Source organism: Hyla sarda, chromosome 4 (genome assembly GCF_029499605.1).
Source record: "Hyla sarda isolate aHylSar1 chromosome 4, aHylSar1.hap1, whole genome shotgun sequence".
NCBI lineage: Eukaryota > Metazoa > Chordata > Amphibia > Anura > Hylidae > Hyla > Hyla sarda.
This window is the reverse complement of record NC_079192.1, coordinates 396,427,477-396,562,458: the sequence shown is the minus strand read 5'-3', so window position 1 is coordinate 396,562,458 and position 134,982 is coordinate 396,427,477. Positions and strand designations below refer to the sequence as shown.

The 134,982-nt window shown below is 42.4% G+C and overlaps 2 protein-coding genes and 1 pseudogene across 8 annotated transcripts in view; 2 read left to right on the top strand and 1 right to left on the bottom strand.

Moving 5' to 3' along the window:
• PRMT8 (protein arginine methyltransferase 8) overlaps positions 1 to 3,620 on the top strand; it is a 144,355-nt gene extending 140,735 nt beyond the window's left edge. For all 5 annotated transcript variants that reach the window (XM_056517261.1, XM_056517259.1, XM_056517260.1 and 2 more), the window contains exon 10: positions 3,242 to 3,620. In XM_056517261.1, coding sequence (XP_056373236.1) covers positions 3,242 to 3,325 — 84 coding nt within the window. In that variant the 3' untranslated portion in view covers positions 3,326 to 3,620. The remainder of the gene's footprint in view (positions 1 to 3,241) is intronic.
• Positions 3,621 to 13,721: 10,101 nt separating this feature from the next.
• Positions 13,722 to 128,803, bottom strand: CRACR2A (calcium release activated channel regulator 2A). 3 transcript variants are annotated; one of them, XM_056569505.1, is made up of 18 exons: positions 128,789 to 128,803; positions 104,059 to 104,286; positions 94,536 to 94,647; positions 83,431 to 83,620; positions 76,844 to 76,990; positions 71,895 to 71,985; positions 58,196 to 58,291; positions 48,491 to 48,678; positions 44,326 to 44,397; positions 44,098 to 44,143; positions 43,271 to 43,362; positions 38,632 to 38,968; positions 38,405 to 38,537; positions 29,794 to 29,875; positions 27,539 to 27,653; positions 24,698 to 24,799; positions 20,100 to 20,176; positions 13,722 to 14,654 (listed from the first exon to the last, which is right to left on the bottom strand). In XM_056569505.1, exons 2-18 carry the CDS (start codon positions 104,236 to 104,238, stop codon positions 14,564 to 14,566), a joined length of 2,151 nt encoding a protein of 716 aa, XP_056425480.1. In that variant the 5' UTR covers positions 104,239 to 104,286; positions 128,789 to 128,803; the 3' UTR covers positions 13,722 to 14,563. The 3 variants fall into 3 exon arrangements, with proteins under 3 accessions (XP_056425480.1, XP_056425483.1, XP_056425481.1); XM_056569508.1 differs by lacking the exons at positions 104,059 to 104,286; positions 128,789 to 128,803 and adding an exon at positions 94,805 to 94,914; XM_056569506.1 differs by lacking the exons at positions 13,722 to 14,654; positions 20,100 to 20,176; positions 24,698 to 24,799; ... (1 more) ...; positions 29,794 to 29,875; positions 128,789 to 128,803 and adding exons at positions 31,689 to 32,593; positions 128,630 to 128,711.
• On the top strand, positions 115,538 to 115,697 carry LOC130267803 (U2 spliceosomal RNA; annotated as a pseudogene).
• Positions 128,804 to 134,982: the final 6,179 nt, after the last annotated feature.

The window sequence follows — 134,982 nt, the reverse complement described above, 5'->3', positions numbered from 1 at the left end:
TGGTAAGAAAGTCATAGGAAGGTCCTTATGTTTGGCCAGTCTGACCCCAAGTTCTTTTCTCATAGTGGGAAACTATGCAAATTTATAGGCAGTCAAACAAGGGAAAAGATATTTCCACTTTTCTCTCAGGACAGAGGTCCCTAACCTGGTCCTCAAGGATTTTAATTTTCTATGTTCTATTCCAATGTAGAACCTGAAAGAATCCAGGATTTTGGTTGGTCTTGAGGACTGGGTTGGGGACCATTGACCTAGGGCACGGGAAGATTGTAGGAGGGGATCTTCTCAAAGAACAAGATTATAGTGGCATCAGCCAAATAGGGTAGCAATTTGATTTCTTCCATGTATGCCCCACTTCCCAAGCTGCAGTTCTTCCTAATCTGAGCTGTCAGTACAGAAAAAGAGAGGATCAGATGGGAAAATGGGCACAATGGCAGCATGGTGTCACTGATCAGTATGCAGGATGCAGAGAGCGTGGCTGCCAGCTGCTGGCACTGCCTCATTTCTATGGCACGTCTTCCCCTGCAAATTCTAATACACCTCATTTTTCTCCCTGATCTCTAACAAGAAGGAAGGATGTTATTTCTGAAGCATTTCTATTTGCTCACTGTCAGCTGAAAGAGAGGCTCCCGTTTATAATCTAAGGACGTTAACCATAAATTCACAGCTTTGATTTACACTACAGGAAATCCATCCGCAATATAAAGCAATAATACTATATTAAAAACCACTTAGTTCAGCCTCAAAAACTGTAAAAGAAATCTTAGTTGTCAACAGTTTAAAGGTACCGGAGAAGATTTGGAAACAGTGCCATCTGATAGATGATGGAGGCGATATCATTATTATTTATTATACTTTACTAAGATTAAAAAAGGCTATGCTTTATATCTATGGGCAGTGTAAGGTATTGCAGCTTTTAACATTTTCTAAATTAAAATGGCCAATAAAAGACAGCTAAAGGCAACCTTTTTTTGTCAATTGTGTGTGCGTCCTAAGGATGAAGTTACAATTGAATTCAGGGGAACAGCCGTCACGCCCCCTCCCACAGACTTGCATTGAGGGGGCGGGGGGTGACGTCACACGGGGCGGAGTCGTGACGTCACGATCTCCCGTCACCTTGGTCGTGAGGCGTTAGGATGAGAGCCTCCAGCGCTGCCTGAAGCCGCAACAGGTGGGTGCTACAGCCGAGATCCCGGGGGTCCCCAGCGGCGGGACCCCCACGACCTGACATCTTATTCCCTATCCTTTCGATAGGGGATAAGATGTCTAGGTGTGGAATACCCCTTTAAACCAGCTGAATAGAATCCCATGGGTCCCAGGGAAAATTTTGGTCCTGGCTCTCCCACCCCTTGAATAATACTGCCATATAGTTACTTAATAAAACGCATTGTATACAGGCTAATATTCCCCCATATAGTGACCATATAACAGTAGATTCCTGCAGTGTCTCACAGGTGACGTCTTCTTGGAGTTGTTTTCTTTTTCTTCCATCCACGACTCTTTGCAGAATGTGCCAGAAAAAAAAACCCATCTCAGACACTTTCCTTTTCTATGTCTCCCTTATTATTCACATTTAGTCCCCCATTAGGCAGGTGTGTTTCACCAGTATTCAGGTAGTCCCCTCAATAGGCAGGTAATCCCACTATTATCCTGGTAGCCCCCCTAGTAGGCCGGTAGTCCCTCAATAAGCAGGTTGTCCCCACAGTAGGCTCCTGTTCCAACAGTGACTGGTACTGCTTCATGTCACATGACTCCCTAAAAGTCCATGTTTTAGAACTGGCAATGCCTACATATGCTGGCATTGTAATATTATTACTAGGGCGTACTGGTTCTTAATAGTGTTGAGCGCTAATATTTGAATAGCGAATTTTTATCGCGTATAGCAGCACTTTGAGATTTTGCAAATATTTAGAATATAGCTACATTTATTTGTTATGACGAATATTATTTTTTTTTCACAGTACACATCACAGCGATGTGTACTGTGTAAATAAAAAGTGATCATCCCTCCCTGCTTCCAGCTTGTGGTCCAAAAAAGGCGAATATCCAAATATGCACGAATATCATCAGTTCCATAGGACACTGATCTTTCCCTTCATTTAGCTTGTGGGCCAATGAGAAGGATGCAAATACAGTTGTCAGAGGTTAGCAACATCTCTAGCAACCAATAGGAAAGTAGTTAGTTGAAAGATATAACCGCGTATGCACATTTTGCGAATCTCATTATGAATTTAGCTTAAAAGAAGTGAACGATTATTGCGAAATTTGCGAATATAGGACGAATATTAATCCATATATTCGTGAAATATCGCGAATCCGAATATGCCGCCTATGCCGCTCCTCACTAGTTCTTAATAATTGTCACTGTTATTCAGATCAACTCTAGACATGTTGCTCAGGCATATAAAAGTTTAGACCACATTGGGTCTCGGTCCCACTGTGATCACTCCCTGGCTATCACTCAGACCTGACCCTTTTTTTGTTGTGTGGTAAAAAGATCAGATTTTTCTGTCTGGTAAGTCACGCACCCTGATGCAAATTTCACCTGCTTATACAGTAACTCACAATTTCAGTGGGTCTAAATGACACTTTAAAGGGGTACTCCGGCGCTAAGACATCTTATCCCCTATCCAAAGGATAGGGGATAAGATGCCTGATCGCGGGGGTTCCACCGCTGGGGACCCCCGTGATCTTGCACGCAGCACCCCGTTGTAATCAGTCCCCGGAGCATGTTCGCTCCGGGTCTGATTACTGCCGATCACAGGGGTCGGAGCATTGTGATGCCCCGCCCCAAGTGACGTCCATGAAGGTATAGAATGGGCCCAGAGCTACACGGTGGACTGCAGGCCCTGAAGCCTGAATACCCCTCCGCAACATAAGAAAACACCATGGGGGGAGATTAATCAAAACCTGTGCAGATGAAAAGTTGCTGAGTTGTCCATAGCAACCAATCAGATTGCTTCTTTCATTTTTGAGAGGCCTTTTGCAAAATTAAAGAAGCGATCTGATTGGTTGCTATGGGCAACTGGTCAACTTTTCCCCTGCACAGGTTTTGATAAATCTCCCCTCATTAAATAGCAAATGGTGACCATAGGAGGCGCTGTTACAGATTTTAATTTAGGACCCATTTGCTTCTCGTTACACCTCCAGTCCATGTCAACTAGAGCCTTATTTCCAGAAACAGTTGTGGCCCCTAAGTGGTTAAACCTAATATCTAAACTACTATCTGGTCTATCCATTACAGCGCGATCTGGATTTCACAGTAGAATTGGATTTCAAAGGCCAGCTGTGTGAAGCCTCGATATCTCACGATTATAAGATGCGTTAGCACCCGAGTCCAATCCCATTAACCCTCTTCCTGCCATACTTGAAGCCACCGGTACTTCTGAAGAAAGAAATCGGTCACTGGAAAGTCAGATCAGCTTCAGGACGAGAGGAGACGAATAAAAACATAAAGATAAAAATAATTTTAAAAAAATTAAAGAATTCTTCATGTTGTTGGAAAGTAACAAATAAATGAAATGAGCAAATATTATGTGTATATCGGTCAATTGTCGGTCCTCGATGGGAATGTCTGATATTGAGATTGATGCCTGTACTATGCCAATAAAGTTATGTATACTATCAAACGTGTGAGCTTTACCTTGAGGAGTGTTACAGCCTCATCGCTTGTGATCAGTGTGTAAAGAGCGCCCTCAGGCACAGATTTTAGGAACTGCATGATGATTTCAGGAGTCTAATGATACGATTTAGTGTCTTCATTGGTGAATACAATGTAATACTAATTATTCAAAGGACAAGAATATCCTTTATAGCCATAAACATTGATCCGACTACTTTAACTTTGGGCCTCTGCTACGGTCTTCTTGGGGATGAGGCCTTAAAGGGGTATTCCGGGCAAAAACATCTTATCCCCTATCCCAACGGCAGGCCCCCCGCGATCTTCCTGCAGCACCGGAATTCTATGTTGGGCTGCGTCTCCAGTTTCGGAAACCTCTGGGGTTTCCGGGACTCGAGATGTGATGTAACGCCATGCCCCCTCCATTCATGTCTATGGGAGAAGGTATAATGGCCGTTATGCCCCTCCCACACCCATTTAATGGGTGCTGCAGGGAGATCGTGGGGGGTCGGTTTTTGCTCTGATATGTATTGTCAACTGTGAGACTCTATAGGTCAGGGCTATGTCTTTTTAAATCCTGTCCAATCTACTGAGTTTACCAGAGGTGACTCCAATGAAGGTGTCGAAACATCTCAGAGATGATCAATTGAAATGGGAGGAGCAAGAGTAAACTTTTAGCTTGTAGCTGATGCAGAGCAGCCACAACAATGTATGATTCATTCTGAGGCTGTAGCCTCTTACAGAGTACCTGTCACCAAACTAAACTTTTAATATATTGTTCCTTATGTAATTATAAGACACTTTGCTATTTACTTGCTGTTAAAATTCTCAACCTTTATATGTTTTTAATGTGATTGAAAAAAACGGCCACTAGGTGGCTCTGTTCTGTTCCCTGCACAGGTCAAACAGTTAGTTTGGTCTCCTCCCGGCTTGGCAGGAGACCAACCTCAGGAAGTGGTTGCAGAGCATGGCGAGGCACAGCTCTTGGAGGCTTTAGTGATGTCATGCCTGCTGGGGAACGCCCACTTTCTCCTGCCAGGAGCTCACACAATGTGAGCAAGGGAAAAATACTTTTTTTTTGAAGGGCAGGAGGTTGTTAGGAGTAGTTTGGGTATATAATCTGAGTAAGTTTAGAAAATATAGTTTGATGACAGGGACTCTTTAATGAATCCTCTGAATCCTATGGCACGTGAAATGCTTTTCTTAGTAAATTTCCCCCATGTGTGAACGAGTGGCAATTCACTATAAAGACTTCTGATAAACTTGACACTTGAAAGTTAGAAATCTAAAGGTGAAATATAGCGGTACTTTGCTTTCGTTGACTTATAAAACATCAGGTAATTAAAAATATTCATCTAATAAAAACCATAAACATACAAAAGGAGAACATAATTTATTTGCACATTTACAATAAAACAATAAAATAAAAACTGATTTTTCACATTTAGAACACAACAATCGATAACAATAGGCCATAAATTATTTAAATATAATAATTTCCCCTCTTTTATTATCATTGTAATAAATCCGGTTGTATTAAAATATAGAATTTACATAGTTCTTAAAATTTTTAGAAAATTATTTTAGATTCCTATAGACCACAGTATAATTACACTATAATTATAGAGGGTCCAGTTATCATGTATCTATCTATCTATCTCCAGTGGGAAAGATGACACTAAAATATAGAATTTTCCATCCCGTCCTGCACACCTGTGACTCTCTCACGGCACAGCAGGGCCTGCAGCACTGTAAGTGAGTTCCAAGCTCACAGGCCGGGTGGAAGAGATGTCTGTGCGCACTGCAGGGATAGGATGCTGCAGCTCTGATTCCCATGAATCCTCCTTCTCCTTTGCTGTGAACGCTGGATTCTTCCTTGCCCCTTAACAGAATGATGTGGATGGAGGGAAGGAGCAGGGGCGCCACTGACAGAGGCCTACTCAGCTTCAGGTAGTGCACACCTGACTACATTTCTCTGTCAACCCTCATAACCTCTCTGTCACCCCTGGACACCCCTCTGTTTTCCCGTACATCCTTCTGTCACCCCTCTACACCCCACTGTTACCCTTCTACACCCCTCTGTCACCCCTGTACACACCTGTCTCCCATGTACACCCCTCTGTCACTGTGTGGGGTGAGGCTGGAGGCATTGTGTGGGTGAGGCTGGAGGCATTGTGTGTGGGTGAGGCTGGAGGCATTGTGTGTGTGTGTGAGGCTGGAGGCATTGTGTGTGTGGGTGAGACTGGAGGCATTGTGTGTGGGTGAGGCTGGAGGCATTGTGTGTGGGTGAGGCTGGAGGCATTGTGTGTGGGTGAGGCTGGAGGCATTGTGTGTGGGTGAGGCTGGAGGCATTGTGTGTGGGTGAGGCTGGAGGCATTGTGTGTGGGTGAGGCTGGAGGCATTGTGTGTGGGTGAGGCTGGAGGCATTGTGTGTGGGTGAGGCTGGAGGCATTGTGTGTGGGTGAGGCTGGAGGCATTGTGTGTGTGTGAGGCTGGAGGCATTGTGTGTGGGTGAGGCTGGAGGCATTGTGTGTCGGTGAGGCTGGAGGCATTGTGTGTGTGTGAGGCTGGAGGCATTGTGTGTGTGGGTGAGGCTGGAGGCATTGTGTATGTGTGAGGCTGGAGGCATTGTGTGTGGGTGAGGCTGGAGGCATTGTGTGTGGGTGAGGCTGGAGGCATTGTGTGTGGGTGAGGCTGGAGGCATTGTGTGTGGGTGAGGCTGGAGGCATTGTGTGTGGGTGAGGCTGGAGGCATTGTGTGTGTGTGTGAGGCTGGAGGCATTGTGTGTGGGTGAGGCTGGAGGCATTGTGTGTGGGAAAGGCTGGAAGAATATGGATAAGGCAGGAGGTATTCTGTGTGCTAGTGGGGGGGGGGGCTGGTGGCATTTGAGTGAGGCTGGAAATATTGTGTATTGTGGGAAGGCTGGTGGCATTGTGTTTGGAGGAGGCTGGAGGCATTTGTGGGGGAAAAGGGGAGGATAATGCTGAAAAAGTGCAGAGCCTAATATATTTGTGTTGCAGGTTCTTCCCTGAAGAGTTTTGTCTGGAAGAGATCATCATGATGTCCTGGGCCAGTTGGGAAAGAAAAATGTTTTACTCTGATCAGTGAATATGTCATTTGTGAGTCGCTGCATATAGCAGTACTGTAATCTACAAAAGAAACATCTAAAAAATAATAATTCGGTAGGTGTGGCCCACGAAAAACAAAATTCTGAGGGGTGCCCTGAGCCCAAATGGGGTGCAAAATGAGCTAGCTACAGCTCTGATTACATATGTGAGAATATGAATATTTTACAGCTACAGCTGTATTTACTAGGTACCTCAACATTATAAATGTACTGACTGCATCCCTGGTCCTGTGTCATTACAGTTAAATTCCTTTAATCTAGCATCAACAGGATCAACAGGTAGGGGGTTACCAAAAAGTCTGTATACACAGACATAGAAAAGATCTGTAACTAAATATAAAGGGGAACATATCCTTTAGAAAGCCTCAACTGCCCAATTTCCCAATGATGCCATCCCATCTCGGAAAATGCCCGTCACTGGAGGCTTATTGAGTACGGAGGCGGGATCAAGGGACCCAGAGGTCATCAGGACAGAATCAGTTTGAGATTATGCAAACGAGTCATCAGAAATTGTCCATCTATCAGATTTTGGATTTGAAGAAGGGGAACCTCACTTGTCACGTTTACACCCCAGTCTTAAAGAAGCACTCCAGGTTTTGTGTTTTGCTTTTTTCTCTACATATAATGCTCACTCACTATCACTAGCCTTATAGCGCCATATGTTTCATTCCAGCACAGCTGCATAAGTTTCATTATCGTGAATAGGTCATGTGATCCCCAGTCTGACTCTTCAAACCATCCAGTGCATAATGTGTCAGAGAAGGATGTCAGTTCTGGGTTCTGACTTCCTGTGAACTACAGGATGACATGATAAGCTACCAGATCCCTGCTACTAGCTCTCAAACCCCACCCCTTTTGTCTGCTATCTCCATGTGATCAGGATATATCGTAGTTATATACCTCCCCTCCAGCTCTATCTGTACATTGCTACTGTTATCTCAAGGAGCAGAATATATAGTTGTTATAATCCCTCCTCCAGCTCTATTTGTATACTGCTGATATCTCCATGTGATCAGGATATATAGTAGTTATACACTTCCCATCCAGCTTTATCTGTATACTGCTGCTGCTATCTAAAGGAGCAGAATATATAGTTGTTATAAGCCCCCCTCCAGCTCTATTTGTATACTGTTGCTATCTCCATGTTATCAGTATATATAATAGTTATACACCTCCCATCCAGCTCTATCTGTATACTGCTGCTGTTGTCTAAAGGAGCAGGATATATAGTTGTTATAAGCCCTCCTCCAGCTCTATTTGTAAACTGCTGCTATCTCCATGTGATCAGAATATATAGTAGTTATATACCTTTCTTCCAGCTCTATCTGTATACTGCTGCTGTTATCTCAAGGCGCAGAATATATAGTTGTTATAAGCCCCCCTCCAGCTCTACCTATATTCTGCTGCTGCTGCTCGTTAGACTTATGAATCTAATGGGTTTATCTTGGTAATCTCCAGCCCTAGCAGTCTGATAAATTGAACAGGTGTAATGATCAAACACCAAACCCTCAGCCAGAGGATTTATGGGAATTGTAGGCTGCAATATTAAGTTGTTTTTTTTTAAGTGATGGATTTGCAATGAGAAATGGCTGAAAACTCAGGCCTGCCACATCAGCTAAAATAGGTAAGCACAAGAACCTCTCATATATACTCTAATAATAGCCTTTGCTGTACTATATAAGCAAAAATATATATAAAATCTCAGAGTACTCCTTTAAGTAGAACTCCACAATTGTTCTCTTTGGCAAACTTATTAAAAGGTGTGACCCCCTTAATAAATATAGCTCTAGTGGTTGATACATTTTCCCCTTTACTTCAATTTGAATGTAATTATTATTATTTATTTATTTTGAAGCAGCAGAATAGGAATTGGCTAAAATACAATACGTAGACAATATACAAAAGTTTAAAAAAAATATTTTATTATATAAAGGTGCTTAAAAGGACAATTACAAGGCTGGTCCCATAGCATGTATGGGGAATCTGCACATGGCATATATATTGTGAGACCTAACAACAGGTCCTATTTAAAATGTATATATTATAAATACATTCAGGTCATTGTAATAGATACTAATTTTAAGGGGGTGTCCAACACTCACTGGTTAATTTAGGAATCAGTCCCATTGTTACAAGGGAAATAGGAAGTTCCATTACATTGTTAGAACTCAGTGTTTCCCAACCAGGATGCCTCCAGCTGTTTCAAAACTACAACTCCCAGCATGCCCGGGCAGCCTTTGGCTGTCCGGGCATACTGGGAGTTGAAGTTTTGCAACAGCTGGAGGCACCCTGGTTGGGAAACACTACTGTAACCGATCCTGATATATGACGAAAATAACGCGTATATTACGTAACGTGATTAGCAGCATATTATTCACATTATAGTCTTCATACTATAGCTACAGCTGTAGGATAACTCCTATAGAGTTCGACTGACAAGCAATGTATGGAAGAACCCCAATGGCACCTGCATAAATGTCCATTGAATGTGTCAAAAAGTATAATGAAGCAACTAATATAATGTTATTAGCCATAGCGCACAGATCCTCCATTTCAGCTGTCTCTCCCTTGTAAGCTGTGACGCCACATCAGAGGCTCTGTAAGCAGTCTGCATAGGATGAGACCAGTGATGTAAAGGGGGGGAACTGATATTACTGCGCTTGTTAGATTTATGATTTGTTAAAAAAATCAGCAGTGAGCCCGGTCTGACAGAAACTGCTGAGACTGAATACGGCTTCCTGCTGCCTTATCTAATCAGTCATACATCTAATGAACAGTAATACCAGCAACCCCCTTCACATTACTGGTGTCGTCCCGAGCAGACAATAGAGGAAGAGGGAGAAGGGGATGGAGCTTTGAATGCCAGTGACATGACATCACATGTGATATGGAAAATCTGTGCACTATGGCTAATAACATTAAATTAGTAAGTTTGTTTAGTATACTTTTTGCCACCATACACAGGTTGTTTCTTTAGCTGGACAACACCTTTAAATCTACTGGTGCCAGAAAGTTAAACAGATTTGTAAATGACTAGTGTTGCTCGCGAATATTCGCAATTCGAATATTATTCGCGAATATCGCATATTTGCGAATTCGCGAATTTCGCGAATATAGCGCTATATATTCGTAATTACGAATATTCGTTTTTTTTGTTTTTGTTTTGTTTTCTTCACAGTACACATCACAGTGATCACCCCTCTGCTTCCAGCTTGTGTGGTGTAAAGAAGGCTCTAATACTACTGTGTGAGACTGGCGTGCGAAAATTCGCACATGCGAAAATTTGCATATGTTAATTTTCGCGCATGCGAATTATCGCGTATACTAATATTCACATATGTTAATTTTCGCATACGTGAATATTCGCATATGCGAAAATAAAGCGAGAATATAACGAATATGCGAATATTCGCGAATATATGACGAATATTCGTCCATATATTCGCGAATTCGAATATGGCCTATGCCGCTCAACACTATAAATGACTTCTATAAAAAAATCTTTACCCTTCCAGTACTTTTTAGCAGCTGTATACTACAAAGAAAATTATTTTCGTTTTGTCCAAAGTGCTCTCTGCTGACACCTGATGCCCGTATCAGGAACTGTCCAGAGCAGGAGGAAATCCCCATTGCAAACCTATGCTACTCTGGAAAGTTCCTGACACGGACAGAGGTGTCAGCAGAGAGCACTGTGGACAAGACAAAAGTGAAATTCAAAAAGAAAAGAATTTCCTCTGTAGCATACAGCTGCTAAAAAGTACTGGAAGGGTAAATATTTTTTAATAGAAGTCATTTACAAATCTGCTTATCTTTCTGGCACCAGTTGATTTAAAAAAGAAATGTTTACCACCGGAGTACCCCTTTAAGGATATTAAAGAAAATTCTACTTAGTCACTGAATTAACATTTGCTCCTTATGTGCAGATTTCCGAAGTTCGGCCTCATTCACATCGGAGGCTGCAAAACATTGCATGAACACCAACGGAGTCTGATGGTCCCCATTCACTTTAATGGCTTTGTTGGGTATTTTGGTTGGTGTCTGTCATTTCACATGATTATAACCGGGGAAAAAAAAATTGCATTCATTTTTTTTTTCCAGTTACCTAAACGGATTTTGCGACAGAGGCCCCGGACGGACGTGATCCTTCCTTTAATATGTCTACTAAAATGTTTGTACAACGCTATTACTCTCCAACACTTTTTTCCTATTTTCAGGTAGTGTGCGGTATTACAACTCTGTTCCATTCACTTCAATGGAACTGAGCCGCAATACAAACTGAGGACAAGGGGGGTGCTGTTTTTGGAGGAAAGCAGCTATGTTTTTTTGTAATGCTGGAGGCCCCTTTAGGTTAGTGTTTTTGTCACAGGCTTATGTCTTCTATATACATAGTGTAATCAGTCCCCCTCTCTCAAAAAAAAAATATATATTATAATTGTAAACAAATCCCAAAATGTTATGACAGATCCTTTCTAGATATACAGTATTTACATTATTGTTGAAGAGTATAGTTGCCAGATTTTGTCAGATTTGTCAGCACGAGGAACGCTATAGAGCCTCCCTATAGGTCAATGAGGTTTATTGGGAACCACTGGGTATCTACATACATTTGGTTGCTAATGCAGTCGAACCTGTTCAATTACCATACAAAGTCATACAGGTATTGATGTCTTCAGGGAGGATCGCTACTGATCAGTAGGGTGTCCTGGAGCGTAGACCCCCCCAACTTCATTGTCCTCATTGATGGCCTATCAATCCTAGAGAACTTCTTTTAGGGGTATGTTCACAGCCATTGGCTGTCTGGGCATGCTGGGAGTTGTAGTTTTGCAACATCTGGAGGTCCACAGGTTGAAGACCACTGATGAAGGGATTGACAGGCAGTGATGATGAAGGGGGGGGGGATGATGAAGGGGGGGATGATGACGGGGGTCTGGATGATGACATGGGGGGGGGGGATGATGTATTTCCCACCCTAGGCTTATAGTCGAGTCAATATCTTTTCCTGAGTTTTTGGGGTGAAATTAGGGGCCTCGGCTTATATTCGGGTCGGCTTATACTCGAGTATATACGGTAGTTTACATTGAAATCTGTAGCAGAAAATCCTGCGCATCAAAGGATACTGTACGTATGCACAGGATACTGTACGTGTGAACATACCCTAAAGAGGTTATCCAGGAATTTAAAAAAAAAAAAAACAGAGCTAATTTCTTCTAAGAACAGCGCCACACCTGTCCTCAGGTTGTGCGCGGTATTAAAACTTAGCTACATTTGCTTAAATAAAACCGAGCTGCAATACCACACACAACCTGAGGAGAAGTGTGACACAATTTTTTTTCTTTATTTTTACCAAATCAACTTTATCTTTTTATAATTCTGTATTTTATAGATATTAAAGTCACAAGCGCTAAAATATGTCTAATGGTCTACACCCATTTTCCATTGCATAAAAACTGAATCATTAAAATTATTCAAAATTTCAAAGGAGAACTCTATAGAAAATGTAAACATTCATAATTACTACTCATAGGAAACAACTCTCGTCATTGTCCCAGTTGAAGCCTTAGACAGAACAAATAAGAGCACTTGAGTAGTTTTAAACTGCAATACCAGACATGGCCACTGGGTTAAAAAAAAAAACAATTAAAAGACCGGGCCATTCTCACGGTTTGGTAATAACAGATAAAAGAAGACATCACAATGTGATAAACTCTTATGATGGAGCCAATGTTCTCCTCCAACTTGGCATGAGTCTTTGTATACTAAAGTTATTTGACGACAGTCAATAGGGTTGGTGGTATATGGGCACAGACAAGCAACAAAGTTCCGGTACCAATAAGGCTGCCAATCGAAAGAGCAGTGTTACCCAAACAATAAGGCACCTCTTTCCTGTATGTTGTAGAGGAGACCTGACGGCCCGGAGTATTGCAGACCCCTGGCCGCAATGTCATGTGGAAATACACCAATAAAGGGGTACTCCGGTGGAGAATTTTTTTTTTTCAAATCAACTGGTTCCAGAAAGTTAAACAGATTTGTAAATTACTTCTATTAAAAAAATCTTAAAGGGGTATTCCGGGCAAAAATATTTTATCCCCTATCTAAAGGATAGGGGATAAGGTGTCTGATCGTGGGGGGCCCGTTGCTGAGACCCCCCACGATCTCCCTGCAGCACTCGCATTCTATGTGGGTGCTGAATCTCCAGTTTCGGCACCTCCAGGTTTCCGGGACTGGGGAGGTCACGTCACGTCACACCCCCTCCATTCATGTCTATGGGAGGGGGCGTGACGGCCGTCACGCCCCCTCCCATAGACATGAATGGAGGGGGCGTGGCATGACGTCACGTCCCCAGTCTCGGAGCTTTCCGAAACTAGAGATGTAGTCCCCGCATAGAATGCGAGTGCTGCGGGGAGATCGCGGGAGGTCTCAGCTACGGGCCCCCCACGATCAGACATCTAATCCTTTGGATAGGGGATAAAATGTTTTTGCCCGGAATACCCCTTTAATCCTTCCTATACTTATCAGCTGCTAGTTCTTTTCAGTCTGACCACAGTGCTCTCTGCTGACACCTCTGTCCATATCAGGAACTGTCCAGAGTGCAAGCAAATCCCCATAGAAAACCTATCCAGCTCTGGACAGTTCCTGACTAGTGTTGAGCGGCATAGGCCATATTCGAATTCGCGAATATTCGCGAATATATGGACGAATATTCGTCATATATTTGCGAATATTCGCAGTTCCGTAATATGCTCGTTTTATTTTCGCATATGCGAAAATACACATATGCGAATATTTCCATATACGAAACAGCGTAAACGGAAATTCGCATATGCGAAATTAGCATACGCAAATTTTCGCATATGCGACAATTCGCACACCGGTCTCATACAGTAGTATTAGAGCCTTCTTTACACCACACAAGCTGGAAGCAAAGAGGGATGATCACTGTGATGTGTACTGTGAAAAAATATAAAAATAAACAAATATTCGTAATTACGAATATATAGCGATATATTCGCGAATATTCGCGAATATGCGATATTCGCGAATAAAATTCGTATTGCGAATATTCGTGAGCAGCACTATTCCTGACATGGAGAGAGGTGTCAGCAGAGAGCACTGTGGTCAGACAGATAAGAACTACACAACTTCCTGTGGAGCATACAGCAGCTGATAAGTACTGGAAGGATTAAGATTTTTTAATAGAAACGATTTACAAAAAAATCGGTTTAACTTTCTGGCCCCAGTTGATTTGAAAAAAATAGTTCACCGCTGGAGTACCCCTTTAAACTATATAATTGCCACATAGGCCCTTAGCGCATGCGCCATCCATCTCTTATACACTGGGCGAGAGATGTCTCAGCAAGCACTCGCTCCCTCTGGCTCTATATAACCGCGCATGCGCTCTGAGCCGGGAGCCATCGGAAGCAAGCATTTTTTGGCGCTCCGTATTAGAGATGGACTGCGCATGCGCTTAGGGCCTGTGTGTCAATGACACTGCGGACCCAGCGCTCACGTACAGGGAAGAGGCATAACAGCCCCAGGGGCATTGCAGACCCTCTCACTTATTTTACAGACAACGCCTGCAGTTTTGTCATACAAGCACACGACGTAATACGGTAGGTTGACTGTAAACCGCAATAACAATATAAAACAATATAAATTGTAAATGACACCTCTCTGGCCCGGGTCTTATTACTCCCCGTATAATCACAGACTAAGAGAATACCACACTGTTAGGTAGTATTATGCTACATAAGTGTCGGGCCGGGCACCCAGACCCGGGAATGGTAGTAGTGTATAAATAGTAGGAGATGTAAACTACAAGTCTACGTTCTGGTACAGCAGTTTTTCTTCTTTGGCGGGTCACCTAGACGGACGGTTTTCTCCCTCTCTTTATCTTCTTGTTCTTTTAGGATTCTGGAGAAACAAGAATTAATCATAAATGAATACATACATTGGGGTATTATGGCGGTGTAAGGGTTACATTGAGTTCTTTGGTGCCAAGAACGATGAGCTATGTCAATGCAAGAATGCTAGAAAAACACAGCGATGCTGCTCGAACGAAGTTGGCTTTATTCCAATGCTTGCTTCATGACACACATGGTGGCAGGGGAGGGGAAGGGTAGAAGCCCCCTTTAAAACATGAAGTTGAAGATCTACCAGCATGACAGGTAGAAACTCCACAACAGTGGAAGTCCCTCTAGATAGCGCTGGAGAGGCAGTTTTCATCTCCCTAGAGCGGTGTTTCCCAACCAGGGAAACTACAACTCCCAGCATGCCCGGACAGCCTTCGGCTGTCCGGGCATGCTGGGAGTTGTAGTTTTGCAAGTGCTGGAGGCACCCTGGTTGGGAAACACTGGCCTAGAAGAAAGTTGTCAATTATATTGCACACTATCCCCAGTCATGTGACCAATGTTCCATGCATCCTTTCACATACATAACTCATCAGTTCATAGAGAAGTATACAGACTGGCACTACTGAACCTGTACGTGGCGTCTAGATCGTGGACGCGTGCAATCCGGACCCTGTACCCAGAGCACAGAGAGTCCATACAAAGGCAATGCAAGAATGTAAGAAAAACTCGGCGACTCACCAATGCTGCTCAAACGAAGTTGGCTTTATTCCATGACACATGGTGGCAGGGGAGGGGAAGGGTAGAGGCGGGGGGTACCTGGGGAACGGCGCAGTTTCGTGCCTTTCTGGCTCTTCTTCAAGCCACACAGATGCTTGATACACCAGGTACACCTATTAATGAGGTGAGCGGGGATACCGGGGCGCGGAGTGGGAGGGGGCGGGGCCACATACCGGTATACAACAACTTCAATAGCAAAAAGACGAATGTATACAAAACATACTAAAAGTTCATTAAAAAAACACTTGTCTGTCGTTGAGACCAGCCGGTCCCAAGGCATTCAGCTTAATAATCCATCTAGATTCCTTTTGCAGCAGCATGTGATGTGTATCTCCTCCCCGTCTCGGTATTTTAACAGTTTCGAGCCTGGCAAATTTGATACGTCGCCCAACACCGTTATGGACTTCTTGCATATGGGATATGAACATAGGAGCGCCATGCCCCGTGACCCCCCGACCTACGATGGCCACGACATACGATCATTTCCCCATAAGATGACTAGTGTTGAGCGGCATAGGCCATATTCGAATTCGCGAATATTCGCGAATATATGGACGAATACTCGTCATATATTCGCGAATATTCGCATATTCGTTATATTCTCGTATATGCGAATATTCGCGTATGCGAAAATTAACATCTGTGAATATTAGCATATACAAAATTCGCATATGCGACGTTTCGCGTGCCAGTCTCACACAGTAGTATTACAGCCTTCTTTACACCACACAAGCTGGAAGCAGAGAGGGATGATCACTGTGATGTGTACTGTGAAGAAAAAAAAAAAATAAATGAATATTCGTAATTACGAATATATAGCGCTATATTCGCGAAATTCGCGAATTCGCGAATATGCGCTATTCGCGAATAATTTTCGAATTGCAAATATTCGCAAGCAACACTAACGATGACCTCTCAGAGGTCATCGCATGTTGAAGGCAGCATCAACATACGATGCTTTTGTATGTCGGGGCCATCGCCTAAACGGCTATCCGGCAGCGCAGACTGCTTCAGCTGTAATTGACTTCTATTAAAAAATCTTAATCCTTCCAGGACTTTTTAGGGGCTGTATACTAAAGAGGAAATGCTTTTCTTTTTGGATTTCTCTTCTGTCACAACCACGGTGCTCTCTGCTGACCTCTGCTGTCCATTTTAGGAACTGTCTAGAGCAGTAGAAAATCCCCATAGCAAACATATGCTGCTCTGGACATATGCTGCTTCCTAAAATGGACAGCAGAGAGCACTGTGCTCGTGATAGAAGAGAAATCCAAAAAGAAAAGCATTTCCTCTGTAGTATACAGAGCCTAAAAAGTACTGGAAGGGTAAAAGATTTTTTAATAGAAGTCATTTACAAATCAGTTTATTTTTTTTTCTGCCACCAGTTTATTTAAAAAAAAAAAAAAAAAGTTTTCCACAGGAGTACCCCTTTAAAACCGCCATCTATAAAAGCTGGTTCATCTTGGAATCGGATGCTGATCTAAAAGATATAGCAAAGACAAAGCCAATCATCGCTTACAGAAAAAATATTACCGTAAGAAATAAATTAAAATCCACAGCCTCATGTTCAGACACAACACGGGATTATTGGTTAACTCAGACCGCCCCAAAAGGGAATTGAACCGTCCGGACATTGTTCTGTGTCCACTGAATCAATAACAGGGTTATATTCACTTGCAGAACCACTTACGCGGTCTATGGGGGAGATTTATCAAAACCTGTCCAGAGGAAAAGTTGCCCAGTTGCCCATAGCAACCAATCAGATCGCTTCTTTCATTTTTAACAAGGCCTCTGCAAAATGAAAGAAGCGATCTGATTGGTTGCTATGGGCAACTGGACAAGTTTTCCTCTGCACCGGTTTTGATAAATCTCCCCCTATGCCCTCATTTGCCCCTGTGGACTCTTCTATATAGGGAAGACTAAAAGGTGTCTATTCATAAGAATAAGAGAGCACATACACTCCATGGTCACAGGGCATGGCGCTCCTAGGTTCAGATTAACAGATTTGTAAATTACTTCCAGTACTTATCAGCTGCTGTTATGATCCACAGGAAGTTATTTCCTTTTTGAATTTCCTTTCTACCTGACCACAGTGCTCTCTGCTGACACCTCTGTCCATTTTAGGAACTGTCCAGAGCAGGAGAGGTTTTCTATGGGCATTTGCTCCAGCTCTGGACAGTTCCTAAAATGGACAGAGGTGTCAGCAGAGAGCACTGTGGTCAGACAGAAAGGAAATTCAAAAAGAAAATAAATTCCTGTGGATTAAAACAGTAGCTGATAAGTACTGGAAGGATTACGATTTTTTTAATAGAAGTCATTTACAAATCTGTTTAACTTTTTGGCACCAGTTGATTTAAAAATAAAAATAAATGTTTTCTAGTGGAGTATCCCTTTAAGCTGAATGCCTTGGGACCGGCTGGTCTCAACGACAGACAAGATCTAAGTGTCTTTTTATGAACTTTTAGTATGTTTTGTATACATTCGTTTTTTGCTATTGAAGTTGTTGTATACCGGTATGTGGCCCCGCCCCCCTCCCTCCCTCTCCGCGCCCCGGTATCCCCGCTCACCTCATTAATAGGTGTACCTGGTGTATCAAGCATCTGTGTGGCTTGAGAAGAGCCAGAAAGGCACAAAACTGCGCCGTTCCCCAGGTACCCCCTGCCTCTTCCCTTCCCCTCCCCTGCCACCATGTGTCATGGAATAAAGCCAACTTCGTTCGAGCAGCATTGGTGAGTCGCCGAGTTTTTCTTACATTCTTGCTTTGCCTTTGTATGGACTCTCTGTGCTCTGGGTACAGGGTCCGGATTGCACGCGTCCACGATCTAGACGCCACGTACAGGTTCAGTAGTGCCAGTCTGTATACTTCTCTATGAACTGATGAGTTATGTATGTGAAAGGATGCATGGAACATTGGTCACATGACTGGGGATAGTGTGCAATATAATTGACAACTTTCTTCTAGGCCAGTGTTTCCCAACCAGGGTGCCTCCAGCACTTGCAAAACTACAACTCCCAGCATGCCCGGACAGCCTTCGGCTGTCCGGGCATGCTGGGAGTTGTAGTTTCCCTGGTTGTGAAACACCGCCCTAGGGAGATGAAAACTGCCTCTCCAGCGCCACCTAGAGGGACTTCCACTGTTGTGGAGTTTCTACCTGTCATGCTAGGAAATGGGTAAAAAATGGCGGTTGGTGGAGGCGCTGCTTGTGTGGCGTCAAGAATTGAAATTGCAGACCGGCAACGGGATATCAATAGATTTTATTTTGGTAAAAATTGACAACGCGTTTCGGCATACTTCTGATGCCTTCCTCAGGTCCAATAAAATTGCTAAAATAACATGACCCCCCTGTTTTCTCTTTTTGTCTCTCCTTCCGACTACCTGTCATGCTGGTGGATCTTCAACTTCATGTTTTAAAGGGGTACTCCACTGGAAAACATTTTTTTTTTTTTTTTAAATCAACTGGTGCCAGAAATGTAAACAGATTTGTAAACTATATTTCTATTTAAAAATCTTAATCCTTCCAGTACTTATCAGCTGCCGTATGTTCCACAGGAAGTTCTTTTTCTTTTTGAATTTCCTTTCTGTCTGACCACAGTGCTCTCTGCTGACACCTCTGTCCTTTGTAGGAACTGTCCAGAGTAGAAGCAAATCCCCATCGAACAACCTCTCCTGCTCTGGACAGTTCCTAAAATGGACAAAGGTGTCAGCAGAGATAACTGAGGCTATACTGAAAGGAAATTCTAAAAGAAAAAAACTTCCTGTGGAGAATACAGCAGCTGATAAGTACTGGAAAAGTTAATATTTGTAATTTACAAATCTATTTAACTTTCTGGCACCAGTTGATTTAAAAATTTTTTTTCCAGAGGAGTAGCCCTTTAAAGGAGTACTCCAGGATATAAAAATGTATCCCCTAGCCTAAGGATAGGGGATAGGTGTCAGAGCGTGGGAAGTACAAACAGCTCCCCGGCTCTTCGCCTAAATGGAGCGTGTCAACCACCGTATAAATCAGTGAACGACACGCCCACTCAATGCATCTCATTGGGAGAGCGGGGGTCCCATTGGTCAGACACCCTGCGATCTGACACTTATGACCGGGGATACATTTTTATATGCCGTAGTACTCCTTGTTTCAGACATTGTCTTACAGAGCAGCCACCTATAGGTGGCGCCATGGAGACAGTTTTCATGTCCCTAGAAGAAAGTTGTGAATGGTTTTGGATCTCCGATGGTCAGTACAGTTGGTAAGTCTTTAAAGGGGTACTCCACTTGAATTTTTAATCAAGTGGTGCCAAAAAGTTAAACCTATTTGTAAATTACTTATATTAAAAAAACCTTAATCCTTCCAGTACTTTGTAGGGGCTGTATACTACAGAGGAAATGCTTTTCTTTTTGGATTTCTCTGATGTCATGACCACAGTGCTCTCTGCTGTCCATTTTTTGAACTGTCCAGAACAGGAGAAAATCCCCATAGCAAACATATGCTGCTCAGGACAGTTCCTAAAATGGACAGCAGAGGTCAGCAGAGAGCACTGTGGTCATGACATCAGAGAAATCTAAAAAGTAAAGCTTTTTCTCTGTAGTATATAGCCCCTAAAAAGTATTGGAAGGATTAAGATTTTTTAATAGAAGTAATTTACAAATCTGTTTAACTTTCTGGCACCAGTTGATAAAAAAAAAGTGGAGTACCCCTTTAAGGGGAACTTACTACCAGATGGAACTGTATATATCACTTACTTTGCCAAATGCAAAATAGATTCTTTCACATTATGTCCACTTGAGGCGCTGCATTCGTAGAAAATTAAGTTCAAATCCTGAAATATATATATAAAACATAAGATGTTAGCTGTAGTGTTGCTCCCGAATATTAGAAATTCGAATTTTAATCGTGAATAATATTAGTGTTGAGCGGCATGGGCCATATTCGAATTCGCGAATATTCGCAAATATATTAACGAATATCCGTAATATATTCGCGAATAGTCGCATATCCGTAAAATTCTCGTCGTATTTTCGTATATGCGAAATTAGCAAATGCAAACAGCAACATAAATGAAAATGCGCATACACGAACATTAGTGTAAGCAACAATGCGCATATACGAACATTAACGTAAACAAAAATGCGCATATGCAAACATTAACAAACGAAAAAATGCGCGCACGTTAACATAAGAAGTTCGCATATACGAACATGTGCAACCGTGAAAATGCGCATATGCGAGCATAATATAGTTGAAAACTCGCGTGAACGAACTCTACCGTTATCGGAAATTCGCGTATACGAACATTGGCTTACTCCAAAATTGCGCACATGCGAATATTACAATGCCTAAAATGCGCATATGTGTACATTTGCATGGGTACCAATGCGCATACGCGTAAATCTACCTAGCTAAATATTCGTATATGCGAATATAACCATACGTAAAGTGCGCATCTGCGAACATTAACATACCCAGAAATGCGCATATGCGAACATTGACATTACTGAAAATTAGCAAATGCGAAAAATTAACATACACAAAAATTTGCATATGGGAAAATTAGCATATGCGAACATTGACATTAACGAAAATTAGCATGCGGCTGTCCAGGCATGCTGGGAGTTGTAGTTTTGCAACATCTGGAGGTCCGCAGGTTGGAGACCACTGCACTAGCCCATTAGTTAGGAGTTGTAGTTGCTGGGAGTTGTAGTTTTGCAACATCTGGAGGTCAGCAGGTTGGAGACCTCTGCACTAGCCCATTAGTTATGAGTTGTAGTTGCTGGGAGTTGTAGTTATGCAACATCTGGAGGTCCGCAGCTTGGAGACCACTGCACTAGCCCATTAGTTAGGAGTTGTAGTTGCTGGGAGTTGTAGTTTTGCAACATCTGGAGGTCCGCAGGTTGGAGACCTCTGCACTAGCCCATTAGTTAGGAGTTGTAGTTGCTGGGAGTTGTAGTTATGCAACATCTGGAGGTCCGCAGCTTGGAGACCACTGCACTAGCCCATTAGTTAGGAGTTGTAGTTGCTGGGAGTTGTAGTTTTGCAACATCTGGAGGTCCGCAGGTTGGAGACCTCTGCACAAGCCCATTAGTTAGGAGTTGTAGTTGCTGGGAGTTGTAGTTTTGCAACATCAGGAGGTCCGCAGGTTGCAGACCACTGCACTAGTCCATTAGTTAGGAGTTGTAGTTGCTGGGAGTTGTAGTTTTGCAACATCTGGAGGTCCGCACGTTGGAAACCACTGCACTAGCCCATTAGTTCCCTATACCATTACAGAAGGGAGGGCTCAATATTCGCGAATATGCACATATATATTTTTGCATATGCGCCAAAAAAACTAATATAACGAATATGTGAATTTCGCGAATATATAACAAATATTCGTCCATATATTCGTGAAATATCGCGAATTCGAATATGGCCTATGCCGCTCAACACTATTTAGCTGAGGGTGTACAGACTTCATAGATAGGGCTCCCTGACTCCAGATACACAGCTGTTCCCACCCTGGAGGACTTGGCGTGATCATGTATATGCAGGGCTCAAGTCCTGCAGGAACTCATGGGAACGGAGTTCCTGCACTTTTTCCACAGCAGGAACGCAGTTCCCATGAGCAGGAGTCCTGCTGCACCAGTCCTTAAAGGGGTACTCTGCCCCTAGACATCTTATCCCCTATCCAAAGGATAGGGGATAAGATGTCTGATCCCGGGGGTCCCGCTGCTGGGGCCCCCCTGCGATCTCGGCTGCGGCACCCCAGACATCGGGTGCATGGAGCGAACTTCGCTCCATTCCGGATGACTGGTGATGCAGGGCAGAGGCTCGTGACATCACAGTAATGCCCCCTTAATGCAAGTCTATGGGAGGGGGGGCGTGACGGCCTTCACGCCCCCTCCCATAGACTTGCATTGAGGGGCCGTGACCGTGACATCACGAGCCTTCGGCGCTGCACCCAATGCTCTAAACGAACGCCGGGAGCAGCAGGGAGAATATGGGGAGTTCCCACACTTTTTTTCCCCCAGGACCTGTGTATATGGCTGCCCCTTCATTTTAATATAATGCAAATGAGCTCTTACTTAGCAAGAAAAAGCTGTATATCTACTGCCCCCTATTGGAGGTACCTGTAAGTAATATCCAACAAAAGGGAAATTGACAGCTGGTTCGCCTGCACTACACGGAGTTATAGTGAAGGTGAACTGGATTACAATGAGGTGTCACTTACCCGATTTTGGAGATACAGGGTGTATTAGCCGGCATACCCAGCTTTCCTGCCCGATAGAGTGAGAGGGGGGCAGGCAGGGGTCAAGTTCTGGGGAAAAAAAGTGCAGGAACTCACCCACGATTTCTACTCAAGGGCCGGTCCTGCAGAACTACTGCTAATGGGAATGGTGTTCCTGTTGTGAAAAAGTGCAGGAACTCAGTTCCCACTCGTTCCTGCAGGACTTGAGCCCTGGGGGCAGGCATATTTGTGCAGAGGCAGGGATGTCGGGTCCTGCCTCTATTGCGCAAATCCGACAATTTTCCGATTAGCAATATTGGATGATACACCCTGTATCTCCGGAATCGGGTGAGTTATACCTCATTGTAATTTGGTTTACCTGCGCTCTAACCCCCTGTGTATTGGGTTTAGTGTCGGCAAACCAGCGGTTAGTTTCCCTTTAAAGGGGTACTCCGGTGGAATTATTATTATTATTTTTTTTTAATCAACTGGTGCCAGAAAGTTAAACAGATTTGTAAATGACTTCTATTAAAAAATCTTAATCCTTCCAGTACCTTGTAACAGCTGTATGCTACAAAGGAAATTATTTTCTTTTTGAATTTCTTTTTTGTTTTGTCCACAGTGCTCTCTGCTGACACCTCTGTCCGTGTCAGGAATTGTCCAGAGCAGGAGAAAATCCCCATTGCAAACCTCTCCTGCTCTGGACAGTTCCTGACACGGACAGAGGTTTCAGAAGAGAGCAAAAAAAGAAATTCAAAAAGAAAGGAATTTCCTCTGTAGCATACAGCTGCTAAAAAGTACTGGAAGGGTAAAGATTTTTTAATAGAAGTCATTTACAAATCTGTCTAACTTTCTGGCATGAGTTCATTAAAAAAAAAAAAAAAAGTAAAATTTAAAGGGGTACTCCAGTGGAAAACAATTTTTTTTCAAATCAAAGTTATGCAGATTTGTAAATTACTTCTATTTAAGAATCTTAATCCTTCCGATACATGTAAACTGCTGTAAGCCCCATAGGAAGTTGTGTAGTTCTTTTCTGTCTCACCACAGTGCTTTCTGCTGCCACCTCTGTCCATGTCAGGAACTGTCCAGAGCAGGAGAGGTTTGCTATGGGGATTTGCTCCTGCTCTGGACAGTTCCTAAAATGCACAGAGGTGTTAGCAGAGAGCACTGTGGTCAGACTGAAAAGAACTCCAGAAAGAAATGCAACTTCCTGTGAAGCATACAGCAGCTGATAAGTACTGGAAGGATTAAGATTTTTATTTAGAAGTAATTTACAAATCTGTTTAACTTTTTGGCACCAGTTGATTAAAAAAAAAATCTATATATAGTTTTCACGCGGAGTACCCCTTTAATGGGTTGGACATTACTTACAGGTACCTCCAGTAGGTGGCGGTAGACACCCCTAGTACTGGGTTTAGTGCACCTGCTGTCAATTTCCCATTAAAGGGGTTATCCAGGAAAAAAAACTTTTTTTTTATATATATATATCAACTGGCTCCAGAAAGTTATACAGATTTGTAAATTACTTCTATTAAAAAATCTTAATCCTTTCAGTACTTATGAGCTTCTGAAGTTAAGGTCGTTCGTTTCCGTCTAAGTGCTCTCTGATGACACGTGTCTCGGGAAACGCCCAGTTTAGAAGCAAATCCCCATAGCAAACCTCTTCTAAACTGGGCGTTTCCCGAGACTCGTGTCATCAGAGAGCACTTAGACAGAAAAGAACAACCTTAACTTCAGAAGCTCATAAGTACTGAAAGGATTAATATTTTTTAATAGAAGTAATTTACAAATCTGTTTAACTTTCTGGAGCCAGTTGATATATATATAAAAAAAAAAAAAAAAAGTTTTTTTCCTGGAATACCCCTTTGAGGGGCCTGAAAACATTATAAGGGATTTTAGCCAAACCTATCTGAAGAGCTAATTTGCATATATGTCTTCCCAGTGGGCATTGCATGGCCTATAAGATTCCCTAAACCCGCTGACAGTCTCCATAGGATTATATGGGGAATTGTCAACCCCACAGCTGCGCTCATAAGTCTGCCGGCTAACACCTTTTGGCAGATATTCTAACATGTTCCCTGAATTTACGGCCTGAATGTGACTGAGGATTAATATGTATATTAATAAATTCTTTACCTTAGCGAGATGTTCCCCCAGTCCACAGGGCACCTCCCTCTCCTTCTCAGTGTCGGTTTTATTGCCGAGCATCAGAATGGGGATGTTCTCACCAGCTCCTTCCTGTAAAGAAATGACACAATAATCTTTTATTATTATGAAGCTCTGCAGCAGCTGAGGTGTGTATTATCATGTTCTGCAGCAGCTGAGGTGTGTATTATCATGTCCTGCAGCAGGTAAAGGGGTACTCCGCAGCTCAGCGTTTGGAACAAACTGTTCCGAACGCTGGAGCCGGCGATGGGAGCTCGTGACGTCATAACCCCACCCCCTCATGATGTCACACCCCGCCCCCTCAATGCAAGCCTATGGGAGGGGGCGTGACGGCAGTCACGCCCCCTCCCATTGACTTGCATTGAGGGGGCAGGGTGTGATGTCACGAGGGGGCGTGGCTATGACATCACAAGCTCTCGGCGCCGGCTCCAGCGTTCAGAACAGCTTGTTCCAAATGCTGAGCAGTGGAGTACCCCTTTAAGATGAGTATTATGATGTTCTGCAGCAGCTGAAATTTGTATTATGATGTGCTGCAGTAGCGGAGATGTGTATTATAATCATAATATTATCATCTGCAGCTGCTAAGGTGTGTATCATGTTCTTTAGCAGCTTAGTTGTGTATTATGATGTTCTGCATCAGCTGAGGTGTGTACAGGGCCAGTTTTGCCTCCAGGCCAAATAGGCAGCCGCCTAGAGCGCCCTCTTGATGGGGGTGCTTCTCTGCATGCTGCAAGAAAGTTAGTAGCCAGCTAGTATACGAAGCCCCCGCTCACCCAAAGCACCCGCCCAGCCAGCACCATCGTGTCACCCCAGTAGTAAGGAGATTACATGAGGAGGGGGTTTGTTACAGTGTGTCCCCCCAGTAGTAAGGAGATTACATGAGGATGGGGTTGTTACAGTGTGTCACCCCAGTAGTAAGGAGATTACATGAGGAGGAGGTTTGTTACAGTGTGTCACTCCAGTAGTAAGAAGATTAGATGAGGAGGAGGTTTGTTACAGTGTGTCACCCCCGTAATATATAGATTACATGAGAAGGAGGGTTGTTACAGTGTGTCACCACAGTAGTAAGGTAATTACATGAGGAAGTTTTTTTACAGTGTGTCACCCCAGTAGTAAGGAGATTGCATGAGGAGGAGGTTTGTTACAGTGTGTCACCCCAGTAGTAAGGAGATTACATGAGGAGGAGGTTTGTTACAGTGTGTCATCCCAGTAGTAAGGAGATTGATTACATGAGGAGGGGGTTTGTTACAGTGTGTCACCCCAGTGGTAAGGTGATTACATGAGGAGGAGGTTTGTTACAGTGTGTCACCCCAGTAGTAAGGAGATTACATGAGGAGGGGGTTTGTTACAGTGTGTCATTCCAGTAGTAAGGAGATTACATGAGGAGGGAGTTTGTTACAGTGTGTCACCCCAGTGGTAAGGTGATTACATGAGGAGGAGGTTTGTTACAGTGTGTCTCCCCGGTAGTAAGGAGATTACATGAGGAGGAGGTTTGTTACAGTGTGTCATCCCAGTAGTAAGGAGACTACATGACGAGGAGGTTTGTTACAGTGTGTCACCCCAGTAGTAAGGAGATTACATGAGGAGGAGGTTTGTTACAGTGTGTCACCCCAGTAGTAAGGAGATTACATGAGGAGGAGGTTTGTTACAGTGTGTCACCCCAGTAGTAAGGAGATTATATGAGGAGGAGGTTTGTTACAGTGTGTCACCCCAGTAGTAAGGAGATTACATGAGGAGGAGGTTTGTTACAGTGTGTCACCCCAGTAGTAAGAAGATTACATGAGGAGGAGGGTTGTTACAGTGTGTCACCCCAGTAGTAAGAAGATTACATGAGGAGGGTTGTTACAGTGTGTCACCACAGTAGTAAGGAGATTACATGAGGAGGAGGTTTGTTACAGTGTGTCACTCCAGTAGTAAGAAGATTAGATGAGGAGGAGGTTTGTTACAGTGTGTCACCCCCGTAATATATAGATTACATGAGAAGGAGGGTTGTTACAGTGTGTCACCACAGTAGTAAGGTAATTACATGAGGAAGTTTTTTACAGTGTGTCACCCCAGTAGTAGGGGCATGTCAAAGGGCAGAGCCAATGGGTAGGGTCAAGGGGCGACAAAATTAGCTTTCGTCTAGGGTGGCAAAAATCCTTGCATCAGCCCTGGGTGTGTATAAAGTTGTCCTGCAGCAGCTGAGATGTGTATCGTGATGTTCTGAAGCAGCTGAGGTCTCTATTATGATTTTCTGCAGAAGCTAAGGTGTGCATTGTGACATTCTGCAGAAGCTGGATCACGGAGCCAAATACAAACTACTACAGAACAATCATATATAAACAGAGAGGTGCCACTAATGAGAGTCAGTGTCCGACACAAAGGATGTTCTTGCAAAAGTGTCCTGTAACAATCTGCAGGAAGAGATAAGCGGCGCCCGTGTAAAGCAGTTTATCTCTTTTATCTTCAGTGTATTATTTACAGACACATCAATAGGAAATGACTACTGAGGTGTTTTATTATAGCTAAAACGAAATCTTATTGATGCCGACTAGGGCTGTATAGTGGATACTGTATATACAGGGAGAGTTTGATGAAGTGGAGCAGAGTTGGTCATTCCCATTAAGGACTAATGTATACAGCGCTGCGGAATGTGATGGAATATCTACCTGAGTGTTTCCCAACCAGTGTTCCCCCAGCCGAAGGCTGTCCGGGCATGCTGGGAGTTGTAGTTTTGAAACAACTGGAGGCACCCTGGTTGTGTAACATTGATATAGCTATAGTGATAAATAAAGTATAAGTCCCTCCTATGTCTTCCCTTCCTCTTACCTCCACACTGGAGAGCCATTGCCGCACAGCAGTAAAGGTGTCCTTGGAGGTGATATCATACATGACCACGACACCGTCAGCTTTCCTGAAGAATTGCTTGGTAATACTGCGGTACCTAACGTAAAAAAAAACAAAAATGGCATCAAGTACACACAGAAAAGTCTTTTTAGGTGTTAGTCACATGTGTGACATCATAAGACAACAGAATCAGGATTTCAAGAGTTAAAAAAGGTTACATGAAAAGTCTGATTCCGGAGGAACCATCCTACCAACTGGACCATAAATGGACCAAGGTTTTCCTACACCCTAGATGTTTTGTGGTTGTTCCTCAGGGGAGGAGCTTAAATGTGCTGACTGTGAGTATTTAAAGGAGATATCCATGATTGAAAAATGTATTACCTATCCTAAGGATAGGGGATATGTTTTAGATCGTGGGAAGTCCGACCGCTGGGACCACCCGCGATCTCCCGTACAGGTCCCCATCAGCCCATGAGAAGGGGGCGTGTCGTCCACCACACAAAGCAGCGGCTGATACACCTCCTCAATACAACTTTATGGCAGTGCGGGAGCGCTGCCTTCAGCAATCTCCGACTCTGCCATAGCGCTGTATTGAGGGGGCGTGTCGGCCACCGCTTCGTGCGGTGGTCGACACGCTCTCTCCGGCCAGGGAGCCGGGCCCAGTACAGGAGATCATGGGAAGTCCCAGCGGTTGGACGCCTTCTATCTAAAATTGATTCCCTATCTTTAGGATAGGGGATACGTTTTTTAATCATGGATATCTCCTTTAAATTTTGCCAAGTATGATCTCTAACCAATCAGCTGTTGCCTTCCATGACAAGGAGGAGCTTAATAATTTAAGCCAGTCCAAGAGGATTCAGTCCTACCAGTCAAGGCTTCTAGGAGAAGGATCGAAAGGATGAGACTGTCCTCTGAGTAGCTGCTGAATGTCAAGAAATCAATTTTCAGGCATAGGATCTGTCCATGAAACGTACTAAACGTATCTAACTTAATTCCTAATGTGAAATAGAGTCCTACATGCATAGAGGAGAGGGGCCTTTTTATGGAGCTAACTTTTGTTATCCAGAACAGAAAGGCCTGGTGTTTGTTACCCTTTACCACTCTTCCATAACCCAAAGTCCAAGTCCCATCCCCTAGCTCAGAGCATTCCAAACAATTTTTTGGGGTGACACCTTTTATAGACCCTTTTAAGTTTGGTGACACATCCCTCGCCATCTCTCCAATTGCACCTATCCCATTGTGCCTCCTACGATGCACGTGTTACCAGTATCCAGTATCAGCATTACAAATGTGGCTGCTACCCCCCTGTGCCATTCCCCCCCCCCCCCATTCATCACCCCCTGTGCCATTTCACTCCCCATCATTACCCCCTGTGCCATTTCATTCTCCCTTTGTTCTCCCCCTTGCCACTTCATTTCTCTCCCCTTAAACCCCTCCCCATGCCCTTTCAACACCCTTGACACCCCCTGTGCCATTTTATTTCTTATTCATCACCCCTGTGCCATTTCATTCCCTTCCCCTTTATCACCCCCTGTACCACATTACTCCCCTTGATCCTCTCTTGTGGCATATTATCCCACCCCCCCTTGACCACCCCCTGTGCCAAAATCACTTACCCCCTTGATCTTCCCTTGTGCCATTTTATCCCCTTCTTTTGACCACCCTCTGTGCCACAACATTTGGAAAGTCCTGCCCTAGCTTAATTAGTTACATAGTGCAGTTGAAATAGACACATGTCCATCAAGGTCAACCATGAAGGGGAGGAGATGGATGAAGGGAAGGGGTGTAGGTGGATAAAGGGGAGGGGATGTCATTCCATATTTCTACTTACACATTAACATTATTTTGTTCTAGTGATGTATCTAAGACTGTTTTGAAGCCCTCAACTGTTTTCTGTGACCAGTTCCTGAGGTACAAAGTTCCATAAATTCACAGTTCTTATGGTAAAGAAGGGATGTCACCCTGGAGACTAAACCTTTTTTTCTCCAAGCGAAGAAAGTACCATATTTTTTGTATGGCCCTTTATATACTTAAATACATGTACGTTGATCATATCCCCTTTTAAACGTCTCTTCTCAAGACTAAACAAATGTAATTCAATGGACTGGATCCTGCCCCCCAGGACTAGGTGCCCTCATGTTCTGCCTCTCTGGCTTCCCATCTACATAACTAATAAGCCTGAAGGAAAATAATATCTCAGCCTTGCCCCCCCAGTATGACATTAGTATAGAACAGACCTTTCTTGCCCAGCTGTGTCCCAGAGCTGCAGCGCCACCTGGCAGTTCTCCACCGTTACCGTCTTTACACTGTAATCGATACCTGCATACAAAGGAGACAAAATATACCACAGTAAGAAGTAACGTCATGTTTTTTGCTTATAGCAAGAAGGTTAGGTTTTTTTCTTTTCCAGAAACGGCACCACTCTTGTTTACAGGGTGTGTTTGGTATTGCGGCTTATCCCCATTTAAGAGAATGGGGCTGACCTGCAATACAACACACAGGCTGCAGACAAGAATGGCGCAGTTTTGAAGAATAGTTAACCCAATTTTGGTCTAGCAGAAACGATAAAGTTATTTTTTAGAAGATCTAATGTGGCATCTCCAACCTGTGGCTCCTTTGGATAGGGGATAAGATGTCTTAGGGCTGGAGTACCCCTTTAAGATTGTTGCTAAGGACCTTGTTGTTAAGGGGAGTATGCAGTGGTGAACAGGTGACTTATCTACCCAATGGGATCTCTTTAAATGGTCCCCTTATATAGTGAGGTCAGGGTTCAGCTCTGTTTCTTGAGCTCTGGCTCTTAGTGCTCTTGGAGCTGAGGTACAGCTAGTCTGAGGAGTTTGTCTGGTTTTCCTGAAGGAGGCCTGAGGCCTAGTCCAGCAACCACGCATCTACTGCAAGTTAACCCCTGCACCGTGGGTGAAAGTCAAACCCTGACAGTAGGGTCCAGTCCAGCCCAAGTAGTCAGTCAAGTCAGTCTGTTAACAAGCGTGGGCTGCATCAGTCATTATACTTACAACATCAAGTCCCAGCAAGCCGATAAGCTTCCCTAAGTTCACCCTGCATCTCCTTGGTGCCAATCTGAGCTGTATGGACTTTAACACCTTGTCTACCTGAGTAAAGCAAGCCGGTTAATCGTAACCTTGCATCGAAGTGATTATTTTCCCTGTACCTGGCGCAGGTGAAGCTGGTCTACCTCGGGTGGTGTATAGGTCAACCACGCCCTGGCATCACGAAAAGGTTAATACATACATTACCCCGTCCGACACCACAAACACACCCGACCTGGAGACAGACAGGGAGCGTTTTTTTTTTTTTTTATAAATTAGCTCTGTTTTTCTATTCCTTGATAACCCCTTTAACCAAGAAACCGGTTATCGAGCCGGATATATACAAATTTCATTGACCCTAGCCAGAAGGCCCCATCTCAATGTTCAGAAGAAAGGAGGAAGTCACTGAAATGTGGCAGGAGATTATGTTGGAGCTTCACCCTTGACCCGCCAGATTTGTCAGGCGAAAAGCTGGAATACGGAAAGTAAATTTATGATGGCATTTGACTGCAGAAGGAGATGGCGCTCTGTGAATAAGCTATGCATGGATGGACAATCTTTGTTCTTTGGCAGAAAAACCTGTAGTATCACACATCGCAGTCTGCGCTCTTCGCATTGATAGAACCCTAGGGAGATGTTTAACTTTATGTCTGAAGGAGAAAGAGAAACTGAATAGGTAATGGAGTATGAAAGGGGACGTGTTTGAGCCGGGGTGAAAGCTTCATAGGATGTGCAAAATATTGGATTAATTCCGCTACATTGTATTTAGGAAGGGAAAGGATGAGGTGGCTGGAGATCTAGGCATTTGGCACTATAAATAGATGGTCAATATAATAAGTCGTAAGCATTCAGCCCCTGGATTAGAAAACATATTGGGGAACATATAGTACCGACCAAAAGTTTGGACACACCTTCTCATTCAAAGAGTTTTCTTTATTTTCATGACTATGAAAATTGTAGATTCACACTGAAGGCATTAAAACTATGAATTAACACATGTAGAATTATAGACATAACAAAAAAGTGTGAAACAACTGAAAATATGTCATATTCTAGGTTCTTCAAAGTAGCCACCTTTTGCTTTGATTACTGCTTTGCACACTCTTGGCATTCTCTTGATGAGCTTCAAGAGGTAGTAACCTGAAATGGTCTTCCAATAGTCTTGAAGGAGTTACCGGAGATGCTTAGCACTTGTTGGCCCTTTTTGCCTTCACTCTGCGGTCCAGCTTACCCCAAACCATCTCGATTGGGTTCAGGTCCAGTGACTGTGGAGGTCAGGTCATCTGGCGCAGCACCCCATCACTCTCCTTCTTGGTCAAATAGCCCTTACACAGCCTGGAGGTGTGTTTGGGGTCATTGTCCTGTTGAAAAATAAATGATGGTCCAACTAAAAGCAAACCGGATGGAATAGCAGCCGCTGCAAGATGCTGTGGTAGCCATGTTGGTTCAGTATGCCTTCAATTTTTAATAAATCCCCAACAGTGTCACCAGCAAAGCACCCCCACACCATCACACCTCCTCCTCCATGCTTCATGGTGGGAACCAGACATGTAGAGCCCATCCGTCGCACAAAGACACGGTGGTTGGAACCACAGATCTCAGATTTGGACTCATCAGACCAAAGCACAGATTTCCACTGGTCTAATGTCCATTCCTTGTGTTCTTTAGCCCAAACAAGTCTCTTCTGCTTGTTGCCTGTCCTTAGCAGTGGTTTCCCAGCAGATCTTCTACCAAGAAGGCCTCACACAGTCTCCTCTTAACAGTTGTTCTAGAGATGTTTCTGATGCTAAAACTCTGTGCGGCATTGACCTGGTGTCTAATCTGAGCTGCTGTTAACCTGCGATTTCTGAGATTGCTGGTGACTCGGATGAATTTATCCTCCGCAGCAGAGGTGACTCTTGGTCTTCCTTTCCTGGGGCGGTCCGCATGTGAGCCAGTTTCCTTGTAGCTCTTGATGGTTTTTGTGACTGCACTTTGGGACACTTTCCACCTAAAATATGACATATTTTCAGTTGTTTCACACTTTTTTGACATGTATATAATTCCACATGTGTTCATTCATAGTTTTGATGCCTTCAGTGTGAATCTACAATATTCATAGTCATGAAAATAAAGAAAACTCTTTGAATGAGAAGGTGTGTCCAAACTTTTGGTCTGTACTGTCTATGATGTATAAAGAGCTGGGTGCTGTTCGCATAGTAATGTATTATATGTATCTGGATGCTTGAAAGATACAAGAACTGTGATGGTTATGACAGTCAAAAGTATTGTTTTTCAATTACGGCGTCGGCTATCTTCACGCATTGTAGTTGTGTCACCGTAATGCCACATTCTTTGCCGTTATTTCCTAAACCTTAAAATTTGGAAGCCAATGCAAAAATTATTAAAGGGTTATTCCAGTCCTAAGACATCTTATCCCCTATCCAAAGGATAGTGGATAAGAGGTCTGACCGCGGGGGTCCTGCCGCTGGGGACCCCCGCAATCTTGCATTCGGCACCCACCTCCTTGAGCTGCATGCCGCGCTGCCAGCTCCCAAACTGCCGGGTGTCGACCATGGGGCCGAAGTATCGTGACGTCACATCTCCGTCCCCGTGTGATGTCACGCCCCGTCCCCGCTATGCAAGTCTATGGGATGGGGCGTGACGTCACACGGGGGTGGAGATGGGATGTCACGATACTTCGGCCCCGTGGTCAGTACCCGGCAGTTTGACCCACTGTGTGTGTTTCCAGCTACACCATGGTTGTCAGACAAGGCAGTCTGTGTTGTGTTAAAATCCGTTCAGGGTCCGCTTAACTTTTTTTTTTGGTCACCAAATGAACCCTGAAAGGGTCGGAGCATAATTGACACTGCTGGATCCCATTGACTTTGAATGGGTATGGCAGAAGTTGAGCAAGAAAAAATTACTGCTTGCAGTATTTTTTCTTTGCTCAAGTCTCGTAGTTTCTACGGAATTGGACAGTGGAACTCCTCTGAAAGGAGCCCAGTGCTGGTGTGAACTAGGCCTAATGTGCGCGCCGTGAACGTAGCTGACATCTGGTGGTCATTTTGTGTCAAGTAACTATGTCCATGCATTAGTTAGACACCCACAATGGACTCAATTCCTGGTGCTGGGGGGTCAACACATCCCATTGCCGCTCAGCCAATCACCGCTGTGGCCAGTGATTGGCTGAGCCTCATTGGCTCAGCACCCGGAAGTGATATTTCGGTGGCGGGGTTGGCGTGACATTGCCGCTCAGTCAATCACTGGCCACAGCCGAATCCCGCCTCAGTCAGTGATTAGCTGTCCAGTAATGTGATGTGTTGACCCCCAGCACAAGGAAGTGAAGTTTAATGGTAGTTTAATAGACACTATGAGGGAGAAAGTCAGGTAAGTACAAGCTTTAAAAAAAATAGACAGCCCAGGCACTTTTTATTAAAATAAAAACTTTTTGCTGGACATTAAATCAGATATCCAACAACCAATGTCCCAATGATACAAGGCTTTGTTGTGGGACACTGCAGAGGGAAACATAAAAAAAAAGAACCATTACTCACCACACCAGTGGTGCCCTCAGTGCGCCCTATTGGTCCTGCAGTGATGACATCACACATATCATTCATATGTCTGCTGCAGCCAATCACTGACTTTAGAGTTGATTCTTATTTGTATGGCACACGACAATTGAGGCCAGTGGTTAGCTGCAGCAGTCATGTGAAAGACATAGGATATATGATATATATAAACGTGTGTGTGTATATATATATATATATATATATATATATATATATATATATATAATTATTTTATTATTATTATTATTTATTTATTTTCATAGTATAGGAAGACTTTTTTTTTTTTTTAAATGAACTGGTGCCAGAAAATTAAACAGATTTGTAAATGACTTCTATTAAATAATCTTAATCCTTTCAGTACTTTTTAGCAGCTGTTTGCTACAGAGGAAAATCTTTATTTTTTTCATTTCTTTATTGTGTTGTTCACAGTGCTCTCTGCTGACACCTGATGCCCGTATCAGGAACTGTCCAGAGCAGGAGAAAATCCCCATAGCAAACCTATGCTACTCTGGACAGTTCCTGACATGGAAAGAGGTGTCAGCAGAGAGCACTGTGGACAACACAAAAAAGAAATTCAAAAAGTAAAGAATTTCCTCTGTAGCATATAGCTGCTAAAAAGTACTAAAAGGATTAATAATTTACAAATCTGTTTAACTTTCTGGCACCAGTTCAATGCAATTTTCCTCAAATCCCATCCGATCCCTTTAAAATGAATGAAGTTGCTTCTGCTAGAAAAACACCATCCAAAGATCGCATAAACATCTTTTTAATACTTTTAATGTTGAAATAAGCAGGAAGCGAACGTGACCTTATAGTAAACCTCTCTGAAGGCGGGGGCAATATTTATACTGAAGGGGCTTGGAAGTTCCGCACGCGTTCCGCTCCCCCGCTGTCACCTCTTTCCGATCATATTAAAAACTGTGTTTATTGTGCACTGTGGATCCTTTTTATATCATTTCATGGAGTAATGTAACATACATTATGCTGATGTGATGCAAAACAGCCAAATGCTTAGTATTAATCAAGAGAAATATTCATGAGACAGGAGCATGAGTTGCTGTAAACCAAGGGAATTGGAGATTGTTGACTGTATTTTTTTTCTGAGGGGCCGGTGGGAGTTTATCTATCTGGGCCGGGGGGTATATTTAGCTGGTGAATGTACTGGCCTTGGATGAAGCTACTGAATACGACTGTAACACTGATGTCACCAAAACATACAAGGAATATAATAGCAGAAACTCAGAATTTCCCTTATATTATAATTCACATAAACTGGAATAGTGTTGCATTCAGTGCATTATTATAATGGTGATCACATGCTATTGTCACCTCACTCATCCTATAGATGATGAGAGTACAGACAGTAATGCCTCCCTGTCTTTTCCAGGAAATTTTGAAGGCACAGATAATACTGCCCCCCTGTATTTCCCTGAAAATGATAAAGGCACAGATAGTACTGTCCAGCTGTATTTTTCTTTAAATGATAAAGGCACAGATAGTACTGCCCCCCTGTATTTTTCTTTAAATGATAAAGGCACAGATAGTACTGCCCCCTGTATTTTTCTTTAAATGATAAAGGCGCAGATAGCACTGTGTCCCTGTATTTTTCTTTAAATGATAAAGGCACAGATAGTACTGTGTCCCTGTATTTTTCTCTAAATGATAAAGGCACAGTGAATACTGCCCCCCCCCCCCCCGTATTATCCTGTAAATGATGAAGGCACAGATAATACTGGTCCCTATTATTTTCCTGTAAATGATGAAGGCACAGATAAAATGTCTCCCTGTATTTTTCTGTAAATGATATAGGCACAGATAATACTGTGTCCCAGTATTTTTTTTTTACATGATAAAGGCACAGATAGTACTGTGTCCCTGGATTTTTCTGTAAATGATAAAGGCACAGATTGTACTGTGTCCCTGGATTTTTCTGTAAATGATAAAGGCACAGATAGTACTGTGTCCCTGTCTCTAACTGTAAATCATGAAGACACAGGTAGTACCGTGTCCTTGTCCTGCTATAAGTGACATAGGGCTCATATAATACGGTGTCCCTGTCTCTTTTTGTAAATGATGAAAGCACAGATATTACTGTTTCCTTCTGTAAATCATGAAGACACAGATAGTGGTGCACAGTAGTACAGGCAGACAGTAGTAGTCCCACCTCTTCCTGTAAATTATGAAAGCGTGGACAGTGCTGTCTGCCTGTCTCTTAATGTAAATTAGGAAAGCACAGTTAGTACTGTCTCACTGTGTCTTCATGTAAATTATAAAGAGAAGATTATGCATTTTTGAGGTGCACAGATAGAAGGGATATTTTAGCGCTGTCCACAACCAAGGTAGGTATTCTGTGATTCTTTTGAAATCTTTTATTAGACATGTAACGCGTTTTAAGGACGCTCCGTCCTCTTCCTCAGACATGCATAGAACTAAAAGTGTGGCAATATATACAGCTGATCACATGATCAGTAGTGACATCATATGCATAAAATTTACATAAAAGAAAATTTACATAGAAGAAAATTTACATTTTTTCAAAAAAACTTTTTTTGGGATGTGGTGAATAAATTAATTAATTACAATACATAACTATAAATGCATCACTAGTTACATCATCCTCATATAATAAATGAATAAATAAATAAACAAACAAACAGATAAACTTCCCTTAAAGGTATATTTTATCTATATACTTATTTTATTTAATATGTTTTTTCAATTATTTCATTAAGCCCTCTCGGCCATAAAGTGTTCATCGTGAAAATCCAAAAGGATTCTCTATTCACTAATTTTCGGAAACGGTCAGATTAATGCAAGTGGGATCGCTATTGTGCATAGTCATAATGTGCCTAGACTTTGCACAATAGCGATCCCACTTGCCTTAAGCTTTGTATTTTAAACAGCATCCCTCCTGATCAACCTGACCGTTTCTGAAAATTAGTGAACAGAGAATCCTTTTGGATTTTCACGATGAACACTTTATGGCCGAGAGGGCTTAATGAAATAATTGAAAAAACATATTAAATAAAATAAATATATAAATAAAATATACCTTTAAGGGGGATGTTTATTTGTTTGTTTGTTTGTTTGTTTATTTATTCATTTATTATATGAGGATGATGTAACTAGTGATGTATTTATAGTTATGTATTGTAATTGATTCATTTATTCACCACATCCCAAAAAAAGATTTTTTGAAAAAAGTTTTTTCTTCTATGTAAATTTTCTTCTATGTAAATTTTATGCAAATATGGGATGATGTCACTACTGATCATGTGATCAGCTGTATATATTGCCGCACTTTTAGTTCTATGCATGTCTGAGGAAGAGGACGGAGCGACCTTGAAACGCGTTACAAGTCTAATAAAAGATTTTAAAAGAATCACAGAATACCTACCTTGGTTGTGGATGTATCCCTTCTATCTGTGCACCTCAAAAGGGCATAATCTTCTCTACATGTTCCCTATGCTTTGCCGAGGGCAGGATAACCTGCAGTCCTGAGTGGATGTCCGGGCGGGATCTCCACTACAACCTTCCAAAAGGATTTTTCAATATATGCTCGAAAGAGTGCTGTGCCTCTCCCCTAGCACAACATTATCTGGTGAGTTGCTCTTTTGCTAGGGGCTCACCTTTCACATACTGTCCTTCACAGTGGAGCGCTTTGTTTCTATCTTTTTCTGTAAAGTATAAAGGCACAGATAGCACTGCCTCACTGTCTCTTCCTGTTATTTACAAAAGCACAGATAATACCCTTACCCCATCTTTTCCTATATATGATGAAAGCACTGCTTCAACTCTTTTTCTGTATCTTTTGTATCTGTCATGGCAAAGTGCACCTGCACATTTGTCTTCCTCATATTATTGGAGGTGCTAACTTATTCAGTTTTTTTTTTTTTTTTTTTTAGCATTGTCTGTATTGATAACGGCCCAGATAAAATAGTCTTCTTGTCTCTCTACGTAAATGATTTAGGCACAGATAGTACTGCTTCAGTCCCACATAATAATGGTGTAATAACAGCTTTTACTGCCTACTTGCCCCCACCATATAAATTATGTAGGCACAGATAGTACTACCTTCCTGTCTCTTTATGTAACTAATCTAAGTACAAAGAGTACCCACTTCCTGATTTGGGTACAAACAGTACTCCCTCTCTCTTTTGCCTAAATATTGGAGTTACAGATAGTATTTTTTTTCCCATCCCAGTCAATGGAAATTATAAGACAATATATATATGAATCCCACCTACCTACTGTAGCAGAGGTTCCAGGGTAAAAACTATCCTCGCAAAACCGTCTAAGGAAAGAGGTTTTTCCCACACTGGAGTTTCCAACCAGGACTATTTTAAATAATCGATCTGGGGGGTAGTAAATATGTTCTTCCTTAAAATAAACCAATATGGGATTAGTACATAACATGCACATGATGATTGAGAATATCCACCCTCCCCACCATGTAACCGCCAGATACACTTACATTCGGCAAAGTTTCTTTTCCAACCGGTTGGCCTCTTGGAGAAGACGGCACATCCTCCTGAGGAATATCATCCTTGTTTTGCAGGACGTCTTCATGGTGCATTCGTTTTTCTTCCTTTTCATCCACCTCCTGCCAGTCATTTAATGGCCTCTCATAGCCATTTTCTAGATATTGAGGAAGATGATCCTCTTCAATGGAGATTATCCTCTGTAAATGGCGACCCTTGCTCGGTCTGCTCTCCACTTGACTGTCAGTCTCAACTATTGAAATACCAACTCCATTCAAGCCAAGAGAGTTCCGTTTCGGTGGAAACACATCATCTTCTTCAGATGACTGACTAGAGGAAATTGTGACATTATTAAAATAAAATACTGAAAAAAATTTAAAGATTGTAATATGTTAGGTTCCTGAATATTTTTTTGCTTCAAATTTTTGGTTCAAATTTGGAAACAATTTCTCCACCTTAAATACTTCATAAAATATGATTTTTATGCATTGTTTCTAATTTACCATTTATGACGGCCATTTTGAATTATACTCGACCATAACATCATTAGTTGCATACTATTAAAACATTGTCAATAAAAATTCTCATTTAAATAAATAAGAGTCCGAGTAGCTAGAAGAGACACTTATGCAATAAGGGACAGGCAAAATAGGTGACTGTCTGGGGAGCCATTGATGAGGGGAGTCGCAGGGCCTTGTTTTTGGATTTAAAAAAATGGCCAATCAATATGGGTTTTCTGTGATTTTTTAAAAAACTGTATCAGGCTGGGACTGGCTTTAAAAAAAAATAAATAAAAGAAGATAGGATGTATTCCCATACTAGTATACAAAAATATCCCCCATCCACCACGAGGAGGTGGCCTCACCCTTAGATATACCAAGTCTTCATGTAGCCCCCACAGAAAGAAATCACAGTGTGTTAGATCTGGTGATCATGAAGCCCAACGCAACATTGGTGAACCATTTCCATTTGGATATTCGCCGGTACCTGAATGAAACAGTACGTTGGATGAGCTCTACCTCAACCAACGAGTCACCAATGTTGCGTTGGCCTCTATGATCACCAGATCTAATACCCTGTGACTACTTTCTGTGTGGGGGCTACATCAAGGACTACATGTATCTGCCCCCCCCCCCAGCCACAGGCCTGTAAAGAGACAACGCATCACTGAAATGAGGAAGTCCATATTGGAGGATTTGCTGGACAGAACTAGACTACCACCTAGACGTCTGCCATGTCACCAATGGCAATTACTCTAAACATTTGTAGTGTAGGATAAAACTTGGATGGATAGATAGTGCGTCTTTTCATGTTAATAGACTTATTTTATGTTCTCTCAGATACCGAGGCTATCATTTTGCATCCTCTTTTTTAAATCACCCTGTAGTCACTTTTTAAAATTGTCGAAAATACAATTTTGAGTCCTATTGTCACAGCGTACCATCCAGTACAATCCGGTCTATTTCCAACCATGCTGTGCCGGTTCCTATGTGTGCAGCATTGTGAGCAGTCTGGCTATAATTCATCAAATTCAATTAATTGTGAAGAAGAATAATAATTGAGAGCGTCTCTTAGGATGCGCTTCCAATTAAGGAATAATTATCCGATGTGAGAAGGCATTACAATATAAAATAGTCCACCCAGCACTCCAGAGTCATTCAGGCTCCTGTGAAGCCTCCTAAAATTAGATGTTCTGTTAACAGAAAAGAGGCTTTTATTAATCGTATGGTGTACAAACAGAGGGGACAGGACTTCGGTGCGACGTGAGCGGCCGGTGTAGATGCTAGAATTTTTTTTATCCATCTTGGTTACATAATCTACATTAAGGTTCACTGCTAAACAAACATCAAGACCTAGGGAGACATATACCTACATGAGCGTTGTGGCCTTTGTAGAACCCACGCAGAGCATTGCTATAAGCCTCTTCAAATAGTATATATTTACTGTAATGGATGACTCATGGATACTTGATAGGGTCGTCTTGGGAACATTAAAGGGACAGTAAACTATTCTGAAAGCTGTTTAAGATCTTCTCTTCTGTCCCAGGATACATCTTTCAGTCTTTTCCAGTCATTTGTGATTGGAAGCCTTGAGAACCCTTGTGGACGTGGTTGCTATTAACCCAGGTCTACCATCAAAGTAGTAGAGGAGCACCCTCATCTTTTAGCTCATACCTGCTATATACTAGGGATGAGTGAATTTCCTAAATTTTGTCGGCAGTCGACTGTCCCAAAAAATTTGGTCCAAATCAAATTGAAGTGTGGGGTCCCAGCACCAAAGGCTGTCCTGTGTGCTGCGGATCGCCTCAAAAATGACTGTTGCACTTGTTTTGGACTCACTACTTTATTGTTTACAGTGGTATTGTGATTCACTGTATTATGTTATTATATGTGTATTGTACCCTTAAGAGAGATGCAGAGTAACCAGGTGACTCTGATTGCCCAATGGGAACCCCCCCAAGTTGTCCTGTATATAGTGTAGGGGGAGAGGAGCTGTCCCAGTCCGTGTTTAGTTCAGAGTTGAGCTCCAGTTCACAGTTCAGCTTAGAGCCGTGTGCAGAGCTCCATGTGAGCTGCAGTGTGGGAAGGAGGTGGAAGAAATGTGAGGTGATTCTGAGGAAATCGTAAACAAAAACACTCATCAAATCAACCCCACCATTCTGCAAGTGTTCCCCGTATAGTTGGTTAGTTCATACCCTGGCAGTGTCAGTAAACTGGACCTGAGCAGAACCCTAGTCAGCGTGGAATATCTCCAAGTCTCAAGTCTGTCATATCTAGTAGCAAGTCAATTCAAGTGGGTGAAAAACACCACAAGTCTCAGCAAGGCCTCAGGGCTCCTCCGGGTTACACTGCATCCCTTCTATTCTGCTCTGTACTGCGAGTATTGTACCATCTGCTCCTGCCTCAGTAAAAGACAGTTATCCATAACCTGACGTCAGTATGTTTATTGCCCCATGCCTGGCCCAGGAGAAGCTGTCTCCACCTCAGACCGTGTAGGTTCATCGTGCCCTGGCCCCATGGTTTCATATGTATATCTTGCACCCCTGTGTCAACACAAAACCGGGGAGTCATGATCCGGATAATTGCTACCCCTGAAGCCGCCGACGCCACACAAGCTCTTGTAACCCTAACCCAAAATCAGGGTTAGGGTCTAGAGAGTTAGGTTCCCTTACCCTTTTTTTCCCAAAATGAAGCCCAAAGGTTTTAGATTCTGTGAAATTAAAATTTTAATGGAAATTTGTTCTGAGCCAATTTACTCAATTTTAGTTAAAGTTAGAATGGGATCTGTACAATTTCACTTATATCAAACCGACAGGCCCCTGAAGCGCACATGTTCTTATTCGATTTCTGTTGTCCGATTCCCCAGTGACCCATTAATGAAGTGACATGGGCTCCATAGATTTAAAAAAATCCACAGGACTTTCTACATAAGAAGGGGGTTATCTTTATAATAGAAAATTGATTATGTTGGCAAACCAGGGATCCGTCAAGATGTACATTGCACTCCAAGATGGAAGATGGGAGCTGAGCTGCTCAGTAAATTTCTCCCATCCACTTCAGAGTAGAGTTAAAGTTAAATGTATTGACCTTAAGGAAGCACAGTGACATGTTTCAAGATTATATTTTCCCTTTATCAGATTATACTCTGATGAAGGGAGAATACACTCCCAAAACGCGTCATTCTGCTAGCTTTATGTCAATAAATTTAACTTTATCAAAGGGGATGGGAGAAATTTCTTAAGCAGCGCCTTCTATAGTGCCCATTTTTTTCTCTATTCCTATTTGTTTGTATGAAGCCCAGCTCATATTGGTAGTATATCTGAATTAACCAATCACGTTTTCTCTCGTCTCTGAGATGCATTAGCTTTGGGATATATATATGAATGTGAACACAGAAGCCATTTCATCTATCTGGACCATATACTATGGTCAGGGCCCCTAAGTCCCATACGCTGCTGCACACTATATTGTACTTCACATAATTTGGGCTGTCCAGTCACATTGGGGGAGATTTATTAAAACGTGTCCAGAGGAAAAGTTGCCTAGTTGCCCATAGCAACCAATCAGATTGCCTCTTTAATTTTTAACATCCTTCCATCCTTCCAGCATTTATTAGCTGCTGAATACTACAGAGGAAATTCTTTTCTTTTTGGAACACAGTGCTCTCTTCTGACATCTCTGTCCATTTTAGGAACTGTCCAGAGCAGCATATGTTTGCTATGGGGATTTTCTCCTACTCTGGACAGTTCTTAAAATGGACAGAGATGTCAGCAGAGAGCACTGTGTTTGTGATGTCAGCAGAGAGCTCTGTGTCCCAAAAAGAAAAGAATTTCCTCTGTAGTATTCAACAGCTAATAAGTACTGGAAGGATTAAGATTTTTTTTAATAGAAGTAATTTACAAATCTGTTTAACTTTCTGGCACCTGTTGATTTAAAAAATAAAAAATAAAAAAATTAAAAGTTTTCCACTGGAGTACCCCTAAGGGTCAAAGACAATAAACAACTTATGCCTATGGGTTCCAGAGAGGTAAATTCGGTACTAGACGGAAGGTATATTTTTGGGTATAGAATTTTCCAGCAGGTAATGGTTGGACCTGTGCAGTTATATGGTGAAATAATAGTCAATAGTTACCTTTTCACTGAAGGCTTCTTTTCAAAATATTTTCCAACAACAGATCCTGATCTTTGGTTCTTCATGGATTTAGATGGGTTTACCTTTGATTTCTGGGTAACAGATATGGGTTAAATATATTATTTGGTATCAGACGTCAAAAAAAAATCTAGTTACTAAATAAAGCTGCTCATATCCATACCTTACTAAGGCTGGGTCCACACTACGTTTTGTCCCATACGGGAGCGCATACGGCAGGGGGGAGCTAAAACCTCGCGCTCCCGTATGTTACCGTATGCGCTCCCCTATGTCATTCATTTCAATGAGCCGACCGGAGTGAAACGTTCGGTCCGGTCAGCTCATTTTTGCGCCGTATGCGCTTTTACAACCTGACCTAAAACCGTGGTTGACCACAGTTTTAGGTCCGGTTGTAAAAGCGCATACGGCGCAAAAATGAGCCGACCGGACCGAACGTTTCACTCCGGTCGGCTCATTGAAATGAATGGCATACGGGAGCGCATACGGTAACATACGGGAGCGCGAGCTTTTAGCTCCCCCCTGCCGTATGCGCTCCCGTATGGGACAAAACGTAGTGTGGACCCAGCCTAACATTGTATCACCAAAATCTGGATATTTAGGCCCGTAAGGGCCTAAATATCCAGATTTTGGTGATACAATGTTAGTAAGGTATGGATATAAGCAGCTTTATTTAGTACCTAGGAACACTGCAGACAGCCCTTTTTTTTGAAAAGGGCCTACACAAACCCCACCCGTTGTAAGGTGCCCCTAGAGGTTCCTAGCAGCTGCTTTCTCCACCCTCCCAATTCCCAACCCAGTCTGCACCGTACCTGTATGAAGCTGTCTCGTTCATCCCTTAAATGTTTATTCATTTCCCTAGAAAAAAAAAGAGTAGAAATTACTATTATAATATTTATTAGAAAATTCCAAAATGGCAATTATTTTGATGTTTATATGGGTCACCATCGAACGAGAACTTTGTTGTCTGCCAGTGGCATTAGGGGTACATGCCCTTATAGGGTGGATACGATGAATTATTTTTTTGAGACATTACCTACCTTAACAAGTCGAGCTGTTTTAGAAGTGCTCCACGCTCCCGCTGAAGACTTTCCGTCACCCGGTACACTTCCCTGTAAGACAAGACATTTTCTAAGAATTTCTCCACACCAAGCTGCTTGCCTATTGCATTTTCAGTCTTCCCTGCCTGGTGCATGTCTACAATTTTGTTTCTGGTGTCCTTCGACAGCTCTTTGGTCTTGGCCATAGTGAACATAACTATCTATTCTATAGAAACAACCACCACTCTTGTCCAGAGTCCAGTCAATGGGGCTGGGATATATTACCAAATCCAACAGATACTGTAGATAAGAATACTTCTGAAAATAAAGCAGACCATTTCTTAGTAATCCTGGACAACTCCTAAATTGGCACTGACATTAAAACTAATGTTTGCTATTGCACTCCTTATGGTGAATAAAAAATCTTTCTAATGTACTATGTTTTTTTTTTTTTTTATTTAGTTTTCTATGTTTTATTTGTGTTTAAAAAAGCTGCCACTAGGTGTCTCCCTACTTGTCCAGAGCACATTTCCCCCCATCTCTTGAACAGACTTTGGACTCCTGCTGGCCTGGCAGAAGTCCAAAATCAGGAAATGCAGTCTGAAGAGCTTAGGCTGGTATGTGCAGCCTTAGCCAATCATAGCTCATCTCACACTGAACTGCTCAGGGCTGTGTGAAGCAGAGTGAGGGATGATGTCACGTCTGCTGGGGAATGCCCCTTCCCAGTCTGTGAATCTGACAGACTGAGCAGAAAATACAGATCAATATCAAGGTAGAAAACTAAAAAATTATAAAAATAAAGGCAGGGGGCAATTTATCATGATGAGTGCAGTGAATTGGGTGGATTATAAAATTTATCAAGATCATGACAGGTACTTTTTAAAGGAGTACTCCGGTGGGGGAAAAAAATCTCAAATCGACTGGTGCCAGAAAGTTATACAGATTTGTAAATTAATTCTATTAAAAAATCTTAATCCTTCCAGGTACTTATCTGCTGGAAGTTGTGTAGTTCTTTTCAGTCTGACCACAGTGCTATCGGCTGCCACATCTGTCGGAAACTGTCCAGAGCAGGATATGTTTGCTATGGGGATTTGCTCCTACTCTGGACAATATCTGACATAGACAGAGGTGTCAGCAGAGAGCACTGTGGTCAGACTGAAAAGAACCACCCAACTTTTTTCTGTAGTATACAGCAGCTGATAAGTACTGGAAGGATTAAGATTATTTAACAGAAATAATTTACAAATCTGTTTAACTTTCTGGAACCAGTTGATTTGAAAATAATTGTTTTTCCACCGGATTTACCCCTTTAAGTGGCTGAGCTATTGCTGTTGCAGCAGTCACAATTACACTTGGGCCCTCAGACCGCACATTAGTAAGTGATATTTCTAGCATTGGGCATCCAACATATCAACATAAAATTTAGGCTGTGTGGGGGCAAAAAGAGGACATTACTACTATTATGGGCCACAATTATTACTAGGTGGAGGCACAAAAGGGGCATTATTGCTGTTTGATACCATTACTGCAAAGTGGGACTAAGAGCATTATTACTTTGTGGAGCCTACAGAGGACACTATGATTATTGGGGCTATTGAGAAAAAAACATTATTGCAGTATGGGGTAAAAAAGTTGGCACTATTACCCTATTAGCCCTTGGATAGTGCAAAAAATGGTGAAACGCTCGCATCCATTCCTACACTGGAGGACACCTGCGCAAAATAAAATTTTTTGCAAGTGATAAATTCAGCGCATCTGCTAACCATGCCCCCTGGTGGCACCCAACAAGAAAAACGATGAAGAAAGCGCGAACAACATAAAAATAGCTCAAAATTAGCCGGTAAGATACATTAAATATAAACATACTGCACACAATTTTGCAGGCCAGTTGATAAATTCCCACAAGGTGTTCTTTTGCAGGAACCACCAGTAATCAGGAGGAAACTAAATCACAGCACTCCCACAGGAGAAATGAGGAATTACATGCTGCTTATTGAAATCAATGGTCTGTCCAATTTTTGTTGCTAAGTGTTCAATTGCCAGAACGAATAACAGGGGTAAAAGAGGACACCCCTATCTTGTCCCTTTAGAAATTTTAAAAGAGGCAGAGTAAAGGCCGTTTGTGCTGATGGATTACATATGATGCACTACCTGTATGTCTCGACGCAATGCTTGACACTTCGTGTCTCATTTCATTATTTGTCATGACACATGACATGCATTTATTTTATTCTTCTTTTTCTTTCTGTCATAATACTACATTATGATACTCCGTATTGTATAGGTTTTGTTTAAATCTAATCAATGGTCTGTCTGCAGAACAGTCAAATGTAACAGGTCTTCTAAAGTGAGACGCTCTCTTTGCATTGGCCATTCCCCCAAAGGGTTTAGTATCTGTGAACCAAAAATAGCGCAAAATTATATGATAAGATGTGTAAAATAAAAACACACTGCGCGCACAATTTTACAGGTGCATACCAGTTGATAAATCCCCCCTCCCGAAGTGTTCTTTTGCAGGAACCATAATCAGGGGAAAACTGAACCACAAACATTTGATTTTTCTACAGCACTCCCACAGGAGAATTGAGGAATTACATGCCGCATATTGAAGCCAATGGTCAGTCCATATAACAAATGTACCAGGTCCTTCAGAGTGAGGGCCATTCCCCCAATAAGGGTTCAGCATCTATAAACTCAATATACTAGTAAGAAATATATAAAATTCTGAAGCCAAAAACCCTATAAACAACTACAGCAGTGGTAAAAGAGCTGTTTAATGGAGTTCTCAGGTGGAAAACTTTTTTTTTTAATCAATTGGGTCCAGAAAGTTAAACAGATTTGTAAATTACTTCTATTAAAAAAATCTTAATCCTTCCATTACTTATTAGCTGCTGAATACTACATAGGAAATTATTTTCTTTTTGGAACACAGAGCTCTCTGTTGACATCATGACCACAGTGCTCTCTGCTGACATCTCTGTCCATTTTAGGAACTGTCCAGAGCAGCATATGTTTTCTATGGACAGAGATGTCAGCAGAGAGCACTGTGCCCGTGATGTCAGCAGAGAGCTCTGTGTTCCAAAAAGAAAATAATTTCCTCTGTAGTATCAGCAGCTAATAAGTACTAGAAGGATTAAGATTTTTTAATAGAAGTAATTTACAAATCTGTTACTTTCTGGGACCAGTTGATTAAAAAAAAAAAAAATAAAAATAAAGTTTTTGTTTAAGCAGATTTGTAAATTACTTCTATTAAAAAATCATAATCCTTCCAGTACTTATTAGCGGCTGTATACTACAGAGGAAATTATTTTCTTTTTGGATTTCTTTTCTGTCACGACCACATTGCTCTCTGCTGACACCTCTGTCTGTCTCAGGAACTGTCCAGAGTAGGAGAAAATCCCCATAGCAAACATATGCTGCTCTGGACAGTTCCTAAAATGGACAGAGGTGTCAGCAGAGAGCACTGTGCTTGTGACAGAAAATAAATCCAAAAAGAAAAGACTTAATTCTGTAGTATACAGCCGCTAATAAGTACTGGAAGGATTAATAATTTTTAATAGAAGCAATTTACAAATCTGTTTAACTTTCTGGCACCAGTTGATAAAAAAAAAAAAAAGGTTTTCCACCGGAGTACCCCTTTAATATAGCGATAGGTGCACAACAGCGATGCTTAAAGGGGTACTCCGGAGGAAAAAAATTATAAAATCAACTGGTGCTAGAAAGTTATACAGATTTATAAATTACTTCTATATAAAAATCTTTATCCTTCCAGTACTTATCAGCTGCTATATGCTCCAGAGGAAGATGTGTAGTTCTTTCTGGTCTGAACACAGTGCTCTCTGCTGCCACCTCTGTCCATGTCAGGGACTGTCCAGAGCAGGAGAGGTTTGTTATAGGGATTTGCTCCTACTCTGGACAATTTCTGACATAGACAGAGAGCACTGTGGTCAGTCTGGAAAGAACTACACAACTTCCTCTGGAGCTAACAGCAGCTGATAAGTACTGGAAGGATTAAGATTTTTATATGGAAGTAATTTACAAATCTGTATAACTTTCTCGCCCTTTGTGATTTAAAAGGAAATCCTCTGGAGCACCCCTTTAAGATAGTAATCCTCTTTTAAAAATCTCTTGCACAATTCCATTGATAAATGCTCAGGTGGCGTACATTTCTCTCTCCTCGTGTAGCTGGGAGGCCTCCTCCTGTAGGATCTTCAGTTGTCTCTGAGCGGTCAGTAACTCCTGGGTGGTCCTCTCCAGCTCCCGTCTCATCTCTTTATTGGTTAGCTTCAGCTTCTCGTTCTCCGCTTTGGTTTCGCACTTGTCATTATTCAGCTCTTTACACTGACTCTCCAACTACAGCATAAGAAGAAAGGAGAGATAATACTGAGGGTACGGCAACTTGACATTTACAGTAGGATTTGTCAATATTTATGCAACTTTTGGTAATTTTATGCCATAATGCAATGCAGATGGATGGATGGATAGATATGAGATATATAGATAGATATGAGATAGATAGATAGATAGATAGATAGATATGAGATAGAGAGATAGATAGATAGATAGATAGATAGATAGATTTGATATAGATAGATAGATATGAGATAGATAGGTAGATAGATAGATAGATAGATAGATATGAGATAGATGGATAGATATGAGATAGATAGATATGAGATGGATAGATAGATATGAGATAGATAGATAGAAAGATATTAGATAGATAGATATGAGATAGATAGATATGAGATGGATAGATATGAGATAGATAGATATGAGATAGATAGATATGAGATAGATAGATGTGAGATAGATAGATATGAGATAGATAGATAGATAGGAGATAGATATGAGATAGATAGATATAAATAAACTGGAGAATACAGCAGCACACTGCTAGCACTAGTGTTGCTCGCGAATATTCGCAATTCAAATTTTATTTGCGAATATCGCATATTCGCGAATATAGCGCTATATATTCGTAATTACGAATATTCGTTTTTTTTTTTTTCACAGTACACATCACAGTGATCACCTCTCTCTGCTTCCAGCTTATGTGGTGTAAGAAGGCTCTAATACTACTGTGTGAGACTGGTGTGCGAATTTTCGCATATATGAAAATTAGCATATGTGAATTTTCGCATATGCAAATTTTCGTTTATGCTATTTTTGTACATGCAAATTTTCGCATGTGTTAATTTTCGCACGTGCGAATATTCGCATAAGCGAAAATAAAGCGAGAATATTACGAATATGTGAACATTCGCGAATATGACGAATATTCGTCCATATATTCGCGAATATTCGTGAATTCGAATATGGCCTATGCCGCTCAACACTAGCTAGCACAAAGATACAGATAAAACATGAAATGCTATATTGCTACGATGCAAAAAATGAAAAAAATTTGGTGCTTTGCTCACCATTTGGCCAAATAGTTTGGACCATCCCACCGCGATAAGGTGACCTCATTGGGACAGACCCTACAATGTGAATGTGCCTCTGTGCAATCAGTTACCAGGCTTGTAAGGTCTGGAATATTTATGAGGTCATGGCTACCTCCATGTTGGCTCCTGCACCCCACCCATCTTATAAGGTGCTGGATGTTCCAGACCTAACAAGCCTGGTAACTGATTGCACAGAGGCACATTCACAGTGTAGGGTCCGTCCCAATGAGGTCACCTTATCGCAGTGGGATGGTCCAAACTATTTGGCCAAATGGTTTTTATATAGTAATATAGCATTTCATGTTTTATCTGTATCTTTGTGCTAGCAGTGTGCTGCTGTATTCTCCTGTTTATGTATATTTAGCCCAGCAGCGTGCACCTGTATGCCAAGTCAATGCAGTAGTTTGGTATCAGTATGTGCTGGCCAACTTATCCTTTTTAGATAGATAGATAGATAGATAGATAGGTAGATAGATAGATAGGTAGATAGATAGGTAGATAGATATGGTAGGTAGATACGTAGATAGATCATGGACACAAGTGAAAAATTGGACAGAGCACTTGACAGAATTGTGACAAATTTCAGAGGTAGAGGGTACCCCCAAACATTGGTTGAGAAGCAGAAAACGAGAGTGAGTACACTAGACAGAGGACTAACAGTAGACGAAAGGAGACCAAGAAATGAGTCACGCATCGCCTTTGTGACCACTTACAATGACCTTTCTCCGGACATATAGGAGAATAGTACGGAGGATGTGGCATATGGATGCGTTTAGCCCTATCCTAGTATTTTGGTCCCCCCTATAATGTCATACAGGCATCCCTCCAACTTAAAAGACAGGTTAGTCAAAGCTGACATTTCATTGAAAACTGGGAGTACTCCAAGATGATGGCTAAAACGGGTAGCTATCCTTGAAGGCTAAATCAGCACAGATATATTATAAAAAAAAAAAAAGAAAATGGATCTTCCTGTATCGAAGCATTTCATGGAAATGGGACATAGCGACAGGGACCTTAGATTCATGGTTGATCATTTCCTCCAAATGTAAAGGGGTGGAGTTAGAAAAGGTTGTATAAAAAGGTGCGAGTTGAAGTGGATATTTACCTTGAACACATTGAAACCGGTTGGTTTAAATGTAGAATTCAAAGGTAGGCTCTTTTGTCACAGCCAGACTTTGATACAGATACGCGCCGGCATATTCAGTACAATCGCTAACTGTATATAGACATTTGTATATTATTGTGCCTACATAATATTAATTATAACAAAAGGTAGAAACTTCGATGGCACTCACCTATAAAAACATCAACTTTATTACTTCATTTTAAAAGACGGTGGCTCGCAGCTGGACCGGAACAAAAACCGCAGCAGCCGAAGCTGCATGGGGGCGATGGCTATTAGCCATCGCCTCGTGCAGCTTCGGCTGCTGCGGTTTTTGTTCCTGTCCAGCTGCGAGCCAGCATCTTTTAAAATGAAGTAATAAAGTTGATGTTTTTATAGGTGAGCGCCATCGACGTTTCTACCTTTTGTTCTATTTATGGATAGCTTTTTTTCTGATTTTGATGTGCACCCCGATAGATAGATATGAGATAGATAGATAGATTGTTTGTGAGACAGGAAGTAGAGAGACCAATCTGTGGTAGTGGGGTATTTTAAAGCAAATATAGGGCTTCAAAAGACTTGCTGGTTGGAGTATTATGGAACTCCGAAAACAGGGTGTTAATGTGAAATGTATTGGTAGCAGGAACTGTGACATACATGTGTTTGAAGACTCTGGAAGGGGGTACCATTGGGGTTGTCTGTGAGAGAGGAGGGGGCAAAAAGACCAGTATCTGGGGACGGATAATTACCATGATTACACTTCCATTACAGTCTGCCACATTATTAAACAGCATAGTTTCCCCATATTAGGTGGACAGCATAGTTTCCCCATATTAGGTAGACAGCAGTGTTCCCCCACTCTAGGTAGACAGCATAGTTTCTCCACATTAGGTAGACAGCATAGTTTCTCCACATTAGGTAGACAGCATAGTTTCTCCACATTAGGTAGACAGCATAGTTTCTCCACATTAGGTAGACAGCATAGTTTCTCCACATTAGGTAGACAGCATAGTTTCCCCATATTAGGTAGACAGCATAGTTTCTCCACATTAGGTAGACAGCATAGTTTCCCCATATTAGGTAGACAGCATAGTTTCTCCACATTAGGTAGACAGCATAGTTTCCCCATATTAGGTAGACAGCATAGTTTCTCCACATTAGGTAGACAGCATAGTTTCTCCACATTAGGTAGACAGCATAGTTTCCCCATATTAGGTAGACAGCATCGTTTCCCCATATTAGGTAGACAGGATAGTTCCCCCGTATTAGGTAGACAGCACAGTTTCCCCATACAAGTGGTCCCTCAAGTTACAATATTAATTGGTTGCAGGACGACCATTGTAAGTTGAAACCATTTTATGTTGAGACCATAACTCTATGGAAACCTGGTAATTGGTTCTGAAGCCCCAAAATGTCATCCAAAAATAGGATAAAATGAGGATTAAAGAAAAATAAGTAGATAACTAATAGAGATAAAGCAAATCCTTACATATAAAAGTAATAAAGATCTGCTGGGAGCTGTAAATCACTGTTTAATAATTGTTATTGCCATTTGTGTTAATATCTGAACTATTTAAAGGTAACACTATTTATCTTGCATGGCAAACACTACTTTAGTACTTTTATAGATACCAATAGAGAAAACCCTGTGTATGAATTCCTGTGCCTATGTGGAGTCATCTTTTATTGTTAGATGTGTATTTCCTGGGTGACATCTGTTCTCTTCTCCTCTCTCATCACTAGATCCCGGACCCTCTATATCATTATTACAACATGGACACTTTCCAAAATACATCACAAAATTCCATTTAATAACCCCAGAAATAATCCAACAAAACCCTTCCTTTCCATTGCCGGCTGTGCAGACGCTCCCGGTCTACAGATGATTGGATATCTGGGCCATAAACATTAATTTGCCTTTAGTCAAAGAAGCGGGTCGTCTGCCCCCTGGGCCCCTCACTGTTATGACAGATCCAATATTACCTTGACTGGTTTGCTTAGAATAAAGAATTATCTGTCCACTTATGGGGGATTGAACGCACAGCAAAGCTATCTAAATCCCATAGAGACGGGCACCGCAGAATACCTGTCCATATTCTACTCTGCTTCATGGCCGCAGCTGCCATAAATGATGGATCAACCTAATAATCATATTATTCCCTTCTAGGGATGGTGGAAATATCAGGGAGGTAGGGGAAATAATATCCGTGCATAGAAAATAAAATAGGGGATAGATATGGGATAGATAGATAGATAGATAGATAGATAGATAGATAGATAGATAGATAAAATTGAAAGGAGAGCAGCACCCAAACAGAAGACCGGAATTGGTGCACGCAGAGTCCAGACCCGGGTCAGGGATCCATATATAAACAAAAATGTTAAATATTCGCAGCACACTGAGTAATAAAATCCCCAAAAAAGTAGTTTATTCCATCACAGTGAGGGTGTCCAGAACAACGTTTCAACCAGCTCCCTGGTATTTTTCAAGACCAGGGAGCTGGTTGAAACGTTGTTCTGGACACCCTCACTGTGATGGAATAAACTACTTTTTTTGGATTTTATTACTCAGTGTGCTGCGGATATTTCTAATTATTATTATTATTATTTTTTAGATAGATATGAGATAGATGATAGATATGGGATAGATAGATAGATAGATAGATAGCAACAGGAGAATACAGCAGCACACTGCTAGCACAAAGATATAGATAAATAGATAGATAGATATTAGAGATGAGCGAACTTACAGTAAATTCGATTCGTCATGAACTTCTCGGCTCGGCAGTTGATGACTTTTCCTGCATAAATTAGTTCAGCCTTCAGGTGCTCCGGTGGGCTGGAAAAGGTGGATACATTCCTAGGAAAGAGTCTCCTAGGACTGCATCCACCATTTCCAGCCCACCGGAGCACCTGAAAGCTGAACTAATTTATGCAGGAAAAGTCATCAACTGCCGAGCCGAGAAGTTCGTGACGAATCAAATTTACTGTAAGTTCGCTCATCTCTAATAGATATGGGATAGATATATATAGATAGATATGTGATTGATAGATAGATAGATAGATAGATAGATAGATAGATATGAGATAGATAGATATGAGATAGATAGATATGTGATAGATAGAAAGATAGATAGATAGATAGATAGATAGATAGATAGATAGATAGATAGATATGAGATAGATAGATATGTGATAGATAGGTAAGTGTGGTGGCCCGGTACAGGAGTTGCCCTCCTGTACCTTTTCCGTCCTGTGTGGTAGACTCTATTTCAGTGCCCGTGGGTCCATCTCCATTCCACAAACTCTAAATGGTTAACAGTTCCTTATGTTATTTATTAATTTGTCTTTCTGAGGTTAATGTGCCTTTAAATGTTGTTAAAAAGTGTCATGTAACCAGGGAAGGTGTCAGAGACCAGGTGACTTGTGCGTGACCTATGGGAGTCCTCCAAATTGCTCCCTTATAAACCAAGGAAGGAGCTAGCTTAGAGAGAAGAGTTCTATGCACGCTGAGGAGCAGTACAGTCAAGACCTGAGAGTGTCTGCTGTCCGAAGGGAGACCAAGGCATAGTCACGCAGCCACGCTTCCACCAACCGTGAGCCTTCAGGTGACAGTCAAAACCTGGTAAGTAACTACAGGGGAGAAGTCTAGACAATCATAGTCAAGCTTATCAAGTCTGCTAAAGTCAGCGTAGGATTGCATAATGAAAAGGGGCATTCCGATCAAAAAGATGTCTGATCACGGGGGGGGGGGGGGAGGCCCGCTGCTGAAACCCCCCGCAATCTCCCTGAATCTTCAGTTTCAGAAGCCTCCAGGTTTCCGGGACTGGGGAGGTGACGTCACGCACTGCCCCCTCCCATAGACATGAATGGAGGGGGCGTGACGTCACGTCCCCAGTCCCGGAAACCCAGAGGTTTCCGAAACAAGAGGCGCAGACCCCGCATAGAATGCAGGTGCTGCAGGGAGATCGCGGGGGGTCTCAGCAGCAGGCCCCCTGCGATCAGACATCTTATTCCCTATTCTGTGGATAGGGGATAAAATGTTTTTGCCCGGAATACCCCTTTAAGTCCAAGTCCACTGCAAGACCTAGTGAGCCTGCAAGTCTCCTAAAGTCACTGGTCATCTCCTTGGGCCTAACTGAGCTGTAAAGACTATACCATCTGTCTGCCTCAGTAAAGCTGCCGTCGTACCATAACTTGGCATTGGAGTCATTAATTCCCCCCCCCCCCCCTCTAGCCCAGGATCCAGTTGCCATACCTCGGGTGGTGCAGAGGTTAACCATGCCTTGGTGTCACGAATACAAGGGGTTAATGCCATCTACCCCTAGGGTAATAACATCTGCCCTTCATCACACCCTCACTACATGAGATAGATAGATAGATATGAGATAGATAGATAGATATAAGATAAATAGATAGATAGATAGATAGATAGATAGATAGATAGATAGATGGCGATACACATGAAATTTATTTTTCACCTAAGAGTTATCTCTCCTGATCTCTATAATACACATGCACACTTAGCTCAGCCAAGAATGCATGAATTATGAATGAGAGGACAGGAGAAAGCTGCTGCCAGACACCTCTTATCCCCCTAAGACCAAAAAGATTGGGCATGGAGAAAACCAACCGCCCTCTCCTTCTTTCCCCATAAATCTGCCACACACAGATGTTCAGCTGGTACAGCCAAAATAAGTGGGTTTGGCCAATGCATCTACAGTAATGTGTATGGGCGACTTAATTGAGTTGTTTGGGAGTTTTTTTTATTGATGGCCTATCTGAGGTGTCGGACCCCCACAGATCAGACATTGTTAGGTCATCTATATAAAAATCTACAAAAAATGATGTGAACAGCTCCTTTCAGTTCGCCCAAGCCTCTGATGTTCTGCATATATACAACACTATAATACAGCAGCGGATCATTTGTGTATAAATTATGTTGTTGGAGGATTTTTATGTTTCCAGACATGAAAGAGCGATTCATCTCAGCTAAAAGCTCTACTTAAAATGTACAAAACAAGAGGAGGCGAAACAGCGGGATTTAGATAAACATGAAAACAGAAAGAGAATGCAGGGGACTTATTATATTCCAGTTATATTCTCCGCTACATGAAAGAAAAGCAAATACTCCAGGCCCCGAAATGAAAAACATAAAGATCCCACTCAGAACATGAGGAATAAGGTAATATGTATAATACGGTTCACCCAATAACTGAGGACAGCGGTAGAAGCAACATTTGTGGGAGGAAAAAGACTATACATAAACATCTATCAGGAATTATTAAGGCCTTGTGCCTATGGGGCATCACTTAAGGGGTTTCCTATTTCATGTCAGCTTAAAGGGGTTGTGTACTTTGTAAAATCACGTCTTTTTAGAGGGGTCCCTTGACAATAAGATGACCAAAAAGTGCGCAAAGTGCAAGATCAGCTGTAATCTGGGAGGAAACCTAGCAGATGGTATTTATTATTTCCCTACAGCACCCTCGCAGGAGACTCTGAGTATTACATATACTGTCCTTCAAAAATTGTTGAAAAAAATATATCTTTACAGCCATTTTTTTTTTTTTTTAAACAACAAATTTTTTTTGTAATATTAGTGTTTTTAGATAAAGGCTTTTTGACAGAGGCTGTGTTCACACGATGCATTTATTATGTGGTACTGCTGCGGTTTTACAGCTAATTTCTGCTATAAAAAGCTGCATAGTCGTAAAATCACAATGCAAATTGCACAGTTTTTAGCTTGATTTAAAAAAAAAACAAAAAAACAAAATAGCAGTAAAATTTTAAAACGCCACGTGTGAACACCAGCCTAAAGGGATTCCTTGTTTCATGTCCGATTTAGGTCAACTTAAAGGAGAACTCCAGCCTAAATTAACTTATACCCTATCCACTGTACTCTGGTCTCTTTGGCGCTCCCATTGAAATGAATGAATCACGTGCCGTCTACCACACACGCTCTTCACTGGGAGATCACTGATCACTGTTCTGGAGATCACGTGGGTCCAACCGCTGGAACCCCCGCGATCAGAAAAGTTATTTTAGGCTGAAGTCCCCCTTTAAATGGGTTGTCCACTACGGACATTTCCTTCTTATAAGGAGCTCTTAAAGGGGTACTCTGGTGAAAACCTTTTTCCGTTTAAATCAACTGGTGGCAGAAAGTTAAACATATTTGTAAATTACTTCTATTAAAAAATCTTAATCCTTCCAGTACTTATTAGCTGCTGAATGCTACAGAGGGAATTCCTTTCTTTTTGGAATACTGATGACATCACGAGCACAGTGCTCTCTGCTGACATCTCTGTCCATTTTAGCAACCGTGCATAGCAGATGTATGCTAAGGGCAGTGTGGTGGCTCAGTGGTTAGCACTGCTGCCTTGCAGTGCTGGGGACTTGGGTTCAAATCCCACTAAGGATAACAAGAAATAAAGTGTTATTATTATTATAATAATGTCAGCAGAGAGAACTGTGCTTGTGATGTCATCAGAGAGCATTCCGAAAAGAAAAGAATTTCCTATGTAGTATTCAGCAGCTAATAAGTACAGGAAGGATTAAGATTTTTTAATAGAAGTAATTTACAAATATGTTTAACTTTCTGCCACCAGTTGATTTAAAAGAAAAAAGGTTTTCAACGGAGTACCCCTTTAACAATAGGTTGATCACAAAGTATCCTCCTGCTGGGATCTCCAGTGATCATCTGTAATCTGTGAGGGAAGCTGGCAGTAAGTGTTCAATTTCCCTACAGCACCTTCACAGGGGACGCTAAGTATTACATACACTGTATAGTGCACTATACTTTTTGGAATTTTTTGTTGTTGTAAAGAAACTTTACTTTATCTTTCCAGACTTATTTTTTTAATAAAAAAAATAAATATTAAGTAATATTAGTGTTTTTAGTTAATGGTATTGTTCAATTTAGCAAAAATGACCTTGTTCAACTGGGCAATGGGAAGACAAGAACCCAAAAGAGGGGCCATATGGTAAGTATACATTGTGGAGGAGTGCCTGCCATAGTAATTCTGCTAATACAGTCTGCCTCAGGCAGGCTGTACCAGCAGGGTGCAGATCTAGCTGATCAATGTGTTGCAAAAAGCATAGCATTGATCAATATAAGCAGTCTAATGATTGCTTATAAAAATCCCCTATAGCGACTTTAAAAATATGTTAAAAAATTAAATGTTTTTAAAAATATAAAAAAGCCAGTCCCCTGATAAAAATTCATATCACCCCAACCCCCTTTTCCCATTTTTTAAATAAAAAAAATGTAAAAAAAAAAAGATAAAGGAATCGTTTATATATTAGTAGTCATGCATATACGTACCCTCTTTTGCTTTTGGGCGAGATGTTCCAGCTCCTGCTCTTTGCTCTGCAGCTTCTCCTCCAGAATATGGCTGCGTGTATGGAACTTCTCCGTGTCCTAAAAAGAACATAAAACACAACTATGAAGAATGTAACATTCCCTGTAACAAGTCCTTTTTCTTAGTTGTAAAGTGACAGCAAGTGTTCCATTTCTCTGCAGCGCCCTTACAGGAGAACTTAGGAATTACACACAGTTCCAACAGAAATCAATAGGCAGTAGTGTTGAGCGGTAGTGTTGCTCGCGAATATTTGCAATGCAAATTTTATCCGCGAATATTCGCACTGCAAATTTTATTCGCGAATATCGCATATTCGCGAATATAGCGCTATATATTCGTAATTACGAATATTCGTTTGTTTGTTTTTTTTTCTTTTTTTCACAGTGATCATCCCTCTCTGCTTCCAGCTTGTGTGTTGTAAAGAAGGCTCTAATACTACTGTGTGAGACAGGTGTGCGAATTTTCGCATATGTGCATTTTCGCATATGTGAATGTTCGCATATGCGAAGGTTTCGCATATAAGAAAATAAAACGAAACTATTACGAATATGCGAATATTCGCGAATATATGACGAATATTTGTACGCATATTCGTAATATTGCCTATGCCGCTCAACACTATTGAGCGGCATAGGCCATATTCGTATTCGCGAATATCCGGACAAATTTTCATCATATATTCGCATATTCGTAATATTCTCGTCTTAGTTTCGCATATGCGAACATAAACGTACACGAACAATTTTCTTATGCGAACATAAGCAAAATGAATGCATACCAAAACATGCTCATATGCGAACATTTGCATATTCAAACTAAAAATTGTATACGCGAAAATTTTTATATGCGAACATTAACATACGTGCAAATTCGCGTATGCGTAAATGTGCATATGCGAACATTATCATAAGCAAAAATTCGTATATACGAATATTAGTGCATACAAATGTTCGCATATGCGAAAAATATAACGAGAACATTACGAATATGCGAATATTCGCGAATATGACGAATATTCGTCCATATATTCGCGAATATTCGCGAATTCGAATATGGCCTATGCCGCTCAACACTAAAATAAAATAGTTATAAATAAAAATTGGCCCTTTTTACGGGTTAATAAAAATAGTAATAATAATAATAAGTGTTTAAAGAGGTACTCCAGTAGAAAACATTTTTTTTAAATCAACTGGTGCCAAAAGGTTAAACAGATTTGTAAATTACTTCTATTAAAAAATCTTAATCCTTCCAGTACTTGTCAGCTGTTGAATACTACAGAGGAAGTTCTTTTCTTTTTGGATTTCTTTTCTGTCTGTCCACAGTGCTCTCTGCTGACACCTCTGTCCATTTTAAGAACTGTCCAGAGCAGTATATGTTTGCTATGGGGATTTTCTCCTACTCTGGACAGTTCCTGACATGGACAGAGGTGTCAGCAGAGAGCACTGTGGACAGACAGAAGAGAAATCCAAATAGAAAAGAATTTCCTTTGTAGTATACAGCCGCTTATAAGTACTGGAAAGATCAAGATTTTTTAATAGAAGTAATTTACAAATCTGTTTAATTTTCTGGCACCAGTTGTTTAAAAAAAAAAAAAAAAAAAAAAGGTTTTTCACCAGAGTACCCCTTTAAGGACCTTGGTACTAGTAATATAAAAAAAAAACAATATATAAAAAAATAATACTTAAAGAAACAACATGTTCTGGATTTATTGCTGCAATACACAATTGTATTTTAAATTTGCCCGGGGGTTTCGGTAAATATGAAAAATATCACAAGAACAATTCTCGGGTTATTGACTAAATCCAACGTGAAATGCATTATAGATTTTTTTTTGTTTTTTTCATTGTTCATGCGTTGCTTGGGCTTCCATTAAAAGCCATTAGCAAAGCAGAAAGAAAATCATTGCTGTTAGCAACGCTCAGCAGAGAGATGGTATAGACGCAGGACGCTTTCTTATCCATTTAAAATATATTACGGTACAAAGACTCAATTAAGTGGTGTTTTCTGAAAATAAAAAATAAAAAACTCCCAAGTGTTCCATTAACTCTCACCCCCGCATATTCTCCAGCTGCATTAGAAAGATAAAAAATGATTTCTTATTAGTAAGTAATGGTGGCTTATAGTTTCTGGTCTGTAATAATGTTTATGCCAAACAAAAAAGGATATATACGTAAATATAGGAATACTTCTAATAAAGGGGTTGTTTTTTCTGCCTCTGACTGCACCTGATATTATAGTTACAGGCATGCTGCATGTCAGTAATGATGGCCAAACACTTTTAAACTCTCGGTATATACATGAAGGTTCAGCATGGCTGAATGTTCATGTTTCCTCTATGGGGAGGGGAGGGGTAAGCTGCAGCCACACTGCTTTGGTAGCTGCTTATCTCTCCCAGAATAGGGGCGAGAGGAAAAAATCCAACATGCCCAACCCTTCTTTCCAGCTAGAATCTGGAGGCTGCCAAACACTTTCAACACTTTGCCAAACCCGACAAAGTGGGCAGGTTCGGCTCCCTTTATTCTAAGGTGTATTGGCACCTTAGGGGTTAAGGTTTTCAAGCAAATGAAACAACCTGTGCATGTGGTCAAAAATTATAATATAATGTTATTAGCCATAGTGTACAGATCTTCAATATCACTTAAGTTGCCTGACTTGTAAGCTGTGACTTCACATCACAGGCTGTGAATGTAGAGAACTCCTGCCCCTCCTCCCTTCCTGTCTGCTTGGGATAATGCCAGGGATGTGAAGGGGGGGGGGTTCTGATATTACTGCTCATTAGATTTATGATTCATTAGATAAAGCAGCAGTGAGCCTGTTATGACAAAAACTTCTGTGACTGAGAAAGGCTTCCTGCTGCCTTATCTAATGAACAGTAATACCAGCTTCCTCCTTTACATTATTGGTCTTATCCTGATCAGACAGAAGGGGAGGGGAAGTAGGGACAGCAGCTTTGTATTTACAGCCTGTGAGGTAACATCACAGCCTAAAAGGGAGAAAGCACAGCTGATAGGGAAGATCTCTGCACTGTGGCTAATAACATTATATTAGTAAGTTCCATTATTATATTTTTTGACACCACACACAGGTTGTTTCTTTCGCTGGACAACCCCTTTAAGATAGTCACTATATGGTGGTAATATTTGGTCATGGTATGTTGGTACTATTCAGTCATGCTATGGTGGTAAGAATTGGTCTCATTACGATGATATTCGGCCATGGCATGGTGGTATTATTTGGTCATTATATGCTGATAATATTCAGTAACAGTATGGTAGCTAGAGATGTTGCGAATTGTTCGCCGGCAAACAGTTCCCGGCGAACTTAGCATGTTTGCGTTCGCATCGCCGGGCGAACATATGTGAAGTTCAATTCGCCCCCTATACTTTAACATTGCGGTAAACTTTGACCCTGTGAGTCAGAGTCAGCAGACACATTACAGCCAATCAGCAGCAGTCCCTCCCTTCCAGACCCTCCTACCTCCTGCACTGACGCCATTTTACCTTCATTCGGCATGCTGCAGGCTTAGAAAGTGGAGGGACAGAGAAGCTGCTCCTGCTGTATAGGGAAAGCGATAGCAAGGTTGCTGCTAGGTGGTGTATTCAGGGTCCACTTTACTCCTAAAGCACTAGTGTAACATCTGCTTTAAGGACAGCACCCAAAAAAGCCCTTTTTAGGGCTCAAATATCAGTCCATGTGTCTTGCAACAGCTGGAGACACCCTGGTTGGGGGGAAACGCTGGTTAAAAGAGGTACTCCAGTGTAAAACTTAAGTTCCTTCAAGCAACTAACTACAGTATTAAAAGGGCTATAAGTTCAGTCCGTGTGTCTTGCAACTGCTGGAGGCACCCTGGTTGGGGACCTCTGCTTAAAAGGGGTACTCCGCTGGCAACCTTTTTTTTGCTCATTTTCACACTAGTGCAAATCACATTTGGTGTGACAGTTGTTCAAATAAAAAAAAAATACCTTTTTTTGCTTTGAAATAAAACCAGTGCTGCCTAAAGGGGGGCTCTAACTATGTGCTGCCTAATATGGTGGAATCTATGTGCTGCCTAAAGGGGGATCTAAATATGTGCTGCCTAAAGGGGGGCTCTAACTATGTGCTGCCTAATATGGGGGAATCTATGTGCTGCCTAAAGGGGGGCTCTATGTGCTGCCTAAAGGGGGGCTCTAACTATGTGCTGCCTAACATGGGTGAATCTATGTGCTGCCTAAAGGGGGGGATCTAACTATGTGATGCCTAAAGGGGGGGATCTAACTATGTGATGCCTAAAGGGGGCTCTATGTGCTGCCTAAAGGGGGCTCTATGTGCTGCCTAAAGGGGGCTAAAGCACGTTATTCCAAAGAATTTAGGAATAATAGGTGATTTATGCCCTTTATGGATTAAAACCAGACTCTGCATCAACTATGTAATTTTCCATCGGAGTTTTGCCATGGATCCCCCTCCAGCACGCCACAGTCCAGGTATTAGTCCCATTGAAACAACTTTTATATCACTTTTGTGGCCAGAAAGGGTCCCTGTGGGTTTTAAAATTTGCCTGCCCATTGAAGTCAATGGTGGTTCACCGGTTCGTGAACATTTGCGGAAGATCGCGTTTGCTGTTCGCGAACCGAAAATTTTATGTTCGCGACATCACTAATGGTGGCAATAGTTGGAAGATGGTCACAGCATAGAGCATTGTTCAGTCAGTTTTATTCAGCCTTTATATGTGGGGAGATTTATCAAAACCTGTGCAGAGGAAAAGTGGTGCAGTTGCCCATAGCAACCAATCAGATTGCTTCTTTTATTTTTCATTTTTGCTTTGCTTCTTGAAAGCAGCAATCTGATTGGTTGCTGTGGGCAACTGGTCAACTTTTCCTCTGCACAGATTTTGATAAATCCCCCCAACGGTGCTCATATGATTGCACTATTTAGTCACAGTACAGTGATATTAATCCACCATTGTATGATAATATTGGTATATGGTGTGGCACTATTATGTAAACACAGTAGGTAATATTCAGATATAATTTGGGGATACTATTTGCTCCCAGTGTATTAATCTGGTGGTATGGTCTGGTGGTATTATTTAGTCACTTTATATTAATAATAATTAGTCATGGCATTGTGATAATATTCAGTAATAGTGTTGCTCGCGAATATTCGCAATTCGAATATTATTCGCGAATATCGCATATTCGCGAATTCGCGAATTTCGCGAATATAGCGCTATATATTCGTAATTACGAATATTCGTTTTTTTTTTTTTTTTTTTTCTTCACAGTACACATCACAGTGATCACCCCTCTCTGCTTCCAGCTTGTGTGGTGTAAAGAAGGCTGTAATACTACTATGTGAGACTGGCGCGCGAAAATTCGCATATACGAAAATTAGCATATACTAATTTTCGCATATGCTAATTTTCGCATACGCGAAGATAAAACGAGAATATAACGAATATGCGAATATTCGCGAATATATGACGAATATTCGTCCATATATTCGCGAATATTCGCGAATTCGAATATGGCCTATGCCGCTCAACACTATTCAGTAACAGTATGGCAGTATTATTTAGTCCCAGTATGGCAATATTACTGAATGGTGATAATATGTTCTCATGGTTTGCCCTACTGTTCAGTCACTATATGGAGGAATTCATACATAGTGTTGCTCGCGAATATTCGCAATGCAAATTTTATTCGCGAATATAGCACTATATATTCGTAATTACGAATATTCGTTTTTTTGTTTGTTTTTTTTACTTTATTTTTTTTTTCACATTACACATCACAGTGATTCATCCCTTTCTGCTTCCAGCTTGTGTGGGGTAAAGAAGGCTCTAATAGTACTGTGTGAGACCGGTGTGCTATTTTTCGCATATGCGAATTTCGCTTATGTTATTTAATGTATATGCTAATTTTCGCATATGTTAATTTTCGCATATGTTAATTTACGCATACGTGATTTGCATATATAAAATTACCATAAAAGAAAATTCGCATACGCGAAAATTAGCATACACAAATATTCGCATACGCGGAAATTCGCACGCCAGTCTCACACAGTAGTATTAGAGCCTTCATTACACCACACAAGCTGGAAGCAGAGAGGGATGATCACTGTGATGTGTACTGTGAAAAAAAAACAAAAAACGAATATTCGTAATTACGAATATATAGCGCTATATTCGCGAATATTCACGAATTCGGGAATATGCGATATTCGCGAATAAAATTCGAATTGCGAATATTTGGGAGCAACACTACTGCTTACTACTGGGGTGACACAATGTAACAAACCTCCTCCTCATGTAATCACCTTACTTATGAGGTGACACACTGTAACAAATCCCCTCCTGATGTAATCTCCTTACTTCTGGGGTGACACACAGTAACAAACCTCCTCCTCATATAATCTCCTTACTACTGGGGTGACACACTGTAACAAACCTCCTCCTCATGTAATCACCTTACTTATGAGGTGAAACACTGTAACAAACCTCCTCTTCATGTAATCTCCTTACTTCTGGGGTGACACACTGTAACAAACCTCCTCCTCATAAAATCTCCTTACTGCTGGGGTGACATACTGTAACAGACCTGCTCCTCATGTAATCTCCTTACTACTGGGGTGACACACTGTAACAAACCTCCTCCTCATGTAATCTCCTTACTACTGGGGTGACACAATGTAACAAACCTCCTCCTAATGTAATCACCTTACTTATGAGGTGACACACTGTAACAAATCCCCTCCTCATGTAATCTCCTTACTTCTGGGGTGACACACCGTAACAAACCTCCTCCTCATATAATCTCCTTACTACTGGGATGACACACTGTAACAAACCTGCTCCTCATGTAATCTCCTTACTACTGGGGTGATACACTGTAACAAACCTCCTCCTCATATCATCTCCTTACTTATGAGGTGACACACTGTAACAAATCCCCTCCTCATGTAATCTCCTTACTATTGGGGTGACACACCGTAACAAACCTCCTCCTCATATAATCTCCTTACTACTGGGGTGACACACTGTAACAAACCTCCTCCTCATGTAATCACCTTACTTATGAGGTGACACACTGTAACAAATCCCCTCCTCATGTAATCTCCTTACTTCTGGGGTGACACACCTTAACAATCCTCCTCCTCATATAATCTCCTTACTACTGGGGTGACACACTGTAACAAACCTCCTCCTCATAAAATCTCCTTACTGCTGGGGTGACACACTGTAACAAACCTCCTCCTCATGTAATCTCCTTACTACTGGGGTGACACACTGTAACAAACCCCCTCCTCATGTAATCTCCTTACTAGTGTTGCTCGCGAATATTCGCAATTCGAATATTATTCGAGAATATCGCATATTCGCGAATTTCGCGAATATAGCGCTATATATTCGTAATGACGAATATCATTTTTTTTTTTTTTTTTCACAGTACACATAACAGTGATCATCCCTCTCTCCTTCCAGCTTGTGTGGTGTAAAGAAGGCTCTAATACTACTGTGTGAGACCGCCGTGCGCATTTTCGCATATGCGAACATTTTGCATATGCTATTTTTCGCATATGCGAAGTTTCGCTTATTTTAATTTTGTATATGCTAATTTTTCGTATATGTAAAATTACGCATTTGCGAAAGTAAATTACGATTTTGACGAATATTCGCGAATATATGACGAATATTCGTCCATATATTCGCGAATTCGAATATGGCCTATGCCGCTCAACACTACTCCTTACTACAGGGGTGACACACTGTAACAAACCTCCTCCCCATGTAATCAGCTACTACTGGGGTAACACACTGTAACAAACCTCCTCCTCTTGTACAATCTTGGGTGAACGTGTGAATATTCGCATATGTTAATATTCGCATGGGTGTATATTTCCCCCTACATAAATATACGCATGTCTGTACTTACACATATGTGAACATTCGCATGAATCTTCGCATAATTAACTATTCGCATATCCGCATATGTGTGTATACATGAATATTCGCATATGTGAATTTTTGCACTTGCGAAGTAAATATGTTCACATATGCGAATTTACACTCTTGCGAATATTCGCATGTGCACATATACTCACATGCGAACATCCAAAAGTGATACACTGTAACAAACCTCCTCACATAATCTCCGTACTGCTGGGGTGATACATTTTAACAGACCTTCTCCTCATGTAATATCCTTACTACTGGGGTGACACACTGTAACAAACCTCCTCCTCATGTAATCTCCTTAATACTGGGGTGACACACTGTAACAAACCTCCTCCTCATGTAATCACCTTACTTATGAGGTGACACACTGTAACAAACCTCCTCCTCATGTAATCTCCTTACTACTGGGGTGACACACTGTAACAAACCTCCTCCTCATGTAATCTCTTTACATGGGAAGGGGGTTTGTTACAGTGTGTCAAACCGGTAGTAAAGAGATTACATGGGAAGGGGGTTTGTTACAGGGTGTCATCCCAGAAGTATAGTGTTGAGCGGCATAGGCCATATTCGAATTCGCGAATATTCGCGAATATATGGACGAATATTCGTCATATATTCGCGAATATTCGCATATTCGCTATACCCTCGTTTTATTTTCGTATATGCGAATATTCACGTATGCGAAAATTAACATATGTGAAAAGTTGCATATACAAAATTACCGCGTACGAAAATTCGCATATGCGAATTTCCACACGTCTGTCTTACACAGTAGTATTACAGCCTTCTTTACACCACATAAGCTGGAAGCAGAGAGGGTACTGTGAAGAAAAAAAAAACAAAAAAAAACGAATATTCGTAATTACGAATATATAGCGCTATATTCGCGAAATTCGCGAATTCGCTAATATGCGATATTCGCGAATAATATTCGAATTGCGAATATTCGCGAGCAACACTACAGAAGTAATCAGCTACTACTGGGGTCACACATTGTAACAAACCCCCTCCACATGTAATCACCTTACTTATGAGGTGACACACTGTAACAAACCCCCACCTCACGTAATCTCTTTACTACAGGGGTGACTAGTGTTGCTCACGAATATTCGCAATTCGAATTTTATTCGCTAATATCGCATATTCGCGAATTCGCGAATATTCGCGAATATAGCGCTATATATTCGTAATTACGAATATTCGGGTTTTTTTTGTTTTTTTTCACAGTACACATCACAGTGATCATCCCTCTCTGCTTCCAGTTTATGTGGTGTAAGAAGGCTCTAATACTACTGTGTGAGACTGGCGTGCGAATTTTCGTACATGCGAAAATTTGTATATGCTAATTTACGCATATGCGAATTTCAGCTTATGTTAAGTTATTGTACATGCAAATTTTCGTATATGTAAATTTTCGCACCCGCGAATATTCGCATGTGCGAAAATAAAACGAGAATATTACGAATATGCGAATATTCGCGAATATGACGAATATTCGTCCATATATTCGCGATTATTCGCAAATTCGAATATGGCCTATGCCGCTCAACACTAGGGGTGACCCACTGTAACAAACCTCCTTCTCATGTAATCTCCTTACTACTGCGGTGACACACTGTAACAAACCTCCTCATGTAATCTCAGTACTACTGGGGTGAAACTCTATAACAAACCTCCGCCTCATGTAATAACCATACTTATGAGGTGACACACTGTAACAAACCTCCTCCTCATATAATCTCCTTACTGCTGGGGTGACACATTTTAACAGACCTGCTCCTCATGTAATCTCCTTACTACTGGGGTGACACACTGTAACAAACCCCCTCCTCATGTAATCTCCTTACTTCTGGGCTGACACACTGTAACAAACCTCCTCCTTGTGTAATTACCTTACTACTGGGGTGACACACTGTAACAAACCTCCTCATGTAATCTCCTTACTGCTGAGGTGACACATTTTAACAGACCTGCTCCTCATGTAATCTCCTTACTACTGGGGTGACACACTGTAACAAACCTCCTCCTCATGTAATCACCTTACTTATGAGGTGACACACTGTAACAAACCTCCTCCTCATGTAATCTCCTTACTTCTGGGGTGACACACCGTAACAAACCTCCTCCTCATGTAATCTCCTTACTACTGGGGTGACACACTGTAACAAACCTCCTCCTCATGTAATCACCTTACTTATGAGGTGACACACTGTAACAAACCTCCTCCTCATGTAATCTCCTTTCTACTGGGGTGACACACTGTAACAAACCTCCTCCTCATAAAATCTCCTTACTGCTGGGGTGACACACTGTAACAGACCTGCTCCTCATGTAATCTCCTTACTACTGGGGTGACACACTGTAACAAACCCCCTCCTCAATGCAACGGCTCCAGAAAGTTAAACAGATTTGTAAATTACTTCTATTAAAAAATCTTAATCCTTCCAATAGTTATTAGCTTCTGAAGTTTTCTGTCTAACTGTTGCTCTATGATGATGTCACGTCCCGGGAGCTGTGCATGATGGGAAAATTTCCCCATAGGAACTGCACAGCTCCCGGGATGCGAGTCATCAGAAAGCAGTTAGACAGAAAAAAACAACTCAACTTCAGAAGCTAATAACTATTGGAAGGATTAAGAATTTTTAATAGAAGTAATTTACAAATCTGTTTAACTTTCCGGAGCCAGTTGATATATAAAAAAAAGTTTTTGCCTGGAATACCCCTTTATTATATACTTGCTGGATACATTATCAAAATATGAGCCTATCTATGAATAATATACACCATTTTCTGGCACGCAAAGTATAAATGACTGAAAAAAGAAAAAAGCTGAAGTCAACTATTGGCCTATATATTTTACACCTACAAGGCTAGCAGAACCAGGCCAAAGTATAATTAAAATTTTAACTTTAATATTCATCAAATAAAATATAATGTGAAATTAAAATATAGACCATTTTGAGCTAAAACTGCATACCGCCATACTACAGCACATTACAGAAGATATATGAACTAATCATCTATAACATTAAAAGCACCTGCCTTATATTGAGTATTAGTCCCCTTCATGCTGCCTAAACAGCTCTGACCTGTCATGGCGGCCTGGACTCCACAAGACCTGTGAAGGTGTCCTGTTGTATCTGGTACCTGGACATCAGCAGCAGATCACGTATGTCCTTCATGGATTAGGCTCGTTTTATATACTGTTTCCATAGATGATCGATCGTGGGGTATGAAGGCCAAGTCACCACCACGTTCCTGCCAAGGCCACTGCCATTAGGGGATTCCACTGCCATGAAGGGGTGGACTTGGTAATAAGCACATGATGCCAGGATCAAGGTGCCCAGCAGAGCATTACCTCTGCTGGCTTGTCTTCTTCCCATAGGGCACCTGGTGCCATCTGTTTTTCAGGTAATGCTTACACCCCCAGCCGTCCACATGACTATAAAGACAACATAATTCCTCAGACCAGGCCGCCTTCTTCCATTACTCCATAGTTCAACTCATGTGTCTATTGTAGGAACTTCTGGTGGTAGACAGCAGTCAATTTGGGCACTTTGTGGGCACCAGTATGTGGCTACACAGCCCCATATACAGCAAGATATGTAGCTACCAGGGGCCCCATACATAGCAAGATACGTAGCTACCAGGAGACCCATACACAGCAAGATACATTGCTACCAGGATACCCATACATAGCAAGATACATAGCTACCAGTAGACCCATACACAGCAAGATACGTAGCTACCAGGGGCCCCATACAGAGTAAGATACGTAGTTACCAGGAGACCCATACACAGCAAGATACGTAGCTACCAGGGGCCCCATACAGAGCAAGATACGTAGTTACCAGGAGACCCATACACAGCAAGATACGTAGCTACCAGGAGCTTTTTCAACATTTTGTCTGTGAGATCAAACCAGATGGACTAGTCTTCACTCTTTATGCATCAAGGAGCCTTTGGAGTCCATGACCCAGTTCTAGGTTCACCAATTGTCCTTCCTTGGAGCACCATTGCTAGGTACTAACCACTACATACTGGGAACAACCCAGAAGACCTGCCATTTTGGAAATGCGCTGACCCAGTTGTCTGGCCTCTACTAGGTGACCCTTGTCAAAGTCCCTCAGACCCTTACACCTATCCGTTTCTCCTGCTTCCAACAGAACTGAATGTCCACTTGCTGCCTAAGATATCCCACCCTTTCTTAGGTACCATTATCATGAAATGATCAAAGTTTTTCACTTAAAGAGGTACTCCAGTGGAAAACATCAACTGGTGCCAGAAAGTTGAACAGATTAGTCAATTAATTATATCTAAAAATCTTAATCCTTCCAGTACTTATCAGCTGCTATAAGGTCCACAGGAAGTTCTTTCTTTTTTGAATTTCTTTTCTGTCTGACCACAGTGCTCTCTGCTGACACCTCTGTCCATATCAGGAACTGTCCCGAGCAGGATAGGTTTGCTATGGGTATTTGCTTCTACTCTGGACAGTTCCTGACATGGACAGAGGTGTCAGCAGAGAGCACTGTGGTCAGACTGAAAAGAACTACACAAGTTCCTCTGTAGTATACAGCAGCTGATAAGTACTGGAAGGGATTTTTAAATGGAAGTCATTTTCTAATCTATACAAAAAAGGAAGGTTGCAGCAGCACACTTGGTCAAAAAATGGAGGCACTTAGCACACCTTTTGATCAAAACGTGTCCCCCCATCCACCACGCGGAGGTGGCCTCATTTTGGATGGGACCCTAACACAAATTCTGAGCCTAACACTCCTAACACTCACCTGACTGGGTGACATGCTGGATCCATTATCAATTTAAAACCCCTCTTCTGAAAAAGTTGAGGGGTGCCCTCAGGGGGAATGGCACCCTCTGTAGCCAAGCACCCCTCCCCTTTTTCACAGGAGGTGTTTTAAATTGATAATGGATCCAGCATTTCACCCAGTCAGAGGCTATATGCCCAACAGAGGTGAGTGTTATGAGTGTTAGGCTCAGAATTTGTGTTAGTGTCCCATCCAAAATGAGGCGTGGTGGATGGGGGGACACGTTTTGATCAAAAGGTGCGCTAAGAGCCTCCATTTTTTGACCAAGTGTGCTGCTGCAACCTTCCTTTTTTATATACTCTGTATTTGCCACAGCAGCGTGCACCCGTGTATTAGGTAGATGTGTTGGCTACTTCTCTTTTCATTTACTAATCTGTTTAACTTTCTGTACTATTTGGTGTTTTCCAATGGAGTACCCCTTTAACCTCTCAGTGGCATTTATTGTGGTGACTGATCTGCATACTTCCTCCATTGTGCTGTATTATGTAATTTTTGATATTTTAATTATATATCATCTTTTATAGGATGAATAATAAATGAGAAATTAAAGTATACAATGTGGAATGATTCTATAAAAAACATTGTTGGGTGTAATAGAGTACATGGGTTTCTGAGGGTAGGCCGGACTGGACGGTCTAATAGGTCAGTGGAGAATATAGGGTAAAGAAATGTCCTACATTTGTACAATAAGAAATATACGATATAATAAGCCATGACTTCTACTAGGTATAGTTATTATCTCCCCCGGACAGAAATGTCCTTATTCAAAGGCAGAAGATAAAAACAGATATTGTCACAGCTACTGGCCCACACAGTAAGAAAAAGAGATATTTCGAGGTCAATGGACACGATGGCAGAAAAGTGACTCATATCCAATAGAACAAAAACATCAAAACTTACTTGTATTAGAAATTGTTCCTTCTCGGTTTTTATCTGTTGTTCCATCTCTTCATATAAATTCTGAATTTCACTGTCGTAGGTGGCGATCTTCCTGACAAATGGAAGTGGAAAACATTTTTGTGAATGGTCCCGCATAGCGTAAGCCTGCGAAGGCCCTTTAGATCTCTCTACTCTAATTTTCTTTGCTACATTGCCACTACATATAAAGTATATAAGATACTTAATATATTTTTATGTCCTATACTGTACATATTGATTCCATTTTTCATACACACCTCGATGCCTCCGCATCCCAATATTTCACACGTCATCCCTTACATCACCTCTTTACTATGTGTGGTTGCCTGGGGTTGTAGGGTATATGGGGTGTAGCTGTGCGGTAACTAAAGGGTGCTTGTTTAACCTTTATCACTCGTGATGCCAGGGTGTGGACTCCTCTGTATATGCTTGTCCTATCGCCACCCGTCCCAAGAACGATAGGGAGGTATAATAAATGATTGTCAACAACCGGAGGTTTTCATAAAACTGTCGGAATCTTTACTGCAACTTTTATGCAACATTAAACAGGAACAGTCTTTTTACAAGAGTCTATTTGGAGTTTGACAGTTGGTTGGGACCTCGTGAGTTTCTAGAGCTTAGAAAAGGAATAAGTGCTGTTCCGCTGGATTTAGGGGATCGAGTTTAGGTCCAGCAGTCACACTAGCTTTAGCGGGGATTGATATCGTAACTCACGATTAGATTCAGGCTGAGGCTGGCAGGCTTCAGGCCTAAGCTTGTCTTTGTAAGTAACACGGAACTCCTCTCTCTCTGATTGTCTGGCACCCAAGAGATATGCTGCTTGCTTTGCAGCTCAGGAGCAAGAGAGCGAGGATTGGCTGGCAGCTCCCTTATATAGGCAGGGGCTGGCCTTGAGCTCATTGGTCCATACCATCTGTCATTCACTTTACAAGGAATTATGGTCTAACCATGTGACCACACATGAGACCTCCAAAGGTCCGTCAACACATCTTACTAGAATTAACATGAGTCATGTAACCTAAGGTCCTGCAGACCGACTTCTATGGCATCTCGGACAGATCCGGCTTCAGGCTGGTAGCAGGGCACTCAGAGTGGAGGCGACTGCCAGCAAAGTGTCGCGCAGGTCGCGCTTCTTCCGGCCTCGTATACGAGGCCGAAAGAAGCGCGACCTGCGCAAAACTTTGCTGGCAGTCGCCTCCACTCTGCGTGCCCTGCTACCAGCCTGAAGCCGGATCTGTCCGAGATGCCATAGAAGTCGGTCTGCTAATTCCTTGCGGTGAGTGCGGGTACATTTTTGTGTTTTCATGTATGCTATTGAGTGACTTCGGGTTTCTTGGTTCCCAGCACCTCTGGACCCATAGGCACTAGGACTCCGCGCTGCCCACAGTGACAGAACGCTAGCCTCCACAGTACATGCTGACATACAGCGGTGCTATAGGGATCGGTCCTTCTCCACAGCAGTGCCCTCTAGCTTGTGTTAGTTAGATATATCATATTATGTTTATCTATATATATATATATATATATATATATATACATATATATATATATATATATATATATATATATATATATATATAACAGTGTTGTTAAAAAAAACAACACAACATAATTACTTTCATAGAAGAATTCACACCGACACCTTGTCACGAACCCTCTGATGTACATATCCCTACACTGTTCCACCACTCCATTTCTGTTTTTCCCACACTATCTCTGTCTCTCTAGCCTACTCCTCTGAATGCATTTCACCTATTTGCACTTGTTTGTCTGGACCAATTAGTATGGTTTATAAGGACCACTACCCCCAACAATCCTTAGCTACTGAAGAAAGGAGGAGCCTTCTGAAACGCGTCTAGACATTCCCCATTCTCCCCTATCACCCTGTGAGTGTGACCTGGCTGCTCTGAAGACTACTCTACAAAAGCACGGATTGCTCCCTGTACTGGTCAGTATTCAAACTCAGCGCCTTTTTTCCTGCACTGAGCGCGACTGATACCAACGCGGACGCCATCCACAATCACCGTGAACGACACACTACTCCTGCCCCTGTATGCTCGCTGAGTGAGATAATAGCAACAACAGGACTTCTGGAGGTGATGAGATTCAGCGGCGCTGGTCAGAAGTGGACACGTCAGGTAGGTAGAAGAATGATTTTTATTCAAACAATGCAACGCGTTTCACGGCAGGTGCGGCTTCATCAGGCATGCCTGATGAAGCCGCACCTGCGGTGAAACGCGTTGCATTGTTTGAATAAAAATAATATGCATAGTCGGTCACAGGCCAGAAACGGAAAACTACTAGACATCCAGATATACCAGACAGAATACAAATACTCACAATATAACTCACAAACAGAACAGAATATAGTGAATTAACAAACAGTTCACAAAACCAGATATAAGATAAACGGCAGACATGATAAAAATGAAGAAGACTAGGCATGATATGAGTATACAGCAGAATCCAGGAGATGAAGGGGATAGGGGAAGAACCAACCAAACAGGATATAAATATAGGAGACTGTTCACACTGGGACACAGAACATATAAACTGGACTATAACCGGATGAGTCTGAATAGACTCCAGAATACCGAACAAGAATATAACAGACAGAGCACAGGGTACAAGCTAGACTCAGACACAGTGCGAACACCGACAAAGCTGAACAGACATAATACTAGAACCAACTAAAGTGACACAGACTAAAATACAAGGAGCATGCTATATAACCATGGATAAAAACCCAGATAAAAAGACAAGATAAATGCTCAAGCAGACATAGTCAGAATATTGCACAAACAGACAATAGTAGTATTGCACTCAATAACCAGCAGCAGAAGGCAGGATTACTCTGGCTAAATAACTCCACCCGAGTTCTCATTTGCTCAGAGCATTAACTATTCCCTATCCAGGTGGAATAGCAAACTGCTCTGGACAAACTAGTGTGTGAATACACACCTAAACAGAAAAATACAAAAACAAATAAACGGACATTACAGCACGCTAGTCAAACCCACCACCCAAATAAACATGGGAAAATAGCTCTACCAAAGACATTCTTTGATAAATCTGGGCCATAGTGTTTTTATTTTATTTTTTTTATACACCATTTTATTACTTTGTGTAGTATATACTGTTCAGGTGGAGCCGCAAGGGCCCTGCGACATCCACTCTACTGTATGTGTGTATTTTAACCAGCAAAATTGTTTAGTCCTTTAATGTGAACAGCGCATATTGCATTATTGATTTCATCATCATTTATATTGTTCCTGACATACCACCTGCTTTTTCATTTTTTATTTAGTTTAAAAAATAAATCGCTTTTTTTTTCTCTTCATTTTATTCTTTTTTCCTTTCTTTTTTTTGTTTTCATCTCTTTTTCGCCATTCCACCTCTAATACACTACATTTGCATCCTTTTTGCATATTGGGATAACCCATAGAGTTCAATAGAGGATTGCACCTTTCACATTCTACATACTATAGCTACCAGCACCTTGGGTATTGTGTGCTATACAGTTAACCTCACTTCTCTATCATAGTCTTACTTGTTAAGCTGCACATTTGCTGTATTAAAGGGGTATTCCGGCTTTATACATCTTATCCACTATCCAAAGGAGAGGGCATAAGATGTATGATCGCAGGGGTCCCACCGCTGGGGACCCCTGCGATCTCGGTGCAGCCCCCGGCATTCTGTGCTGGGCGCTGACTCCGAGACGGAGACGTGACATCACGCCACGCCCCTCCATTCATTTCATGTGGCGTGATGTCACTAGGGGGCGTGGCTGTGACGTCACCTCCCTGTCTCGGAGCCAGCACCCAGCACAGAATGCCGGGGGCTGCACCGAGATTGCTGAGGTCCCCAGTGGCAGGACTCCAGCGATCATACATCTTATCCCCTATCCTTTGGATAGGGTATAAGATGTATAAACACAGTATACCCCTTTAAAGAAATATATAGTGTGAGGACTGTCTTTGATCATACTGTTTAATGTTCTCATGCCTCCTCGTAGACCAAGACCAAGGGGCACGCAATGCCAAGGTCACAGCAGTTGGACAGTGTCCACTTACCATATGCTAGTCTGGCATGCGTAGGCATACTGTTTCTTTTCATAAGTAGGGAAGCATAAGTAGGGAAGCACACAGTAAAACATTTATCATATTTATACATATGCCGAAACTTTTTTAACATCCCTCATATATGTCAGGAAAAGTGCAATGTAAACAGGGCCTAACACTTATCCACTCTGACAATTTGTTCACTTAAGTTTAAAGGGGTTATCCGACATAAGGTGATTTTAGTACATACCTGCCAGACAATAATGGACATGCTTAGGAAGGATCTGCGCTTGTCTTGTGGCTAAATGGCTATGTTGTGAGATTACCATAATGCTGTGACTATCTTTTTGTGAACTGGCTATTTTCTGTTGGCGTTTGTTCTCTCAAACTACTTATCCCATGATTCCCTGTTTGTAAGTATAAGGTCACTTTTCTTCCTTCCACACATCAGCCACCCCACCCATTGAAACACACCTGTGCTCCCTTCAATGGAATAGACCAGTGTTTTCTGACCAGGGTGCCTCCTACTGTTGGAAATTCTCACAGAATGATCTCCCTCCCACCCATTGAAGCAGGACAGGCTCCCTCTGAACACGTGACTAGTGATGTAATGTCTCAGGCACCACTAACACCTGGGAAAACCTGAGACAACAGTCATTTTTTATGCTGTTAAAAACAAATGTTGGGGCAAAAATCACAGAAGAATTGCGATGCCAACATCACAGGTACAGACACTATATTATGAACTACACTAACTTTACAGCCCTTGTAGCATAAAAAATAAAAAATATCCTGAAATTCCCCTTTAACACTTTAAATTGCTTCTTTCTCATCCATCCATTCCTTTAACAGTTCATTGAGTTTACTCACTTTTTGAGTGCACACTCCATTTCGTTCTTTTCCTCATTGGCTTCTTGGATTTGTGAGAAGACTCTGGTGAGGAATTCTTCAAAACTTGGGAGCAGGTGAGGCTCGTCCTTCCGTAAATCCATCCACAAGCGTTTTATTGTGTTCTCACTGCAATGGAGAAGATATCCTTGTCATTTGGCTTTTGATGAAGGTGATCAAATGAGTAATATGTAGTCAGTTTGTTTCGCCTATTAGGGCTGTCATACACTACAATTCCCAGCAAGTATTGAAAATCTGCAGTTTTTTTAAATTAGGGATTGGTACGTCACGGCACATATGTGCACATTTTTATTATTGGTGACCTATCAGCCCCATGGGGATCTGACGTCTCTCTCTCTCTCGGACCAGCATTAACAACCCATTGAGATAAATGGGCGCTGCACAATACCTAATTTTCCCTGTGGTGGCGCTGCAGTAAACTGAACACTTAAAGGGGTACTCCAGTGCACAGACATCTTATCCCCTATCCAAAGGATAGGGGATAAGATGCCTGATCGTGGAAGTTCCGCCGCTGGGGACCCCCGGGAACTTGCACGCGGCACCCAGTTTGTAATCAGTCCCCGAAGCATCACGCCCCCTCCTGTAGGCTTGCATTGAGGGGCGGAGCGTGACATCACACGGGGGCGGAGGCGTGACATCACACGCCGTCGGCCGTGTGGTCGCCAGTAATCAGACCCGGAGCAAACAGGCTTCGGGGACTGATTACAAATGGATTGCCGCATGCAAGATCCCGGGGGTCCCCAGCGGCGGGACTCCTGTGATCAGGCATCTTATCCCCTATCCTTTGGATAGGGGATAAGATGTCTAAGCACCGGGGTACCCCTTTAAGGCCAGGTTCCCCACAGATCATAAAATGTCGCTGGAGGCCCTAGCAGTAGGACACTTTGTGACCAACTTATAGACAGGAGACCCTTTTAACAAACAGACACTGGACAATCTATTTAAAGGGGTACTCCGCCCCTAAACATCTTATCCCCTATCTAAAAAGGCGATAAGATGTCTGATCACGGGGATCCGGCCGCTGGGACCCCTACGATCTCTGGGTGGGCACCGCTGCGTTCTGAACATGGAAGTTTGAAGCTTCCATGTTCAGGGTGTCACACCACGCCCCCTCCATTCATGTATATGGGAGGGGGTGTGAAGGCTAGTAAATAGCAGTCATGCCTCCTTCCATGGACATGAATGGAGTGGGTGTGACAGCTGTGGTCACCCATCATCCGGCACAGAGCAGAGTTCGCTCCGTGCACCGAATGACTGGGACGCTGCGCCGGAGATCACGGCGGTCCAAGTGGCGATCAGACATCTTATCCCCTATACTTTGGATGAGATGTTAAGGAGCGGAAAAGCCCCTTTAAGCTGACATAAAATTGACATGGAAAAAAGTGTACATGTTGTTTTAAAATATTTTAAAAAAACCTGTGCATGTTTGTTAGAATAGCCATCAGATTGGTGACAAGGTGACTATAGTGCTCTCACTGCTGTTATTAAGCCCCTGTGGATACCCTCAGCTTTTTCTCATTCTCTAAATTTCCAGTGGGACAGGGCCAGAACTGGGCTTTTTGCCACTAGTACACACATAGGTACTTACTCCCTTAGTTGCCTAGCCAGCAACAGAACAGCACACCACTCTGTCCTTACTGCTATGCCATGACAAAGGCTAGTGAAATTGCATAAGTTGACTATGTGGCACTGTCCCAGGAGGGTCATTTAAACAGTATAGTACTATAGATGGCACATGGAAGGGGAAGGGATTACTCATGTGCTGGGTTTTTAAGGTGTTATGTCAGCAAAAAATGCAGGAAAAAGTAGCTGCAATATATTGGGTTATACTAGCAGCTGCTGGGAAGCTGAAGGGAGGGGAAGATTACACTGAAGCACTGTGGACATACAGTAGTGGGTACATTGATTTTACACAAGGGATGGCTACCCTGAGCTTTATGGGTGATCAGAGATTAAAAGGAAGCCTTGATTTACATTTGTGACTGGCTTAGATTGAAGGTACACAGTCCAGGCTTTCTTAGGCTCTCTCTCCTGCACATAGCAGATGCTAAGCTCAACCCCGCCCCAAATCCTGTATTTTGTCCTGGGTCTCCCTGTTGCTAGAGACAGCTTTCCCCCGACAACAGGCAGTAGACAGCAGATTGCAAAGCAGGGAGACACCTAGTGGCCAAGACTTTAAGGCTGTTTGTTTGTTTTTTTACTGGGGTAAGGAGTAATTTTTGGTAAATGAAGTAAATTACAAAAATGTTAAGAATCACATAGGCAAAGGAGGAAAGTTGTTTAAACAATAATGGCCATTTATTATTATGAAGCCACCATAACCCTAATATTACTTAACACATTTTTTTAACAAAACTAATTTTTTTTCCAAACAGTATATCTCCAGCTGTTGCAAAAGTACAACTCCCAGCATCCCCGGACAGCCAAAGGCTGTCCGGGGATGCTGGGAGTTGTAGTTTTATGCAACAGCTGGAGACATGCTGCTTTGAAAACACTGCAGTATACCATAACATTGCATCAGAGCAGGCAATTTCACAATATAGGTTAAATTTCCATTTTACGTCCGCCCGTATCATCTCCTAAATGACTTTGTTCCTATAATTTTACATCTCATACCGTTTACACAACAGGCCCAGTAGAACACGTCCCGTAAAATGACTTGCATTATTAAGAGATGAGAACGTTTTTACCGATCGCAATGCTTAGTAAAAAAGCAAATTACGTCTTTTACTATGGAAATCATTTGGTGAAACGATTGCGAAGCCAATAATGCGCTCGGCCCCAAATGGGGGGAAAATGTCTGGTTTATTTCCTGCTCGCCGTCGTGTCATTACGAGGGTTGGCGTAATTGCTGCCTGGCAGAATAGACCGCCATGTAACAAACAGAAAATTTTGTTAATTGTCTCCTATATTCTCTGCATCAGATTTGGACTATAATTGTTACCCAAAGTTAAATTATGTCAAGATAGAATAAAGGACATTGAGGCGGTCGTCCGTTGATTTAGGCCTGCGTCATTGTAATTGTTGGTTATGATCACATAGCTTAAAGAGGTACTCCGGTGGGGGGGGGGGGAAATGTTTTCAAATAATCGAGGGCCAGAAAGTTAAACAGATTTGTAAATTATTTCTATTTAAAAATCTTATTCCTTCCAGTACTTATCTGCTGCTGTATGCTCCACAGGAAGTTGTGTAGTTCTATCCAGTCTGACCACAGTGCTCTCTGCAGCCACCTCTGTCCCTGTCAGGAACTGTCCAGAGCAGGAGAGGTTTGCTATGGGGATACGCACCTGCTCTGGACAGTTCCTAACACGGACAGAGGTGGCAGCAGAGAGCACTGTGGTCAGACTGGAAAGAACCACACAACTTCCTCTGGATCATACAGCAGCTGATAAGTACTGGAAGGATTAAGATTTTTTTAATAGGAGTTTAATTTACAAATCTGTATAACTTTCTGTTCACCAGTTGATTTGCAAAAATTAGTTTTCCACCTGAGGACCCCTTTAAATTCACGTGCATATTTTATGTTTCATACACATTTTCGTCATTAATCGCCAACCAGTGTGCCTCCAGCTGTTGCCAAACTACAACTCCCAGCATGCATGGTCTGTCAGTGCATGCGGGGAGTTGTAGTTTTGACCCCCCTCCCGTGTGAATCTACAGGCTACATTCACACTGGCGGCAGATTACAGTGAGTTCCCTGCTACAAATTTGAGCTGCGGGAAAAACGCCCCCCAAAATTTGTAACGCAATTTCTCCCGAGTACGGAGATACCCCATATGTTGGCGCAAAGTGCTCTGGGGGTGCACAATAGACATGTGCAGAACCAAAAATTGAGTTTTTTTTTGTTTTGTTCGTTTTCGTTTTTTAAAAATTGTGAGTTTGAAAATTTTGTGAAAAATTGGAAAATTGCTGCTGAATTTGAATAGTGTTGTTCGCTAATATTCGCAATGCTAATTTTATTCGCGAATATCGCATATTCGCGAATATTCGGAAATATAGCACTATATACTCGTAATTACGAATATTATTAATTTTTTTTTCTTATTATTTTTCACAGTACACATCACAGTGATCATCCCTCTCTGCTTCCAGCTTGTGTGGTGTAAAGAAGGCTCTAATACTACTGGTGTGCAAATTTTCGCATATGCGGAAATCTACATATGCGAAAATTAACTTATGTGAACATTAACGCAAGAGACAATTCGCATATGCGAAACTTTGCATATGCAAATTTTGCTTATGTTAATGTTCGCATATGCAAATTTTCTCTTGTATTACTGTTCGCATGCTAATTTTCGCATATGTAGATGTTTCATAAATGCGAATTTTAGCTTACATCAATGTTCGCATATGCTTATTTTCGCATATACGAATTATGCGGACGTTTTTACTCATGTTAATGCTTGCATAAGTGAATGTTCGCATATGCGAATTTCCTCTTGCATTAATGTTCACATATGCGAAATTCCTCATATGGAGATTGTTCGCATATGCGCATTTCCACTTGCAATAAATGTTCGCTTATGCTGATTTCCGCATAAGTAGATTTTTTTTTTTCTCTTTCGTATATACGAATTTTTGTTTAGACTAATGTTCGCTTATGCGAAAATAAGACAAACTATTACGAATATGCGAATATATGACGAATATGCGTCCATATATTCGCGAATATTCGCGAATTCGAATATGGCCTATGCAGCTCAACACTAAATTTGAAGCCCTCTGGTGTTTAGTGTTGCTCGCGAATATTCGCAATGCGACTTTTATTTGCGCATATTGCATATTCGCGAATATAGCACTATATATTCGAATATATACGAATAATCGTTTTTGTTTTTTTATTTTTTTATTTTTTTCTTCACAGTACACATCACAGTGATCATCCCTCTCTGCTTCTAGCATGTGTGGTGTAAAGAAGGCTCTAATACTACTGTGTGAAAATTTTTGTATGCTGATTTTCGCATATGCAAATTTTGAATATGCGAAAATAAAACGCGAATATATGACAAATATTCATCCATATATTCGCGAATATTTGCGAATTCGAATATGGCCTATGCCGCTCAACACTACTGGTGTCATCCAAAAGTAAAAACTCGTCAATTTTATGATGCAATCATAAAGTAGACATATTGTATATGTGAATCCCCAAAAAAAAATTTTGGGAATATCCATTTTCCTTACAAGCAGAGAGCTTCAAAGTTAGAAAAATGCAAAATTTTTAATTTTTTCATAAAATTTGGGGATTTTTCACCAAGAAAGGATGCAAGTTACCACAAAAATTTACCACTATGTTAAAGTAGAATATGTCAAGAAAAAACAATCTCAGAATCAGAATAAGTAAAAGCATCTCAGAGTTATTAATGTTTAAAGTGACAGTGGTCAGATTTCCAAAAAAGGGCTTCGTCCTAGAGGTGAAAATGGGCTCCGTCCTTAAGGGGTTAAAGGGTAGTGTTGCTCACGAATATTCGCAATTCGCGAATATAGCGCTATATATTCGTAATTACAAATATTCGGTTTTTTTTGTTTGTTTTTTTTTTTTTTCACAGTACACATCACAGTGATCATCCCTCTCTGCTTCCAGCTTGTGTGGTGTAAAGAAGGCTCTAATACTACTGTGTGAGACTGGCGCGCGAAACTTCGCATATGCGAAAATTAGCATATGCTAATTTCCGCATATGCGCATTTTCACGTATACTAATTTTGTACATGTTGGTATTCACATATGTTAATTTTCGCATACGCGAATTTCAGCATATGTGAAAATGAAACGAGAATATAACGAATATGCGAATATTCGCGAATATATGACGAATATTCGCCCATATATTCGCGAATATTCGCGAATTCGAATATGGCCTATGCCGCTCAACACTATTAAAGGGGTTGTGCGCTGTCCTAATTTTCGGAGCTCCGCTCACAGCGTCCGGAGGTTCGTTACTCTGAACGCTGTGTGCGGGCTTCCGTGTTCGCGGCCCCCCTCCTAACGTCTCGCCCGCCCCCTCTACCAAAGTCTATGGGAAGGGGGCGTGACACCGGTCGTGCCCCCTTCTCATAGACTTTCATTGAGGAGGCGGGCGAGACGTCATGAGGGGGTGGGCGAGACGTCGCGAGAGGCCAGGCGTGACATCACGCCCGGCGGCCGCGAACACGGAAGCCCGCACACAGCGTTCGGAGTAATGAACTTCCGGACGCTGTGAGCAGAGCTCCGAAAGTCAGGGCAGCGCACAATCCATTTAAGGTCCAACATGCCCAATCCTTATTTCTTCAAATATGACTTGTTGAGGGAGGGTCAGCGCACTTCTATATACCAGATAGTCACCAATAGTCATCAAATATGCGAAGTAATGGTTAGTACACTCAGAAATGATCAAGTGATAGATGACGGATACTTCGCTTGGCACGCCAACATTCTAAGAAGCCTTGATATTTGCTGCTATTTGTCCCATAACAAGTCCACTGGTTCATAAGAAAAGGTTACAAAATGTACCCGTTTAGGGATTATCCAAACCATTTTAAAACTTGAAGCCATGATGTACTCTACTTACTCTTCCAAAAATTTGTTTGCCCCCAAAGCATCTATCAAGTTATAGAACTGGGTGTTCACGTCCTCTTCTTGGGCCTCTTGACTGCTTTCTTCCCAGTTTATCTGATCCATGTTGTCAAATTCAAGCTGCGCAGAAAGTTCCTCATGAGCCACGTCCTTCACTTGTGTCTGTTCCCCATCTAAAAAGTGGCCTGAAAAAGATTAAGGTTTTATCAGATCTAATAGCGGTAAAACCAGATAATACTTATGGAGTCTGTCATGTAATGTACCTGATGAATACAGTATTGTTACTACCATGGGTGATGAGCCTTTGTGGCCTAACACTAAACTGGTCCCCCTGCTTACCCTACTAGAAGAAGCTCTCTGCATACAGATTTATACAGTATTTCACATACTTGCAGGGACTTAAAGGGGTATTCCAGGATTTTTTTTTTTATTTGACTATGCTACAGGGGCTGTAAAGTTAGTGTAGTTCATAATATAATGTCTGTACCTGTGTGTCACGGTTTTCTCACAATCCTTCTGTGATTTTCACTCCAATATTTTTTTTTACCAGCATACAAAATGACTGTTGTCTCAGATTTTTCCCAGGTTGCAATGTGGCCGAGACCTGACATCACTAGTCAGCTGATGACAGAGAGCCTGTCTGCTTCAATGGGTGGAGTGATCAATCTGCAACTAATGCAACAGCTGTAGGCACCCTGATTGAAAACCACAGGTCTTTTGAATGGATGCAGCTCTTTTATGTTTCAATGGGTGGGGTGACTGATTTGTGGGAGGGAGGCAGATGGAATTGTGGGATTTGTAGTCAAAAAAAGAAAAGTGAAACAGGAAATACCAGTTCACAAACAGCTAGCCACAGTGTTTTGGTAATCTCACAACATAGCCATTTATCCCCAAGACAAGCGCAGATCCTTCCTAAGCATGTCCATTACTGCCTGCCAGGTACGTACTAAAATCACCTCATGGTGGAGAACCCCTTTAAAGTACTGCTCCAAAAAACTTTTTTTTTCTTTAAATCAACATATGCCGGAAAGTTAAACAGATTTGTAAATTACTTCTATTTAAAAATCTTAATCCTTCCAGTACTTATCAGCTACTGTATACTACTGTATAGAGAGCTACTGTATACTACTGTATACTCTACTGTATAGAGAGGAAGTTCTTTTCTTTTATAATTTCCTTTCTGTCTGACCACAGTGCTCTCTGCTGACACCTCTGTCCATGTCAGGAACTGTCCAGAGCAGGATATGTTTGCTATGGGGATTTGCTCCTACTCTGGGCAGTTCCTGACATGGACAGAGGTGTCAGCAGAGAGCACTGTGGTAAGACAGAGAGGAAATTCAAAAAGAAAAGAACTTCCTGTGGAGCATACAGCAGCTGATAAGTATTGGATGGATTAAGATTTTTATATTGATGTAATTTAAAAATCTGTATAACTTTCTGGCATCAGTTGATTCAAAGGGACCTATTACTGTTAGGGCTCAAAAGGGGCACTATTGATAAATGGGGGACACTTTTACCATATGGGGCACAAAGAGAGAGACTGATGCGTAGGGAGCACAAAGGCGGCAGAATTTAGGACCTAAAACAAATAAGTGGACAATACAGTGATGGTGACAGAGCTTCTCCGTGACTGGTGAAGAAAGTACATTATAAAAAATGTTTTTAGATTGTGACTAGAGATGAGCGAACTTACAGTAAATTCTATTCGTCACAAACTTCTCGGCTCGGTAGTTGATGACTTATCCTGCATAAATTAGTTCAGCTTTCCGGTGCTCCCGTGGGCTGGAAAAGGTGGATACAGTCCTAGAAGACTCTTTCCTAGGACTGTATCCACCTTTTCCAGCCCACGGGAGCACCTGAAGGCTGAACTAATTTATGCAGGAAAAGGCATCAACTGCTGAGCCGAGAAGTTCGTGACGAATCGAATTTACTGTAAGTTCGCTCATCTCTAATTGTGAGTGTATAGAAATGCATTTTTTAGGAATCACCTTTAAACTTTCGATGTGTTACACAGTGATAATTGAAGGTGCTATTCATGCGGCCACACACCATGACCATAAAGTGATGACTATATTTATATATATACCAAATATATATTTCCCTATATGAGTGCAGGCAGTAATGTGCAGTTGTCTTTTATGTGTTAATTTTTTTATATCCAAATCACCACAAGAGGAACTGGTCAGTCAGGTGAGATGCCAGTGGGATTCCTCCTTATCTTCTATTCCTAACCTTAAAGGGGTACTCCAGTGGAAAACAATTTATTTTTATTTTTTTAATCAACTGGAGCCAGAAAGTTAAACAGATTAGTAAATTACTTCTATTAAAAAATCTTAAAGGGGTATTCCAGGCAAAAACTTTTTTTTATATATCAACTGGCTCCGGAAAGTTAAACAGATTTGTAAATTACTTCTATTAAAAAATCTTAATCCTTCCGGGGCGGAGCTAGCCACGAGCCGAAGAAGACGCACGGATGCAGAGCTCCTGAGGCAAAGACACATTACCGATCATTTAGCAACGGGAAGACTCTCCTAACCTGCTCACAAACGCTCCGGTTGGGTTCCTGATCGCCCCCGGAACCTGAGGACACCTTGACCTCCTGCCTAGACCCGTGCTTTCCCGAGATACGGCCTGCGCTACTGTGTGGCTGAAGAACGCCGGCGCCATCTTGCCACGGGTGCGACGCGCACCGAAAGGAGACACTGCCACGGGGCCTGGGACGGACCGGATGAGAGTACTGCGCGCAGTGAGTACCAACTGACTTGCCCGTGCTGGCGACAGGACTGCCTGGGGTTGACCGCGGGACCTCACTACGGGAGCGTGTGGTAACTGCTGTGTGGTGGCCGAGTGAAGGGGATCTGTCGCCGCCATCTTGCGGCCCTGCTTTCCTCCCCCCTTGTAAAGGCCCTGTACAGAGCGGGAATCTTGCTGGCCATCCGGGGACAAAAGACCAGTACTTACCTTATCGGACAGTCAGCGCTGTAACCAGCTGTCGCCTCCCGACCCCGCTCTACACCTAACTCCATCTCACTCCTCGTTTGGTTGGCGTGACGCGGCGCGCACACCTGGAGGGGAGATAAGACCCGGCCTGCTCTCCACATCCTTCAGTTTAGAAGAAGGCGCCCCACACGACTAAGGAGACCTAAAGCACAGTGCAGGGTCTGAATAGTGCACCGGCCCCACTTCACTCAATCCCCTGGATTGCCCTATGGTCATCGCCAAATACCCTGTCCGATACCGCAAGGCTGTTGAGGTGCTACATAGGGAATATGTGACATATAGCGTTCATACTGTGGATCTGATGTCTGCTGGCGCCCCCCTAAGTACGACAATTGAGTTTTCCTGTGGTGCCTCCACACAACTGAGTGGCTGAGAGAGAAGTGCCAAAAATTGCTTCTGAGAAACTTAGACTCTCCTACCCTTCACAATAACTGCAAATATACGGACTCTATGCGAAAATCCACATACTGTGTATCATGGACCCTCTGAGATCTGGACTCCTGGGGCAGCAGCCCTCTGCTGCCACCTGGTGATCACTCAGACGTGTCACACCTCTAATGCTAAGTGGTTTATGAAAGATCATTTTAACTCAGTTCCTGTCCAACTGCTAGCCTCCCCACCCCTGGCGTACCAGCAGCCAATAGCTGGTGTACTACAAGGTCTCTCCCCCCCCTACGCTCCACGAGTGAAGATTGATACTATGAGATAAATTGCTTCGGCACCCGGACTGCCAGGTGTCTCCTCTATAATGCCAGCATCCCCCTCCCCCCCCCTTTTTTGCTAATGTTCAATTGCGGCCTCTGATGTCTCCACTACTACATGATGGTGAAAATTGGTCCAGCCAAACCTAGACCTAGCTCTCCATACAGCAAAAAAGGCAGTATTGACACTTTTGTGAAAAGGTCCAACTCTTCTGATTCAAGGAAAATTAGCGACATGGCTTCTATACAGGAGAAATCCTTAACACCTAAGGCGCGCAGAGAACCCAATGTAGATCGAGAAAGCGACTCTGAAGAACTTGTCTTGAATAACTCTTTACCTGTATCACGCACATTTATGGACAGACTTCTTAGGAACGCCTTAGAACCTGTCACCAAAGAGATCCAAGATCTGAAATCAGACATTAGACAAATCGGTAACAGGGTGGAACAGCTAGAAAATGCACACACACAAGTAGTAGCCTACACTGCAGCATCTACCTCAGCAATGGGCTCCTGCCAAAACCATTTAAATAAAGTCATTGACTGGCTTGAGGACCAAGACAACCGGAGTAGAAGGAACAACCTGCGAATTAAAGGTCTCCCAGAGACGGTACTGCCGGAGTCGCTGAATGCCACACTGAAACTCGTTTTCATTCGCATCTTGGGGGAAACATACCCCTTAGAAATCCAAATAGAGAGAGCTCACAGATCTCTGCAGGCGAAACCTAGAGCTCAAGACCCACCGCGCGATGTGATCTGTCGCTTATTAAACTCCACGGTACGCGATGATATTCTACGAAAAGCGAGAACGTGCCAAGATTTGAAATTTGAAGACACTCCTCTGGCCGTCTTCCAAGATCTGGCCAGGATAACTATTTCAAAGAGAGGAATGCTGCGCCCTCTGACAACATACTTACGCCAAAAGAACATCCTTTACAGATGGCTTTTTCCCTTTGGAATTTCTTTTGCTGTAGAGAGCAAGAAGTTCATAATCAGGAATAGACAGGACTTGACACCGGCCCTGGAGGCCCTAGGCCAGACCGACTTGGACATTCCAGACTGGTCCGCTGTGACTGATCTTACTCAACTACCTACTATTACACCTCCTACTCCGTGGGAAGGTGTTGGAACCCAAAAGTCCCAGAAGAAGAAGAAGACCCACAAGATGACACCTAAGCGTATCGACATGGATTCTGTCTGACCATCGTTGTTCATTCCATGTCACGCTCTTGCGCATCGGGAGTGGAACACTTCTTCGCCCATGTCAATGACCCTTGTGTGAACACTGGACCAAGTGACAAGACTGTCCAACATTACCTTGTGCACCAGGAATGATGCACCTCCCTGCACATGCGACCCACCCGTTTGTGCATACCAGACGTTGTTAGGTTCTAATTGCCCGCAGAGAGCTGAGACTTAGATTAATACTTTCATGCTAGCTTAAAACGTGGAAGCCATTACATTCTATGATCTAACTGCAGAGCCCCAGCGCTAGTTTGAAGCTCTCTATCTGAATGGGCGGTTATTTGTTGATGTGTTTGTAGATCTGGTTGCTAGAACAGGTGGCCTAGTGTCCACCCCCTGCGATCTATATACTGAATGTTTCCAAATCATATGATGATCTTATCGTATTCTTTCTTTTAGACATACTGTTTCCTATTAGCGTATACGTTCCCTTGCTCCTTGCTTGCTCATTTGCTTCTAACCCTTTGACACCCTATATATATTGGTCATTCACAGATATCAGTAGGCCCTTATACATTATTACCTCTGGGGATACTCAGGTACAGTCATGGCTTACATGCCACAATCCAACTATAGGTAGTAATCATCAATGTAGATCTCTATTTGAACAGATAGTCATATGTTGATGTACTTGAAGAGCTCTTTACCGTGTCGGACTAGTCGACATACACACACTCCCCCCCCCCCCCCCTCACCCTCCCCTAGAGTTTGTATGTCAACTGCTAATTAGTTGCGCTCATGTCTTGACGCAACTACAACTTCAATTACTAGTACTTAATGACATATGCCCCCCCCCCCCCATCTTTGGACCTATACACATAGGCTGGGTATTCACACTATATGTACCATAGCCTCTGCAATATTCCTGTACAGAGACATGTGCTCTTCAACCTTGTACTTTTCTTTCTACAGATGGCTTTTTGCTACTGGTTAGTTAACTGCCATTCCTCACCTCTCGCTCCCCTTATTCATAATCTATCCTCTCCCCTCTCCTTAACCTACCTCACACCCCCCCCCACCCCCCCTCCTGCTGTTCTTCCCCTTCTGTCACTTTCTCCGAAGACTGACTTCCTACTTGGCCCAAAGGACTTGATGCGTCCGTTACTAACCCTTTTACACCCCTTCTCCTACCCCCCCTGCTGGCTAACTATTGCATACTATTATTATAAATCCGTTGGATATACTTGGCGGTCCTGACCTGCCAATCCCCTCGCTTGTAATGCATATTACTTTACCTAATGTTATTGTTATTGGTTATGGTTTAAACAAGTTGTCGTCTGTTACCATGTGTAAGACTCACAGATATTCCACCACGGAGCCTTACCGCTCCATGACTGCCCGGCCAGGCCTTTACCTATCACTGCCCCCCCCCCCCCCCCCCTCGCCTACCCTATCCCCCCCCCTCACTGGGTACACGGATGGTTAACACTCACTCATGTCACCACACCTTAATATGGCCACATTAAAATTGTGTACATACAACGTTAAAGGTTTTAACTCCCCCAATAAGCGCAGCCACGTTCTCTCGCTGCTAAAAAAAGACCAGATATCTAGCTCTACACAGGAGACAGTTTCGCCACTTGCACCAGCTTCACTTATACCGCAAACACTAAACACATTAGGGGATAGTTCTAACCCACTGTGGTCTGTATTATCTTCGATCGACTTAGCCACCTTTCTTACGAATAATAAGATACCTGATATTAACTCACTTACGTCCCTGATCCCATCTCACCCCTCCGCTACACTACACGCTTATACTGCCAGACAACAATGTATAGCCTTCCAGAAACAATTTTCTGTTGCCAAGACCCTTTCATGGCTAGACCGGCTCTACATCCATGGCACTAAGAACCAACTCAAATTGTCACTTCTTTACACCCAACTGGTTCAAGACGCACACACTCCGTACCCATTGTATCTAAACTCATGGGAAAAAGAACTCAAACTAAATTTAACCGATGAGCTAAGAGATTATGTGCTACGGAACTCGGATGGTTTTTCCCGATGCGTAAAATTGCAGGAAAATCATTACAAGTTGCTTACCAGATGGTACAAAACACCAGAGGCCCTATTTAGATTTGGACTAACCCATGATAATATGTGCTGGCGCTGTAGCGAGGAGGTGGGCACGTTTGAGCATATTTGGTGGTCCTGCCCAGTAATACAGACTTTCTGGAAGGATGTAGAGGCCACAATAAATTCAGTCTGTGGAAGCTCAATTTCCCTTTCTATGGCAGTAGTAGCTCTGGCGCTTCCCACTCCCTTGCTCAGACCATCTAAGGGCTCCCTCCCTACCCACATGTTGGCTGCGGCTAAGCTGCTGGTCCCTCTGCTGTGGAAACAAAAAAATCCTCCCTCTAAAGCCCAATGGCTGGAGAAAATTAATCAGATATGCCGCATGGAGGAGATGTCTAGCTGGCACCTGGCTTCACACGACAGATACGTGCAATTGTGGTCTCCATGGCTGGAATATAAAAAGCGCCATGCTGCTACCATCGATGTAGTCACTTGAGCTCACCCAGTCACCCCCCCCCCCTATCCCCCCCCCCCCTCCCCTCAATCATATTTTTAACTACACGAACCCCCCCCCACCCCCACCCCCTTATGTACCTTTCATCCAATCACTAGCGACACCTTTATGATATGTCCTGGCCGGGACACGTTTCTTCTTTTGCTTCCTTGCTAATGTTAGTTGTGGTACTTAAATTTACCTGTTCCTCTGAGATATGTTCATACGTTTGTTGATGCAGATTTCCTGTCATGATATTGGCTTACCAACTACAGCGATTACTAGCAAGGATTTTGTACCACCTAAGACCATTACTGGACTCTTAAAAAGCATTGTCTTGTTCATTCAGAAGTGACACCTCCAGATAACTAAATGTTCACTATTTTACTATAGCTCTTAGGTGGGGTCACTGCGATGATCCAGGAAAGTCTGTATATTGTTTTATGTTGTTCTTTAAACTAATAAAAAGAGATTTGTCAAAAAAAAAAATCTTAATCCTTCCAATAGTTATTAGCTTCTGAAGTTTTCTGTCTAACTGCTCAATGATGATGTCACGTCCCGGGAGCTGTGCATGATGGGAGAATATCCCTTGCAGGATGGGAGAATATCCCCATAGGAGCTGCACAGCTCCCGGGACATGAGTCATCAGAAAGCAGTTAGACAGAAAACAACAACTCAACTTCAGAAGCTAATAACTAATGGAAGGATTAAGATTTTTTAATAGAAGTAATTTACAAATCTGTTTAACTTTCCGGAGCCAGTTGATATATAAATAAAAGTTTTTTCCTGGAATACCCTTTTAATCCTTCCAGCACAGTGGTCCCTCAAGTTACAATATTCATTGGTTCTGGGACTACCATTGTATGTTGGGACCATTGTATGTTGAGCCCATAACTCTATGGAAACCTGGTAATTGGTTCTAAAGGCACCAAAATGACATCCAAAAATAGGAAAAAGTGAGAATTAAAGAAAAATAAGTAGATAACTATTATAGATAAAGCAAATCCTTACATATAAAAGTAATAAAGATCTGCTGGGAGCTGTAAATCACTGTCAATGTCAGTGTTTCCCAAGCAGGGAGCCTCCAGGTTTTGCAAAACTACAACTCCCAGCATGCCCGGACAGCAAAAGGCTGTCCGGGAATGCTGGGAGTTGTAGTTTTGCAACAGCTGGGGGCACCCTGCTTGGGAAGCACTGGTCTATGTAGAGGAAAGGAGCTTCTTCAGGGTCCTATACAGAACACAGTGTCCTAAAAAAGTAACATGGAGTCTCCCTCACCTGGTGTCCAAAGGAGCAGCTAACTGTGCACAGGTAAAGAGTACAGAACATGTAATACCTCCCTGTACTGTAGGGGGCGCAACAAGACACCAGTCAGTGCATACGCTTCAGTAATACAGGTAAAGAGTACAGAACATGTAATACCTCCCTGTATTGTAGGGGGCGCTACCAGACACCAGTCAGTGCATACGCTTCAGTAATACAAATGTTTTACCAGTGAATGCCCATTCTAATTGGTCGGTTCTTCCGGCCATTGACACGTGTCACAGATCTGGGCTGTCTGTACATTGTATGTTGAGTCTGGTTTCAACTTACAATGGTGCAGAAAAGACCATTGTATGTTGAAACTATTGTATGTTGAGGGATCACTGTACTTATCAGCTGCTGTATACTACAGAGGAAGTTGAATTGTTCTTTCCAGTCTGACCACAGTGCTCTCTGCTGACATCTCTGTCCATGTCAGGAACTGTCCAGAGTAGGAGCAAATCTCCATAGCAAACCTATCCTGCTCTGTACAGTTCCTGACAAGGACAGAGGTGTAAGCAGAGAGCACTGTGGTCAGACAGAAAAGAAATTTAAAAAGAATAGAACTTCCTTTGGATCGTGCAATACAATTTTTTTTTTATCTACTGGTGTCAGAAAGTTAAACAGGTTTTTAAATTACTTCTATTTAAAAATCTTAATCCTTCCAGTACTTATCAGCTGCCTGATAAGTACTGGAAGGATTAAGATTTTTAAATAGAAGTAATTTAAAAACCTGTTTAACTTTCTGGCACCAGTAGATAAAAAAAAATAAAAAATTCCACTGGAGTACCCCTTTAAACTGAATGGAAGACAATGAGGAGGAAATATGCTGCTGTTGCATGTGGGGCAACAGGGGAGAGGCTCAAGAAGTAGAACTGAATCCAAACTTAAAAGGGAAATTTGGGACTACAAAATTGATGGCCTATCTTTAAGATAGCCTATTGCGGGGGGCAAACTCAATAATTAGCTCCGAAATGCATTGTCGTCTATTAAGACTGCGCATTTCCAAGTGGTCCTGAGCAGACATTCCATAGTGTGAATGAGCCTTAAATGTTTAAAAATCTCCTAGTATAGGCTATGCACACACAACGAAAAATTTTCAGAATGTCCACCCAGAAAACACAGGTGGACAGTCCACAAATTTGCATGTTCTGATGGCACTAGGACCGCTTGGAAATGTGCCGTCTTCATAGACTGCAGTATATTTCCAAGTGGATTACCGTATATACTCGAGTATAAGCCGATCCGAATATAAGCCGAGGCCCCTAATTTCACCACAAAAACCCAGGAAAAGTTATTGACTCGAGTATAAGCCTGGGGTGGGAAATACATCATCCCCCCGTCATCATCACCCTGTCATCATCCCCTTCGTCATCATCCCCCCCCCCCCTTCATCATCTCCGCCTGTCAATCCCTTCATCAGTGGTCTTCAACCTGTGGACCTCCAGATGTTGCAAAACTACAACTCCCAGCATGCCCGGACAGCCATCGGCTGTCCGGGCATGCTGGGAGTTGTAGTTTTGAAACATCTGGAGGTCCGCAGGTTGAAGACCACTACGGCCTTCATCATCATCCAGCCCCCTCTTTAGTTTTCTACTCACCTCCCCTCAGTGGGAAGGAAGGGTGAGCTGGTCCGGGCCATCTGTGCTGCAGGGACCGTCCGGTGGGGAGGGTTAGTCGTTCTGGGCTGTCCATCTTCCCCGGGAGGCCCCACCACTGAGAAGGGATTGACAGGCGGAGACTTCACTCGAGTATAAGCCGAGGGGGGTGTTTTCAGCACGAAAAATCGTGCTGAAAAACTCGGCTTATACTCGAGTACATACGGTAATTCACATGTCAATTCTTTCTGTTGTGGCCGGAATCAGGATTTCCATGGCAGACGTTTCCGGCCACCAGAAATTCCGCCGTGTGCATGGTGCAGCAGAATCTCATTGAAAACAAAGGGGCTCTGCTGCAACAGAATTTTCTGAGCTGAATTTTTACAGAGGATTCCACTCGGAAATTCGTTCGTGTGAACACGGCCTTATACTGAATAGAAGACAAGGAGAAGAAATATCCTGCTGCCGCATATGGGACCACAGGGGAGGGGCTCCAGAAGTAGGACTGAATCCGATTGGCTCAGAATGCTGAGGACAAACTTAATATGGATATCTGGGACTACAAAATTGATGGCCTATCCTAGCCCAAAAATAGGCCATCAATATTTGTGTGGGGGCAACTTCGATGAGGTATTTGACTTATGTACCACCCTATCTGGACCTGTACTAAATATAACACGATTTTAACTGGATAGTGCCTTTCTCCTATGTACCTATCCAAAGTTTTTAATCGAACACTCACTAAATCCCGTAGTGAATTCCTCCAGTGTCAGATATCCGTTCCCGTCTGAATCCAGCGTATCAAATACATTTTCCAGTTCATCCAGGCTAAGAGGTAGCTCTCCGTGAAGCCTCTAGAAAAGATGAGAACCAGCGTAAAGAACTTGAATATTACAGTAATAAATCCTTCAGCTCTTATGTGTGGATCCAGACTAAATAAAGATAAACTGTGTGGTATAAACATGTAAGAAGCGGCACAACATGTTCCCGCTTTTCTTTCTTGGTACTCACCCTTACCTTTTCTCACACAAGAGAGATACAGGCTCAGATTTATCAAACTATGTGAGAGAAAAAAAATAGAGAGATTTTCCCACAGCAGCCAATCACAGCTCAGCTTTCACTTTACCTCAGCTTGTTAGTTGAGCTGTGATTGGCTGCTGTGGGAAAATCTCTCTATTTTTTTCTCTCACATAGTTTGATAAATCTGGGCCACAGACTCTTAGTATCAAAGTCTAAAACACTGATGGCTGGTTAGAGTGCTCCTTGTTCCACAGCCAGCTGTACTCTGGCGCATGTCTCGTCAACTCTTATGGTGTTGGCCCCCGCCCGCTCAGGTATTCATCCCCGCCCAGCACTGCACCCATCATAATGCCTGCAGCTGTGGCTCAATCACTCTCTCAGAAGTGCCCACTTTTAACCACGATGACATTTCAGCACTCATCCCTTTCGAACTTTCAAGTAGCCTTCACAGCAACCATTTCTTTTTAAAGGGGTACTCCGCCCCTAGACATCTTATCCCCTATCCAAAGGATAGGGGATAAGATGTTAGATCGCCGTGGTCCCGCTGTTGGGGACCCCGGGGATGGCTGCTGCAGCACCCCGCTATCATTACTGCGCAGAGCGAGATCGCTCTGCACGTAATGACGGGCAATACAGGGGCCGGAGCATCGCTACGTCACGGCTCCACCCCTCGTGACGTCACGGCCCGCCCCCGTCAATACAAGTCTATGGGAAGGGGGCGTGGTGGTCGTCACACCCCCTGCCATAGACTTGCATTAAGGGGACGGGCCGTGATGTCATGGGGGGCGGAGCCATGACGTCACGCTGCTCCGGCCCCTGTATCGCCCGTCATTACGCACAGTGCGAACTCGCTCTGTGCAGTAATGATGGCGGGGTGCCGCAGCGGCGATCCCTGGGGTCCCCAGCAGCGGGAACCGCGGCGATCTAACATCTTATCCCCTATCCTTTGGGGATAAGATGCCAGGGGCGGAGTACCCCTTTAAGGCCTCTGTCCTGGTCATCCTATTACCCAATCACACAACAAACTTACCCTCTTTATAAGCTCTGACTCTTTCCCAAGTGTAACAATCATGCAAAACTACAGGGTGCATACAAACAATTTTTGCATGTGAGACAGCAAAAAAAGGCAATTGAGGCGAAAATTCCCCAGCGCCATGTTGATTGACCACATCCAAACATCAGCTGCTCAGAGATACGTACTTTTTCAATATACAACCCCTATATACACTTCAACATCTGATGTCATGCTAGACCAGAGATTGGATGAAGAGACCCAGCACAGCAGACTCAGGGAGGAAGTGAATGCATGGAAAGGGGGGGCTCAGTGCTTGTCTTGGACACACCCCTTCCTGAGTAGTGGATGTTAAAATGAGTGAGTAGCAACAAGGCGATCAAGGCAGAAATTCCCCAGCGCCATGCACTTCAAAATCTCACATAATTATAGAACAAAAGGTGCCATTTACTGTATATGATGGGCAGCAGCTAAAGTGTCCCTGTCACTTAAATGGGTACTCTCGTTAAAAAAAAACTTATTAAATAGATCATGCAAAAACAAAAATGTTTCTATTATATTTTATTTAAAAAAAAAAATTTTATAGGTGTTTTTTTTACATTTGAAAACCTGGCCTCTAGGTGTCACCCTATGTGGCTCAGGATTACTTCAAGTCGTATACTTCCCTCTTTTTCACTTATCGGAAAGAGATAGATAGGAGATAGATAGATAAATAAAAAAGTTTTGTTTTGTTTGTTTTGTTTTTAAACTTTGTGTTAAGTGATTATGAATAGTGTTGCTCGCGAATATTCGCAATACGAATTTTATTCGCAAATATCGCATATACGCGAATTTGCGAATATTCGCGAACATAGCACTATATATTCGTAATTACGAATTTTTTTTTGTATATTCTTGACAGTACACATCGCTAGTGTTGCTCGCGAATATTCGCAATACGAATTTTATTCGCGAATATCGCATATTCGTGGATTTGCGAATATTCGCGAATATAGCACTATATATTCGTAATTACGAATATTCGTTTTTTTTATTTTTATTTTTTCACAGTACACATCACAGTGATCATCCCTTTCTGCTTCCAGCTTGTGTGGTGTAAAGAAGGCTCTAATACTAATGTGTGAGGCCGGCGTGCGAATTTTCGCATATGTGAAATTTTGCATATGGTAATTTTCGCATATGCGCATTTGTAACTTTTTTTTGTGTGTGTATGCTAATTTTCGCGTACGTGAATGTTCGCATGCGCGCATTTTCACGTAAGCGAAAATAAAAAGAGCCTATTGCGAATATTCGCGAATATATGCCGAATATTCGTCCATATATTCGCGAATATTCGCAAATTCGAATATGGCCTATGCCGCTCAATAGTGTTGAGCGGAGCGAATATTCGCGAATATATGGACGAATATTCGTCATATATTCGTAAACTTTGCATATTCGTAATATTTGCGTTTTATTTTCGCAGATGCGGACAATCGCATCTGCGAAAATACGCATATGCGTAAATTAGCATATGCGAAAATTAGCATATGCAAATTTACGCATGTGCGAAAATTCGCGCCCCAGTCTCACACAGTAGTATTAGAGCCTTCTTTACACCACACAAGCTGGAAGCAGAGAGGGATGATCACTGTGATAAAAAAAAAAAAAAAAAAAAAAATATTCGTAATTACGAATATATAGTGCTATATTCGCGAATATTCGCGAATATGCGATATTCGCGATAAAAATTTGCATTGAAAATATTCGTGAGCAACACTACCGCTCAACACTACACATCACAGTGATCTTCCCTCTCTGCTTCCAGCTTGTGTGGTGTAAAGAAGGCTCTAATACTACTGTGTGGCGTGCGAAGTTTCGCATATGCGAAAATGTAGATATGCTAATTTTCGCATCTGCGAATTTTCGCTTATGTTAATTTTCGCATATCATAATCTTCCCAACCGCGAATTTTCACGTATGTTAATTTTCGTATCCGTGAATTTTCCACAGATGCGAAAATAAAACGTGAATATTACGAATATGCGAATTTAGCAAATATATGACGAATATTCATCCATATATTCGTGAAATATCGCAAATTCGAATATGGCCTATGCCGCTCAACACTAATTATGAACGATGTAATCATGTACCTATTTTAATTTTGTGGGGACATGGTATAACTCACTAACGATCACTGTATATGGTGGGATATATATGATTCACTGTATTTTATATGATGTGTGATGTGTACACTGTGACATTTTTTATTGATATTATGATCTTTTTTTCACTTAATTGTTGGTTAATTAACACATTTTGGTACTGATTGAGTACCCCTATTTAAGGTGTGTATTTGCACTATGTACTGAGCTTGATAATGGCTAGGAGAGCTAGCTGAAACGTTGCTACTGACACTTGCATTTTGTTTGGAATAAACCACTGGATTTTTTTCACCATTTGTGTGCTGCGGACTTTCAATTTTTTCTAGATAGATAAATAGATATGAGATAGATAGATAGATATGAGATAGAAAGATAGATAGATAGATATGAGATAGATAGATAGATAGATATGAGATAGATAGATAGATATGAGATAGATAGATAGATATGACATAGATAGATAGATAGATAGATAGATAGATAGATATGAGATAGATAGAAAGATAGATAGATAGATAGATATGAGAGATAGATAGATAGATAGATAGATAGATATGTGGTGTCCCGGTACAGGACCTGGTCCTGTCCCTGACCAAAGTCCCCTCAGCCAGAGTCCCTTCATTCCCATAGAGCTCTCCTGCAGGGCTTACCCCTGGTTGCCTCATATAAATTGTACATTGGTTAATATATAAAGATAATATAAATGTATAGCATATATAAATGTATAGGACCTGGGTAGGGTCACGTGATCTATTATAATGGTTGTATAGATATTTAGGACCTTCCGGGGTTACGTGATGTACAGTTGTAATGTATAATTGTTCAAGGACCTTCCAGGGTCATGTGATGTACCCAGAGTTCACTGGGTTCAGGACTTACAGGTTTGCTGACCAATGAGCTTTGTCCAGCCCCTTATTATATAAAGGGCTGTAGCCACTAAATTCGCTCTCTTAGTTCCAGACTATCAAGCGAGCACAACTATCTCAGCAGAAATTACAATTCATCTAGGCCAAAGCCTAAGAACCTGCAGCCACTAAACCGTAAGTTACAAAGCTCAATCAATCAAATCCTGTGTGACTACTATCAGCTAGAATATTATAATTAGTAGCACAGTGGCCTGCATCAAAGCTCATTGTGAGGAACCTGCATTCCGGTTCACTTTTAAGAGATTGTTATGTATGAAGACTGTTGCATAAAATCTTCAAGTAAAGTTCTTCAGTTTATTCCTAAAGTCTGCTGTGGACATTCCCTACCGTTATTTTCCCTACCGTTTCTGGGCTGGTTGGCGGTAGGACCATTAACTCTAAGAAAACCTCACCCTGGCGTCACAACATCTAAGGGTTAATACCACCAGACCCTGCACTTAAATCACCGCAACACCACAGACACCACAACTTTCCTGGTTCACCCCAGATAGATATGAGATAGATAGATAGATAGATAGATATGAGATAGATAGATAGATAGATAGATAGATATGAGATAGATAGATAGATAGATAGATAGATATGAGATAGATAGATAGATAGATAGATAGATATGAGATAGATAGATAGATATGAGATAGATAGATATGATATGAGATAGATAGATATGATATAGATAGATATGAGATAGATAGATAGATATGAGATAGATATGAGATAAATAGATAGATAGATATGAGATAGATAGATAGATAGATAGATATGAGAGATAGATAGATAGATAGATATGAGATAGATGGATAGATAGAGATAGATAGATATGAGATAGATAGATATGAGATAGATAGATATGAGATAGATAGATATGAGATAGATAGATAGATAGATAGATATGAGATAGATAGATAGATATGAGATAGATAGATAGATATGAGATAGATAGATAGATAGATAGATATGAGATAGATAGAGAAAATAAACAAAGTTGATTTTGCCACATCCAGAAATGCTCGATATAGTAAAATATAACATTATAAATCCCGCATCATAAATGCCTTAAAAGAAAACCCAATGACAGAATTGTTGTTTTTTCGCCACCTTATTCCACAAAAATTGACTAAAAGGTCACATGTAGACCTGAAAGAGTACCTATAAATACTACAATTCATTCTTCAAAAAACAAGCTCTTTCACAGCATGTGGATGGCGTCATGCATCCGAATATGATGGTGCTCGGCAACATTTTAGAAAATAATAAAATATTTTTTTAATAACTGTAAATTTGTTATCGCTGTAATCGCACTGACTCACGGAATATAGTGAACACCTTTTACAACAAAATCTGAAAAAATATGGCAGACTTGCATTGTTCAATTTTCCATAATTTTTCTCTGTACACAATAAAATAAATTCTGCTTTCGAAACAAACAAAAAACAAAAAATGAGTCTTGATACAGCTATGTCAATGGAAAAAAAAAGTTGGAAGGATGGCAAGAATGAATAGAAAACAAAAACACAAAATTGTCTGCATTATTAAAGGGGTACTCCACTGGAAAGCATTTTTTTTTTAAATCAACTGGTGCCAGAAAGTTAAACAGATTTGTAAATTACTTTTATTTAAAAATCTTAATCCTTCCAGTACTTATCAGCTGCTATATGCTCCACAGGAAGTTATTTTTTATGAATTTCCTTTCTGTCTGACCACAGCGCTCTCTGCTGACACCTCTGTCCATGTCAGGAACTGTCCAGAGTAGGAGCAAATCCCCATAGCAAACCTATCCTGCTCTGGACAGTTCCTGACATGGACAGAGGTGTCAGCAGAGAGCACTGTGGTCTGACAGATAGGAAATTCAAAAAGAAAAGAACTTCCTGTGGAGCATATAGCAGCTGATAAGTACTGGAAGGATTAAGATTTTTTAAGTAGAAATAATTTACAAATCTGTTTAACTTTCTGGCATCAGTTGATTTAAAAAAATAATGTTTTCCAGTGGAGTACCCCAGGGAATCCGACAGCCAGATCACCCGCACTCAACCCAATACATAGGGTTATAGCGGGGGTGAACCGGCTGTCAGTTTTGCTTTAAAGGGGTACTCCACTGGAAAACATTATTTTTTAAATCAACTGATGCCAGAAAGTTAAACATCTTATGCCCTATCCAAAGGATGGGGGATAAGATGTCTGATTACGGGGGTCCCACTGCTGGGGATCCTTGCGATCTCCCTGCTGCACCAAACGTTCGTTTAGAGCGTTGGGTATAGCGCCGGAGGCTCGTGACTTAGAGATGAGCGAACTTACAGTAAATTCGATTCGTCACGAACTTTTCGGCTCGGCAGTTGATGACTTATCCTGCATAAATTAGTTCAGCTTTCAGGAGTTCCGGTGGGCTGGAAAAGATGGATACAGTCCTAGGAAAGAGTCTCCTAGGACTGTATCCACCTTTTCCAGCCCACGGTAGCACCTGAAAGCTAAACTAATTTATGCAGGATAAGTTATCAACTGCCGAGCCGAGAAGTTTGTGACGAATCGAATTTACTGTAAGTTCGCTCATCTCTACTCATGACGTCACAGCTACGCCCCCTCTATGCAAGTCTATGGGAGGGGGCTTGACACCGTCAGGCCCCCTGCCTTAGACTTGCATTGAGGGGGCATGGCCGTGACGTCACAAGTGGGGCGTGGCTGTGATGTCACGAGCCTCCACCCCGGATCGGCAGTCATCCGGCACGGAGTTAAGTTTGCTCCATGCAACGGATGTCTGGGGTGCCGCAGCCGAGATCGTGGGGGTCCCCAGCAGCAGGACCCCCGCGATCAGACATCTTATCCCCTATCCTTTGGATAGCAGATAACATGTCTAGGGGTGGAGAACCCTTTTAAGGGTTAGTGAAGTCTGGAAACTTTACAAAAACAACAATATTATATCAACTGAAAGTGGTTGTTTTTTTTTTTTTTTTGTATGATACAGTACATTCCGAAGATAAACTGCAACTCAATAGTGCAAGGGGTGACGGGGGTGCCAAGACTTTTGCAGACAACATTTTCTCTAATAAGACAAACCTCTGACCCTAATGGCGGTGTAGACAGATCTAATGAGCCTGTAACAATTGTAACACATCCATACGGCTACAAAAAGAGATATACGAGACCCCATGGATGAAGATAGAAGTGTCCCATTGATCCCGATATACTTAGCAGAACCTGTTGCTATTCAGTCTGAGGTTACAATATACACTATACAATATCTAATCACGTCCTTCTCCATTTATGAGATATTGTTATGTGGAATCTACATGATAACTGTGCACATCACAAGAGGAATTCTTATGAGAATCTGTATAAAATGGTTCACGAGTCACCGAGGAGCCACTGAGCAGAATATATTGTTTACTCCGCACTTACACAGATAGATACCTTACATTATTGTGTTACATCCACTCTGGGTAATACACGTCTGCTGTTATCTTTATATCTATTGTGTGAGATATTATTGCTTTATTCACCAAAGGTAACAGCAAAGGAGGGTCAAGTCAAGGTTTCATTTAATGGATTTTTATCTACTACTTCAGCCAACAAAACTTGTGTCTAGAAAGACAGATATATACAGATAAATAGTAGGATGAAGGGAGGATAGAGAAAAGAGGAAGGGAGGAGTGGGATGGATGGATAGATGGATACATAGATAGATATGAGATAGATAGATAGATAGATATGAGATAGATAGATAGATAGATATGATAGATATGAGATAGATACATAGATATGAGATAGATAGATAGATAGATAGATAGATAGATAGATATGAGATAGATATGAGATAGATAGATAGATAGATAGATATGAGATAGATATGAGATAGATATGAGATAGATAGATAGTAGATAGATATGAGATAGATAGATAGATGAGATAGATAGACAAACAGACGGATGAGTATAGATAGACAGATAGAAAGAGAGATAGGTAGGTACATAGCTAGATAGACAGACAGGTAGGTAGATAGATAGATTTAAAAAAAAATGCAGCAGCACTCTGATCCAGATGAAATGGTGTTAGGCTTTATTAATCAAGTGAAAAAAAACATGATGTTTCGACCGTCTCACGCGGTCTTTGTCAAGCGTGTGAGACGGTCGAAACGTCGTGTTTTTTTCACTGGATTAATAAAGCCTAACACCATTTCATCTGGATCAGAGTGCTGCTGCATTTTTTTTTTTTTTTTTTGGGAGCCCTACCTGGGTCAGACCAGCCTGCACCTGCACATGCTGTAAGAGAGTGTGGTTCTCCTTCAAGAATCTAGATAGATAGACAGATATGACATAGATAGAGAGATAAATAAATAATTTGATGAAAAAAAGGAAGGAAGGAAAGATGGAGAAAGAAAGGAAGGAAGGATGGAGAAAGAAAGGAAGGAAGGAAGGACGGATGGAGAAAGAAAGAAAGAAAGAAAGAGAAACAGAAAGAAAGGAAGAAAGGAGAAAGAAAGAAAGAAAGAAAGAGAGAGATATAAGGAAGGATGGAGAAAGAAAGAAAGAAAGAGAGAGATATAAGGAAGGATGGAGAAAGAAAGAAAGATACAAGGAAGGACAGAAAAGAAAGAAAGAAAAAGAGAGAGATACGAGGAAGGATGGAGAAAAAAAGAAAGAGATACAAGGAAGGATGGAGAAAGAAAGAAAGAAAGAGAGATATAAGGAAGGATGAAGAAAGAAAGAAAGAAAGAAAGAAAGAGAGATATAAGGGAGGATGAAGAAAGAAAGAAAGAAAGAAAGAAAGAGAGAGATAAAAGGAAGGATGGAGAAAGAAAGAAAGAAAGAGAGAGATATAAGGAAGGATGGAGGAAGAAAGAAAGAGAGAGAGAGATATAAGGAAGGATGGAGAAAGAAATAAAAAAGAAAGAAAGAATATAAAAAAAAAATGGGTGAAAAATAGATATGAGAGATGGAGAGATAGATGGATATGAGAGATGGATAGATAGATTGAAGAAAGGATGGATAGAGAAGGAAATAAAATAAAATGGTAGATAAATAGACAGATAGATTACATAGATAATAGAGAATTATAGTCTGATGTGTTGAAAAACTTTTTTTCTACTAACTTCCGTAAGTAAGATAGAACTTTATTTTGCAGACTCCATTTAACAGGACCTTCCTCTCGGTCTCCTCAGGTTCTTACCTGCATATCACGACGAGTTATGAAGCCTTTATCCTCTATATCACAGATCCGGAAGAACTCATGTGCTTTCCCCACCATTGTCTCTTGCCCTCCTATCCATTTCAGATCATCCTTTGAGGCCTCCGGTTCGGGTGACCTTTGTTTGACTTGTAGTGTTGAAGAATTTTCCGAAGCGGCCATGGCACTGTCTACTTCTTCTCGTAGGAGCGTTAAACTCTGGTCAAGACCCTAGATGGTAAAGGTAGAAAGAAAAAAATAAATAAACCTGAAAGTGCATTGGAGTCTGGCGGCGGTGATGCTTCTCATCATCTCTTAGCAACCGGCTCTTTAATTAGCCACGAAAGGCAGGGAAAAAAAAGAAAACCGAGAAAGGGATTTTTCATTCTGTTCCTTTAATAAACCGGACTGGAACACAGGCGGATACAATACTACAAGAATAGAAGGATAATTACTTCCCTCCAGAGTGGGGACCTAGCTGGACAAATGGTATTAACCAGAGCACTCTTCAAGCCGGTTATCGTCCAACACATTGTCCACCAACATAGACAACAACTTGTTACATAATATATATTCATTATATTAATATATCCACATGAAACTCCTCGACCAATGCAAAATTACTAATATGGCCCCACCTACCACAAATGGCACTTTTAATATTGGTGTTTACTCATAGGTCAGATATTCTCCTCCTGGGAGTGACTGCTATTTCCTTCTATTATAGCTCCACCCCCACTTAACCTATTGTTCATCATGGTATATGACACAGATAGCAGATACTATTAAACAAATCACTTATAATACTGGTGTCTTCTCATATGTCAGGTGTTCCCCTCCTGGGAGTGACTGCTACCACCTTCCCCTATAGCCATGCCTCCAAACTATTACATAATATACACAGTCCAATTTCAAAGGTACCCGGCACTGCTATTCCACAAACTGCAATACATCCGCTAGGCTTGTGGGGCTACAAGACCCTCCCGGTGCTATCATGAAACAGTTCAAGGTGGGTTCCAAACAGGATAAAAAGAAATGATGCACTCACCAGGTCTTTAGGGAAGTCGCTTGCTCTTTATTGCATATAGGTGTACAGCGTTGGCATTAATGCAGGGAGAGTGTACAGATGGAACGAAGTGGGGGAAGTGAATGGGCGACGGTCTTTTATCGCACTTGCGCCCTTCGTCAGGCCCCCAGGGAGAGCGGACAGATGGAACGAAGTGGGGGAAGTGAATGGGCGAAGGTCCGTTATCGCGTTTGCGCGCTTCGTCAGGCCCCCAGGAAGAGCGGACAGATGGAACGAAGTGGGGGAAGTGAATGGGCGACGGTCCGTTATCGCGCTTGCGTGCTTCGTCAGGCCCCCAGGGAGAACAGACAGATGGAACAAAGTGGGGGAAGTGAATGGGCGACGATCCGTTATTGCGCTTGCACACTTCGTCAGGCCCCCAGGGGCCTGACGAAGCACGCAAGCACGATAACGGACCATCGCCCATTCACTTCCCCCACTTCGTTCCATCTGTCCTCTCTCCCTGCATTAATGCCAACGCTGTACATCTATATGCAATAAAGAGCAAATGACTTCCCTAAAGACCTGATGAGTGCATCATTTCTTTTTATCCTGTTTGGAACCCACCTATTACATAATATATATTTGTTACATTGATATATCCTCATGGAGCTCTTCGATCTATGCAAAATCCCTAACATGGCTCCTCACCTAGCACTAATGCCCCTTATAATACTGGTTTTGTCAGATGTTCCCCTCCTGGGAGTGACTGCTACCTTCTTCCCATATAGCCCCGCCCCTGCTCAACCCATTGTTCATTATAGAATATCAAACAGATGGCAGATACCACCTGTAATGTTCCTTATAATGCTCCTTCTAGGACCAAAAAATTGTGTGTGAATCTAGCCTTAATCCAAGGACTACCATACTGATGAGCAGCGCTGATCACCATGGTTTTGACAGCCGGTTTTGCCATGAGACCATTCAACTGTTCTCCTTCAGGGAAAATGTAGTTTTACATGGTGGCCATACAGTTATCTAATACAGTGAAATCTCCTTGAGTTGCATTCAAAGTGATCTTCTACGGAGGTGGTCTTCCAAAGAAACCACTGGTGGTCTCAACCCAGTAGGAACTCAGTAGTGATATAGGTTGTACATGATGCACAACCTTATGAACTACAGTATGTAACTATGATGCATGGTGGACCGAAAATCTATCACCAGCAATCTGGTCTGGATAAGGGGTTGGTCTTGCCAAAGATGTGGTCTTTTGGAATGGTTTCACTGTACATGTATATTTGGAGTGTGTTAGTGTTCCCAGATCTGATTTATCGATATATAATACCAACAAGAAAAGAAAAAGTGGCACCGATACCTTGTATATGCAGCTCCTCGAGATGGATAGTGTACTGCACGGCAAGTAACCAGATCTATCCAGGTGCGGCGGTGCTAGGACAACATATGTAGCAGTCAATAGTATCAATATAGAAGAAAAAAGAAGAAGCAAATACCTATGCATGAAAATGCCAGCAGTCGCCTCTGAGCGCCCCACACTACCTTGTGAACCGTTCCGGAGGAGCAGCCCGAGATGGGAGCCGAATAACCAGAATTTATGCGGTGAGTGCAGGACACCTATATTTTCTTCTACATTCATATAATTTATCGATGATGTCCACATGCATTAGTATGGTGTATGGACAGAGGATGTCCTGATGGGACACTGCACACCATGAACTAAGAATGAATAAACCATAACTGTACCTATAGTCAAGGGCCTTCAAGGGTTTGTCCATATTTCTCTTTTCTTGACCACTATAGTCTCACTATCCCAAGGACATTCATTCATTTGAAAATAATGCTAAATTTAGCTACATTTATTTATGTTAAGAATTATCGCCCAATATTAAAGAGGTACTCCGGTGGAATTTTTTTTTTTTTTTAAATCAACTGGTGACAGAAAGTTACACAGATTTGTAAATTACTTTTATTTATAAATCTTAATCCTTCCAGTACTTATCAGCTGCTGTATACTACAGAGGAAGTTCTATTTTTTTTTCTTTTCTGTCTGACCACAGTGCTATTTGCTGACACCTCTGTCCCTGTCAGGAATTGTCCAGAGCAGGATAGGTTTGCTATGAGGATTTACTCCTGCTCTGGACTATTCTTGACAGGGCAGAGAGCATTGTGGTCAGACTGGAAAGAACTACACAACTTCCTCTGGAGCATAGAGCAGCTGATAAGTACTAGAAGGATTCATATTTTTAAATAGAAGTAATTTACAAATCTGTATAACTTTCTGACACCAGTTGATCAAAAAAAAAATATATATACAGTTTTCCACCAGAGTATCCCTTTAACAGTATTGTATCATCCACTTATAGTGAGATGCGCAGTTACCATCTTCTTTCTGTAACAGAAGGTCATATAATCCGGGCCTCCAATCTTATCAGTCTTTTATTGTAGACGGTAAAAGGGAAAAAATGATCAAAATGAATGGAGGAGGGATGTGATTGATCGAAAGTGAATCTCAGCAATATCCTTGGAACGCAACGGAGATTCTTCAAGTAAAAATCAGGTCAAACTGAACATCTTGCTTAAGCGATATATGGAGTGACATTGAGCGGAGACGGTCACTTAGGAAAGCTCTTTGTGTCCATCAAGGAACGGTTCGGGGACTATATACTTTAAAAAAATGAATTCTTCTTCCAGCGTTGACGTCAGCTTGGTATATTGGTGTAAGAAACCACATTAGTGTTACAGATCACCCCTGGGGACGTCATCTTTCGGAACAATGGTGGTTTCAGTTTAAAAGGGTATTCCACTGTCCCAGGTGCAGGCCGCGGGGGTCCTGATGTCACGGCCACACACCCTCAATGCAAGTCTATGGGAGGGGGCTTGGCTGTCACGCCCCCTCCCATAGACTTGTATAGTGGAGGCGGGGGTGAAGTCACACGGGGCGGAGTCGTGACATCACGATACTCCGGCCCCGCGGTCGGCACCCGGCAGTTTGTGAGCTGAAAGCGCGGCGTGCAGCTCAAAGAGGTGGGTGCCGAATGCAAGAAAGCGGGGGTCTCCAGAGGCGGGACCCCCACGGTCAGACAGCTTATCCCCTATCCTTTGGATAGGGGATAAGATGTCTTAGGGCCAGAGTACCCCTTCAAAGATGTGCTGCTTTTTCTACCTATACATCTGGGGGAGGGGAGGCGTTGTTTGTTCTTTCACATTTGACACTGTGTGAACCCAGACCAAGCTCATTTCCCATTTGCATGCACCACATTACCATGTTACCAATTATGATCCCCTTCAATGACTCTCGAAAAATGTCAAGATGCTTTGAATAGATCTGCAATGTTTAACAACACAACGTCCTTATTGAGAATCTTGTTCCATTAAAAAATGCATTAGCCTTTTCTGATCTCTGTACAAAATACTGTGTTACCTGTTTGGATATCACATTATTGATTTTATAAAGGTTGGGTATTTTACGTGTATGGGAAAAACTGATCGCTAATGTGCACTAATGGCGCAGAGGGGAAAGCAGCAGGTAAGTATCACCCTTTAAGTATATGTCAACCTGTAAGCACCATATTGCAGTTTATATATCAATATCATTTATTTAAAAAACATTCTTGTGTGACAGCCGCCGGGACCCGCCGTGCATGAAAGATGTGCAGCTCCTTCATAGCCGCGCCATAAATGTATGGCACTGTGCGCGAATTTTCTCGCTGCAGCGCCATACATTTAGGACTCGTGTCCTTAAGGGGTTAAAAGGATACTCAGCTGGAAAACTCTTTTTTGTAAATCATCTGGTGCCAGAAAGTTAAACAGATTTGTAAATGACTTCTATTTAAATAGCTTAATCCATCCAGTACTTATCAGCTGCTGTATGCTCCACAGGAAGTTCTTTTCTTTTTGTAGTTCTTTTCTGTCTGACCACAGTGCTCTCTGCTGACACCTCTGTCCATGTCAGGAACTGTCCAGAGCAGGATAGGTTTGCTATGGGAGATAAACAGATTTGTAACTTACTTCTATTTAAAAAAAAAATCGTAATCCTTCCAGTACTTATCAGCTGCTGTACACTACAGAGGAAGTTGTGTAGTTCTTTCCAGTCTGACAACAGTGCTCTCTGATGCCAACTGTCCAGAGCAGGATAGGTTTGCTATGGGAATTTGCTCCTGCTCTGGACAGTTCGTGACATGGACAGAGGTGTCAGCAGAGGGCACTGTGGTCAGACTGGAAAGAACTACACAACTTCCTCTGGAGCATACAGCAGCTGATAAGTACTGGAAGGATTGGAATTTTTAAATAGAATGAATATACAAATCTGTTTAACTTTCTGGCACCAGTTGATTAAAAAAAAAATTTTTGCCAGTGGAGAACCCCTTTAAGTATATTAAAATATATATGAAATTAGCTCTGTCTTTCTATCCCTGGATAACCCCTTTAACAAAATCAATCCTAATAGAGTGCGGCCTGCTACATCTGTACTCTGCCGGATCACCTGTGATTCTGAGAACCCTTCAGAAGCCACTTACGCGGCAGGAACATAATCCGGCACAAAATATCTATTTTCTGGAATCTAACAGAAAAACCAGAAAGTGCTTATTCTTATTTTTCTGACTCGGTTATGGAGATTTGCCGGGAACATTTTTGCTGCATTGCAATTTGGCAATAAATAGAAATGGAAAATCCCCGATCTAAAGGCTGACAGGGAGATGGATGATGGGTCCATGGGATGAGCAAAGGGGAAAAAATAGAACATTTAACAGAACACAAATTGGTCAAAGTTTTTGGATATTCATCTGATTTACTGAATGGTCTGACTAATGGATAGTCAGGGAGGGGGAGGTGCTACTGCAAAGAGGATTTACGGTTGTATTTAGATTCATATACATCAAACATCGAACAATCGCTGTAATATGGCACCCATAAAACTCCATGGGACCATAAACCCATTCAGGACGCTCTCGTTCAGTTTTTGTTGTATGAAGCGCACATAGGAGCTGAGCGCACTTCATACCCGGTGGGCCCCGTTTGCTATCAGGCTGATGTTTGGCATTAACCCTTTAAAGGGGTACTCCGCCCCTAGATATCTTTTTCCCTATCCAAAGGATAGTGGATAAGATGTCTGATTGCGGGGGTCCCACTGCTGTGGACCCCCGCGATCTCGGCTGCGGCACCCCAGACATCCGGTGCACGGAGTGAACTTTGCTCCGTGCCGAATGACTGGCGATGCGGGGCGGAGGCTCGTGATGTCATGGTCATGCCCCGCTTGTGACGTCACGGCCACGCCCCCTCAATGCAAGTCTATGGGAGGGGACGTGGGACCCCCGAGATCCGACATCTTATCCCCTATCCATTGCAGTACCCTTTTAAAGTTCTTTATTGGTAAAAATTCATAGTTGCCATGGGATACAACAAAGGGTTCAAGTAGTGTGACGCGTTTAAGCCAGCAAGGCCTTAGTCATACACATGTGTATGACTAAGGCCTTGCTGGCTGAAACGCGTCACACTACTTGAGCCCTTTGTTGTCTCCCATGGCAACTATGAATTTTTACCAATAAAGAAGTTCCTCTGATCAAGAGTCTGGCTGGACACTTCTTTCCTTACCTGCAACAAAAAATTGTGCCATAAATGTACCGTTCTTATAAGTCATGATGGGTTTTACATTGCTAGAAAAACTCCACTCCACTGGAAAAGTACTCCACTGAAAAAAAAAAAAAATATATATATATATATATATATATATATATATATTTTTTTTTTATTATTTATTTTTTTTTTAAATCAACTGGTGCCAGAAAGTTAAACAGATTTGTAAATTACTTCTATTTAAAAATCTTAATCATTCCAGTACTTATCAGCTGCTGTATGCTTCACAGGATGTTCTTTTCCTTTTGAATTTAATTTCTGTCCAACCCCAGTGCTCTCTGCTGACACCTCTGTCCATTTTAGGAACTGTCCAGAGCAGGAGATGTTTGCTATGGAGATTTGCTCCTGCTCTGGACAGTTCCTAAAATGGACAGAGGTGTCAGCAGAGAGCACTGGGGTCAGAGTGGAAAGAACTACACAACTTCCTCCGGAGCATACAGCAACTGATAAATACTGGAAGGATTAAGATTTTTTTAATAGAAAAGTAATTTTAAAATTTTCTGGCAACAGTTGATTAAAATTTTTTTTTTCCAGTGGAGTACCCCTTTAAAGCCCAGCCAATCTGTATCAGGGTCCTACATGTGTGGGGTATAGGGGTGAGTTATTTCTCTTTGGTGGCTTATATACAGAAGCTGGTCGCAGCCCTTTATAAATACACTGTGCACACACACAAACACCATCTAGCAGATGTCATTTGCATTCGAGACCCATAACATTTCCCCGTGATACCAAATTGACACAATAAAAAAAACTCTGCGGTTTCAAGTTGTTTGTACTCTATAAAATAAGCAAATTCCCAGAGTTACAGTGAAGTCTACGCAATGTATCAACAATAATTGGTGTGGCCTCTAGTATAATAACCCAAAAACCCAGGGGGCAAATTATCTGCTATAGAACCCGGTGCATTGCCGTAGAATGAGATTTGCCATAGAATGAGATGGTCCGCCTCCATCACATCCTATTGGCTCTCTCTTGTCATGTGACATATTTAAACGTCACGCATCGATGCGCACAGTAGTGTCAGTTTGGCTATCACAGGGAGAGGATCTCCTCTCCCTGTGATAGCTGAAGCTGCACGGAGCTCTCATGGCCTCTGTGGCCCGACAGAAGTTCACACATGTACGCAGCTCATACGGCTGCCTCATATACATTTACTGTTGATCCACAGCGCTATCGGGATCCCGATGGCGCTGTCATCAGTGTGCGTCCCCGCGAGCGCCCCACGCCCGCAGCTCTACTCCCCGTCCACCGCAGCTCTACTCCCCGTCCTCCGCCCCCCGCAGCTCTACTCCCCGTCCCGTTAACGCTCAGGGAGCGGGGAACAGAAAGTAGAGCATCGGTCGCAGGTAAAGTTATTCGCGTAGTCCTGCGCATGCGCAGTACTACTTTACCTGCGCCCGATGCTCTACTTTCTGTTCCCCGCTCCCTGAGCGTAAACGGGACGGGGAGTAGAGCTGCGGGGGACGGGGAGTACAGCTGCGGGCGTGGGGCGCTCGCGGGGACGCACACTGATGACAGCGCCATCGGGAGTAGGAATCCCCATAGCGCTGTGGATCGCTCCCTGAGCGTTCACAGGGGACGGGGAGTAGAGCTGCGTAGGACAGGGAGAAGAGCTGCGGGGGACGGGGAGTACAGCTGCGGGGGACGGGGAGTAGAGATGCGGGGGACGGGGAGTAGAGATGCGGGGGACGGGGAGTACAGGGGCGGGGGACGGGGAGTAGAGCTGCGGGCGTGGGGCGCTCGCGGGGACGCACACTGATGACAGTGCCATCTGGATCCCGATAGCGCTGTGGATCAACAGTACATGTAATATTAGAGTAAATGTATATGAGGCAGCCGTATGAGCTGCGTACATGTGTGAACTTCTGTCAGGCCACAGAGGCCATGAGAGCTCCGTGCAGCTTCAGCTATCACAGGGAGAGGAGATCCTCTCCCTGTGATAGCCAAACTGACACTACTGTGCGCATCGATGGGTGACGTTTAAATATGTCACGTGACAAGAGTGAGCCAATAGGATGTGATGGAGGCGGAACATCTCATTCTATGGCAAATCTCATTCTATGGCAATGCACCGGCACCATCGGAGGGGAGTCACCAATACACTTGAAGGAGCAAATTGCCAAACCAAAAATACCGGATTCAAATACATGGATTTGGCCTTTCATCCAAATACATTGATATTGACCATATATACATTTGGATCCAGAGCGGAATTCACAATACTGATCGACAAATGGAAACATCCAACAAACAGGTCATCAGAAACACTCCAAGCTATTTACCTCACATCGTATAATGCAGGGGAGCAGCTTGCAGCACCCCCCTAATCCCCCTGTGTCATTTTATTTGTTGCAGCATCCACCACCCCCCCCCCAATCCCCCTGTGCCCCTTTATTTGTAGTAGCAGCACAAGGGGGATTGGGGGGGGGGGCAGCTTTTCAGTCTTGGACCCAGGCAGCACAATGTCTTGGGAGGGCCCTGAGGGAAGCAGTGTCACCTTTCCCTACATCCCATTGCAGTACAGTGTCTGCTGTAAAATAACACCAGAAATGCCGAAAGAGTTTAATTCTCAAGTTCAGCAGAATTGTTAATGCAGCTCTGGAGGACACAGTGGGTGAGAATAGTGAGTGTAGCTTCAACGTATAATACAGGATGTAATGTTTGTACACATCGACTCCACCAGCAGAATAGTGAGTACAGCTCTGGAGTATAATACAGGATATAACTCAGGATCAGTGCAGGATAAGTAATGTAATGTATGTACACAGTGACCGCACCAGCAGAATAGGGAGTACAGCTCTGGGGTATAATACAGGATATAACTCAGGATCAGTACAGGATAAGTAATGTATGTACACAGTGACCTCACCAGCAGAATAGTGAGTACAGCTCTGGTGTATAATACAGGATATAACTCAGGATCAGTGCAGGATAAGTAATGTAATGTATGTACACAGTGACCGCACCAGCAGAATAGTGAGTACAGCTCTGGGGTATAATACAGGATATAACTCAGGATCAGTACAGGATAAGTAATGTATGTACACAGTGACCTCACCAGCAGAATAGTGAGTACAGCTCTGGTGTATAATACAGGATATAACTCAGGATCAGTACAGGATAAGTAATGTAATGTATGTACACAGTGACCTCACCAGCAGAATAGTGAGTACAGCTCTGGAGTGTAATATAGGATATAACTCAGGATCAGTACAGGATAAGTAATGTAATATATGTACACAGTGACCCCACCAGCAGAATAGTCTGACTAATAGAGGGGGTTTCTAAGAGAGCGACTTCCTCTCTATGGTATCTATATGCTCCAATATGGCCTGTACGAGTGTAATGCATCCTACTCCAGTGTACACACAGACCTGTGACATTAGCTTGCTGTAAAAGAGAAAAACCTCTTTAAATAATTTTTTAGAATGTTACATATTTCATAGTTGTTGTTTTTTCACATTGAATCCTAAGAAAAACAAAAACCAACAACTCAAAGCCTTTGTGATCCAAGTAATAATTAACGATAAGGAACGGGTGTAGAGTTCAATAGCCTCCAGCTGCCCAGGACTCTTAAAGACCCCTATTCCGGGGACCTCATGTGTGGTATTCATTATGACTCTATGAACCGTGTTCATTTTCCCTGATTCCTGACTGTATACACACATTAAAAGCAGCGTGAGCTCCGGGTCAATGACGTCGTCTAAAAACACGTCTTATCTGCTGCTCCATTCTAGAAAAGCCGGTTGTAGCGGGATCTTAAGAACACCGAGAGATCTCAATCAGGAGGCTTATTCTTTGGCTATTATATCATTCTTGCCTTTAAAGGGGTACTCCACTGGTCAGCATTCGGAAGTAAATGTTCCGAACGCTGATTTTGCGCAGTGTGGGTAGGCCACGCCCCTTCTGATGTAATCACAAGGGGCGTGGCCGACCCCCACAGCGCAAAAACAGCGTTCGAGACATTTACTTCCGAACGCTGGCCAATGGTGTACCCCTTTAACATTTAGACATGAAGAATTCAGGGTTATACATTTGCCATATCCATGCTATAGGCCTAAACTTTCCTGCCCTTCATAATACCCACATGTCCTAGTTACTTAATCTAATCTTAAATGGGCACCATCAGAATGAAAAACTTTTTATATGTTTTACATCTTGGTAAAACATTAATCTTTTTAATATACTTCATAAAAAACGTATCTCCCTTTTTATAGAAATCATGGCTTATAAAAAAAAAAGACCACTAGGGGTCCCCATAACATCCAGAACATAATCCTGTCTGGCTACAGCATCATCTTTGTCCCAGCTGAAGCACAAGATGAGACAAAGTCCAGGAAGTGAGGGCAGGACTAGCACTTCTCTGTGCTCACTCCTGTCCTATCAGACTGTGGCATGAAAACAGAAAGGAGATGGTTACAGAGCAGCCTGCAGTGATTGGATGAAGAGACCCAGCACAGCAGACTCCGGGAGAAAGTGAATACATGTTGAGTGAGGGCAGGCTCGGCCTGCCTTGGACACGCCCCTTTCTGAGCAGTGAATGTCAGAATGAATGAGCAGCAAAACAGAGGGATTTGTGAGCCAAATACAGAAGCTAGACACATAAAAAATTTATGTAAATCATCTGCATTACCTAAAGAGTAATATATAGAAGCAGTATTTTTTTCTGTGAAAGGAAGTTGCCCTTCTTTATATTTAAAATTACCAATGGGTTAAGTAAACTTTATAGAGACATGTTAAAAATCCAGGTGCTGAGACCCCCATTATTTAAAGAAAGGGGCAAAAGTGATCGGCTAAGCATTATTTCTCTTTGGCTATTTCTCTATCGCTTCTCGGCCTTTTGGCTAAGATCAAGTGTAGTATCTGTTCTTATCAGTTTCATGCTGGTGGGGATGGGTGCTGCATGGTCGGGAGCAGGTGTACTGCGGCGTTCCGGGGCTGGTTCTGAGGAATCAGCTTGATGGCTGCCCCGATGTGACCTGCTTCCTCTGGGTCTCGCCATGAGGCTGAGAGGGTCTAGAGCCTAGGAGAGTAGTGACCCTGAGGTGCTGACTCACTGAGTTGAAGCACGGGCACATGATCTCTTCACCTTTGTGGCACTCACCTCTTGATTCCCGGCCTTCTGACTAGGATCAGAGACATTTTTATAGATCCGGCCGGATGTCCGGGCAGTATATCTGCACACATTCACTTATTTCTTTCTTTTTGTCACTGTGTCACTTTTTGCATGCTGTGTGTCCACAGGATTTGTCAGGATGCGGTAGCCCTTCTGGGTGTCCCTCCTGGCGGTCTAGGGGAGGTGTGTGTGGCCATCAGATTCCTCACCTCCCTGCAAAAACCCCAGTTGCCCCTGCATGGGCAGGGTACCGACCGTTTATGGCTCTGCGGGCAGATACCTTGGCTAACGTCAAGGGGGATGCCGGGAGCATTCGTGGTCCCTTAGTAGCTTAGGCGAAAAGGGACATCGAACCTGGAACCTCGCAGTTACCTTTTGGCCCGGAGGTGAAGGGTAGGTTTGTTGGGGGGCCTCTCTCCTATCGGAGAAGGGCTTGCGATAGACCGCATCCTTTGTGCACTTTTTTTTAGTGTAACACGTTTGCACTTTTTCTTGCACTTTCGGTGATTCGAGAGCACGTTCCTCGGCTCTTAGATAAAAAAATAAAAAATTAAATAATATTTCTGTTTGGCACCCATTCCTATAGTTTATGTTGCCTTGAAGAGCCATTGCCAAGCTAAACAGTGGTGACCAACCTGGAGATAATATGGAAGGGAGGCAAACAGCAAGGGCATAAACCAGACAAAAAGCAGGATTCTTGAATATTGGCGGAGTACCTCCTATAACACGATCACTATACCGACATTACAATAAAGGAGCTAAAGTCAACATTGTCTCTGTACTTACACTAAAAGGTGATAATGTTCAAGGAACAGAGATAAATGATCAGGGAGTGTTTCCTATCCGGATCGTGTACACTGGGTTATCGGATAAACAAGGAGAACAAATACGTGTTCGCAGGAATTGCTACAGTGTTTAAGTGTCGAAATGAGGATTTGGAAAAGTTTACAAAGACACTGACCCTCACTTTCTAACAGTGTAGGTTGTATTTGTTGTTGTTGTTTGAACAATCCAGGTGTTGTTTTTCCTTATTTATTTATTATTTTGTGCGGGGTTTATGGGCACAATTTCGGCACACGTTGAATTTTTGGGTGGGACCCAGGAAAAATGATCATTATAAATGATAGTTCACACATTATAACTAAGGAAACCTAGTACTAAGCAAAATCAATTTAAAAAAACAAACCCAAAACATTCCATAGGGCCAGGTTTCTTATGCAAATGTGTTTCCACCACTCCTTTTGAAGGGTTTTATTTAATCTTGGTTGGCTCTTGGTTGGATTATTTAATCTTGGCTGTTTTTTTTTTTTTTTTTTTTTTGGCGCATTATGCTGCTTGTGACATGTCTGAGCAAAAAAAAAAAAATAGCTTAGTGAATAAAGATCAATAAATTGCTTTACTCACTTACATAAAAAAAAAATAATAATAATAATTTATAATATAATTCTAGGAAAACAAAGAATTTCACTACTTTCACTGCTAGGGATGACCAAACGGTCTTAAAAGGGTACTCCACCCCTACAAATCTTATCCCCTGATCACCCCAGTCATCAGGTGCATGGAGCGAACTTCACTCCATGCCGGATGACTAGCGATGGGGCGCCTGAAGCTCATGACATCACGGCCACACACCCTCATGACGCCAAACCCCATCCCATAGACAGGCCTGTCGCTAAAGGACAGGCAAACCAAGCAATTGGCCCGGGGCCCCAAGCAGAGCCAGTGCTTGTTGTGCTTCCTATAAGGCTGCAGCCGCCTGGGCTCTATAGAGAGCCTCAGGCAGCTGCAGCACTCCTGGTAACTTCCCGAGTTCCTCCCCTTCCTGTAGCATGGCCGAGCTCCTCTTCCTCCTGGTTGTCAGTCCGGCCGGGTACCGCGTGGTACAGGAAGAGGAGCAGGGCCGGACTGGCCACCGGGCCCTCCTCCTGCCCCTATCCCGGTTCGGCAGCTCGCCCTGTCGGGCCAGCAGTGCGAGAGCCTGGAGCGGGAGGCAGAGAGTAAAGCCACTCGGCTCCTACTTTTTGTGCCCGGCTCACCTGTAGTTGCCTCACTCAGGACGTCCCCGCCCCCTGTTAAGTACCGTACAGCTACGCGCGTCGACTTCATATTGACGTTCACTCATGTCATGCTCCCAGAATTCAATGGCAGGCGTTACTACGTCCTGACACTAGGTATTCTGAGCGCATGAGCGAACATCATTACCACACGTAGCTGTGCAAGCCCTTATCTGGGGAAGGTTCTGTCCTGAATTTCCGGCAACTGCAGAGGTACCAGCCGGGGGGTGTAATCTAGGGGTGCTACCTATCTACTGGGGGGAGGTGGTTAATCTACGGATACTACCTGCCTACTGGGGGGAGTGGGTTAATCTGGGGGTACTACCTGCCTACTGGAGGGGAGGGGGTTAATCTGGGGGTACGACCTGTCTATGGGGGGGTCTAATCTGGGGATACTACCTGTCTACTGGGGGGGGTCTAATCTGGGGGTACTACCTGCCTACTGGGGGGGTTAATCTGGGGGTACTACCTGCCTACTGGGGGGAGGGGGTTAATCTGGGGGTACTACCTGCCTTCTGGGGGGGGGGTTAATCTGGGGGTACTACCTGCCTACTAAGGGAGAGGGGGTTAAACTGGGGGTACCACCTGCCTACTGGGGGTGAGGGGGTTAATCTGGGGGGGGGGGATTTAGTTATTGTGCACGTTTTTAATGTATATTGGATTGTATGGTACAGTGATGTTTTTTGCAAATGTTCAATTGTTGAAAATGTTCAAATTTCATGCACATTAAATGCAACAGCAGAATTTGCACTGTAAACCTCCTTTTTTATTCATATGAAGTGTGGGTAAACTTAAACTTTATGGCTATGCTGTGGTTCATGTAGGCTTCGCATGCGTAAGGTGGGGACGGGCTCCATGTCTATTTTGCTTGGGGCCCACAAATTCCTTCAAACGGCCCTGCCCATAGACTTGCATCGAGCGGCATGGCTGTGATGTCACCTGCACTGCAGGTGCACTGCACTGCACTGCAGTTCAAAACAAACGCCGGGTGCTGCCGTGAGATCGCAGGGGTCCCAGCGGCGGGACCCCCGCAATCAGGCATCTTATCCCCTATCCTTTGGATAGGGGATAAGATGTCTAGGGGTGGAGTACCCCTTTAACAAAGACTATGTCCAACTCTAGCTAAAGTTTTGAGTAAAGAATTTACCTTCTAAAACTTTACTTCTCCTTCCCCATTTACGTCCCCACCTATTTCCATCATGATGGTTGGGGGTTGTTGATTAGAGATTAAAGGGGTACTCCGGTGCTTAGACATCTTATCCCCTATGCAAAGTATAGGGGATAAGATGCCTGACCGCGGGAGTCCTGCCGCTGGGGACCCCCGTGATCTTGCACGCGGCACCCCGTTTGTAATCAGTCCCCGGAGCGTGTTCGCTCCGGGTCTGATTACGGGCGACCACAGGGCGGGCGGCGTGTGATGTCACGCCTCCGCCCTGTGTGATATCACGCTCCGCCCCTCAATGCAAGCCTATGGGAGGGGGCGTGATAGCTGTCACGCCCCCACCCGTAGGCATGCATTGAGGGACGTCACACCGTGGGTCCCCAGCAGCGGGACTCCCGCGGTCAGGCATCTTATCATTCAGATGGGTTAAAACTTGTGGCCAGCCCCATTGACATAGCCTAGAGTGATAATGATGTTGTTCCCGAACAAGGTCTTCTTATAGCAAGTCATTTCCGTTATGTCCATATAACATCTAATTCCAATGGCCTGTACAGATCTTTTGTCGAGTTTTTAGGCCGATTCCACCAGGACAACAATGACTGACATAAGTGTTACTGTTTCTAGATCAGAGAATTCTGGGAATTACAATGGGTATAGGGTTGGGCCAAGCAGGAGCCATTTATAACAGATTATCCACCAAGCCAGACCAACCAGTATCCAGTCAGCGCATGTAATGGTCACAGTGGGGATAGACATTTATAAAAACATTTATAGGCCAAGACCAAGCTGTAGCCAAGCAGCCACTTAGAGCATTAGATCATTCCTAGACTATGTCGGGTCAGAATATTAGATGCTGTAGAACAGGACACTACTGTTGTATCAGCACATTAAATAGTGATCCTATAAGTCACCCAGTCTGACAGACCTGTCATGGTGAAAAGCACAGGGATTATAATATTGTCAGTGATGTCATCGATGATGTCACATTGGGTGTGGTGATCGGAAAGCCTATAGCATTTCCTACTGTATAACATAACAAAACACTGTATAATGTAACGTACATACAAGTGTCCGAATGGTTTTCCTTGGGCCTACCAGAGGAGATGATTTTTAAAGGGGTACTTCGCTGCTCAGCGTTTGGAACAAAATGTTCCGAATGCTTAGAGCCGGCGCCGGGGGATCTTGACATCATAGCCCTGCCCCTCATGATGACACGCCCCCCCCCCCCCCTCAATGCAAGTATATGGGCGGGGGCATGACGGTTGTCATGCCCCCTCCCATAGACGTGCATTGAGGGGGCGGGGGCATGATGTCATGAAGGGGCGGAGCTATGATGTCACAAGCTCCCGGTACCGGCTCTAAGCATTCGGAACATTTTGTTCCCAAAGCTGAGCAGCGGAGTACCCCTTTAAGGCCACATTTACAGTTCAGTTACAGGACCTTGTAGTATGAATTTTTATGTAATACATGTCTGTTGTAGAGTACATGGATCAGGGCCTGACGATTGTGAGGGCGTTTGTGGGGGCTTAGAGGAGTACTCTGGTGGAAAACATCATTTTTTTTTTTTTTTTAAATCAACTGGTGCCAGAAAGTTAAACAGATTTGCAAATGACTTCTATTAAAAAAAATATATTTATCCTTCCAGTACTTTTTAGCAGTTGTATGCTACAGAAAAAGTTATTTTCTTTTTTAATTTCTTTTTGTTTTGTCCACAGTGCTCTCTGCTGACACCTGATGCCTGTATCAGGAACTGTCCAGAGCAGGAGAAAATCCCCATAGCAAATCTATGCTGCTCTGGACAGTTCCTGACACCGACAGAGGTGTCAGCAGAGAGCACTGTGGAAAAGACAAAAAATAAATTCAAAAAGAAAATAATTTCCTCTGTAGCATACAGCTGCTAATAAGTACTGGAAGGATAAATACTTTATTTAATAGAAGTAATTTACAAATCTGTTTAACTTTCTGGCACCGGTTCATACCAAAAAAAAATAAAAAAAGTTTTCCACCGGAGTACCCCTTTAACAGGGTAACCCTGCACTCCTTAGGCTGGCACAGTCACATAGGGCCTACATAGTAGTGACGAAGGGTGACAATTTCCCTAGGGCATACCCTTTTAAAGGGGTATTCCAGGAAAAAAAACTTTTTTTAATATGTCAACTGGCTCCAGAAAGTTAAACAGATTTGTAAATGACTTCTATTAAAAAAATCTTAATCCTTTCAATAATTATCAGCTGCTGAAGTTGAGTTGTCCTTTTCTGTCTGGCAACAGTGCTCTCTGCTGACATCTCTGCTTGTCTCGGGAACTGCACAGAGTAGAAGAGGTTTGCTATGGGGATGGCGGTTCCCGAGAAACGTGTCATCAGAGAGAACTTAGTCAGAAAAGAACAACTCGACTTCAGAAGCTCATAAGTACTGAAAGGATTAAGATTTTTTTTATAGAAGTAATGTACAAATCTGTTTAACTTTCTGGAGCCAGTTGATATATAAAAAAAAGATTTTTCCTGGATAACCCCTTTAAGTGTCCGGTTGGATGGTGTGTGGGGAACTAGTGGTGGTGGAGAAGGGCCAGACATGGATGTAGTGAAAGTTTAGCATAGGCACTGGCCATAGCAGCAGTAATAGTCACCTTGTATACTACAACTAGGGTCAGCTACAACATACATAGGGGCCCTCTCCTTGTGTAAAGGTTCTGTTCGTCCAAGTCAGAAGAAACTTCAGATCATGTCCTAGGAGAAACTCTCCCAGTACTGTGAAAGGCAGAGCAAGGGACAATGGTTTTAACCAATAAGGTAAGGCTTTAACACCATTGTAATACATATAATGGGTAGTGACGAGCGGCAGGGGCCATATTCCAACTTGCGATATTTCGCGAATATATGGATGAATATTCGTCCTGTGTTCGTGAAATTTGCATATTCGCTATGTTCGTTCTCTTTTTTTTTCCATGCGAAAATTCATAATGAAATTCACACAGTGCGCATGCGCAATTATATATTTTACCTAAAAGAAGGGAGGGATCACTGTCCACTGGATGTGCCGATATTCACATAAATATTCACATAAATTCGCATATATATATATAAAATATTCGCCATTACGAATATACATCAATAGTAGTTTTGTAACAGCTGGAGACACACTGGTCTAGATTCTCAGCACTGCAATGACATTACTCGTCTATAAGGCACGTTATGCAAAAATGTATAATATATAAGATATGTATCATGGCGACTACCACGTACACTAAGCAATATTTGCATCCGGTTAGAGTTTACGCCTGAAGGTCATTGAAATGTAATGCAAAATGTAAATCAGGGCATAACATGCATAATGACATGAGCCGAAACGTATGTTATTACCTGTCTCGTATTACTACAGGTTTTACTTATTTTTGCAATGTAGCTGTAGTTTCTCGCACTAAGAAAGCAATGGAGCGAGGCTTTGGACTGGCCCACTAATCTCTACGGGACATATCCCTTTTACAGAAACCTCATTCATAGGTCCAGAATTTGGGGCTGTTCTACATAAATTGGGATTATTGGGAACGTCTATTGACCTATGGGGTATATCTTGTATTGCCCCCTAAGTAATAATATGTCTAAAAATGTACACACTTGTGTTGAGCACAAATATTCGTAATGCAAATGTTATCATGAATATCGTCACTTCGCGATTTTGCGAATATTTAGAATATAGTGCTACCTATTTTTTGAAAATTTTATGCAAATTTTTCAGGGAAATTTTCGCATGGAAAAAAAAGGGAACGAACATAGCGAATATGCAAATTTAGTGAACATAGGAGGAATAATTGTCAATATATTCGCGAAATATCGCCAATTCGAATATGGCCCCTGCCACTCAATACTAGTACACATGGCTTGACCATTCCAAACAATGAAAAAAGCCAGAGGATGGGGTCAACCTAAATTTGCTCATAGACCTTTAATAGATATCCCTTTAGACCACCCCCTACATGTGCACACAGGCTCAAGGAAGAATTGGGAGGCCCCCATACACCAAACATTTTTGTCACAGCAAGTTCTGCAGGTATGCCTCAGTTCTCTATAATGTATAAGAGCGGCTTAAAAGGGTACTTCACTGGCTAGCGTTCGGAAGTAAATGTTCCAAACGCTGTTTTCGCGCAGCGTGGGTCGCCCACGCCCCTTCAATGCAAGTCTATGGGAGGGGACGTGACGGCCATCATGTCCTCTCCCATAGACTTGCATTGAGGGGGCGTGGCCGTGATGTCACGAGGGGCGTGACCGACCCCCGCTGCGCGAAAACAGCGTTCAGAACATTTACTTCCGAACGCTGGCCAGTGGAGTATCCCTGTAGGCAAGGTCAGGTCGGCCAACCAAGTACTTGTGGATCACTCGATGGGCCCAGGTTTATTTACAGCAATGTGCACAGGTCTAACTTAACTCCTATTAGGGCAGATTTAGGACCAATCACTTATTCCTGGGGACACTTCAACTCATAATTTAGGAAACAGTTAAAATTGGATATGGAAATATTTTCTACCAGTGATGGTGGGCCTTCAGAACGTCTCTGGTAGACCCCATAAGGCCTAGTCCAACATGGAGCAAGGTGTCTATCTGTTTGAGATAGGTAGAGCGGCGGGTCGCGCATGTGCAAGACCATTCCATTTATTGTCCAAGGGGGGGAGTGCCCGAGATAGTTGTTGTGAGCTTTCAGCAGATTGGGTGCCTGCAGGGGCGGGGGGGTTATTCTGGCATTAAATCCCCACATTAGAAACTTAACCCCTATCCTGTGAAGGTCCCAGCTCTGGTAGTCCCAACATGTTCAGCTCTGTTCACACTTTTTAACAAAAACTACAACATATTGTTGGATCCATATCACCGGCAAATGATGAACTCCATTGACGTACATGGGGGTCCATTGAGTATTATCCTAATTTTTGTCATTCCGACAGGAAGAAGAGCATTTCAAGCAGTGCTATACTCTCTCGTAGGGCCTCTGCCAACAGTGTGAACACACCCTTAAGACCTTTGGGAAGATTTGTGACTCCCCACCCTAGTAATTGTATTCATCACCTCTGGCTGTGTATTATACTATGTGTTTCCAGATGGTTTACATGAGTTTTTTTCCAGTTTTGTGAGGCGGCAGCGGGTGACAGACGACACCACATAACTGATCTTTTGTTAAAACTCTCTAAGCAGCCTTGAATTTTTCAATCTTGTCAGCCCCCTGGGCCCTGTAGGAACAAGATATTCAAGGTTTTTTCTTTCCCTTGTCACTTCTGATGTTGTTCAAAACATCTTAGAACGTGAGAGGAAAAAGTATTTTAAGTCGTGTTTATTTATTTGCATAAAACATTTGTAATCTATACGGTACGTAGACCGTGCACAAGTATGGCCTCATATGGCACTTTTCTCACAGCTCGAATTCCATACTCCCTCATAACAGAAGACTGTGACCTTTATGTTAGAGAAATGTTATATTTTTACTAGCAGATTAATTCAGCTATAACGTAAGACAGAAAAAAATATTGGTCCCCATTGGGCCTTATTTGCCCCTTACAGAAGGGCCTTTTACATGGGCCCAATGTAGAAGACACAGTGCTTAGCTGATAAACAAGCAATTGCTCATTCATTGGCTGATCGATGAAATCATGAGGGTCAAATCTGATCATTTGTTTTCTGCAAACTGGGCCACCATTAGGGGTACAGGCAGTACCACAGGAAGTGGCCTGAGCCCCAGGGGGTCCTAGCCCTGTGGCCAATGTTGCTCGATTTGTGGCAGGATTTGGGACCAGTGTGTGACCAGAACATCCTTGTGTCCCAAAAGATCTTTAGAGTGGGTCAGTTTGTGGAAATATTAACAAAATTTTGGGCCGATTTTTAGGGCGGTCTCAAAGCCCCACTGACAAATCTCCCCATATAAACAGGAGCTGTCCTACCAACAATAATGGATGTGAATGGTCGTGGAAATTATTCAGGTAGTCATCCACTGTCAATAATTGGGCTATAATGGGTCTTTTGCACATAATCAATTGGCACTATATTGGGCAGTCAAACAGGACATGATCCTCATCCAGGAAAGGGACTAGTCCCTTCAGGAGGACAAGGAGGGGGGGGGGGAAATGAGTTTGGGGCCTGTTCTTGCTGCATGTGCTCCTGCAAGACCAGAGCCCATACACTGCCAAAAGGAAGCTCCAGAGATAACATGCTGTGGTGTACCTTGTGTAGTAAGTCCCCAAAGTCAGAGTTCCTATGTACCGGTAGCATCCTCCTGGTGGGATAACCTCTAGTGACCTCTTCCTTCTTTAATTTTATTGTGTTTGATGTATATAAATTGTATATATTTTATTATATGTATAGTACTTCCAGGACTCACGTGACTAATAAGTCTAATGTTAAGTTAAACTTAAGGACCTTCCAGGCCACATGATGGGGTCAAATGATGATACCATAATGCTTTGTGAGTGGACTGACAGCTGGTGGGAACCAATAAGCTCTAAGCCTGCCCCTCTCCGTGCAAACCTACAAGACAAAATTAGGCCTGAAGCCTACCAATTCAACAGCTTACTAAACGTGGGTCTACCAAATCTAAATCCCGAGAATCCTGCGTGACTGCTGGACCTAAATAATTCCCTAAATCCAGCGTAACAGCGTAATTCCAGACTCAGAGCTTATATACTACAAGGTCCCAACCAACTGTGAGGAACTTACAGACTACTCTGCTGTATAGACTGTTTGCCATTATCAACCTGCATAAAAGCTGCAGTAAAGTTATCTACAGTTTACTAAACCTCCGGTTGTGGACAATCCTTTATTCCTCCCTATCGTTCCTGGGACGGGTGGTGGTAGGATATATATCTATAGAGGAAGAACCCGCACCCTGGCGTCACGACAGTTAAGGGTTAATCCAACACCCTTTCATCACTGCACAGCTACACCCCCTACACCCCCAAACTATCAAAATGCCATCAGTAAAAGCCCAGGTTCCAGTACAACGGTGCTGGTCAAGATAGCAGCAACAAGAGCAGCGCGAGTGTGGGCAATAGCAGTCAGAGGAGTGCCATTGTGAGCCGTCAGAGCAGTGCCAGTGAAAGCTGCCATGGCCAGAGCAGTGCCAGCAATGAAGACCAGTACTCAGGACATGAATGCAGTCAGAGAAGAGCTAGGCCAACAAGGACATCTACATTAAGACGCAAATGAACTTTGAATGAGTCCTTTGGCTACGATGTGTAACGCCAATAAAGTAAAGTACTCTCCTTACTACCCTGTGGAGGTAATGTAATGCAACATTTATTTACAGTGGTCACAAGAAGGTTTCCCTAATATCAACAACTCATAGACAGCGGTAAGAGAAGTTGGACCCGACACCAAGTTGGACACCGCTGCCTAGTTTTTTATAATGGTTAGGGGGGTCCTACCGAATGAAGAAAAACATCAACCTGGTGAGGGAAACAACCTACCTACTGGGAAGACCTGTCTATTTACAGAAGGGCCTATATACCTAATAAGGTGCCCACCTACCTACCCAGGGGGACCTTCCTACCTGTTGGAGGAAACTACAAAGCTACTGAACAAGACTTACCTTCCTACTGGGGGAGCCTACATACATACAACCCCCCTTCCCCCACTCCCAATTCACTTACCCACTCACTCTTACTGTGCGCAGCACCAATATGACATTATTGACATTTTGGGCAGTATGGGTGTGGAAAAAGGTGAGGGGGGGGGGGGTGTTAGAAAAGTGTGAAGCCTAAGATCTTTTTCTTGTAGGTTCTGCAGATATGAGGATGTCTTCATAGCTGTCTTGACTGGATGGAGAAGAAAAAGAAAGAGAACGACTGCAAGAAGACAGCCTATACTCCCTGGATGTAGCTCTACTGTAATCTCTACACTGCGACTGTGTAATAGGGGTATGTACCAGTATATAGGCTCTGTATGTGGGGAATATTGGCCTGTGTATAGTGGGTTTTAAATTTAGAAAACCTTGCGAATGCCCCTGAATGGATAGATAGATATGAGATACATAGATGGATATGAGATAGATAGATATGAGATAGATAGATATGAGATAGATAGATAGGAGATAGATAGATAATGAGATAGATAGATATGAGATAGATAGATATGAGATAGATAGATATGAGATAGATATGAGATAGATAGATAGATGGATAGATAGTTAAAGTATAACGGCAGCACACCAAAGTAGTGAATCAATAAAGTGTTATTTTATTCCAGGGATATAGAGACAACGTTTCAGCGGTCTCTCACCGCCATTTTAGATGGATAGATAGACATGAGATAGATAGATGATTGATAGATAGATAGATATGAGATAGATAGATAGATAGATAGATAGATAGACATGAGATAGATAGATGATTGATAGATAGATAGATGATAGATATGAGATAGATAGATAGATAGATAGATAGATAGATAGATAGATGATAGATATGAGATAGATAGATAGATATGAGATAGATAGATATCCAAAAAAATGAAGGCTGCAGCAGCACACAATACGGTGAATAAAGTAGTTTTGTGGCCTTTTTCAAGGGTGGCTGAAACGTAGCCTGCAATAAAACTACTTCATTCACCATATTGTGTGCTGCTGCAGCCTTCATTTTTTGGATACCTATGAGCTTCTGACCTGAGCTAGTTTGCCACTTGCACCAACCATATTGAGCTACTGATGTGCTGCTCTACCTGCATTTTCGTGTAGATAGATATGAGATAGATAGATATGAGATAGATAGATAGATAGATAGATAGATATGAGATAGATAGATATGAGATAGATAGATAGATAGATAGATAGATAGATAGATAGATATGAGATAGATAGATAGATATGAGATAGATAGATAGATAGATAGATAGATAGATATGAGATTGATAGATATGAGATAGATAGATAGATAGATAGATATGAGATAGATAGATATGAGATAGATAGATAGATAGATAGATATGAGATAGATAGATATGAGATAGATAGATATGAGATAGATAGATATGAGATAGATAGATAGATAGATAGATAGATAGATAGATATGAGATAGATAGATATGAGATAGATAGATATGAGATTGATAGATAGATATGAGATAGATAGATAGATATGAGATAGATAGATAGATAGATAGATATGAGATTGATAGATATGAGATCTATCTATCTATATTTCTTCCTGACTCCAATATGGCATCAGAATAAATCCCTGGATCAATGTCCTATCCGCATAAATCTAGTGTCCATAACCTTTACTATTATATTTTTCCAGTATAACATCCATCCCCCCCCCCCCCCTTAAACTTGTTTATAGAGTCAGACATCACCACATCATGCGGCAGAGAGTCCCATATTCTCACTGCTCTTACAGTAAAGAATCCCTGTCTGTGATGGTGCTGAAACCTTCTTTCCTCTAGACGTACAGGATGCCCCCTTGTCCTGGGTACCGGCCTAGGTATAAAAAGATCACAAGAATCATAGATTCCTATATTTGTACATTGTGATCAGATCACCCGTAAGACGTCTTTTCTCCAAACTAAATAACCCCAAGCTTGATAACCTCTCTTGGTCCTGTAATCCTCCAATACCATTTATTATCTTTGTCGCCCTCCTCTGCACCCTCTCCAGTTCAGCCATGTCCTTCTTATATACAGGGGCCCAAAATTGGACACAATACTCCATGTGTGGTCTGACTAGTGATTTATACAGAGGTAAAACTAAAGGGGAGATTACTATTAGATCAAAACCTGTCCAGAGGAAAAGTTGCCCGGTTGCCCATAGCAACCAATCAGATCGCTTCTTTCATTTTTAACAAGGCTTCTGCAAAATGAAAGTAGTGATCTGATTGGTTGCTATGGGCAACTGGGAAACTTTTCCTCTGGGCGGTTTTTGATAAATCTCCCCCTATGTTCCTGTCCCGAGCCTCTATGCCTCTCTTCATACATCCCATGACTTTGTTAGCTTTGGCAGTGGGTACAGCAGCTTTCTTATTAAATCATTTAGATAAATAACGGGAAATGACGGCCACAATTTCATAAACACTTCAGCCTGAGAACTTGAAGCCGCCTCTGTACCGACAAGACATGACTGGTGGTCAATATTGACCTAAGATCTCCCTTAATTTAGAAAACCGAAAAGTAAATGTCACCCCGCCCGTCTTATATCACCTACTAAAGGCTTTACAACTATTTCTTGTCTTATCCTCATGGAACACATTAAAGGGGTACTCCCCCCTAGACATCTTATCCCCTATCCAAAGGATAGGGGATAAGATGTAAGATCGCCAGGGTCCCGCTGCTAGGGACCCCCGGGATCTCCGCTGCGGCACCCCGCTATCATTACTGCACAGAGCACACTCGCTCTGTGCGTAATGACAGGGGCCGAAGCATCGTTACGTCACGGCTCCGCCTCTCGTGACATCACGGCCCGCCCCCTCAATACAAGGGTATGGGAGGGGGCGTGGCGGCCATCACGACCCCTCCTATAGACTTGCATTAAGGGGGCGGGCTGTGACGTCATGAAAGGCGGAGCCGTGACGTAACGATGCTCCGGACCCTGTATCGTCCCTCATTACGCACAGAGTGAGTGTGCTCTGTGCAGTAATGATAGCGGGGAGCCGCAACGTAGATCCCGGGGGTCCCCAGCAGCGGGACCCCGGCGATCTGACATCTTATCCCCTATCCTTTGGATAGGGGATAAGATGTCTAGGGGTGGAGTTCCCCTTTAAGGTTCAAGGATCCATCTGGGGTCACTAAAAAGGGTGACATATAGTTCTGCTTATCCAAGTGTTTCCCAAACAGGGTGCTTCCAACCTTGTAGCAAAACTACAATTCCCAGCATGGCCGGACAGCCATAGGCTGTCCGGCCATGCTGGGAGTTGTAGTTTTGCTACAAGGCTGGAGGCACCCTGGTTGGGAAACACTGACTTATGCTGTGATCAATGCCGACCATAGCATCATAAGAAAAAATGAAAGATGCAGGTTAGCTCAGTAGGCTCATTGGACCCCTGCAACTTGATTTCGGGGGTCCGATGATGTTGAATAGCAGCAATGTTTTTTTGTATACCCTCTGGCTGTATCGCTGGAGCGCCTATCTCACTGTTCAATACAATGCAATAGACACCGCATTATACAATCTAAAAATTGCACATAATAAGTAGATCTTAAAAAGTGTAACATAATAAATAAAAGGTCTTTAACCCCTTAAGGATGCAGGGCGTACCTGTACGCCCTGATCCAGCTAAGAGGGTTTAAACCGTTCTCACGAGCGGAGAACGGGTTAAACCCAGTGGGTCCCGGTTGCTATGGGCAGCCAGGACCCACGGCTAATGCTGGGCACCGCCGATCGGGCCGATGCCCGGCATTAACCCTTTAATTCAATTGGTGATGCAAAAAACAAGCCCTTATTTGGGTCTGTAGGTGCAAAAACAAAAATTTGCTGAGTCCTTAAGGTGAAAATAGGCTGAGTCCCTAAGGGATTAAAATGATATAAAAGGCCCTTCCCTAATTTCTTATTTCACAAAATAAACATATTTGGTATTGCCGCGTGCAGAACTGTCCCACACAGTGAATGGTGTAAACCTGAGCTGCAATACCACACACAACCTGGGGACAGACATGGTGCTGTTTTTGGAAGAATTATTATGTATTTCTATTCCTGGACAACCCCTTTAAAAACTCGAAATCTCTTTAGAATGCCACTATGTGCCCACATATAGGTGACATGGCATACCAATGACTATGACTATGTATGCTTAGCTCGATGACGAGACATGTGTTATAACTAATTTAAGCAAATATGTTAATGACAGTCCTCGTGTAGATGTGACATGTAATTACTGTTCACACGTGTTCGCTATAATAAAAGTGTCAGGATTGTGAACTTCATTACAATGAGCTTTCCCATTAGGCCTCATACACACAGCAGTTCTGGATAAATCTATTGCACTCAAATTAGGATTGCTAGAAGTAGTAGTATGTGCATTTTTTTATTTATTTTTTATTAAATCAGCTTTGTTTGTTGGGTGGTGCTGTTTTTTGATGAAATCGGCAACTAAGGAAGTTTCACTTGTCTTAAAGGAGTAGTCCAGTATTGGAAAAATGATGCCCTTTCGTAAGGATAGTGAATACGTTTAAAGGGGTATTCCAGGAAAAAAACTTTTATATCTATCTATCTATATATATGTATATATATATATATATATATATATATATATATATATATATATATATATCTCAACTGGCTCCAGAAAGCTAAACAGATTTGTAAATTACTTCTATTAAAAAATCTTAATCCTTTCAATAATTATCAGCTGCTGAAGTTGAGTTGTTGTTGTTTTCTGTCTGACAACAGGGCTCTCTGCTGACATCTCTGCTTGTCTCGGGAACTGCACAGAGTAGAAGAGGTTTGCTATGGGGATTTGCTTCTAAACTGGGCGGTTCCCGAGACAGGTGTCATCAGAGAGCACTTAGACAGAAAAGAACAACTCAACTTCAGAAGCTCATAAGTACTGAAAGGATGAAGAATTTTTAATAGAAGTAATTTACAAATTTGTTTAACTTTCTGGAGCCAGTTGATATAAAAAAAAAAAAAGTTTTTTCCTGGATAACCCCTTTAACCCCTTAAGGACTCAGCCCATTTTGGCCTTAAGGACTCAGACAATTGAATTTTTACGTTTTCATTTTTTCCTCCTCGCCTTCTAAAAATCATAACTCTTTTATATTTTCATCCACAGACTAGTATGAGGGCTTGTTTTTTGCGCGACCAGTTGTCCTTTGTAATGACATCACTCATTATATCATAAAATGTATGGCGCAACCAAAAAACACTATTTTTGTGGGGAAATTAAAACGAAAAACGCAATTTTGCTAATTTTGGAAGGTTTTGTTTTCACGCCGTACAATTTCTGGTAAAAATGACATGTGTTCTTTATTCTGAGGGTCAATACGATTAAAATGATACCCATTATTATATACTTTTATATTATTGTTGTGCCTAAAAAAAATCACAAACTTTTTAACCAAATTAGTACGTTTATAATCCCTTTATTTTGATGACCTATAACTTTTTTATTTTTCCGTATAAGCGGCGGTATGGGGGCTCATTTTTTGTGCCATGATCTGTACTTTTTTTTGATACCACATTTGCATATAAAAAACTTTTAATACATTTTTTATAATTTTTTTTAAATAAAATGTATTAAAAAAGTAGGAATTTTTTAATTTTTTTTCGTTCACGCCGTTCACCGTACGGGATCATTAACATTTTATTTTAATAGTTCGGACATTTACGCACGCGGCGATACCAAATATGTCTATAAAAAATGTTTTTTACGCTTTTTGGGGGTAAAATAGGAAAAAACGGACGTTTTACTTTTTTATTGGGGGAGGGGATTTTTCACTTTTTTTTTACTTTTACTTTTACATTTTTTTACATTTTTTTTTACACTTGAATAGTCCCCATAGGGGACTATTCATAGCAATACCATGATTGCTAATACTGATCTGTTCTATGCATAGGACATAGAACAGATCAGTATTATCGGTCATCTCCTGCTCTGGTCTGCTCGATCACAGACCAGAGCAGGAGACGCCGGGAGCCGCACGGAGGAAGGAGAGGGGACCTCCGTGCGGCGTTATGAATGATCGGATCCCCGCAGCAGCGCTGCGGGCGATCCGATCGTTCATTTTAATCGCGAACTGCCGCAGATGCCGGGATCTTTATTGATCCCGGCACCTGAGGGGTTAATGGCGGACGCCCGCGAGATCGCGGGCGTCGGCCATTGCCGGCAGGTCCCTGGCTGCGATCAGCAGCCGGGATCAGCCGCGCATGACACGGGCATCGCTCCGATGCCCGCGGTTATGCTTAGGACGTAAATGTACGTCCTGGTACGTTAAGTACCACCTCACCAGGACGTACATTTACGTCCTGCGTCCTTAAGGGGTTAAGATCGCGAGAGGTCCGACCACTGGGACCCTTGTGATCTCCTGTATGGGGCCCCGGCTCTCTTGCCAGATAGCGTGTGTCGACCACCTCGCCCTCGACACGCCCCCTCAATACAGCGCTATGGCAGAGCTGGAGATTGCCAAAAATTGCGCTCCGGCACTCCCATAGAGTTGTATTGAGGTGATCAACACACCCCCTTCCCGTGGACTGCCGGGGCCCCGTACGGGAGGGTCCCAATGGTCGTTACCCCCGCGATCTGAAATTTATTGCCTATCCTTAGGATAGGGGATAAGTTTTCCAATACTGGAGTACACCCTTTAAAGCGGGCATCACGCGAGAAGCTGCATAAGTATCTGGTTCACACATACGTGAACACTTATGGACCACGTTGGTCGTATTAGATAAGTACCACTAAAGGCGTCCGAACGCATTCAAGAAAAGTCGTCTGAATCTATGAACTATGGAGGGACCAAGTAACTGTCCCAAGACAGATAAGAGAAAGACCGGGTGAGTTGAATCTCAAGACCCAAACCTTTTGTCTACTCTACAAATAAGCCACCACCAGTTGAGAGGTCACCAAACCTCACCGCATTGAAAATGCAAGAACACTTGGGGGAATCGGGACCAACAGATGTCATTTGAAAAAATGTTTGGTCAACAGCTGATGAAGGTCTATGACCACCTTAAGACATGGTCCCATCTTTTAAGGTTCCTCTCACCCAGTTTTTGGCCTAATGAAGTACAACTTAAGGCATTCAAACACTTTCAAGAAAAGTCAGCTGAGCCCACCAATTATGGCAGGACCAACCAACTGTCCCCAGACAGATAGGAGAAAGATCGGGTGAATTGAATTTCAACACCCAAAGCTTTTGTCTTCCCTATGGATAAGTCACCACCAGATGAGTGTTCACCACACCTCTCCCCATTGAAAATGCTAGAACACTTAGGGGAATCGCGACCAACAGCTGTTCAAGCTCTATAACCACCTTTAGACCATGGTCCCATCTTCTAATGTTCTGTTCACCCAGATCTAACCTCTGTTGCAGATCCTCTTTGACTCTCTTGTGATCTTTTCAGCAAACCCTCCCGTCTAGGTTGGATTGATCTCTCTATGCCTCCTGTGTCCCCTCCAAAAAGACATCAATCGATCTAAGTTGGGAGGGGTCTGTCGCCCAAGATCGGGGACATGTGCCTGCTGGACAAATGACCAGTGGACAATTGAAGAGAAAATCTGCATATGGCGCAAAAGTTGTTAGAACTTTTTCTAAGGTAAGCTGTATTACTGATAGGTAAGCTGTATTAATGATAGGTAAGCTGTATTACTGATAGGTAAGCTGTATTAATGATAGGTAAGCTGTATTACTGATAGGTAAGCTGTATTACTGATAGGTAAGCTGTATTATTGATAGGTAAGCTGTATTACTGATAGGTAAGCTGTATTACTGATAGGTAAGCTGTATTACTGATAGGTGAGCTGTATTACTGATAGGTAAGCTGTATTACTGATAGGTAAGCTGTATTACTGATAGGTAAGCTGTATTACTGTTAGGTAAGCTGTATTAATGATAGCATACATGGATTTATTTACTGAAGATAAAGTCCACGGTATGTATGTGAATCAATTTACAAACCTTCAATGCTCCAAGCTATAAAGAACAGGAGGACAGGTCATGCACCAACATACATTTCACATCATGTGGTGCTTTTCAAGGTACTATTTGGAACTCTTTCTTGCCTTGCACTGTATAGCCATCTGTTTTCCTTTATGAAGGTCGTGGGGTAAAAATTTAGGTGGCGCCAGACTAAGGCTGCCTCTATCTGAATTATACATTGGTATGTATTGAAAGGACTCTCTAGCGCCTATATAGCACTGGTAGTGGTTTAGGGGTTCAAAACTGCCAACAGGTTCTATTTATATGGGCACTCTCATCAAAACTAATGTTTGCCATTGCACCCTTTATGGTAATTAAAAAAAAATATTCTAATGTACATTGTT

What these genes read in the sequence shown, in the direction of transcription:
- CRACR2A (XM_056569505.1), bottom strand. Translation starts at nt 104,238, where the DNA reads ATGGCCGCTTCGGAAAATTCTTCAACACTACAAGTCAAACAAAGGTCA. An exon ending in ATGGAGTGTGCACTCAAAAA is followed by an intron (nt 71,986 to 76,843) that starts GTGAGTAAACTC and finishes TCCATTTGTCAG; the next exon opens with GAAGATCGCCACCTACGACA. An exon ending in AAGAAGCCTTCAGTGAAAAG is followed by an intron (nt 38,969 to 43,270) that starts GTAACTATTGAC and finishes AATTTCCTCTAG; the next exon opens with TCAGTCATCTGAAGAAGATG.